This window comes from Pseudopodoces humilis, chromosome 1 (assembly GCF_049639895.1).
Source record: "Pseudopodoces humilis isolate 2021_Gansu_Grassland_sample_001 chromosome 1, ASM4963989v1, whole genome shotgun sequence".
Taxonomy (NCBI): domain Eukaryota; kingdom Metazoa; phylum Chordata; class Aves; order Passeriformes; family Paridae; genus Pseudopodoces; species Pseudopodoces humilis.
The window spans coordinates 47,331,418-47,475,596 of NC_142200.1; the positions used below are offsets into that span (position 1 = coordinate 47,331,418).

Below are 144,179 nucleotides of genomic sequence, written 5' to 3' on the forward strand. Positions count from 1 at the left end.
CTCATTGCTCAAGTTCAGCTTGGTTCAAGCTCAATGTCTATATATCTTGTTACAATTATTTACTTTTCAATTTATCAGTATCTTGCAAAAAATCTATTTTAACTGAAATTCCTTTTCAAGATATTTTCCTATTTTTTTCCCAAGAGATAACTATTATTTCAATTAAAATAGAGTAGTAGTGGAATAACAGGGGTAGGAAATTGGTGTAGGGAAAAAGACACTTTCTACAATTAGCTCCCAAAAGCTTCTTCAGACTGTAGTATGTAGTATGATTTAATATAAGAAGAGTACCTTATTAATTTCAACAGCATCAATAAGCACTGAATAATGTGCTTGTATAAGAGTGGGAAAAATGGAAAATGTCAGCACAATGTCGTGACATGACATGCTATACTATAGCTGATCAAAGCACTCAAATTCAGAGGAAAACAAAATAATAAGAGGAAACTGTTAAACATGGCAGCTGAAATGAAAAATGGAGATCTCCATAACAGGTCACTGTGAATCAGATTTGGAATGTTAAAAGAGAGTGGATATTTAACATGAAACCTGAAGGTATTATTGATGAGATTTTTGTCTAATTAAATTCAAAACAGAAATGAAAGCGGAAAAGCTTTTCAGAGTAAGCATGATTAACAGCTGCCTTTCAGGAACATTGGTTGGGTTCTTAAGTGCACTTCTAATGTTAAGTTTAAGCCCGAGATTAAATTTAACAGACATACTAGCTCTATCAATTTTGTCCTTGGGCTCCTTATACCTCCTCTTTCAGCCACTAGATTATATATATGAAATAAAATGAGAGCAAAGAACTAGGATTTAGTGATTTTGTAAAAAGAAATAGATGCATATAGTAGCACCTATTTCCATGTGGTTACATAATGGTTATAATAAAGTATGAGGAGTAACATCTAAGATGAAGCAAGAGACTTTGCAATGCTCAAAATCAACTGAATTGAGAATAGGAGCTCAACACACACCAGGACTCTGTGTCTCAGCATCAGCTTAAGGATTGGCTTTGCAAGGTGCAAGTGTGTGCTTGACCAGACACTCCCAAGAAGACCTTCAGAAAGCAGTCAATTCTGCAGGTAAGTGGTGGGATCTGTGCCAGAGGCATTCTCCAGCCTCTTCCCCCGGGACAGGAGTGCTGCTCTCTGTCCCTACAGGGCTGGGGCCACCTGCTTTCTCACAAACTCCTGTGAACTATGAATGACGTGTTGAAACCACCCTTTCTACTCCAGATTGCCTAAAGTTTTCCTATACACAGTCAGGCTCAGAAAGAGCAGCAAATGAATGCTGCTAGTAAATGAATATTAGCAAAGCTAAATGTCAAAAATGAGTGAACAAACCCTCGCATGAAAGATTAAAGTCTTAGGATTCATTACACTTGTAGTCTAACAGCACACGTTTCACAAGCATCTGTAATAGATTGTCTTCCTTTGTGCAAATGTATTTTCCATTTTCACTCTCTCCTGAGCCAAGTGTGAGGTTCAGAGGGGGAGAGAGAGACTGCCCCTTCTGCTTCAGCCCAGGACCCAGGGATCCCTAACAAACAGTCTGGCCAGGGGATTGCAAGGTCTGCAAGGGTGCCACAGAAGAGAACTTAAAATGTTTTGGGTAGTGATGAGTCTTGGTCAAGGAGTAAGCAGCAACTCAATGACAGCAATTCATATAGATTACAAGAAAGCACATATTTCATTCCACCCATCATTTTCAGAAAAAAAGTGTGATTCTTCACTCTTCCTGATAATGTGTTTAAAACTAAATCCGTCAAATCTCTTGCCTAAGCAGCATTAATTGTGCGAGATCTTAGCCATGAATCGTTGATTGGCTTTTATGAATGATTAGGTAAACAAAATAGAATAGAATGTCTTAAAGCTGCTCTTGCAGACTGTGAGCTACAGACACCCACTCTCCCCATCTCCTTTTTGACTAAAAGGGAGTAATATTGCTGAATGTCACAAGTGGGGATATGATTTGCTAACAATACCTGTCCATATTTTATATCAAGCATCTGTTACTATTTAAATATTTCACTTCAAAGTAGCCAAAACTTTGTACAAGTCAGATCTCAGACATATCTTACAGACATAGAGAAACTGAAGAAAGTAGCATTAAGTGGGCAAACCCCCAAACATTGCCAAGTACAACAAAATGCCAAAAAATTGTTTATCTCATTTTAGAATCTGCTCAAATGCCAGCCTGCATCTGGGTTCCTGATCTTCTCTTCAGCTCCTGTACCTTTAGAATGTGTACAAAGAAGGCCCTTACATAATGCAGTGGTTTTTATAGCAAGCTAAAACTATGCTGAAGAGATTAAATGTTGAAAGCTATTTTTAGACAAACTAATGGTATCAATTTCTCTAATAACATAAGCTGCAGGTGTCTCCTAAAGTAAAAAGTAAGACAATAGAAGACCTAACACTACAAAAGGCTACAGAGTACAGAAAAGTAGGAGTTCCAAATTACATTAAATCAGGCAATTCTGCCCAATACTCCCTCTGGTGGTTTTGCCCACTGAGATGAGCATGAAGTCGCATACATGCAAAATCCTTCAGCCTAATGACTAAACGTCCTGCTAATAGGATTAAGTACCTTCTCATCAGATAAGTAGAACATGGCAAAATCCCTGACACTCCCAGAAATTAGATCAGAACACAGCCCAGCCCCTTCCTGACGCAGGCAGCAATTTTGCAGAAGAGGTGCAAAATATTAATGGTAAATATACTTGGTTTTCTTACCTTTCTTTGGTTGTGTGTTTCTATTTCTTTGCAAAGTTAATTGGTTAATTTCACTGTAAATGTAAGGGTATAATATGCAAGTAACCATAGAAGTAAATCCAGGCTATAAACAAATCCAGGCTGTTAATTTACATATGCTCTTGCAGCTGATAATTGCATCTCCAAGGTTATATTGGCTAACTACAAGGCACCTGAATACTGTGTTCACTTAATCAGATGGGAATCATAAAATGCAGTTGCATGGTTTCTGAAAAAGAAAGCTTTCACCTACACTTTTAGGAGGGAAATAAAGCAAATGTCGTTTTTTTCCCTTATTTTGCAGAGATTTCTTCTATTTTCTGATCTGTTTGTTTATAAAATTGATCTAATTGCTGATTTCTTGGCACACTTATTGTTGTGTCTCATATATTAAGTCTTATTCTGAAGGACAGTAAAAGGAATTGCATGTTTGGACACAAGAAGGGAACAACATTCCAGAAACTTCCTTCTTTAAAACTGGCAATAGTGTTTAGCATGGATGTATTTATAATATGAACTAAGGACACAATATGAGATCAGTAATTAGTGTGTTTCACAAAGTAGAAAAGGGACAAACTGAGCAGCATAAGCTTTTGATTTTATACATACATGTCCTGATTACGTTAACCATTGTGCAAACTCGGTGGAATTAATCTAATTAATCTAAATAGATAATGACAAACGGGGTCAAGCTTCTTACTCATGTATTTTTCACCAAGAGTAGCATTTAGGTGCATGCTATACATCTCAGAAACTATAGTTCAAGACAAAATTAACGGGATCTTGTACGATACTTAGTATTAGTATTTGTATTTACTTAATATACCCAGATATCTGAGCTTCCTGACAATGTTTACGTGTAACTGCACCAAACTGTTTTTCTTTAACAGAAAGAACATGAGGTCCTCTTGGATATTTATAATACATGTGCTGTGTCTGAACGGCCATCAGTGCGCACCAACGAAGCAGGAGGAAATGAATCTTCGGGACAACCTCAAGCGTGCGTATGCTTTTCCTGCCAGGTTGTGCTGGAAGCCCCTGGGCACAGGTCTCCAGCTGGGCAGTGCATTTTAACTTCCACACTCACTGGCATCAAGAAGTTCCACTTGCTTGTGTGGAGCTTAGAAACCATAATAAAGCTGATTGCATGCCTACACACACACACACACACACACGCACACAGAAGATAAGAACAAGCAGGATGAAAAAGTAAAGGGATTAACAGACAACCATCACCTGCCAAAAAAAAAAAAAAAGTATTTACGAGATTTTTATAGGTCATTTGGTTCCTTGTAGATCATCAGAATACAAACCAAATCCAAAATTTAATTCAAGAGATTTTGAACTCTTTTGTTTGTTCAAATAATCTTTGAAAGTATTTCCTCTACACTTACATACTTCACTGAAAAAGCTGGCTTTTACAAACAGCTGAAATAAAAATACTTAATTCAGAAAATAGCAGCTATTCTGCACACACACACATCTCTAAGCTTGGCTTTTTTTTGTGGGTAGAAAGAGGATCAGCCATTAAACAATCCTGTGCTTCATTCTATCTTGACAAGATTTCTGTAATAAACAAACAAGAAGCTAGAGGTGAGGAAGAAAGCTATAAAGGAAGAAGCGATTGATGTGGTTTTGGCAATCTCAAGGTGATATGGTTTTCTTGTTTTCTATAGTTCCAGTGGTAGTCACGGTATTTCCACAAAAAAAAATGAATACAGATAAAGAATAGGCAATCATGTAGAGCTTCAAGGTGCAATGCATGGGCCAGCCCAGGTTTTCACCAAAACTCCACGGTCATTACGTCACAGGAAGTCTGGAAATTGAATTTTTGTGAAAACAGGTTGAAGTCACGTGTAATCTACATTTTCAAAATGCAGAGAGAAGCTGTCACAGGCTTCTAGCAGAGAAAAGATAAATATAAAGGTTATGTTATTAGAAAACTGATGAGTGATCCTTGGAGATACCAAAAACCTAGGATGATGTCCTGTGCAACCTGATGTAGTTGACCTTGCTTTGAGGGGGGAGGAGGGGGGAAGGCTCAATGATCTCCAAAGGTACCAGCCTCAATTGTTCTGGGACTCAGTACTCAGCAGTGGGACAGTCAAATATATATTTTGAGTTACATAGAGCTGATCCTTGCAAAAGCTCTGGGCCAGATTCTTATCTTACGGAAATTGTCTTGGCTCAGTGCTGTTCAGCATTCGCTATCTCAGATTTGGCTCTGCCACTGTAGGGAAACATAGAGCTGTTTCATTCTCCTTCATCATCAGTGCATGACAATTTGCAATAGTGTTAAAATCTGATTAAATCACTGTATAATTTGGCTTTTTTTTAGAATTATCTGAAGTTGGAGAGAAGTATGTAGATGAAGAGGTAAAGAAAGCTTTGATTGGTATTAAGCAGATGAAAATTATGATGGAAAGAAATGAAGATAAGCACATAGATCTGATGAAAACCTTGAAGAAGAGCAGTGAAGAAAAACAGGTAACATAAATGCGTCTGTAGGGTTTATATGTTTATCCTGGGAAGAATGTAAACCAAATTGTATATACGAAACAAGCAGTGTACATCTTTTCATGCAGTCATGGGACTGAGAGAAAATCTGCTCCTTCCCCTTTGTCTCACTAGCAGAGGAAAATTGCACACGCTGCTTGTTTCTAAAAACCCCTTCACTGAATTCACACCAAGGCAACTGCAGGCCACTGTAGAACAGTGTTTTGTGCAGAAGGACCAGCAGCTGTGCCTTCCATGTCTCTATGCTGCAGGGGCACAAGATGTTTTCCAGCTTGCTTTGCAAAACTTCAGACCTGCAGGAGAATATCAAAGCCACAAATGATAATGTGCTCTAAAGAAAGTACAGTGAATCAGGGACGTTTCCAATGTCTTAGTGAAATGCCTAGGCTCAGAGCCATGTGCTCAGATGATCTGACGAAATAGAGGTTTACTGTATATTTTAAAAAAATACAAATATCCTAACTTTGCTTCAACAAAGTTGAAGGAAAATTCCCTCCTGGCTCAACATTTGGTAGTTAGTTTAAACTATTGGTATTAGCAAGCCAAAAAGTACCTGATAGCTTTCTAACATCTTAAGGAACACCAGTGCACTCCCACAATCAACATTCTTGCTAGATCTTACTGGATGATTTCATTTACACAGGACTTACATCCACAGTGAGAGTTCATAAAACACTGAATAAATGTATTAGAAAGATCAGAAAATAACTAAACATAGATTATGAAAACTGTGGTTAATGTCTCCATCAAGCACATTCTGACATGAGTTTTCTTTTATGTGAGTCTCTTTCCTATTGGAATAACAAAAAAGAATAAGCCCCACCAATTAAAACGTTTCTGTCATACTTAGAGACAACTTGGAACATTGTTTGGAAACCAAAACTATTAAAATATTTTGCAATTGGAGAGAGAAATTGATGATGTGCAATCTACTTTGATAGGAAGAATTTTTCTCTTTCCATTGTCAAGTCTATTCCAAACTTGCTGCTTCAGATCTGCTCAGCTTTGTGCCCTAACTGATGACATAAATAGAAGCAGCATTGTAAAATGCGTCCTGTTGCCCTTCAGTATGGAAGGAGTGCCTCACACTTCCACAAGAGCAAGAAAAAAATCCCCTTACTACATCCTTTTGATTAGTACACTCACAAACAGAAGAGATGCTCTACTTTTATATATTTCTGCATTAGAAAGACTTCATGGCAAGGACCTACCCTCGTGAAATATCAATCCCTTAAAGGTAGAGAAAAGTAACAGAAAAGGACTATTTGTGGGACAGATGAATACTGTTGAGATGATATGGAGAAAAAATAACACAAGTTGAACACATGACCATGTGGGAGGCTGAATTCTTACACAGAATGATGTGTGAGTTTTTTTCTTAACATCAAAAATCCTGGTAGACTGTAGAGATCCATTTGTTTCTGTAGGATGTGCCCCCTGAGAGAACAAAAAATCCTATAAAGAAAAGGTTTTCAATTTTCATTTCCCTCCATATGTGACTGCAGCTGAGAAGGCAGCCTACCCTAGTGGTTAGGGATTAGCAAAAAAAGGAGCCATAAATAGCAAAATGAGTGATCAGCATTAGAATACTAATCTGAATATTGCCCTGAACTGAATCTTTTTCCTTATTTAGCAAGCCTTGCGACTTATGGATGAAGTAAAGGCAAGACTGGAAGAAGAGGAAAGACAATGTCAAGTATCCTTGAAAAATCTATGGGATGAATGTGAATCTTGTTTAGAAAGTACCTGCATGAGATACTATACAACTTGCAAACGTGGTGTGTCAACCTTTAAGAGGAAGGTAGGAAGAAACTTTGTATCTGAAACTTTGAGAACAGTCTTGAGTTCACCCAAAGTTTTAGAGACAGCACACATTTTTTCTCAATACCTAGGCCAGTTGTATCAGCTTACTAAAATTAATTTGATTTGGAGGGTCTGGAAATATGAAGTTATATGGTAGAGATTACATATGATTATGGTCATGGAATGCTGAGCCAAAATGAATTCAGTTGCACCCTGGCAAGATTCCATGGAAACTGATGACTCCCCTAACTCCAACAGACTCATTCCAGATACACAACATTTTCTCTCACAGTGGGACTTGCATTAAGATGCTTGATAACTGTGAAAAATACCACATAGATTCTTTATGGTCCATCTGAAAATCAGCAAAGTTATAAATGTAGATGTAGCTACCAAAATTACATGGGGGAAAAGCCCCCCCCCCCCCCCATTACATCATTCTTTCCTGTATTTATCTTAAATAAACACTTTAAGTAACAAACAAAGCTTTAAAATGCTTTATCTCTTATAATAAAGGAACCTGTCAGCAAAGGAGATTCCCCTAATTCCATAGAAAGAAAATATGGTTTCCTGACTGGCCCATTATTACCATAAAATTTAACAATTGTAATCATATTTTTTTTGTTTGGGCATACACTTTAAGTGCAACAAACTTCTGAAGCAAAACCGTAATTGCTGATACTAAAACATTAGTTAGATTTCCTAGCTTTCAACACTCCCATGTACTGAAAAATGCAGTAACTTAAACATTAAACGTAGTGTGTTTCAGGGTTTAGACAGGGTTTAGAGCAAGTGTTTAATATTTGTGCATATTCTTAAATCAGGTTAAAATCTGGGAGATAATAAATTTAAGACTATTTGTGATACTTTCAGCTTTTCGATACTGCTCATGGGTAGCTCATACGAGTGTTTAGGATTTTCAAGAGTCAGTGGATGCTACAATTACTGCAGTTAAAGTTCTACACTGCATTGTCACTGTCTTTGACCCTCTTGGTAACTTCCTCCATTAGTTATTTGGTTTATTTGAAGCATTCAAAGTAAGAATTGTGTTGTGTTGTGTTGTGTTGTGCTGTGTTGTGCTGTGTTGTGTTGTGTTGTGTTGTGTTGTGTTGTGTTGTGTTGTGTTGTGTGAAAAGGGAAAAAAAAAAAAGAAACTAGAACAAAGATGATAACTGTGGCTGAGGATACACAGACAGCAGGAGCAAGACTGGCTTAGGCTGTTCCTGCAGTGCTGTTTCACACTTCACCTTTCCTCTAAGCTGCACTAGTGGTCAAATCAAGCTGATGATTTGGTTTCATTAAAAAAAAATAATATATATAACTGTCTTTATCTATATCTGTCTATATCTATCTATATGAGTGTTTTAGCAGAATGTTTCTTAACCCTTACCCATTTTCAAGTGTCATAGAGTGTGGCTCATAAAACCACTCCATTGGTTCAGGCCAGAGTAGTGCCTTAAAGTAGGGAGCAGGGAACCAGTGGCTGAGACCCAGGAACTGGAATTCTGTAACAGCAGAATTGACACTTGGCCTCTTACACGGTAAAACCATGGACTCAGAGCCACTGCTTTATTGATTTTGTTGGCTTCCATTTGCACAAGGATGTAAGGATTTGCCCAATGGTGAGAGAGGGCAGGCTTTTTACAAATCAAGGTGAGAACAATCACTGATTACACTGACATAAGCAGACAGAAATGCATCTCACGTCTTTACAACATAAAGTCCAAGCTGTCTGTTGGAAGAAACCCAAATGATAATAACTTTGACCCCCTACAGATTAAAGGGCAACTGGAAGACTTTTATTCCGGATCTGATTTGGAACTAATGATTTAGATTGAATGCACTTCCCTTCTTTGAGGTCTAGTGTCTTAAATTACTTCAGAGAATCTGTTGTGTTGGCAATTATTACGAAGGCATTATTTCTATCAGTATTTGAAAGAGAAAAATTAGAGACACTTACCTGAGAGATGAGAAACCAATAACTTGTCTGTTGCCTGATCCGTCTCCTTCTTATACACAGGTTGAAGATTTTTTGAGGAAAATACCTCCACTCATATTTACTTTTCATGAGGATCAAGGAAGAGACATCCAGTCCAATGAAAAGCCTGAGAAAGAGGACACCCAGCTAGCAAAGATGGAAGATTTATTTAGCCAGCTATTATCAGACGTTGGCTCAATATTTGACAGAAGTTTCATTTTTTTCAAGCACATGCAAAAAGAATTTGACCAGTCTTTTCAGACGTATTTCACGTCCGACCTGGACTTGAGTGAGTCCCCCAGTATGCCAGCTTTACCTGAGGTCACCACCAGAACTGACGGCTCCCAGAGAGGCTGGGGAATGCCCGGCTTCTTACAGATAGTTTTTGATTTCAGTAGGACAGTGTTCGAAGGTGTCAGTGAGGTGATCACCGATGTGTTTGATGAATACAGAGATTATAGAAGAGATGTGCCAGAACAAACCAAAGGCAAGTGTCAAAAGATGAAAATTGACTGCACTGTCAATGACATCAACCCCCTTGGGATGGCTAAACTACAGCAAATTACTCAGTTTCCAGTATGTGAGTGTGAGATATGTAAGCAAGCTCTGGAGGCTATGGAAATAGGATAGGATAACTATCAGTTAAATGAACAAATAGAAGTCACTTAGAAATCTCAGAGAAATGTTGCAGGGGGACTTAGGGGTCTTACACAGCCTGATTTTCATGGCAATTGTCAAAGCATTTGCAGGAGCTCCTCAGAAGCACTTAAATTCAGGTTGGACGCAGGTTCTCACAAGGCTTTAATCTCAGCATTTGTCAGGATATGATTTGTATCATCTCTTATTGACATGGTCACCAAAAAAATCAGGGTAATTCTGTGAGATGTCAAGGCATATTCCTGCCCTTGCAAAATGATACTAAGTTCACTTGACAGCTACAAGTCCTTTTGTAGGCTACAGCAGCAATATAATTTGACAATCAAACGTCAGCCAATCAAAGACCAGCCATCAGGTTTTCCAGTCACCAGAAAATTCTGGGCATACCACTGATAATGACATTCAGTGAAGGAAAAGGACCATGGCAAACTTTTAGAATACAAATAAACCTCGTATTTGACTACTGCAAATAGGATAAATCACAGCAAGCACATGCCATAACTCTGAGTGGCAGGTGACATAAACGTTATATGATTATCAGGAAATACAAAGTGACTGTTGAACTGTGTTGTTTTAATTTTTTACTGTATCATAAGCCATGTTACCTCAGAAATAAGCTTTGGTACTGTGTTCTCATCTAGTGGTATGTGCTTATGATACATGTTGACTTCTAAGGGTCAAAAAGATCTTACCAAAACTCACATGTTGTAGAAATAATGTGTAATAATATCAGCAATTGTTTGGTTATGTCCAGGGAATAATGTCTGTCATAAGACTTTATAAGGGAATGTACTACAGCAGCATGAATTCCTTGAAAGAAAACATGATCTGAGTCTTTTCCTGACTTCTCCTTTTTAATAATTTATTCCTTTTATTTTTGTTGGGGGAGTGGAAGTGAAGTGGAGAAGTAGGGAAGGGGATTTATGCAAAATACTTTGGATTAAGGACAAGAAATTATATTCTAGCACTCAGGCTTGGTAATGAATGCATACTTAAAAAGACTCTAAGTTTAACGGCAGTCTAAAAATACTATGACTTCATTCTAGATCCTGACAGAAGTGGCATGTTTTCAAAAATTGTGTCAGGGCGCCAGAGACTTCAGTGCAGGGAGCTCCGGGAGAACTCCTCTGGATGCCCACAGTTTCATGAGAGGTGCCAGAAATGTCAAGACAATCTTTTGCATGGTAAATAACTGTTTTCCCTTTTTTTCTTTTTTCTTTTTTTTTTATTCTGTAATGCAATGATTTGTTTATGCATTGATAATGCACTGGTTTATTGATTTTGAGATTTTAATTTTCTACTGGGATTAACATTTAGTCATTGTGTTTTTACTGTAACTACAATAACCATTGCTCATTCCAGATGACTTCAATTAGCTTTCCCCACAGTCTCCACAGAGTGTCAGTATAGCTCAGTTATTAACATACCGCTGGTGCTCCAATGACACGTCCCACAGCCTATAAAATAATGAATAGGTATTTTGGTAGAGCTGCCATCCTGCAGAGGAGCAAGATATCAGGCAGCACTCGATCCTGCCTGGGAGCAGAAGTGCTGAGCAGAAAGGGAGGAGAAGCTCAAACTCCTGACAGTCACTTCCCCTGCTGACAACCAGGTGTAACCTCAGGTATCATTCAGCTCCTTGCAAGGAAAGTAAGTGCTGAAGAGCCTGTAATTACTTCTTGTTGCATCCTGTCTGTAAATAGAACTGACATGAAGGACAAAAAGGGGACTTCATGTGCTGACATATATAAGGAGATGGTAGAGCTCTGTCAGCACCATCCATGGGCACCTGAAAAACCTTCAGACTGATCACCTAGAACTGTTGCCAGGAGTCCCACTGAAGCAATCAGTCTTTCCAGAATTATTTAGATCTTAAATCCAAGGAATATGCTTAAACCTAAATGTCTTCAGAATATCTCCAGTGTGAAAAAAATTAAAAAGCAATGAATACTTACAAAAGAATCTGAATCTGAATCGAATATGAAAAGAATATGAAAAGAGTATGAAAAAGAATATTTTACCAATTACCTTTTTATCATACCCATGTATTACACATACCAGTTTGTTACTGTACCATCAGCTTGAAGGTGCCCCTTGATAATCCAATTTGACGTTAAAGAAACTGAACTTTTACAGAGCAATTATTGTATAGAAATTTTTCTTGTTTAAAATCCATATTTTAGTAAAGAAAAAAAGAGCAATCTTCAGTTTTGAATTTGTGGCAGATGGTACTAGTTTCATACTAGTGTCTAGCTATTGTAAGATGAATATTAGGTCTTAACACTCAACAGGAACACAGGCTTTCTTGTAATAACCTCTATAACAGAATCGCAGAATAATTTGGGGTTAAAGGGACTTTTACAAGCCATCACCCCCCAGAAATCAGCAGGGACATCTTCATCTAGGTCATGTTGCTCAGAGCCCCACAGAACCTGATCTTGAATGTTTCCAGGGATGGGACATCTACCTGTTCTCTGGGCAACTTTTTTCAGTGTTTCACCACCCTTATTGCAAAAAACCCCTTGATTACATATAGTCTAAATCCATCCTCTTTCAATTTAAAATCATTACCTCTTGTCCCCAGTGCCTGATAAAAAGCTTGTCCCCATCCTTCTTACAGGCACCCTTCAGTTGCTGATAGTGACAAATTATTAGACACAATGTGTCCCCAGAGACTTCTCTTCTGCAGGCTGAATAACCCCAGCTCTCTCAACCCATCCTAATAAATAGGAGAGGTGCTCCTACCTTCTAAGTTTTTGTGGCCCTCCTCTAGACCTCCTCGAAGAGGTCTATGCCTTTCCGTGCTGAGCAGTTGTTGTAGTTTGAGACTGCCCCAACACCAGGCATCCACGAGAGTCACTTGATCATCCTCCCCTGCCACAGCTGGGCAAAGCAGGGAAAAGAAAAAAAAGTTAATGAAGGCTTCATGAGTGAGATAAAGACTGGGAGAAATATTTCAAGGGCTAAAGAGGCTCAACTTAAAAAGCTCACTCAAAATGAAATTTATTACTAACAGAATCAGAGGAGGATAATGAGAAATCAAATAAACCCTTAAAACACCTTCTCCCCCCCAGCCCCTCCCTCCTTCCCACTGACAGCTCAGGGGACAGGACATGGGGGTTTCTGGGTCAGTTCAGCACTGAGATTTCCTTCAGCTGCTCTGGGAGAGGAGTCCTTCCCCTGTGAGCCCGGGGGTCCCTTCCTCAGGAGATAGTTCTCCATGAACTTCTCCAGCGTGGGGCCACTCTCACGAGCAGCAGCCTACGGCACCTGCTGCAACGTGAACTCCCCCCACGGGCACACAGTCCTCCCAAAACTGCCACAACGTGGGTCATTCTTCCACGGGGTGCAGCTCTCCAAGGACAGGCTGTTCCAGCCTGGAAGCTGGGCCACTCTCTCCACTGGGTCTCCCACTGGATCACAGCCTCCTCCAGGCATTCATGGCTCCAGTGTGGGCACCTCCCCATGGGCTGTGGGTGGATCTCTGCATCCCCCATGGATCCCCAGGGACTGTGGGTGGATCTCTGCATCCCCCATGGATCCCCAGGGACTGTGGGTGGATCTCTGCATCTCCCATGGATCCCCAAGGGCTGTGGGTGGATCTCTGCATCCCCCATGGATCCCAGGGGCTGCAGGGCACAGGTCTCACCATGGCCTGCAGAGGAATCTCAGCTCTGGCACCTGATGCACCTCCTGCCCCTCCTTCTCCACTGAGTTTGGTGTCTCCATGTTGTTTCCCTCACCTGTTCTCACCTCCTCCTCTTCTCTGACAAGAAGCAAAATCCCATTACTTTGTTTTGATTTTCTTCTTAAATATGTCATCACAGAGGCATTACCAACCTCACTCATTGGCCCAGTTTTGGCCAGCAGCCTGTCCATCTTCAGAGCCATCAGGGATTGGCTCTGCCAGACATGGTGGGAAGCTTCTAGAAGCTCCTTAGAGGAGCCAAACCAATACAGGAGTCCAGACCTGGATGAAATGCTTCAGGGGTCTTGTGAGAGAAGAGTGGGGGGGCAAAATCACCTCCCTCAATATGCTGGCCACGATTCTTTTGATGCAGCCCGGGATGCATTTGGCTTTCTGGGCTGTGAGCACACATGGACAGTTCATGTCCAGCTTTTCATCCACCAGCACCCCCAAGTCCTTCTTGGCAGGGCAGCTCTAAATCTGTTCATGCCCCAGCCTCTGTTGATAGCAGGAGCTCCACAGCAAGGTGCAGCACCTTGCACTTGGCCTTGCTGTACATCATGAGGTTCACTTGGGCCCACTTCATGAGCTTGTTCAGGTCCTTCTGCATGGCATCCCATCCCCTGGGTGAGTCAACCACACCACTTAGCTTGGTGTCTTCTGTGAACATGCCGGGGGTTCACTCAATCCCCCTGTCCATGTCATTGATGAAGACATTAAAAAGTATTGGTCCCAATATGGACTCCTAAGGGATGGGATTTTCTGTGATGTCTATCTGGGCATGAAAACATTGACCACTCCCCTCTGGATATGACCATCCACACAATTCCTCATCCACCAAACATTCCACCCATCAAATCCGTATCTCTCCAATTTAGGGAGAAGGATGTTGTGGGGGACCATGTCACTGACCTTACAGAAGTACAGATAAATGACTTCTCTAATCCTTTCCTTCTCCACTGATGGAATCACTCCATCATAGGAGGCCACTGGTTGACTAGGCAGGACTTGCCCTTGGTGAAGTTCTGTTGGCTGTCCCAAATTGCCTCCCTATCTTCCATGTACCTAAGCAGAGCTTCTTGGAGGATCTGTTCCATGATCTTTCCAGGCACAGAGCTGAGGCTGACAGGGTGGTAGTCCTCAGGGTCCTGCTTACCTTTATAAAAATCAGTTAATTATTTCCATTTTCCTAGTCACCTCTCTTCCATGACTTCTCAAATATTATGGAGAGTAGCTACATCAGCCAATTCCCTCTGGACACACAGACTTAGATATGTTAAGGTTCTTCATGTGGATTCAAAACTGATATTCTCTTACAATGGAAGGAATTTTGCTCCCTCAGCCTCTGCCTTGCAGTCTATATACTTGGGATAGATTCATAATGAAATATGAGCCAATTAAAGAAACCTCATAATGTATAAGAAGACTATGAAATTGCTATGTGTAAAATTTACCAGACCTTATTTAGCATTAATAGAAGATCTATTGCCATAAAATATGATGTAAACCTTATACTATATGATATAAACTTGGCAAATCACTTTAATACAACAAATGGGATAATGGATTCATTTAGTCGAGTCTAAACTAAATCTACTATAAGTCAGCAAAAATTATTCACCTTTTTTCAGCATTATTTAAAGATCCATCCAAACCATGCCACCTCACTAGACTTTTTTTAGTTTTTATTTCTTCAGACAGAAAAGATGAAGTACAAGACATAACACTGTCTTTTCTAACAGATTGCCCAAATGTTCCTGAGCTGCACATAAAGTTTGATGAAGCCTTTAAGCTGGTTAATCTCTCAGGGGAGCAGTACGAGCAGATTCTCCAGGTGGTACAGCATCACACAGAGGACACTTCTTACTTGTTGAACAAAATGAAAGAAAGATTTGGGTGGGTGTCTGAGTTATCCAACATGACCATCGGACCAGAAAACATTTTCAACATAGTTAAGGTAAGCGTTGTCTTCTGAAGGGAGCTGTTGCTGCCTTTAACCTGCATTTTGCTCATGCTTATGCTCCTGGGGGTTGTGGATGTTCGTAATGATTGGATTTACAACACGATGTTCCTACTCATCTTGAATTTGTGTATGTTTGGTAATCCCTCGATGAGCTGAAACTCCTGAGATTAGAAACTATTTTCCTCTAAATCCTTTTAGACTGATGGATGGCTGACAGGCTAACCTGAGTCACTGTCTGATAAGAGTAAATTGACACTAGCGGCTTTGACTGGCCTCAGATTACCTTCACAGATAAATTGCATTGCACCAGTCACTAACATATCCATATTGGATCGATGAATGTCTAGCTATCTGTGTCTGTATTTATATATTCCGAAGTTCAAAGAAGGCAAATGTTATACAGATTTTTGCAGTGGAAGCTGAACATGCTTGACAACATCGGTCAATATTTCAGTAAATACATAATGGTTATTTGTGTCTCACACACAAAGATACATCCAAGGTAAAGTCAATCCATTTTCCTGGGCAAGGGACAAATCTTAGTCTCTCTTCTAACTTAGAAATCCATTGAATCCATAGTGAATTACTATTATTACCAGAACTTTATACAAAAATGATGGTACAATCCACAAAAAAAAGCACAAAATAGGAACAGGAGACAGGCACACTTTCCCAACTGAGTATGAGATATCTGTTCTAGAAAAATAAAGCTACAGAACTAAGTTTGATTTAGAAAAACACATAGGAATGAATAAATTCAATCACACAAATGTTGTATTGAACTTAGTTCAATAATGTTGTATTGAACTTAGAGGGACAGCTCAGAAGTTTTCATTAGGAGAACAGAAGCTCTTTATAGATGTAGCTCATGGTGTAAATATTAACATGCAGTTCTTTAATATGGTCTTGGCAGTGCCATGTCAGCTCTTTCCACCACCTACATAAATTCAGACACCCACCCAAATGGTTTCTGTCTTTTCAGAAGAAAGAAATTTAAAGAAAGTAGACAAGCCTAAAATATTCCCCTATTTAATTTTCCCATATTACAGAGAGTGGGCACAGTAGGTATAAACAAAACTGAAAGCACACAGCAGTTTGTAGCGTCTAAAGTACTGATCTCTTCTAGGTGGTACCTGGGGATCCCTCCAGTAAAGACGAAACTGTGGTAGATGTGAACATTCTGACTTCACCTACTTTCACCATTAAAGTTCCTCCCAACTTAGATCCCAAGAGTCCTGAGTTCATTGAATACATAGCTGGGAAAGCACTCCAGTTGTATAAGAAGAATTTTTAAGTGGTAAGTTCATTCTTTCTGCTTTGACAGAGAACACACCTCTTCGTAAGAGGTGTTTTACACTGCAATAAACTTTAGTTGGAACAGGATTCAATCACGGTGTATACACGACTGCCTTCTCAGAAAGGACACATTGTTTGTGTTTTCCATAATATTTGTGTTTTTATCAAACACTCAATGTTCTAGCCTGCAAAACACAGACACAATGATATTAAATTATTTGACTTATTTAACTGTGAGACCCTCATTCTTTAAGTAACAGGTGGGATGAGGTAATGTGATGATAAATATTTCTTCAGAAAAGAATTGTCTCAAAACCACAGTCCAGTGTCCTGGCATTGAAAACCATGTCTTTGTGTTCATTCATCATGAGTGGACTGGAATTACCACTATTCATTATGGTTTTTTAAGTATCTTTTCAGTAGTATTTGAGAGCATGCTCGTATTATTTTTGATGATAAAGGAGTGCAAAGTGAGAATCACCACCAGGACTTGGAAGAGCTGTCCTGCCATAATATGTCTGCATTAGCAGCACACTGCTTAACCATGTTTATTAATACAGACTGCAGTCCAGCTTGCAGGATCATGCACAGAAAGATCCTGTTCATGGGCTTCAACCATTTCTGTAGAAAGGACACACAAGAAGCCTCTCTCTTTGTTTGAGACATTTCAGGAAGCGGAAGGAAGAACCAGGCAGAGCGGCAGGGAGAAAAAATGCTTCATATTCTCTAATCCTACAGGGAATTTCCAGGAAAAATGGAATGGTTTTAGGTGGTATCACACTGCTGTAGAACCACCCTTTCCTGTGTTTCCCTTCCAGGGGACTCTGATGCACAGCTTTAGTGGCCTCCAACTCTCAGAGCTGTCTCTTCCAGGGGAATAGAGCCACAAGACACATGCGACTTTCAGGCAGATCACTGCAGGGTCCCCAAATCTTCTGAGAAGGACCAGATTTGGACATTGTTTCTCTTTAGGTCACAGCTGATTTCCTCAGCTGAGGAATTGAAGCATGATCTGCACACAAAGAAAAGTCTCAGGAGGCAGGGAAGGAACATTCAACATTAACAAAGTAGATGAAGAAGATTTCAGCATTTTGTATTAAATCTGCTTATTCTTTTGAGGTCAGAGGCAGAATTTTTAAACTGATGAAAGAAATCACTCCCACCAGAGAGACTGAGGTGGGCTGCAGAATTTAGACAGAATAAACCTCACCGTGTACTTTGCTTAGGTAAATATTGGTGAAATTACATTTTAATATTTATAAACATATGAAATAAAATGCTCCAACACTTTCTCTATCATTTATCTTCAAAATTCTCTGTAATTTATATGCAGTGACAAATATAAATGATAATACTCTTTCAGGTTTTAGGGCCTAATGATGGCAGTAATTATTTCTGTAGTTTGATGATGATTTTTAACCTGAATCTTAGTCTGATTTTCCTGTGGACAGGATTTTCCTGTAGCCATTCCATACCTGAGAAAAGTAAGAGGTGTTGATTTCAAAATCACACCACCATTTTACTTTCAGTTTGCACAAGGCTTACAGCACATGAAAATGTAATGGATAAAAAAGAGTTAAAACTCTACAAGAAAACTGGACAGATCTATAAGAACAGAAAGGGAGAGAAAAAAAAAAGTTCATTTGATTTTCATGTTATGCATGTTTCTATAGCAGGACACTGGTACATTCCACATATACTTATTTTTCTAACATATTTTTCTCCGTTCAAAACCAAAATGTATATTCTTTCTTTCTTTTTTTTTTTTTTTCCTTCTAGGAAAGAAGACGTGTGAATTCTTTCTTCCTGAAATAAAGTATATGCTCCTTAGTTGAACTACCCCTATGCTCAACATAGCTAACTGTTAAATTACTATGGTTAAAATAGTTGCATATAAATAAAATGTTGCTTAGTAAATACTGTGACATGTAAGCTATCAACCAAAGACTGTAGAAATGTTTAAACTCAAACTCAAAACCAAATCCATTTCAGTATTAATTTAAATGTTATTTATGTTCTCAGTAATGTAATCTTTGATAACAAGCTATGGCTCTGGTGATGCAAAAATTTAATGACATAATCAGCTGTAAGCATAAAAGTAATTTCTATTTGCATACTTACATTCAAGCATGTTCTTAAGCCTTTTCAAGACTGATCCCTACAGATGTTGCACATTCAGCAGCACATTCAGTCTGAATCAACCAGATTTCCATCTGCATGGAGCATATTATTTTGCTATGAAAATATTCAGTTTCTTCTTCCAGTTGCTTTTGATGCTTATTGTGTACATTAAATGACTTATCTGAATATGCAGTAATGAGTAAGTCTTCTGCCTTTGGCATTTCTTACAAACAGTAGTTTGCCTCTGGAGTTTATTTCTTAATTAATTAACAGCCCTTATCAGTAGTTTGTTTCTCCCTAAATTATACACATCAACTTTCAATGGTATTTGTAAATGATAATAAAGTTTAAGAACTGATATATCTCTCAGCTAGAAGCAGAGCTCTTGGTGATTTGGTATCATTTGCTGTGCACAGCTTTTCTAAGCATTTTTTGCACACAGGTATATGCACTACTTCCAACTGTAGCTCTGATAAATAAATCATGCTAATTTCAAAGTGTACAAAAACATCTATATTAGATATGAGCAGAGAAAAATATCCACGCCCTACTTACACTGTTTTCCTGTACTTCTATACATACACATTAAGTATACAAATTTATATGAGAAAAAAAGCCATTTCACTCCTTTAATAAGTGGAAAAGATTATTTTTCTGTTTGCTGCAAAGAAAGGTAGTATTTTCTAACCCGTAGTCCTCTGTGCTCCTTCATTTCCATCATATATACCTGTATTTCAGGCTCCTAATCATGAGAGATTATCAGTCATAAATCCTGTAAACACATTGCTTGTCAGAAAGCTGGGCTTTATCTCAGAGATAAGTGATTCTTAGAAAATTCTTGACTTCTAAGAGATACTAAAAAAGAAATATTCAGAGAAGAATCAGTTTATTCTGACTAGCAGAGGTTATACCCAGAGAATTTTCAGAGGACACCATATTGGGCACAGTTGCAATCGGACACAGATCGGGATGCAAAATGACACTGGGACATGGGAGAAGCTGAGATCAACATGATGAGAACCGATAAACCCAAGTGACAAGTACTACCCTTAGTGAGCAGCAAACGTGCCAATAAAATAGGAAGCAGGAAGATGATGACACGGCATGGCATGAAAGGAGCCTGGCTGTAGAAGCACAGGTCAGGGTGACACTGATGGGGATGGAAGGTGAGCTGTGCATGGGGCACGGCACTGCAGGGGAGACAAGGGAGGCTGCCACAGGGGCTTTGGCCGTTCGGGATATCCTGCCTGGGGGAATCTATTGCCAGATGCGTGTGGCCTGCCAGGCCCAGCTGAAGGCTTTGGTCTTGTTCAGCTCCAAAATGGGATGCCTGAGGCTGCAGAGAGAGGGAGAAAGAAGACAAATGCCAACAGCACTTTTCAGCACGGGATGAGCCTGGAGAGCGCTTATGGCGCCGCTAGAGCAGAACGAAGTCACAGAATCACACTATCAATCACGTACGAAAAGATCTCTGAGCTCACTGGTCCAACCTCTGACGGAACACCACCATGTCAACCAGACCATGGCACTACATGCCACCTTGTCTTTCCTCAAACACCTCCAGGGACGGTGGCTCCACCACCTGCCTGGGCAGCCCATCCCGATATGTGATCAACCTTTCTGTGGAGAAACTCCTCCAAATATCCAACCTAAACGAGCCGGTATGGTTCGGGCACTGGCTCGGGCCAGCCCTCCCTCAGGAGGAACAGCTCCGTGCGGGACCGCAGCGTGCGGCTGCGGACGAGGCGGTGCTGAGGACACCTGGGTATTGGAAGAGGAAGGTGAGGGGGAAAGGGAAAGAGACGGACGAGAGAGGAGGTGGCGGTGGTGCCGCTCCGCCCCGTCCGCCCCTCAGCTCCTTTTGGCGGGAAATCCGGGCTTTGGCGGGAAATCCGCGCTTTGGCGGGCTCGGGAGCGCAGCGCGCAGCCGGAGCTCGGCGCGTCCGCAGAGCCGCTCGCCCACCATGCCCGCCGACGGGGAGATGCTGAGCGCTGCCGCCGCCAGCCCGGAGCTCGGCGAGCAGCAGTACCTGCAGCAGGTGCGGCACATCCTGCAGCACGGCCACCGGCGGGAGGATCGCACCGGCACCGGCACCATCTCCGTGTTCGGCATGCAGGCGCGGTACAGCCTGAGAGGTGCGCACCGCCGGGACCCCCGGCCCCATGACCTTGCTCCTTGCTCCTGCCCCTTCTCCCGCTCCTGTCCCTGCCCCTGCCCGCCGCGGCTCCAGCGGCACTGCCCTGAGCCGGGCTGAGTGTGGGGGTCTCACAGGCCGGGGTTGTCCCGTTCCTTCCCATCGAGGGATCTGAACACGGGAGTTACGCATCCCCTAGCAAGTCCTTACTTCATATTCCCACCTCCCAGTGCCAGGTGGTGGCATTGCCCTCTGTGGGGGAAAACCGAAGTCTGTTCACCCTGGCAAATGGCTGGTCCCCGCTGACACTCTGAACTCTTTTGCAGATCAGTTTCCACTGCTCACAACGAAGAGGGTGTTCTGGAAGGGAGTGCTGGAGGAGTTGCTGTGGTTCATCAAGGTTCGGCATTTGAGTGTCTCTGTGGGTGGTGGGCCCGAGAGTGGCATAAACAGAACGAACTGGTGGGCAGCATTAAGGCATTTGGGAAACTGCAGATGCTTCTGTTCCTATGACAAAAGAAGTACAACCCCCTGATACTGTGACCACACATAGAAGGCCTTTATCTTCAAGCCATTCTGGATTTTAGTGCAGACTGTTGCTACCAGTAGGATCAGAACAGTTTCTCTTCTATTTCTTTTTAAGGGAGAAAATTTGAAATAATGAAGGCTTGGGCTAATTTGAATATACTCCACAGTTATAAAGCCTAATACAGTCTCTTTTTCTGGTGTTCTAATCAGAATTAATAATATGAGATAGATAGTAGGCAGTTTAATGATCTGCTTTTTAATACTGAGATAGCTTGATTTGAACAGAAACAAGCAGTGTGGAACCACGTATGGAGTAAGACTGATGTAAGTGCTAGGCTTTTTAGTAGCAAAAAAATGAGATCTAACAGAGCTAATAGCTGAACCTAGTGTAATAACATTCAATGATAGGTAGTTCATTGCAATATAAATGTTCCTTTATATGTTGTGATATTGTGCTGGTATGGGAGAGTCAACATAACTATTTCCTATATAGCAAGAATGAAATACACATTCATTTTTTAAAAGCTTTTGGTTTTGTTTTGGGTTGGTTTTTTGTTTGTTTTTTTTTCAAATGTAAAAGACTAGACACTCTGCAAAACAGCATCATTTCTGTGTTGGATTTTTTAGTGTCCTGATTTGGACCTCTTGTAGGATTCAGTCACATTTTTCTGGGTTATTTTCTTATTTTTGTCATTTTAACAAAAGGATTTTTAAGACCTTAAGCCTATTATAGGTGGCTTGGGAAAGACTGTGCCTAGGCCATACATTTTTTGTCAGTCTATTTGCATCAATCTGTAAAATAACATCTTGTTCTCAGCAAATATGAAATTACATCCCACAATTGACCTTAAGGCTGTTTGTGCATTCACAAAGTGTGAGAATCCAGAGTTAAACAACAGCAGCATGGCACTTCAAACTTCAGCCCAGGATGTTGCTCACAAGTTTTGTTCTGTCCATGTGCAAAAACCTCATCCAGTACATTAATTACACTGTTCTTCCTTTAGGAGTGGAGAAATACTGGACTAGCAAAGCTTAATAAAACTGTTTTAAATCATTTCCTCTGTGTTGGAATTAGGATGCAGACTTCTCACTGTGTTTTGTAGGGTTCTACAAATGCCAAGGAGCTTTCTGCAAAAGGTGTGAAGATTTGGGATGCTAATGGGTCGCGTGAGTTCCTGGATAAGCAGGGTTTCAGCACCAGAGAGGAGGGTGATTTGGGACCAGTGTATGGTTTCCAATGGAGGCATTTTGGAGCAGAATACAAAGATATGCACACAGGTAATCTCATCCAAATACAGCCTTGAGTGCTCAGTGAGACAGCTGTGACACATCACTTCCAGAAGTCTGCGTGGAATGGGCTGTTCTTAAAGAACCATTCACAGTAAGCTGATAGCGAGAATAAAGAGTATTAGAGAGAGTTAATTTAACTTTTTTTTCTTTACTCAATATTAATTATCTTGAGAGATGTAGCTTTGTATACTATAGTTTGGTAGTTGTGGAACAGGTGAGTCATAAGGCACACACTTTTACTCTTTCACCTACACTGGTTTTGTTTGCTGAGAGCTGGAATGATGTGTGTGCTGCAGTCCAGAAACCTGAGCTAGCTCTCTTTGATAAGAGTGGAATACAGGCTGCCATCTCTATACCAGTGCAGGGTCCTTGAAATTGTTCTGTTGGAAAGAACTGGCATTAGTGCACTACATTCACTGGAGGCAGTGGAAGAGAAAGATTTTTCCATTCTGCATCTGGAACAAAGTAGGATGTTTCCATAGCTGATGATGCTGTGGACAGAACAGCTGTGACAGGTTCTGATGTGATGCAGTACCTGTTGGTATTTTCAGTGGAACTGGTTTATTTAAACTGACTTTCAAATGTATTGATTCCTCTTTTCCAAGTCACTGAAGGAGAGGATGTAGAAAATGCTTAGAGTACTGCCATTAATTAAAAACAGATTTTCACTATCTGGTGTGATTTTTTTTAACTTGGATTAACAACATGTTTAGTTATCCAGGTGGGGTTTCTCATTTGTTTGGTTTTTTTTTTTTGTTTTCAGTATAGCCTCAAATTGCAGCTCAGATATTAGACTTAGTATTGGCACGTTGACCACCAGCAGAATACAGTTTTATGGTAACACAAGTTACCAGTTCACAAACTGTGAACTGACATATCGAAAACTTAGAGTTTCTCATCTTAAAAGGTCTAACGCACAACATAGCATGGAAAAAAAGAACATGAAAAATTCCCCTAGTTTTCCTTACAATTAGATTTCCTTAAGTTGTGTTACTAATGGATAGGTAATTAGCTTCAGGAACTAACATAACTATTTGACAAGGCTAATGGAATGGAATAGAATGCTGGCAGAAGAGTTCCTTGAGATGCTAATTGTGTATTACTACCTGGTTTGCCAGCTTGGATCTCCCTGCAACCATAATTTGGTGTTGCTGCAATAAGAGGTACTGGAAAAAAGTAGCTACCAGCCATGCTGATTCATTGGCATGAGTCAGAACACTGATTAACCACTAATGGCTTTTTTAGGCTGATATTCATTCTAATGGTCAGTTAATTTCAGAAAAATTCTTACATAGATTGTATTGACCCTAAAATTCAGCCTGTGAGTGTCATTGGGTGAAATGTAATATCCTACGCTATCCACATTTAAGATTCCTTTCTGGAGCTAGATTCTGTGGAAATGTAGTTTTCATACCTGACCCTGAGAGTGCTACATGGATTCATTTATTCATCTGTCAAAAACTTCCTGCTTTTGACTGTGTAAAGAATGCTAGCACCTGGCACACTGGTCTGGGCTTTTTTTTTTTTTTTTTTTTTTAATATATATATAAGAAGGAGCACTGTAGCATGCAAATTGAATGTCTAGAAAGACATTTTAATCTGGAAATGCAATAAGCAAATCTGTCTAAATACCGTGACTAACTAGGTGGTAATAACTTGTCCATTCCAGTACAGATCTTATCCTATTTAGGTAACAAGTCATCATGAGTGATAAAATATCATGCTTTGTCCTGCTGGTTTTTTGTATTGCAACTTTTGTTTCTTGGGGTTTAGTGATTATACAGAATTTTTAGTTGGTCTTAAAAAAAGTCAAGTTGTTGAAAATGGAATAAATAGGAATGGTCCTATTTCAGCAGATGCTAAAGGCACTCAAAGCAGACAAAAGAGTTGGGGGGACATAGGAAAATATCATAATGAGAATTTTACAAGCTCTGGAGCATCCTAAGAAAGACCAAGAACAACCTATGTTTGGATGGTGCCAACTTACTAATCAGTTTCAGAGTTGCGATAAAATCTTCAGTGGTTTTCATTTGGGTATCACTTTTCACTGGGACATGGGCTGGATATTAAAAAATACCATGACTTGAATCTGTCCAGTTTAGATCTTATTTCTTATATTTCTTCAGATTACTCCAACCAAGGAGTTGATCAGTTGCAAAAAGTGATTGAAACGATCAAAACTAATCCAGATGACAGAAGAATCATTATGTGTGCTTGGAATCCCAAAGGTATTGGAACAGCTGGTGTAAAGTCAATGTGGTTGCACATTATATTGCTGCGTGCTAAACTGTGCTCTGTTCCTGTGTCAACAGTCAGTTCCATTCGGTGTTCTTGTTCATTCTTTATAAAACTACTAGGAGTGCAGTAAAAATGGCCAGGGGTTATAATCTTGATTCTCTTTCTACTTAATCCTCATGTTCAGACTTCAAAAATAATGAGCCTTCAGTGTTCCTCTCCAGGTTAAAATGAGGCATATACCAGTGTCTTTGACATACAGTCTATTCAAAGACAGTAACTCTTAGTTTAAAAAGGTAAAAACCCAAACCATAAAAACTAGATTAAAGCAATGTGTCTGGCTTTTAGCCATGTAATCTATTGTAAACTTAACCCTTAAAAACTGGAGAACAAAAATATTATTTGTGTTGTAATTTTCTCCTTGAACGTAGATTCATATGGTGAACCTGTATCATTGTAATGATAGGGTCTGTTTATACATAGATATCCATTCACTTTGTAGGGCAACTTCTAAACAAGAGCTAGTGAAAGAGGATGTTTAACTTTGACCAGTGATAGATCTGTGCTCAAAAAAAATCACACAGCATTTTCCACTGTTGTCTGAAAGAGTATGCCACATGCAATTGCTTTTACTTTCAAGGGTAAACATTCTCAGAAGATATCTGGTGAAAGTTTTCCTTGCCAAGCTGTAATTTTACTCTCTACACTTTTTAGGAGTAGAAAAACTACTCAAAAGATAAAAAGATCTTCTGGTTTCTGATCTGTTTTTTTAAATGATCATTACTTTTACATCTCAACAAGCACATTGCAGTGGGAAGAGAGTAAGATGAGGCAGTTGTAATTCACTTTAGGGTATATGCTTAATTTTACTCTTAATGTCTTCCTTTAGGGAATTCAACTGTCTCACCAAGGTTAGTAGAGATAAACTGATGTGCAACATTATGGCATAAATCTGTTCTGTGGAATATCTGTTTATGACTTTCCGGTCATAAAACCCAGGAGACAGCTTGTCATGACCTGGACTTAATTGCTTGGGCAGCAGGTGCTTATAAACAAGAGAAAAAGCAACAGAGTGACAGTGCAGTTGGCTCTCTACTGTATCTCATTACGTGCTTGTTTAGGTTTTGCATCTTCTACATTCATAACACACTAATGCTGTTACTGTTTTCTCCCCCTCACCTTCTGTACCTCAATTCCTAGATATTTCCCTGATGGCTTTGCCTCCATGCCATGCCCTTTGCCAGTTCTATGTTCTAAATGGTGAATTGTCTTGCCAACTCTATCAGAGGTCTGGAGACATGGGACTAGGAGTGCCCTTTAATATTGCCAGCTATTCACTGCTCACGTACATGATTGCCCATGTCACAGGGCTGAAGGTAGGCTATTTAATGATTTTATTTATTCTTGTTTGAGAAATGACGGACTAAAACACAAGGCTCTTCATGTCATGTCGAAGAAGAACTGGAATGAACATGCTGTTGGAAATCTTGCTGGAATATGTGTAAAAAAGAGCCCTGTGAATTCAATGTGAATTGCCTCTGGTTTTTATGGGCAGTTAGAATCAACAATGTAAGAAGTTTTAAATTCTGGTGAAGCAGAAAATCCTTTCAGGTCAAGACTGACCTGTTCACTAGTCTTAGATATCTGAACTGAGTGCTTGTCCTTATGGGATAGTAATATACAAGTGATTAGATTTTGTAGCATGTGTTTATTGGAAGTGAACAGTACCTCAGCAGTTGCTGTCAAGGTTCTAATTTGGGTATTCTGCCCACCTAAATTCCAGCTGTGTATTTTTCTGATTTTCTAATGTAGATGATTATGTAAAGTGGTAGTATGTGCTCAAATAGCCCCTGCCCTGACTTCAGAGCTGCATTTTGTAATTTGTCAGAGAAACTTAAATGCATGACAGTCTTGTACAAGGGAAAACCCCTTTTCTTTAGGGCACATAAAAAATTGTACTAGAAAGGCCTTCTGGGCCTAATCCTCCTGCCACCAGCAACATGAAGGGGAACTTCTTAAGACAGGGCAATAGGGAAGAATCACACTTCACAGCAGCTGCAGAAATTAGTCCAAGATATGAAAAATAGTGAAGTTAAAAATTATGCCCAGCTGTTGCCTGTCAGCCACTTCCTCTCCTGGCTTTGGTGGTTTTCAGTGTGTCTTAGTTCAGGGGTAGTGTGGCCGAGCGGTCTAAGGCGTTGGTGGGGGATTGATGTTTTTCTTTAACACAAACTGTGCACTTCTTCTTCCCCCTCTCTTGCTCTCAAAGCCAGTCTTAAAGGTGCAGAACTTAATATATAACATAAACCAGACGACTGGGGATACCAGTATCATAAAGTCACCCCAGGACATTGTGTAACATATCTGAGGGCTGATAGGCACTGGTCAGGGGCCAGTAAAAGAGCCAATGAAACCTCCCCACATTAAATTTGATTGTTCAGGGGCTGCTAAGTCTCAGAACTTGCAAGCTTGCAAACCCCATCTGGGTGTTTGCCTGTGCCTGACACCTCCAATGCTGTTTAGTAGTGGCTGAGGAAACTGCTCTGAAGCCAGCTTTGGTGAGTTGTACTTACTAGAGTTGGAGTGGAAAAGCTGGATGTCACTGCTGCACCTGTTTGTGTCCCAGTGAGCAGATCAATATTGCTCCATTCATTTACCAAAGCTACTGTCATAGCAGTAAGATAGAAAGATTGAAAGATTTTTTTTTTTTTGGTAAACTAGTGGAAATTTCATTGTATTTTCCATTAATTATGCATTAGTCAGAGAAGTTTGTGCCCTTCACTGCTTCCAAGGATACAAACCAGCACAGAAGCTGCAATTCCACACTAGCCAGATGCTGAGAATCAATACTGTAAGTATTGCAATGTTTTGCTTTCTTGGAACCTGACTGTTTGAAAACCACATGTATTCTTCATTCTTTTCAGCCTGGAGAGTTCATACACACCTTAGGGGATGCTCACATATATCTGAACCATGTTGAACCTCTGAAACTCCAAGTAAGTACTTGGTACTCTGTTTTTCTATCTTCCACAGTGCTTATTCAATGTAAAATTATCTTGATATTTTAAATATCCTTTTGCAGTTCTTAATCTGTATGGCTTTTTTTCTCATTTCTATCCTAATAACTGTAGTATCTTAACATCTGTTCAGTTCAGGTTGCAAACAGAAATACAATACAAGCATGATTGAAATGTACATCTGTGCATTACTTTAGAACCAAGTTAGACATCCAGAATCTGTACTTTTAACTTTGAAAATAATTCCACCTAATCAAAATAACACAAAATAAAATGTCTTAGTGATACATCAGAAAAGGATGACTTAAAAATCACAGAGTAATACTATTTAGCTGAGAAAGGCTACCTTTTCTTCAGAAAGTAATTTGTTGCAGTACGATAAAATCAGCGTTCGATTTGATTAGACTAAGCTTGGACTGATTGTTCTTATTATTAGTATGGTTCAAAACCATCCAGAGAAGTAGTTATTGATTCAGACCCAACCAATGAGAAGTGAGAAGCTGTAGAATATTTGATTCATGTTTGGGTCAGATTTTCCAATTTAATTTCCCCTGGAAGGAAAATAATCTGTAACCACCAGAAGTCATTTGCCAACTGAAAGTACTTGCAGTGCATTTGGGCTATCAGGGAATTCACCTGAAAAGTATGTTACTGCTCCCTGTGAAAATACTAAGGTGGATTCTACCTAAATGTATGGGAATTTTTTTCAATTTTTTTTTTTTCTTAGAATAAATCTTGGTGGGAAGGGAAAGCCTACATTGTGTAATCTGATTTTGAACAGAGATTGAGAACACAGAGTCTCTGCTTTCAGGTATTAGCTTTATACGGTAAGCTTGCTTTTATTTCAGCTTCAGAGGGAGCCAAGATCTTTCCCCAAACTCAGAATTCTTCGTGAGATTAAAGACATCAGCTGTTTCCGGGCAGAAGATTTTCAGATTGAAGATTATAATCCTCATCCACCTATTAAAATGGAGATGGCTGTCTAATGCTATAAACCAGCATTAAATATTAATGTGGAAATGTACCTAAGCTACTTAGTTTCTCTAAAGTGGTGGGGCTTTTATGTACTTAAGAAGTACTAATGTACAAATTTGCTTTACTGTTAAATAGTCACAGACCAGATTTGCCTTCAGTCCTGATACCCTGTAGTTGTATGGGACAGATGATTATTCCTGATATGCTATGCAGGTGTTAAGCCAGTTTTGTTAGAGAGCTACTTTTTTATAGGTTGTTTCAGTTACCAGTGGTCATTTCTGTTACCCTTGAGTTACTGCGTGTGAGAAGCACAGGCTTACGGGCTTGATTTGGGACTGAAAATTTGTATGTGTGATAGAGGCTTCCTTCAAGGTGGGAGAAATTGTCAAATATATTCTAAAAAGTGTATGTTTAATAAAGCTTTTTAAAAAGTATCTTCTGGAAAGCACGATGCATATTTAATTCTGGTGTGAATTTTTATAGGTAGTAGTAAAAAAGGGTTGGAAAGCAAAGTGGCCTGGAGGGGGGTAACATCTGGCAAGGAAAAACAAACTTCCCATGGTCTTCACAGATGAACCATTGGGAAGGCAAAAGATTTTAATAGAACCTTGCTGGAAATACAATCTCTGTATAATGTCTCTGTAGCTGCAATTTTTTTTTATTCCCCAACCCCACATAAATTACTAATTTGATATAAATCAAAGAGACTTGCAGTTAAATACAGGTTACCAGATAATATTAGTAATCAGCTGTCTGTCACCATTTAAAACCAGATCCCACAAACATATGGACTACTTTTGCAGCCTGAAGCAGGAAAACCTAGAGATCATAGTAGTTTTAAGAATGGGGTTCATTAATTAAATTCTAGCAGAATTCAGCTTTCAATTCTCCTTATCCTTGTAACTTCTGCAGTAACTTATAAAATTTCTCTTCAGGAATTTAATTGTGAATAGATGTGTGGTTAATATTCAGACATAAGATATGCAATACATATTTGAACATATGGAACAATGCATAGTAATTTTTAAAATAAATTTTAAAGTCAATAAACTGGTAAATATTGGAAAAGTTTACAATTTCAGATAATTTTAAGAATTTAGTAATCAATGTGCTTTCATTCCTGTATAAGAGGACCATTGACTCTTTCTTAAACCAAACTGATCATGACTTTGAAATGCATACTTTCTATAAAAATTATTTTCCTGTCATTATGCTGGTTTTTCTTATACTGATCATTGATATGCAGACAAATTTTTTGCAGCACAAAAGGTTGTTCTCTTTTCCTGACATTTAGCCCAACACAAGAAATTGCACCAAAAAAAAAAAATCTGCCCGTTGTAAGCACACCAAAAGTTAAGAGACCACTGCATATTAGAGACGTTCTTAATATACACTGTAGTGCATCATTCTTGAAGAGAGATGATCAGACTGTGCTCTTTCATATTAGATCCTCTGAGAAGCTTGGAATGGTCAAACCTCATCCTTTTGTGAGGCTGCATTAAATGGATGCTCAGTAGCCAGCCTGTAGTCGAAACACACTTGGGTCTTCTCTCAAATTACTGACCTCACAGGTAGTAGCAGCATTCTTGTTACCACACCTGAGAGCTTTGTCACATGCTCCTCCTAATAAACTTCATCCCAGCTCTACTAGTCTGATATTCTAAAGTCACCTAGTTCAGATGGTCCAGGTGTTACCTTTTCATTAATGGTATGTCCCAGCTGTAGGTTGTCAGCCACCTCTGTGTGCATACTTTTATAAGTTAAAGGTTCTAGAGTGTTCCTACAGTCCTCTAAAAGGAAACAGATTAAGCTGCACATTCACTTAGCAGTTCTGCCTACACTTAGCAAGTGAAGTTCCTCTTGCTGGAAACCGCTTTATGTAACACTGCGGATAAGGTGGATTCTGCAGGACATTTTAGCAAGTGTAGCCAGAGAGGATGTGAAGTAAAGCTGGCCTCAGGGCTTTACTAGTGGGAATCAGCAGTCTCAGTGGTTATCCAGGACAGGAATACCTAGCCAAGAGAAGAATTCAGAATGAGAATCATTTACTTCTCTTCATAAATTACAGAGGAGTTAGGTGTACAGACATACATAGCATACATAAGCAGACCAGTCTCTATAGCTCTGGAAGAGCTGGTTTTTAGTATAGGAATTAGTTACAACTTCACTGTTTCCCTTTATCAGCACAGTTTACCACCAATAGCAGTTGAAGTGAAGCTTATACCTTGAAGACCAAGAAGGTTTATGGTGCTCAAAAGATCAGAAAGATGTAAAAGGCATTTCAGCAGCACACTTTAATGTGAGTAAAAGTAAAAATACATTTTAAAATTCATAGGTATGAGACTTCTAGGAGCTTTCATGCAAAAATATGAGTATTTGAAGAAGTTTAATATATAAACAGGAGGTACTCAAGGAATTTTGATTTGCAAAATACGAATACGGTTCATGCTGCAAAGATGTCTACTATGACTGCAGGCCATATTCAGAGCAATGTTTTAGGCAAAACACGAGACATTGCTTTGATATTTTCAAGAGGTGCATCCTTGTATCATTTCTCCACTTTCCAAGGGCCATTCAACAACTCACAGATAGCAATGAAATTTCTTACTACTTTGGTCAGATATCAACTTCTACATTCCACCTTAGATGAGTTTTGTAACCCACACTATTTCTGACATGTTCTGGTATGTTGCAAAATTTGCCTTACTGCAGTACAATAAACAATACTAGTTATCTGATTATGGTAGATTAAGGATCAGGAAAGAAAGAACTGCTGAATTTTTGAGACAAACTTCCATCTGATCAGCCATCAAAATCAAGTCTTCTAATAAGTCTGACTTGGTGAGTTTGTCACCATAGTGACTGGCACCTGTGAAGTGTCTGAATATGGAATGCAGCCCAGGTTTTAAGTGCCTTTGTTAAAGCCACAAACGGTTCACATTCACCTGCTTGAAATTTAACTCGCCCTTCTAGCTTCCCTTTGCAGCCCACAGGAAGGTGAGCTTGTGGGGTAACATCACAAATACATGCTGTGACCACCATGTAGCAACATGTTTTTTAAGGAAAAAAAAAAAAGAGAGCAATAACCACAGTCAGTTACCGGATTTTTTTTATATAATTAACCTGTTTTCATGCATTTCAGGTAACTGGATATGATCAAACATCATCAAGTGCTGGACTAATTAACAGAGGTCCCCAAATCCATACTAGAGATGACTGCCACTCTAAGACATCCAAAGCCTTTCAGTGCATGACATGAAACAACAAAAGCTTACAGCAATGCATACAAGCTTATGCTCAGAAATCGCAATCATGACAGCTGAAGAAACTAATCAGGCTGCCTTGAAGGAAGGGGAGAGAAAGATTTTCTTATTGCTGCTGCATTTTGCAGAGGCTTTCTCTGGAACTTTTTGGCCATCAGCAGCACAGACAAGCTTTCATTCACACTTCCTTGTCTGCAGCTGTCAATTTGGAGACAACTCAAGGCCCTGGCTTGTAGAAGATATTTAAATATCATTCACTTGTAGCAATGTAAGGGAGAAAATGGAAAGTTAAGACCTGGAGACTCCCAAATTAACATATTATAAGAGCTGCTGGCAACTCATATAAAAGCATTTGAACAGTGTCCCTCCTGTGCGTGTAAATCCAAATTATTTAAATTTAAATGAGAGTTCACATGAGAATTTGGATGAACTTCAAGGATGTTGTCAGTATTAAAAATCAGCTTATACTTGTAATGTCAAGAACACTACACCTGACACAATGAACTGCGGTACACTGAAAAAAAATCAATGTGTGCCAAAGGGCATAGTTGTACTGCATTGAGTTTGGGAGTTACTGCCACTTAACTGGATGTTGAATCTCTTAAGTGAAAGTGAAGTGAAAATGCCGAGTGAAAATGGTTGCTCCGTTCCCAGCCATGGGCTCAATGTGCACAAAGGCACGCTGAATTTGTAGTGAGGCTATTATGTAATGCTCACGCAAACTGACTGGGCAGCTCTGCCAAATAATTGCCTCACACACTCCCTCAAAATCTTTTTAACATTTAGACTCCTTTGGGAGCAAAGTCACACCCCTCTGGTCACCTACTGTGTCCATAAGGCAGGAACTAGGGGCACTCTGGGGACAGGATTCATCATGCTTAGAACTGGGCAGCTTTGGGATGTGCTTGCCTATGTGAATAAGCAGCTACTTCCATTTTGAGGCAGCTAAAGTGAAAATAGCAGTGATTCTGCTGTAGGAAATCATTCTTCCTCCTGGAGACCAGTCCAGCCAGATGAGAGATGGCCTTGTAGCTGAAATACACTTGGATAAGAGTTAGGATTCAATTTCTAGCTGTGCTACAAGATTTCCTGTCTGGAGCTTGACTAAGTTGTTCTGTCAGTTCAGGCTTCATATTAATTTCCTGTGTTTCTAGTACAGATAATTATATTCCCCTTATTCACATGGGAATTCTGTGGATAAATACATTAAATGTTTATGTGGTTCTCAGATGCTATGGTGAAAAGAAGAGAAAGGTTATATAAAACATCCCATACAGCCAAAATTCAGGACTGGCCTTTAATATACTAATGGATAATTCAAACCCATCCTGCTAGATAGTCATTGTAAAACACCCCTCTCTGCAAATAAAGTGTCCTATCTACTGGTAGACAACAGCTGAGTGTGAGAAGTACAGCAGTATAGCAGGGCTTGGTGTGAGAAACTGGCAGGAGAGGAATTATGCTAATGTCATCACTGTTGTTTCCAGTTGCTGCAGAGAACTGAGAATTTGTTAATTCACATTGTTTGGCTCTGTATATTTGGTGTCAATACTTGGCAAAAAGATGGGTGCAATAAAAACCAATTTACTTTAATCTGGAGATTGGTATTCTAAAAAAGTATCAGCTTGTCTGCTGACACCTCGCTATATATGATATATCTGGGATTTAGTTCTGGTCTTTGGAGTCATTAAAAATAATTCATGCAAAAAGTATTTAAATATAGCTGACTGCAGTGACTTACTACTAATGCTAGCAATGAGTTTCCTTGGGGGAAAGGACAGGTTTCACCCTTTTAAAATAGCTGCAAATGTACCAGACAAATTCCTGCTAAGGCCAGACAGGGCACTGAGTGCACTGACAGACCGTGACCAGTCACACCTGGGGCTCACACATTCTGCCCACAGGCCTTAGTTTCTGCCTGGCTTGCATGGTGTACCTGCCTCCAGCTGTGCTACAGCTGTGGACGTGTCTAGCCATGGAACAAAACCCCATCCTGGCTGGACACACCCTGGGCCATGTCTGACCGTGGTTCTCCTCACTCCTGGCTTCTGCTCATCCCCATCCCCAGGGAGGTGTCCAGTGCTTGAGGCTGGGGCCACCTCACCACCCCTACCACCCCTGCTCCCAAATGGAGGTGGGACAAGCCCCATGGGGCTCCCCAACAGCTCTCAGTCCTTGGGAGCGGCTGGCCCACATGGCATCCTGCCTGCCAGGTATCCCAGGCTGCCTCAAGCCCTAAGCCAGCAGTGCAGAGCCAGGCCTGCAGCTGCACAGGACCTTGCCTCACAAACCTGGCACAGCTCTGGGTTCTGACCCTCTGTTGTGGTTTAACCCCAGCCAGCAACCCAGCCCCAAGCAGCTGATCACTCATTTCTCCACAATCAGGACCAGGTGTGGAATTAGAAGGGAAAAAGCTGGAAAATTCAGTTTGGTATATAGACAGTTTAAAGGAGAAAGCAAAAGCTGTGTACAGAAATAAAGCAAAACAAGGAATGAATTCACTGCTTCCCACGGGCAGCCAGGTGTTCAGCCATCTCCAGGGGAGCAAGGCCCCATCACATAACATACTTGGAAAGACAATCGCCACCACTCCAAATATTCCCCTTCCTCCTTCCTTCTCCCCATTTTATACACTGAGCATGACACCACTCTGGAATATCCCTTTAGTCACTTTGGGTCACCCGTCCCAGCTGTGTCTTCTCCCAGCCACCCCCAAGTTCCTTGCCAGCATGGCAGTATGAAAAGCAGAAAAGGCCTCGGCTTTGCGTAAGTCCTGCTCAGCAATAACAAAAACATTTCTGTATTATCAACCCTGTGTTCACCACAAACCCAAAACATATCCCTTCCCTAGCCACTGTGGAAAAATGAGCTCTACCCCAGCCAAAACCAGCACACCCTCCCACAGCACTGGCCCTGCCCACAGGCTGAGTGTGACTGAACCCCTCACAAGGGGGATTTGATGCTCTTAAGGGGCCATCTGAGGATCCTTGCTTTGACCCCCACCCACAAGCCTGCCCAGGGCTCTGGGGCTACGCAGGATCTGCCTGAGCCCTCCACCTGCCTCCAACAATCCCTGTCCCTTTTCCATTTCTGTGTCCCTGCCCTGGTTATGTGTCTCCTGAAATGCCCCTACACCCCACAGCAACTAAGTCCCTCTTCAGCAAATCCCTCAGAGAGAGCCGCTTCTCTGCTGAGTGAGAGGATGCATCTCTCTCGGAGGGAGCTCGGGCAGGGCACTGAGGGCAGGAGCAGCCCTGCCGGCCCTGCCCAGCCTCATGAGAAGCCCTCCCCCATCAGCCCTGCCCTGGGGGCCATCTCAGCTCAGGACATGGCCCCAGTCCCTGCCGGAGCCACCCCAGGGGTGATGGCAGCTGTGCAGGGCCGTGGACTGATCCGGGCCCTGAACCGCAGGCTGAGCTTGACCTGGGCTTGACTTCATCACCATGGCCAGGCTGGCAGGCCCTGGGCTCTGATCCTGGTCCCCGGGACACACCTTGCCCTCAGAGTTGTCTCGGCACCATAATCTTGTCTGGTAGCATTCTCAGTCCTGGCTGTTCCCTCAGACCTGCCCTGCCAGCCATGCTCCCAGCTCTAGCCCTCCTGCACCCCTGGCAGTGACACTGGTGCCACCGAGAGGGTGACTTGCGGCTTGCTAACAGCAGGATTTCCTGGAATTTTGATACTTACATTTGAGTTACGGCAGCACAAGTAGAGCTGGTACAATTAGAGAAGCCTGGAACCTTCCCACTCCAAACCTCACTCCTTCATATAGCCACTGCAGGGTCATGTCTACACATGCACTGCTGTGCTGAGCAAAACACTGGCTGAAGCACCAAAACCAAAGAGCAAAATGAAAATGGGAGCTGGGTAATCATCCTTGGGCTACAGGATTCATCAGCTTCATCAGCCCTCCAGTGCTCTACAGACCACATCGTCCAGCCCGCACTGTTCTGCACAGATGTTATCCAGGCTGTCTCTTGGACCTGCAGTGTGCTCCACAGAGCAGCATAGACTTCGTCTTTGTACCTTCCTTCTCTACCCTCCATATATGGCAAATCACTATCACAGGATGCATTCTTTCATATTTCTCACTGCTGTTAGAAATATGAAATTTTAGCAATTACTTTTATATTGATAGTGAAAAATTAAATCAGATATTTCCAGGTTGTTCACAGACATTGCATGTGGGAAGAATGAACCAAGGAGATAAGGTGAAGAGAGACAACCTTGGTAGGGAATAGCTGAAATAGAGACCAAGTAATTTTCAGCTTTAGTGTTTAACTTCACGTAAAGGAATTTTGGCACCTGCTCCAAAGGTTATGCAGTAGAGTCATTAAACAAACAGTAATTAGGAAAAAGCCCAAAGCACTTATACATATATTCACATGTTCTCTGGTAGCTGCACCAATTCCTAGCACTGTTAAGGCCTGCAAGGAAATAAGAAACATTCAAGACTTGCTTCTGGTTTTCTGAATTCCCAGTGGAGCTACTCAGTAGCACAAAGGATGGAATAACAGCACACTGTTTTCTATGTGTTTTATAGAAAATGTAACACATGCTATAAAACTCTTTATTGATTTTTTTTTTTCTGCTTTCTCTTGTCCACAGGCAATGTAAAGAATTATGAAACAGGGTGTGTGGAGCAGTAAAGAAATGCACATACAGTACATCTGGGGTTTTAACAGTGCTGCTAAGTATAGCATGTTGGGAACAGAAATTCTGAACAAAACTTCCAATTTCACTGGAAACCACACATTTTTTTTAAAAAAGTCCATTCCCATTTCATACTAAATGTTGGCTGCTTTCCTTATGCAAGCATTGAAGTACTTTTACATATTTTTTTAGAAGGAAACTATTGATTTAAACTTAAGGGAATACAGGTGCAGAATATGTATCAACATCCTGTAGCAAATACATTTAATAGTATTCTGAATCACTAGTTCAAACTGAGTTCTGAGGATGTGAAGACACAGTATTAACATTACATCACTGTAGTATTATTGAAATAAAATATTAAAACTCCAAGCTCTGAAACAGTTGCATGTCCCATCTGGATATGCATATCCTCATCTGGAAAAGTTGGGTTCTTAATGCACAAGGATTTAAACTCAGCTGGTTCACTGACCCACTCTATTGCTTCCTTTATTTCACATTTTTTGCTTTGCATTCAGCATCTGGGATAAGAAAAATAAGAATCAAATACAGTGAAGGTTTCTAGAGAGTTATTTTTCCTGTCAAACTGCAAAATTTTTATGAAGTGGTAGAAACTGAGGAAATAGAAAGCAAATGAAAAGCTGGAATTGCTGTTCTGTCTGTACCGTACTTTTGGCTGTACTTATGCAGAGTTGCAATGACTATGTCAATATCCAGACTAGGTTCAAACTAAGCAGATCAGGACCTGTAGGAAGTAGAGCAGTCTTCTGTGGAAATGAATATATCTTTGGCAGCACATACTTCAGTAAAGCACCCTAAAACATGGACATGGCTGCTGAAATTTTCAGCAGGAAACCTTCTTGACAAAAAAAAAAAAAAGTGCAGTAGTTTAAATAAGATGAGTTTTTGAAGCAGCATTTCTCTCCCACACAAGGGAGAATTTTTCTTTCTATAAAAAAATGAATCATCTGAAAATTACATCATAATTCCTCTGCAGGCTCTTCAGGTCTTTGCCATCCTATATTGACAGAGCTCCTGGTTCAGCATTCCATGATTTATGGCATCCCATGAAAGCTGTGTGCTGCACTGCAGTGCCCAGAGTAGGTCAGCAGCTGTGGTGTGTCAGTGAACATATGGGGTAAAGAATCTGACCCATAGCAGTTAACAGAGTACCATTTCAAAATAAAAATGAGTGACCTCCTTCTACTTTTCCATTTTCACTCAAATATTCTAGTTTGAATAACTTATTTTCCAGCTTATTTTTGGCCAAATATCCGTTAAAAATTATTAACAGGCTTTACTCTGGAAGGCTCCCTGTATATAAAAGCCACTTTAAATCTTCTAAAAGACAATCCTGGTAATGGGGTTCCCCTGCAGACTCGAATTTCTGGCACAGAAATACAGGATAAAATTCTTAGTAATACATTTACTTTGGTCATATCCAATACTGCTGTTTGCTGAAATATATCAACATTTGATGAAATCATTATTCAGGATTTGGAGAAGGAAAAAAACAGTACTTGTCAATAAACCCATATAAGAGATATTTCATCTAACAGTTTTAAATAGAAAATAACATAGTATAGTAGCAAAAAGTGATATTCACAGTTATTTTGTCTGGCCAATAGTTTCTTGTATAGATCTCAATCTGCAAATATCATCCTGTAGATAAGCACCCACTTTTACTTTGAATGTATATGCATACTTGGAACATGAAATAGATCACTTCTGAATGATTAATGGGGCCATAACTGGAATCCATAAACTAGATTTTACAATTTTAGCATCACTATCTTACAGAAGGAACTTCCTTGTTAATTCTCCTCCCTTGTGAGTAAGCTTCATCCTACTCTGAAAATAAAACAGCGATGGCATTTTCCAAGTCAACGGAAACACGTTTATCTTCACTTGTGATCAGCCCTCAGCTTTCCCACACCACTCCTGTTTTCCTGCAATGCAGCATTATGCAGTAGTGGAAGGGGGGAGTGTCTGGGAGAGATACAGAAGCAAAGTCATCTCTGCCCATATCACAGACCTGGAAGACTTAGATTAGGCCCGGTTTGTCCTTTCAAAGCATAAAACACAGAGGTGTAACACTCAAGTCAAGTGTTTACTATACATTATCCAGCCCTCTCTCAAGGCCTATGTGTGCAGCTGCAAGCTAAGTTAAATCAATTAATTACACATCTCCAAATAACTCCACCACACTGCATCTAGAATAATATTAATTTACATGTAATTAAAATAAGCTTTTTATTTCTTCCTCACAAGTAGCTAGAAGAAACCATCAGAAAATGAGATCAGGTATCAGTAAGATACAGCTGAACCAAACTCCTCGACCCAGCTAACTGTAAAGATTAATAAATTTTTCTAATCCAGGTATGAACATCTCATAGCTTGGCAACAGTGTTTCTAGGTATATCAAGGTGTATATTTTCTGAAAGAAAAATACCAGCTGTATTAACTTGATCTGACACCAATAAACTGAGACAGAAAGTCAAGCACATGCAGCTCTCTCTGGCAATAGGGATGATGTTTATGAAAGAAGCCAGGGGCCCTCTGCTACTGACAGTTCCAGAGTATCCCTCAAAGTGATGGCAACCAGAATTTCTGGATTAAACCAGCATTTATCAAATTCTGAGGTTCGTGTTGGCTCTGAAGAAGATATCCCCATTTCTTATCCAGGAAGTTACCACAGGTTAAGGGTACTGTGCTTCTCAAAGCAGCTATCCAAACACAGATTTTATCTACTTTTATTAACACTCTCAATGATCATACTTTTGGTTGATTCATAGCACTCCCCTGAGAATTCCTGTGTGCATAAGCCCCTTGCATAAACCAGCAACAGCTGTACCTATGCAAACTGCCTGTTACACACAATATGCCAACAAAGAAATTTCCATTTCTATGATAGTTCAATGGATATATCTTCATTCATAAACACTCTGCCTAGCAGGGAAAATCCCTGAAATGGTATTAAGCCCACTTTTTTACTTCCCAAATGGACCTGCAATGATACAGTTCAGTCAGTCCAGCAAAACTTCTAAGTGTTTAGGAGCAATGAGTAAACACTGCTCCTAAAAGTAAAAAGCAGTGAGAATAGATCGTCATCTGTTAACATTTCCCACTTCACATACTATTTAAAGTTTTACAGCTATAAAGTTGAATGTTCAAACATGTTTTAACTGCTGGTCTGAGTAGCCCAGACAGGAATAGGATCCTGAATGAGCCAGATATCCATACTTTAACATTTTCTGTTCTGAAGCAGACAAGAATAATTACAAGTCAAGCTGTGTTTTAGTCTACAGTTTATTATTTTGTTAAATAATGCATCAAAGAATGTTATTTGGGAAAACTGAAAGATTGGAGATGTTTTTACTTCTTTATTTTTCCCAAAACCTGGCATTTTAATCAAATAGATCAAGTTGGACAAATAAGCCCTCCCTCTTCTCCCTAGCTATTTTACTGCAAGAGAACTGCAAAGCAGATAAGTCCTTGGAATAAGCAGAGGTCAGCACAAGCTCCTTGCTAACCCAATGCAAAGAGTTACATGCCAAAACATCACCAATGTGGCACAAATCTGATGTTTGACACTGCACTCCTGGGACATACAATAAGATGCCGGCAAACAGACTTCATCTCACACAGTCCTGTTCCTACTCCCTAAGAGATGCAAAGTAACTGTTTTCATCAGGTACAGATGTATTTAAGTTCACACCTGTCTTTTTTCTCAAGCAGACTGTTTTGGAATATTTCTGTAGAGGAACAAGAATGAATATCAGATTATGCTGAACTGGATCAAATTCTCCTCACACTCCAGATTTCATCATTACTGTTGTTCCTCCAGCCTGTCAGTTTCACAGGCTGATGGTGTGTTCCTGACAGAGTTACTCCCATCAAAACTGATGAGACAAGTCCAGGATTAGGAAAATGGAGGGTACCAAAACTCCAGCTTTGAAGGAAAGATGATTTACCACAAGCTTCCTCATCTGGTAGCACACCAGTAATGTATCTGTATTCCATGCAGAATAGCAAATGCTTGGCAGCCTTCTTCAAGTGTGACATATAAAATAAATACATCCCATAGCATAATAAAACTTTATGATGAAAAAAGATTAAATAATGCTAGTCAATCGAGGAATGGCTGTCAATTTTTTCCCCATTTTTCTGAAGCAAGCAGGGAGTTCAAACAGCAGATACTCTAAACCTTCACACGTCCCTCCCTCATCAGCTTGTGTTGCACTGCCAAATGTGTGTTTGCCTAATTTCATGGCTGTGAGTAGTTGACAATAAGCCCTTTTCAGCTTCTTTTTAAACTCTATCCAAGCAGGAGTAAAGGATTAAACAGAAAAGCCAAGTCACACTATTTTAGCTATCAAATTAAAACAGAGAACCACCCCTATTCTCATACGTCCTGCTCTCAGAAAAGGAAATACAAAGTTATTTCAGAACAGGATCTTTTACATCTTAATACTGAAGGGAATTCCTCCCAAAATGACTGATCACTTCAGCAAACAGATCAATGCATGAAGGCCAAGCATTTACTAGCAGACAATGGTAGCACAGGCAATTAAATTACTGAGTTTGTAGTTTTCAGTAAGGAGCTGTTTTTGTGAAAAAGCCCACAGCTATTAAAAAAACTAAAACAAACTTCCAGTTATCCAGACTTAAAGAAAAGCAGCTTCTTGTCCAAATGCTAAAGAAAGACCTACAGATTAAAGCACCTTTTTTAAGCACACAGCTTCCTATAGCTGTAGACATCAGTCCCCACTGCCAGCTGCTATGTGAGAAAGGGCTTTTCCTACAAGCTGTAGGTAGAGGTTCCCCAGGATAGGATCTGAGGATTCCCAGAGTTTGCATCTCTGCTTGAGGGCAGACACTGGAAGAGGGTATGTTGGGAGGGAAGGACTTCTCTGGGCAGAAAGCAGCACTCCCTGCCGGTGACACAGCTTCTGTCTGAAACAATCTGAAAGACCATTTTAGTTTGGATGCCAGCTAAAACATGTACTCCTCTAATAGGGCCCAGTTCCTTTACACTTTCTGACCATGTCAACCTGTAACTTTCACATAAACTAGAAAACAAAAACAAATTAAATAATTGGAACCACAGTGATGCCGTAACACATGGATGTTTTTTTCTTTATGATGAAATGTCGCAAAATGCAAGTAATATTTACATTTGGTATGCAAAATGAATTCCTGACACTAAAGCAAAGTGGTTCTCAATACCAAGCAAGAACATTTGACACTTTCTCCTGAAAATCATCAAGGACTGAGAATCCTTTTTAACCTGGTTTCATTATGGAAGCAGTATTAGTAGAGTGATTATTAAAAAAGGTGTTGAGAGATAATGACTGTGGGTTTAGGGGAGTCTAATATATGAGGATGTGAAAGTTTTGCACACTAAATTGATTTAATTTATAACAGATTGCCACAAATACCACAAAAATGGCCACTAGAAAACATATCTATGGTTAATAAAATTAATATGAATGAATATGTATCAAGTTATTACAAATTAATATCTGCCATCAATAATATATATTATCAAACAACAGGAAGGTATCAATTAATAATAAACATGAATCAGTACTGGGGTACAACCAGTGACAGCAGCAGACAAGTAGTTATATACTATTTTAGGTTACTGTTTACCATGAATGAAGCAAATTTATTAATGATATAACAGCAGGTATTTTTCTGATTACTTATATTAATATTTATGCTATTGATATGAAGTGAATTAGCCAGATTTCAAAAGCAGCAAAAACCATCTCAAAGCACCTCAACCTGGGGGACCAACCCTTCCTGAAAGAGAGGAGGACAGAGCTAGACAGTTAGAAAGCTGGTAAAGTCCCGTTTCCAAAATGATCCATATCACATACTCTTCTTTAGCCAGGTGTCCCTGGGGAGAGCCCGAATACTCATAGAAAGGTTGTGTGGGATTTAACCATGAAGTTCTTAGGCTCATTTTTGGATAAACATTATTGTTTTTATAGCACAGTCATAAGAGGGAGTGGGGCATTGGGCAGCCAGTAGATCCTGTTTAATTTCTATTTTTCAAAGACAGTTGGGGATGCTGTTTTCTGTTCCTCCAGAGCTCTTCATTTTTTCAGACTGTTTTCCACCTTCACATGACAAATTGTTGTTACAGTCTCCTTGTTTGGTGCTTATCAGTGGTATCTGTGGATGTTTCTGATTTCTAGGTACCTCAGCTGCACTTCAAAGAGGCCAGCTGCCCTTTTCAAGGATGTTTTTCACTAGTTCACAGGGCTGGTCCCCAAGCTTGCAGTTCCAGGCAGCCCTTTCTATGTCAGTTTTTTTTTTGAGCAGACAATATCTTTTGTTCACTAATTTTCCTTTCTAACCAGGCTATCTTTATGGCTCCTCACATCAATGCCTAGAAAGTCTATTTCTAATAAACAGGAACGTGTTAACTATGCAAGATTTGGCTCCCAGATCAACAGCTTGTTCATTAGGGAAGTGGCTAAAAGGTGAAAATCTCAGATTTAAATATGTAATTAAGAAAGATGCAATCAAGAGAAGGAAGAAACAGGACTTGGCAAAAATATTTTCTTTCAGAAATGCCAGAGTTCCACATAATTACTCTGTAATGTTCTGACCAATTCCACCACTAAGTGCTGTGCAGTGGCTACAATTTTCCATCCTGCAAAAATTAAGCATGGGCAGAGTCTCCAAGAACTGAGTGATGACTGTATTTCATTTGTTATTTCAAAGCCAAACATATGTATAGATTGCTTCAAAATCAAGACCACATGCAAATTAGGGCAACCAGGAGCAGGGAATCTCTCTGAGTTAATGAGCATTCTTACACTGAGGTCCCATGGGCATCACCTTTCCCTCTTGTTTGGCTCACAGAGCTTTCAGGACAGCAGCTATAGCCAAGTGGACAGTGCCCTTCTCTGGTCCTATCTGCTGAGCTAAAAAATAGAACCCTCAGTGTCACCCACAGTGGTTTGATACTCACCAATGTCTCAGTTTCTGTTAAATTATATTTAGCTCCCCATGGTTTAAAAGACTGCACTGAAAAGTCACTGATACTGCAGAAAAAAAAAATAAGAAGAAGAAAAAAAGAAAAAAGAACAATTCATATTGGTTAAAAATTACAAAAAAAGAGAAGGTGCAGAAATGTGCAACTTGCATAAAATACCCCTCTGGAATTCTGACTTGTCACTTTCACACTGGCTTGCCTGAGAGCCACATGTGTTCTCAATTTCTAAGAATGCAAATGGAACTATTTTTTGAAAATTCACAACTTACATGTTTGTTACTATCCTTTTCATGAAGGAACCTTAAAATGTGTACAGCAGAATTGCCTGTTGCTGGTAAGCACTCTGGAGAAGCCTTCAAAGTTGTTGACAATTTCTACCATGTCTCTATTGACCACATGAATAAAGAAAGCCTTGACAACACATATGACTGCCAAACATAGCTGAATTTACTGCCTCATTACATCCAAATGCCTGTAACAGAAGGACTGTGGGCCCTTTCCTCAGCTGGTACTTTGAGAATTAACCTTTTCAGACAGTCTGTGAATTTGAAGTACCAGCATGGAACCATTCATTTTGCACCCAGACCTGGGTGGCCACTGTCAGTTTAGTTGAGTGGCCATGTTTCATCTTACGCTTCCCGTTTCCAGATGCATACCCCTTCCTCAAAAAAATTAATAATCACAAAGGGTTTTCAAGATGAAAGTTATTCTGTATCACCCTGTATCACCTCCCACTCCACAGAGGAAGAAAACAGCCACACTGGACTGGCAGTGAAAAGCACTGTTAAGGGGACAGAGGTCATCAGATCCCATTAACCTGCGAGGAAAAGAACATTTCTCCAAATTAGACAGCCTTTACATACCATCTCTTTCCAGCCGCTGCTGCATCTCCCTGAGTTGTTTTGGCACTTGCAGTCACATTCAAGCTCTCATTTACTCATAAGACATTTTGTTTCTGGCAGTGAGGTAATGGCAGTTGTGCTCCAGCTGTTTCAAATCCCCAGACTCAGGGCTGCACCAGAATTGGTTTCTTCTAGTCCCACATACCACTACTCAATGTCAACATTTATTCCAAGCAAAGGTTTTTGCCAGGGTAAACCACATGCCAACTTTCTTCAGCAAACTGCAGTGTCAGAGAAATGACAGACAGAGCATAAGCCTTGTGCCAATCATAATTTTCTTCAGCAGCAGGGAATAAACAGTCTCAATAGTTAGGAGACAGTGATTCCAGTTCTGAGTTCTCCCTTGTTTAGGGTATCTGCTTGAGATACCAGTAACTGATGTCTGTGCCTTGCCTGTGTCTCAGTTCCTCTGCTGTTCCCACCTGCATGGGAACAACATCCCATCCCACTTTTCTTGGATGTGATGAATCATGTACTACAGTGCCTGAGGTCATTTATGTATCTAGGCAGGTTGTACTACGCACATTTCACCCATGACGACAGGGAGGGTTTTCAGCATCTTACAACAAACCAGGTGATACACAGACTCCAATCTTAGGCTGACTAAAGATAATGGTTTGTTCCTAAAGAAGCTTAAAATAACTGAGTACGTACTTGCCAGATTCTAAGTGAATTACAAAAAACCCTCAAACGAGACATTTCTGTGAGAAACAATTGCAAAGGTAGATTGAAGGAGGAAAAGGCATGATATCATCAAGTCAGAGGTTTTGTGGGTGTTCAGCCGAGTGCTTAGAGGGTTTTGACATATTCGCAGTGTCAGTGAAACAGACTGGAATGGCAAAGAAAGACATGCTTGTTCTATGGTCTAGAGCTGAAAGGCACTGCTGCAAAGCAGTTATGTCTGGAACCTACACCAAGGTACAAAAAGGGAGCAGTAAGAACTGCAGGGGAATTCATGAATGTGCCCACTGGGCAGTGCTTGTGGAACAGTCACAGAAGCTGTGTCCTGTCCAAACTGCTTGACAAAAGCCTCCTGCCCCCTGGCCATGTGTCTGAGATGTGGCAGCTCAGTGACCTGGGAAGGCAGATCCCATCGGCAGTCACTGCCATTCTCAGAGGCCAAGGTCCAGCACTCACCCACATGTGGGCTGTCTCAAAGGTGGCTAGCTGCATCCCAGGGCCCCCTGGGCAAGCCTCAGGCTAGAGATCCATGCTCCACACTGTCTGCATGACATAATTGGTACACTGGCTTTGTGGCAGCCAAACTGCTGTGCAGGGCCCACAAGTTTTGGTTTTTTTTTTAGTAGCTCAGGTGTCCATTGTGAGCAATAATGGGAAATTACTGCAGCTTCTCTTCTCCAAGCTTAGGACCAGGGGTCAAGGTTGGTAGGTGATGTGAAAAGTTGCCTATCTGAAAGGAAATGTTCATTTTACCAAATACTAGATTCTGGCTGCTGCTTGATCACAGTTGTCAGCTTGACCCTGGATGAGTCAAAACATCCCTTCTTCCCTTGATATAGGATCATGACAGAGATAATGACACTGATCTCATTTATTTGAGAGTGTGTGAGAAATGCTATGTATTAGGCAATAAGGGTTGTTGGGCAAGATGATGAATGCCTTGGAAACCCCTGAGAGAGATGCTGCCTATCAGCAGATTTCTGTTTATTGGCTGGCATAAGAGTGTCTGTCTTGGAACAAAGAACGAATGAAGCCCAGGCTACTTCGTCAATAGATTAAGAGCATTCCCACAAGATAGGCTGACCTGTCGTCATGGATGTGTATCCCACTATCCTCCTGAAAGCTCTTGGTCATCCCCAGGTTGTAAAAAGGGTCATTTCTTCCTACTTTACTGATCAATTGAAAGCAGGGGCATAACTACTGCTAAGTATATACATACACACTTGCTCCTCAGAACACTTAGTAGCAGTCTGAAAAGGCTGGGGCCATTCTAATGACAGTGGCGCCAGAGCTCATATTTAGCCTACTTGTAATCTGCTTGTTATAACCTTTAACTCACTGTTAAATCAATCAAGCAATTGATTGAACTTCAGTTTCACGTGGGAAAAAAACCCAAAATCCTCTCCTTGCAAACACAGGTTCTTTGATAAAGATGTCAAGAAAATTAAACAGACAGATTTCGATGCAGTCACTTTAACAAGTCACTTTAACAAGTAACACCAGACTAAAATCTAAATAAAATCTATCCAACTTCTAGTCTTTTAGCACAACAGAAATAATATACGTTTGTGGTAGTCATAAGACATTTTGAAAGACAGAGTCATTCCAAAAGTGAAGAGGGTAAAAATATAGAACAAAATCAAAACTCCAGTGAAAGGGGTACATATCTTACCTTGCTCTTATAAAGCTGCTTAATTTGCCAGGCACTGTCTACTTAAAAAAGGGAAACACCAACCTGTGAATTTTCATCTATGTCCATGCTATTATTGCACAGCCACGATGGAGAAATAAAAAATGGTTTGTTGTAAACACTCTGGCTAGAACCGAGAGGAGAGGAAGGTGGATAGAGGCATGTAAGGAACCAAAGTCATCTAGTCACCAGCTTTACCACCAGCACACTCTTAAGAATGTGAACTAACACTCTTGCCTTTTCCTGGGAACTCTCCAGAAGGGCAGAATCACTGACTTGGCCTCCTTGACAGGACTGAGCAGGGGCTGCAATTTAGCACAGTCATTCCCTGCTCCACAGCACACCATGACCATCACCCTGAGTGGCATTTTCTACACCTGCTGGAGAAGCAGGGAAAAGTCCTCACTGTTTTCATGATGAAGAAGTCAAAGGAACGTTGTCTTCATGTGTGGTACTTTTATCATAGAATCATATTGAACTGAGATTTATCATATTTTGGTTTTGAAAGAGCAGAAATGCTTCATTACCCTTCCTCACTTCAGCAAATACACCACTGGCACTGCCAAACACTGAAGCCAAGAGAAGGATCAACAGCCATTTTAGACCCTGGAAGACTGCTCCAAATGTGAATAAATGAGAGTCGGGGGTGGTATTGAATGAATGGTGAATCCAGCAGCTGGCACCTCTGGAGGTGCAGGAAAAAAAGGTTGGGATAGATTTTCAGGGGGCAAAAGTAAAATGCACAGATCTGTCAATTTCCCAGTATGTACTTACCAGCAGCCTCAGCTAGAGACTCAATAACCTAGCAGCAGGACACAAAGGAAGTGCTCCTACTGGCAGTAGCTTTTTGATTACAGAAAGGAATGCTTTCACAGCAGTCAGCTTTCCAGTTGCTACATGACTAATTCATCAAGACTGCTTGTATTCAGGTTTCCCTTTTAGATTTCCAGTCTGTTTCTCAGACCCTGCTGAGTTTAACTAGGTATCTGTCCTGTCTTCTTTAAGAATAAAACAAAAACAACACAATGGCCAACACGTTTCTCCTTGCCTACAGTAAATTAAATACTAAGATGGACAGTGTTCTGTAAAAAAACACACTGCTATAAATACTTCAATACCCAACAATACCTAACAACAGTGGTTGTTTGACAAAAATTTGACAAAAATTATGCCTTTAAAGAGAACGTTAAAAAATATAATCAATGTGCTTCCTACAAAAAACGTTTGCATGCAGAACTATTGAGGAAAGCAAGCCCAAAGAGTAGGACCAGAGAAGAACATGAGAAACCTGACACAAAATCCTACATCCATATATATAGGAAAGAAATGCTAAGCTACCTCCCAGTGTCTGATATGCTGTCTATTTGGGATCCAGGGGCCAGTAACTCTCTGGTCAGGCTCTCAGTATCTTTTTTTTTTTTTTTTTAAATTCCCTAAATGCTGATCAAGGTTTGTTCTTAGAAATTTCTGAGAGCAAAACAATGCTTGGGGCTCCCCAAGTAATATGAAGTGGCAATGCTAGAAACCAGTCAGGGTGAGCTGCCCAGAACCACCAGAGAGAACAGCATTTGGCATTAGCCTTGCTCCATTTCCACTGTGCACAAGGGAACAGATGCTGTTCAGTTCCCCTGCATTTCTACCTCGTTTTGAAAATATGACAGAGACAAGAACATATGACATCTGCCATGCTACACCCCTCAGTCAGCTTCCCTCTGCCCAGTGAAGTGTGGTACCTCAGCTGCCTGCCTCCATCCTATCTCACTCTCCCCCTTTTCCTCCCCTATGCTAAGGGAGAAAGAAGCTGGGAAGCTGTTGCTGTTTCTGTAGCTAACACTCTTTCTGTGTCACTAGGAAAAAGTGCAGAGAAAATAATCTGGTCCTTGAGGATATGTTAAAGTCTGCAGCTGAGGGTGAAATCTGCAGTGGGTTTTGCTTCCAACTCTCAACAACGTCATAACAGTCTCTCACAGCTGACACCCAGCTAGTCAGGATTCTTGATCAGAACCCAGGTTTTACACTCAAGGCTGTTACATCCAAAATACATGCAACCACCTCATTTCTGTCTCCTGACTCCCCACCATCTTGGAAGGGTGTCTGTTAAGAGATGTGTATTTGGCCAGTCTCACACTGACAGTCACACTCCTGCACTGCCTGGAAGGTCAAGGGCAGTTTTGTTGCTGCACTACAATGAGGCTGAAGTGGGAACAAGATGTGTGTCTATGAAGGCACCTGCACTTTGAGACATTTGCACGGGGCCCAGGTACCTACCGCACGAGGCAATAGTTACTGAGTGAATCACAGTTCTGGACTTAGGCAGTTATCCACCCAGCCCTGCTTCTGGTGCCCAGATCAGTTGCTCCAATCTAGCCCTAAATTCCTTAAGCCAGGTGTGAGGATTTGAGTCTCCTGCTTGCAATGTACTGCTTAGTTTATGTTGAGTGCTCCTGTGGTTTAAACCCAATGGGATTGTGTAGCTCTAAGTGATGCTGTGGCGGGGGAACATTGGCACAAATACAAACATCTACAGCATTTCCACGGAAAACTTAAAAACTGAGAAGTTTATTGAACAGTTGAAAATAAATAACAAAAGTGGGGGCTCATTAAGTTTACTTCTTTATACTCATTTATACTCACTCCAGCTGCAGAAAACGTGTTTTAGGATAAACAGTATTGTAGATGACTGTGGGTAAGACAGCATTCTGCCTTGTTTCTGCCCATTAGCAAACTCTGTAAGTCTTTCTTTAAACAAAAAATACCCCAACCATCCAAAAAACTCACCCAACCCAACAAAAACCCCCTCCAAACCTTTCCAAGGCTACTTTTCAGTTGTAATGGCTACTCACAAGCCTGATGAAATGACAATTCAGTGGTTGCAAGGATAAGAACACATAAGGTCCTTTTCATAACGCTTTATGCTAAAGCAGGAATGTACTTTATCTAAATAGTAGGATCGTACACATGTTTATGTTTGGAAGTTTACTCAAAAATAGTATGAAAATATTAAAATACTACAGCTTGAAACAACGCATGACAGAAACAGTCTGCAGGCCTAGCATGCAGAATGGGAATCACAAGGTCTGGGTGGACAACAGGGAGGAGCACAGATTACCAGAAATTACACGATTGTTCTCATTAAAAATAGTAAAACATTAATTACATTACAGGAAATACTAAAAATACAGTAAACTTTGCAGTTTGTAGGTTCTGTAGGAAGAATGGTTTTAGTGCTGTATTAGTTATTATTGAAACTCAAACAGTACTAGCTCCTTGACCTACAGTGGCACTGTATATACATGCCAGGATCTGCACTTTGAGTCGTACTGGTCATTGAGACAGGTAACATTCAATGAGGTTGAGATAAAACATTGGCTATCACAAGAAAAAATGTATAAAATTCCCTGAAAAATTAGACAGAAGTGAACAGTGGCTGCTAATCCCAGAGAAAGCAAGAGAGAGGATATGTGCTTGCCTTACAGCGTGGCAGTTACTGCCAGCTGAGAGTTTAAGTTGGACTTGCTCCCACAAGAATCCCAAGTCCATCTGTCTGTCCACCACAGGGGTTTGTTTTAAGCCCAGGCAGAATTGTTCTAAACCATTCCTGCCAAGGACCTGTGAACCCGGCTAGAAAATGTCTCTGTTTTAACAGCAATAATGCACGATGAACTCACAATCCTGTATGGAAGTACAATTTACAGAGGACAAAAAAAACCTCATGAATGTTTTATTCCCATCCGTCTCCCCTCAATGTGAAGGCTACTCTGCTTTTGTCCCCCTCCCACCTTCTCCCCTCCCCCACCTCAAATAATCAGATGCAATCAAGGTGAAATTTATTTTGAACCAATTCTGCAAAACAGTTCAACAATGCCATACTTTATAAAAATACTTAGTTACATAATTAAACTTATTACTATTTATATAAAAAGTGTGAATGTGAATTTTAAACTCTGTTAAGATAAGAACCACATCAAGGTCTTCAGGTGAAACAAATAAATTTTCATAAACATACAAACTCTTTTGGAGAAGTTTTATAATACACAACCATTTACAATGAACACGTTCATTAAGTTAGTGTTTTATTCCTTTACTATACAAGTGTTATTACAATGAACTGTTCCATTCAGTAATTAAAAATCCATACAATGCCAGTGTCATTTTTGGCATTTTTTGTTATGACTGTATTAATACATAAACTCATATGATTGTGTTATTAATTTTAAAATATTTAGAAAAATTAAAATTTCTTCATATTTTTGGGTTTTTTGACTATTGTGTGTCTGTATTTTTTTGTTTTGTTTTTGTTTTTCTTACAGAAAGCCCTTTTAAAATTTGATAACCATAGATGTATAATTGATGAGCAATGATGAGGGAAAATGAAAAATGATGGCACTGTTTCTACACAGACCTATTTGGTAGTTGGATTCAATGTAGTGTAAACCCATGAATGTTAAGTTTAGTACCAGAACTATATTACCAGCTTTTCTGAATTCATTTGTTGGATAGTTTTACAATGATGAAATGAATTCCAAGCTGGTAACTAAGAGTGTTTCAAAATTAAAGTACATAAGCTTGATCAGAAATTCAAGAACCTCATGCTAATTGTTGAGTAAAAGACATGACATTATTGCTTGATATGTCAGTAGCCAAAGAAGATAAATCTAGATGTAGTGTCAGCTGGGCTGAATGCCAGCAAATTTTATTACTTGGACAATATTAAATATATTGTATCCCTTTACTTTTTAAACTTTCACATTTTCTTTCATTTATTTTTAGTTAAATAATTCTGTAGGAAGGGCAGAAGTGGGAAGAGCAACTGTGTGTGTGTCTTAATAGTCAAGAAAAGCAAAAGTGCAATCAAATCCCTGAACTAGTGACAGATAGCACTTGTGGCACCACCCTTGTTAACACTTACAAGCCACATACAACAGTACCAAACCTGTCTCTGAAAAAGGACTAAGAGATGGCCATTTACCAGCTTCAGTCTTGCTTTCCTGGTGAACTTTGTTCAGGTAGTCTTCCCATACAAAAGCTTGCTGTTTCATTGGAGCTTAAAAGATTAAAGGCTTTCCCCCCATGATTGTATTACATAGCTTCAAGTTCAAATATCATCATACTTTATCAACACAATTTTATAAAATATTACCTCATTTTCTAGTTACCTTCATTATTCTTAATTAGCTATGCAGAAAGAAAAAAAAGGAATAATCTCTCATGCTACTTTCCAGTTATATTAATACAAGTATTAACACAGTGCATTATGCTCTCTAATCTCACTATTGAGGTCTACCATTTAGATCAAGTTTCTCATTCACTGTTCCAATTTCTCTTTTTACCTGCCTACCCTAATTAAGTCCATGAAAGTGGAAGCTTAAAGATTGAGACTATAAATCAAACACAGTTGTACCATCTTTTGTTTTGCAGGGGTGGGGGCACACACACATAGTTTTAAACACAGGGAGTTTAACTGAACCGGAATAGAATTGCTTGGTCCCACAACGTTCTTCTGCTTTAAAAAGGCCTCACCCCAAGGACACTGATTCCAGACAATTCCCTCATTAGTAGTAGAATGATTAGCAAACACTGGGAGAATAAAGGATTTGAAACATTGTTTTTTCTGCTATTGTTCACACCAACGCTCATTTTTTCTGCCCCGTATTTTCAGTAAGCTTCCTTTGGACCCTGAAAAGAAGTTGGGAAAGAGGAAAAAATAAAAACATGTCATTGGTAAATCGTAGTATAACACTTTAAAAGTGGTTTTGTGCAACTGCATTATGAAATTCCAGTTTGCCATTAAGAGCATGCAAAGTAGCAAAGATTTTCTTTCCTGTGATTTCTTAGAGACTTCAGGAATTCTTTGCAAGTCTTTTACATTTGGCAGATTTGTGCATGTTATATAGACTGTTGGCTTATAAATTGTCTCCAGGCTGGTACTGTGGTTCTGTAGCAGTAAAGTAGTCCTCCAAGAAAGACTGAATATACTCAAATGTTGGTCTCTCATCAGGGTCCTTCTTCCAGCACAGTTTCATTAACTCATGGAGAGACTCTGGGCAGCCTTGCGGACAAGGCATCCTATACCCACGTTCCACTTGTTCCAGAACTTCTCGATTCACCATTCCTGAAAGGAAAGCATATTTGCTCTGAATGACATTATGCAAAGAACAGTTTACCAAAGTTTTTCAAGAATCTCTGCAGCTGCAATGCATGTGATTCTACCAGAACAGAATCTTTAATGAACACACTTTATAGTGTGAATTAATTTTTTTCATTTTGCATTAAATACATTTTCTGAAAATTATTTCAGTAAATTGGTAATTCCTCAACACCTGGTACTTTTCTCTTTCTCCCTCTCCCACTGTCTTGGACCTGTCCTTTCAGAAAGGAGACTCAAGTACAAATAGCTTCTCCCTGCCTTAGGTTCCACTCAAGGACCGCTTAATTTGAAATCAGGCCAAGAAAAAGGCTTTATATATCCCTAACGGAACTGCCTTACAAATTCCAGATCCAGCAAAATATCTGCTAAAAAATGTTTCATTTCAAAAACTGGTTTAGCAGGTCCAGTGTACTGATGCTCTCTGTAGCCTGGGAAAATGTCAAAAGTAGAAATATCAGGGACAGATAGGAAACATAAGGATCCCCACTAACTTGAAATAAACTGTCAGTCACATTTAAAAGTGCTATTATGTTAAAACTGTTCAAAATATGCAATATTTAATCTGAAAATAAACAAAAATATCTTTCTGAACAAAGGAACCAGGGAGGTGTGACTAAGTTTTTGTCTCTGCTTGTCAACTGTGGGCTCTGAATGAAGGGAAAAAGTACAAAAGGTAATTCCAGAGGCACAGAATACAACAAAGAAAAGAAAAATCTATTAAATCTTCCTGTTACCTGGATATGGCACTCTCCCCTTAGTTACCAGCTCTGTCAGTAAAATTCCAAATGACCACACATCCGACTTGATTGTAAACCGACCATACAACGCTGCTTCTGGAGCGGTCCATTTAATTGGAAATTTAGCTCCTACAAACATTGGAAAGACAGATTCTCAGTTTTCCCTTGCTAATCCACAATTTGTTTAAACTTCAAAATATTTGGAAAAAAATAATACACTAAAAACATTTTTATACTTTGCTTTATTGATAAAATTCAAGGTAGTATAGTATTGTAGTATTTCTCAAACTAGGACAGCAACTACTGGCTACAATATCTGGAAGCATTAAAGACATCTGAGAGTCTTATTTAAATATGTTTCAGAAAGTGAACCTGATGAACAACATCTCTGGAATCCCATTTCTCTTCAAACTGTAGCACATTTTATCCCCCAGAAATAATTAAAAATGCTTTTTGAAAGCACAAACTGCCACATAACTTTGAACAAAGGAACTTTACTAGGATTACACCTAGGCAAGGGGCTCACCTAAACATAGCTGTGAAAGCACACTTCCATGCATGATCTTTATCCATGAACACACAATACACAGGCATGTGCTGCTAAATGTAATAGTTCTAAGCAACTGAAAGGCAATCAGTCTTATTAATTAAATAAATTAACTGGCCTTACCTTGTCTCGCAGTGTACTCATTGTCCTCTATTAACCTTGCTAAACCAAAATCTGCTATTTTACACACAAGATTGTCTCCTACAAGAATGTTAGCTGCCCGGAGATCCCTGTGGATGTAGTTCATTCTTTCAATGTAAGCCATGCCGTCCGCAATCTCAAAAAGAAAAGTGTTATAAAAGGTTATTTTTCATGACTATATACATCTCTCCCAAGTATTAAGCTGCACCCCTTTATTTTAGCTCCATTCCCATTGTGTAAGTATAGGAATTATAACATAGCAACCAAGAGCTTGCCCCTGATTAGTGTGTCTGGCTGCTAATTGCAAGCCAGACTGTTTCCTTTCTGACAAATTACAACCCACAAGAGAAGGTGTAAGACAGAGCAGCATACAACAGCCAGAACATACAATAATTTTGTTTAGTTGATATCTAATACCTCTTCTCTAAGCACAAAATACAGTGTTTTTGGTACCTGAGCAGCCATGTCGACCAGCTGTGGGAGTTTTAAGTATTTTCCTTCCCCTTCTTTAAGGAAGTCTAGCAAGCTGCCTGTAAAACATGACACATTTTGGGGGAAAAAAAGGAAAAAAACCAAAAACATTAACTTGACCTGAAAACACAAGTGAGATTTTTTTTTTTATTATTCTTAGACATTAAGATTGACACATTTATCCCATGAAATCTGTACTTGCAAATAACTAAACACTAATAAAACAGACTGCTGTTTTTGGCAACACATTAGAAATTTTCCAGTGTTGTTGGGATCAGTGCTCCTCCTAAGCTGGAGAAAGCTGGACTTTCTTCCACTGTGAGATTTATAATTACAGAACAAAAAAACCTCTATTCCTTACTTACCTTTTTTTGCCAGCCCAAATCATATATTAGAGAAATTATTCTGAAATTTTTTCTTTTATTTTCTTACATTTGCTTATATTTGCTTTTCCTTTCTTACAGGGAAAACTATTTTCCGTTCTTTACGATACCTTATTTTCTCCCATTTATATAATGCAATTGTACCCAGAACATTACATGAGCAGTATCTGAAATCAGTTCCAAGGACCTGTGCTTCTGTTAAGACAACAACCTTTACCTGAGCAGTAAAGCTTTATCTCTATGTAAAAGTTTTCCCTACAGGCAGCATTATGTCACATGAGGTAAGAACATGACCTCTTTCCTAAGAAACTGGTGAAAATTGATAGCTACTCGCTCTTGTCACAGTCAACACGACAGTAACAAAATTACAAGTATGGCCATGGTGGGGAAAGAAATCACTTGACTGCATATCCTGAAGTGGATTCATAGTAGCAACTCTGAATTAGAGTTCTCCAAAATAACTTTTGTGAAGCTGTATTTTTGCACAGTGAAAGTGAAAATGTGGCAGGCCAGACCCACACTGCCGCTGCTGTTTGTTGTGTGTGTTTGCACAGACTTTTTCTGACATTGGTTCATGAGATCAAAGGACTGAAGAGGAGCAAAGATTTCACGCTGATCTCTAGTAACCTGTCCACAGTGCAAAACACAATTGGATACTCTGCAGTTTGTACCTATTTATTTTCCTTGTAAAAGGGGAAATATAAAAAAAATAAATAGTTCTACCAGCTTAGAACAAAGAAGTTCTATAGGTTTTTTGTAAAATGTGAAAAGTTTGTCAAAGGAAAGCTACAAAAAGAAGCTTCCAACAGCATTTTGAAACCACAATTTAGACAAATTACAATTCTTTACTTCTGCTTTTGCAAGGTAACCAGTTCTGGTAGTAAAGTTTGCTTTTGTTTAGACAGTTATAAATATTTCATTCCTTATTGCCTTGCTGAAACCTGATTTCTGAACAATGAAAACTGATTTTGCATGGCTGTCTAGTGTTATTCAGGAACAAAAATGCAGAAGGAACTTTTTAAATTTTCTCTTCTTTTTTACCTTTTTTTAAACTTATACAACCCTTTAAAAACCCCATCCAAACATGGGAAAAAAGCAAACCCATACATTTGTAGTGCACTGAACACCACTAGCCACTCCCTTGCTTCTGTATCTTACGAGGATAGCAAAATTTCTCTGTGAGTTGAATAGAAGTCTGTATTTTATAAAAAATGGAATAATTGACTTGGAAATCTGCTGCTTCTTAACACTAATATGCTTATGATGTTTATTTCTACATTCTGCCTAAATCTCTAAATCTCTGTTTCAGCAGCAGGGGGAGGGGTAAATGATATAGAGCAAAGGAAGAAGGATCAAAGACTGCAAACAAGGGGATAAAGGAGGGAGTCTGAGGAAAAAAAGCCTCAACCTTTTTAAAATTTACTATTACACTGCTGGGAAAGAAACACTAAAAACTCAAAGCTCAACATGTTCTGTTGTTAGCATGACCTGTCTACAGGCAGCCATAATTTTATAATAATATTCTCAGCTACACCATTCCATTTAAAATGTAATGGACTGTACACACTAAAAATGAGGAGAACTCCCCCACCTCCAAATCTTATACTTGGAAGATTAGCAAGGGTGACACAGATGTGCAAAAAAAAACATGCCTCTGCCCATAATCTAAATCAGAACTGCTCCAAGTAGGTCAAGCGTTGCTCATTTTAATTTAATCAAAATTAACACTTATACTCCAGTTAGCTTATACCTAACATTAATTAAACATTTGATTTACTGCTGAGCTCTTAAATAACCTTTTAAATGTAGTATTTCTAACTATTCTGTCCCACACCTTTTGTCATGAATTCAGTGACGATGTAGATAGGCTCCTCAGAAACGACTGCGTATAGCGGAACAAGCTTGTCATGTCGTAGTTTCTTCATGATCTGAGCCTCCTGCAGGAAAGCTTCTGGCATCATTGTACCAGGTTTTAGTGTCTTGATTGCTACTTTTGTCGTTCCATTCCATGTTCCTAGAGAAACAGATCAGGTTTTATTCCCCACTGTAATAGTGAAGAAATTTTCTGCTGAAACTTTTTTTGCTTCTGTTTTCTTAGCTAACAGAATAATTATAAACTAGAACTATACTGAATATTAATTTTACCAATACATGCATGATCGTAACTGGTATTTTTTCCCTTCATTTCTCTATGACATTGTCTTTTCAGATCCCAATACTGATTTACTTACAATACTATTAAAACTTTCACAGCAACAACTGAAATGTGTCACATTAAGCTCTTACCCATCCATACTTCACCAAAACATCCTTGGCCCAACTTAACTTCCAGCCTTAAGGATTCTCTAGGAATTTCCCAGGCATCTTTTGCTAGTCCCTGTGTTTGTGGTTTCACAGTGGGACACACAGTTGTTAGCTTATGACACAGCCCATCGGCATGTTCTGGAAAACAGGAAAAATATTTAACAGCTTCACAGTTAAGGAGGGGTAAAACTGTAACAAAAGTAATATCTTAATATTGATAAAGAATTAGTCTATTTACTTTTTGTTGAAATCAGAAAGAAATTTTATAGTTGTGAATTTTAAGAATATGCTATGTACACAGTCCTTCTTCCTCACAATAGGCACAGGGTAACATTGGGACACTGGAACTTGGGCTTACCTCTGTAGTGTTTCACCAACTTCTGCAGAGATTCAAATTGTGCTCTGGTTGTGATATAGTATCCACCATTGTCAAGTTTCCTGATTTTGTAGTGTTTTACATTATCACCTCTGACCTCATCCCAGTCACGTATAGAAAGGGAATAAGCACCTAGGAAAAAAGTGACATCTGGTGCTTCACTAAAATATTAAAAGGTATTTAAGCTGTCGTTGTACACATACATGGTGTGCACATTCATGTGTATCATGGGATAGACATAATAATGTTCACCTTGCTGGTGGGGAGAGGAGGGAATGGGAGAGAGAAGAGATACACAGACACATACATACCTTTAGTGGTTTCACTCTCTCTTACTAAGAAAATACCACGCTGGTTCCCAGGATTTAAAAGTAGCCTTTCTGCATCTTTCCTGCCCATCTTACCAAAATACCACCTAGAAAAATTTAAAAGAAAATGTGTAAATAAAAGCTTCCTATGCTTTGGTACTCACAAGCAAAAGTTTAGGAATCTCAAGCACTGACTGGACTAATATTCCAAAACAGTTGCTGGGCTGCAAGCATCCCAAAGCAGATACAGATCAACAAAAGCAATGACATACATGTAATCAAAAGATTAAGACAACCTATTTCTATATGACTGTCATTTCTATCATTTACAAAATACATGTAAAGAAGCCTGTATCTGCAACACTATGGTTTTCTGCTGGTTTAACAGCAGACATCAACTGCTCTTAACACTGAAAGGAACACACTCCTCAGGCTAAGTTTACAGGCCAAGATGAATCAGACGAGACACTTTGGGGGGCACATTCAACACTGCAGCAGCTGACACCCCCTTCTTAAAAAAGTTTTGGTTTTATGTTAGAAAACAATATTTAATGCAAAGTGAGTGTGCATAAATATAATTGTATGACAGGCTCATTCTGGTTGGAAGGACCCTTGGAGTTCTCTGGTCCAGCCTCCTGCTGCAGGCAGGGTCAGCAGTGACATCAGACCTAGTTGCTCAGGATGTAGTACACTTTAGGCTTGAAAATCTTGAAGGACAGACTATCAACCTGGGCAACCTGTACCACCTCCTGGCTGTCCTCAGGATAAAAAGTTTCTTAAATTCAGCTGGAATCTCTCCTGTTTCATTTTCTGTTGCCTCCCATCTTTCTCTGCCTCAGTAGAGAGCACATTTTTCTACTGATCACTTAAGAAAAACCCTATGGTAGGTGTCATTTACTTCTCTGTGAGTAACATTTGAAATTGCTGAATCATTCTGATACCAAAAAGAACACAGATGTTTTAAAAGACTTGCATTTTTTCTTGCCTTCAGCTCTTTTACAAAAGGAGTTTTTTCTTCTACACTCCCACAGTGTGCTTGTCCTGATGAAGACCCTGCACACAGCGCTGTCCTGAGCCAGTGTTAATTTTAAGGTCCATCTTCATATGAATCCCCAGGCTTTGGAGTAAGACTTATTTCTAACTATATTTTATTTTTATTAGGTGCCTCAGAATTACAAAGTGATGCAAAGCATAAATTTCAAACATTTTTCTCTGTCACTATCATATCATCAAACTAATTTGACTTCATGAGTGATGGGAAAAGTAGCATTGGAAACTGCTGCACAGCAATGGCTTTGTGGGTGAAACATTTTCTGGGGGAAAAATGTAGATAAAGAGGGATCACTTTGTTGGCCATGAGCAGAATGGCTCATGCAATCACATGAGAATTTGAAACTTATTCTTATATTTTGTTGTATTTTCAGTTTGAGTGTTGAAGGAGATGTGCAAAGTTAGAAATGGATATGAGAGTATACGCACTGGAAACAATTTGGATGTAACCCATAATCTTACAGAAGCAAACTTGAATCTTAGTTCATAACTTCACATGAAAATACCTCTTCCCTGGACTACAACAACAATTTACAAACTATATTGTAAATATTGCTGTTTTATTTCATTACCTATAAGTAGGGTTGAATTGCTTTACTTTTCAGAGACAATTAAACATTTATATTACGGTGTCATGAAAAAAAAGCACACAAATAACATGGATCCTGTCACAAGCAGTTTCTGCTATAAATGCCTCCAAGCCTAGAAAAGGCCACAGACAAAATCTTAGCAACTTGGGGCTCTGTATTGCATTTGCACTTGTAACTCTAATTGCAGTCATAACACAAAATCTACAAACACTGTCAAAGCACAGGGATAACAAACTCTGAAGCAAATGCAGTTTATCCAAATACTGTGGGGATATATAATAAAATTAGCACTGGTTCTTTAAAATAAACAGTTTTTAAAAGCTTACTCATTCATCACCCTTCACTCTCACCTCTAGTCATCACATAAACTTATGACGAATCCCACCACTCTGTTCTGGCCAGTGTTTAGGAGCCATACTTTCTTTGTAAAGAGCTATCATTTCCATTTTACCACCACTGCAGTTGTAATGACATAAGCTGTTATTGCATAGTTAAAAAAAAGAAGAAATATTTGACTTTTTTCTTTTTTTAATCATTTTAAAACCAGATGAAGCTCAAGGTTGTAAAATAACTGAGCATCTTTGATAAAATCATTTTTTAATAGCAAAGAGCCATGTGAGAGCAGCAGCAGCAACATACTAAAGACTCAGCTTGAGATTCAGGAAACATGTTGAAAATCAGGCACTTTTCCCAGACTTGCAGTAGCAAACAGAGATGTGCATAGACCACATATCAGGGAGCTACTGATGGACAGTATCATACCTGTATATTGAAACAAGAGCTGTGCAACTTTATATTTCTAGTACAGCAAATACAATCCCTTGGAAAAAGCATAACCTAAAACTTCAGTCCAACCTACGGATTCCACATTTTATGTGATTGTCTAAGCACTTCAGGATGTTAATAAATAAATGCAGAAAGTACTGGTACACAAAGCAATATAATTTTCCAAATTCACAGCAGTCAATTAGCAATTAGCATATCAAACAATTTTGTCACCAAAAAGTTATTGCAGATTAATACATTAGCAATAATTGGGCACACAAATGGTTTTGTAGAATGTAAGGTTAGGTCATACCTAGTACATAGCTGATCTTGACTCAGGGTTTGGCAAGTGAAAATAAGGATAAAAACCTTATGTTGATGGTGTGTTGTGTGAAATCTTTAGCTAAAACCCACCCATGTTTGCTTTATATCATACACAAAGTGTACCCTACAATTTTTATCATTTTTGAATTCTCCCATCCTTTCTCCTTTAGCCCCCCATGTAGCAAGTGGGCATAAAACATCTGTGTGTGTGTCCACCTCATGCTTACTAATAATTATACCTTTGACATAATCCAAACAGCACTGCTATCCTCTCATTAATAGTATTCTTCGACTTTACTCTTAAATGTTACATATAATGAATTTAAAAACAGTATCACCACAGGGTATAAAGTGTGTTAGATCGAGAGGCTACAGTGTCTTACTCTTCTGCTTGAATGGAGTCTGCAGGAGCTACGTAATTGCTTGGGATGTAGCCTGTCTTTCCTGTAGCAATGGATCTTGCTTCCCACCAGTCTCCTTCCCTGCAATGAAATATCCATTATCTCTTCCACATTTAAACAACACAGAACTCTGTAGCACTTGTAACACACTCACATATGAAAGGCAGGTAAATTTAGGTAACATTTTATCTTAATTATGAGGGCATCTAAAATAGTTTGTGCTGCACCAACATACATCTTGTGTTCTGAGCAACACAAATGTCTCTTCTCTAATGTCTCTTAGGAATTTAATATTTTAAAGATTTGGGGCTTTTTTTTTCTTTTTTTTTTTAAATGTAAAACCAAAATGCTTTATGGCAGAGATATGTAAATAAACTTCTGAGCTGTCTAGTCTTCATCTGCCCCTCCAGATCAGAGAGTAACTCCAGGGTGCAAAGTCTGGGATGGAGCAGTACCTGTCCCCACCTTTTGTGCCCCAAAGGAGGTAGCTGTGCCTTGCTGGGGCAGGGAGAGGAAGGAAGTCACCCAACCAAGAAGATGCTTGGGGCTACCACAGTTGCTACAGTTCTATGTCTGCACCCAAACCCTCATCTAAACCTGAAAAGTTATTGTCTTAGCAGTATTATATATTTTAACCCCATGCTTGTTGAATACTGAATGTATTCAAAAAAACAAATAATAATTAAAAAAAAAACTATCTACCCTTCACTGAAATAGGATACAGATTTCCAAAAGAATTAAGGATCTAATTATTCCCAACAACCCAATGAGGTCTGTGAATGAGAACACTTACGTGTTATTTATTATCTGGAACCGTTCACCTTTCTTAAATGAAAGGTCATCTGTAGTTCTAGCTTCATAATCATATAAGGCCACAAATACAGTAACACCACCTTAAGAAAAAGAAAAAAATCCCGTATGATATAGCAGTAATGTTGCAACACTTGATTTAAGGACTTGTCCATGAAACAATTAATCAGTTTGGATTTGGAAGCAACTAAACACTCTGGGTTGCATCTCATTTTGGAAGATAGATAACCTTCTAGATAACCTTCTAATTTCTTAGGACTGCCTATAAACAGACATTCTGAAAATATGCTTCCACACCACAAAAGGCCACTAGACACATCACTGGAACTACATTAATAATTACAGCAATTATATATAGAAACTTGCATGATACATCATCGATGAAAAAAAAAAACAAACAGAAAAACCTAGCTTCTTTATTAAGCTTGTTTCTTGCTAAGAAATGCAATTCTGGAAGAACCTCCACCACCACAATGGTGAACCATCAGCCATAATTTTCACAGATGTAAAAGTTCCTGTTGGACTTAGCTATAAATAACTGATGCATTCCCAACTTTTTGAGGTTACACATCAAGACCTACCCAAGGAACTGAACCAGAAATAGGAGTACTCTCTTGAGGACAAAGACATTCCCCTACTTCAGCACTGTTGATTTTTTTGATTCCACCAAGTCTCCCCACCCGTGAAGCAGACCCTTGCTGAGGATGATCCAACAGTGCTTTACTCCAGAGAACAAGGACCAAGACAGGTCACATGAAGAACAGCTGCACTCCACCAACCCTAAGGAATCTGCTTTCCCATCCCACTTCTGGTACAGGGCATACTGTTGAACAAGTCCCCCAAAGACGACAGATGTGAGAGAGGCGGATGATAGGAAGGCTTCTACAGTTACCAGCAGAAAAACTTTTTCTATACGTCAAAGGACTAATCTTTAAAACTGGGAAGAGGGACAAGAGGAAGAGGGAAAGGAGAACAGGCTGTTTGACAGGTACAAGCTACTAGCAAAAACAAAAGAACCAAGTACCATAATTAGGAGAAAGCTGAAATAGAAAATAGCAAATAGACAATTCAGAAAGACTTTTTAAACCCTAGAAATGCTATTTCTCAGTCTAATGAACGTTTAAGAAGCCTAGTGATCATCCAAGCAATAACATTTTTAAATGTATAATACTACATCTCATATATGCACATATACATACCAAGATATACATGAAAGTCCACCAAGAGAACACACTGCATCTAATTTTAGATCTTACAATTAGCATGACAGTGATCAGAAAGGAAGAATACATAATGCAATGGCAATAATCTGTATGCAATATTCTTTTGCCATGTCACTTTTTGACATAATAGCTCCTAATCACCTAAATATTTTCATTTGGTTTGGAGTCTTCCTGTAGTTACAGTCCCTCAGTTGGCCTCAGCTGGAAATGAATTTACAGTTCTGCTAGGCAAAACAGAACAAAATCCCCACAGGAGGTTAGAGTAATTGAGGTTTTTTTAAAAGTGTGATTTATGAACTGAAAATGAATTAAAGATACTCCTTAGAAGTTAGCAGCTTCTAATTTAAGTTAAAAATGAAAACAGTTCCACCAATTTTTCTCCTTATTTACTGCATTATTTTGATGACACAAACTGATATGTGGAGCAAGAAAATAGTGAGGATACAACCATATTTACACTAACAGAAAGCCAGTGTTATGGAAACAAACCATCCCCAGAGAGTTTTTCAGCAGATGAAAACGATCAATACTCTCAGTTCACAATATCACAAAAGTTTTTAACTGCATATACAGAAACTCAAAAAACTTCAACTACCATAAACCCTCTTTTTACTCTCAGTCACAAGTGTTATTTTTTCATAGCAAAGAATAATAAAATACTTGAAGAGAACAGCATCAGCACAGACTGATTTAAACAAAGGTGTCAAATGACATTTCAAGTCTCTTGCAGCTGTTTTCTTCATGAACCACTGGAAAGTAATCTAGTTTAGCTGCTCCAGCTATCTGCAGCCACAAGACTTCCTTTAAAGATTTTCCTTTCATTTGGTCAGTATTCCATCTTCTAATCTATGGTTTTGGAGAGAAGACTTTACCTTCTTGCTCGGCATGGGGATTACAGAGCACTAGCACAGCTTCATGGAAGGCAAGAACATCAATCCATTTATCTGTTTTGATTTTCAGCAATATTCTGTGAATTCAAAGTATCTGAAGACAGACAGTGTGTAATATAGGAGCAATGTGACTAACTCAGATTTCTTCTCCTTTTCTGCTCTAGAGGAATAAAAGTTAGCTCAACTCTTTTAAGCCTCACTATAGGCCATGATGACAACCATATCATCCTCTTGTCACACATCACTGGTCAACTGGATAAGTACTACTGACACTTACATCCTGTTTGACAAGCCCATCTATTCTCCTCTCTTGTGAAGCAAAGGGAAACAGAATGCGATCCAGTGTTTTATTGGTCACAAATACAAAAAGCTTACAGCAGATGAAGGCTGTCATCTCACTCGCTCACAAAAACACCCAATTTTGATCTGAAAAAATTTTGATTGATCTGAAAAGCAGTACTGAATGTACCAAATAACTGTTAGTGCAATTTTATTTGTGTATGTATGTATGTATTTATTTAAATGTGTGGTTTTTTGTGAATGGGCCGATTTTACAGAACGAGAAGGAATAATTTAATATGCAGTATCATTTTACCTAATTGCAAAACAATGTGAGCACAAATCAGCCTGCCGGCTGATAACTGTTTTCACACTGATGAGATATCAAGACTCTTTTCAGGAGAAATCTCTCTTGTTGACTCTGGTTCAAGATATAACATGCTTAACAATCAGCAGGAACAGGAACAGGCAAGAGAACATCCCCTCTGGTCTCTGCAGCAAAGGATTTGTGGTGCCCAATGGGGGGGCTACATCCCTGATGTCTGCTTATGCCCAAGAGTGCCTGCATGCTCTGCTGGAGATTCCTACATGACCAAAGAACCAGATCTAGTAAGAAGAAATATGCCATGGTTCCTGGGGGAGATGAAATACAATAAACTTTCCTCAGCAGAGCTAATGAAAATAAAGAAATGTTGTGTTTATTTAATTTCAGCATATGTTCATCCGAAACAGGGCTTCAGAGCTGACTCATAAATGATACAGGCTAGATGTTCATTTTAATTATTTGGTTTTTAATGTACTCCCAAGAAAAGGACAATGAGGTGATCATTACCTAACAATTCATATTTGGTTTCCTGAACTGCTTAATGCCAAGGTTAGAATGTGTTTTCATGGATCTCAAATATCTTGTATTTAAAAGACTTTAAATGTCACTGGGACAATGCAAACACTTAAGCATCATGATTGTGCCAACATTAGAGGTTTGTGGGAAAACTAGAAATAGACTAATAAGAAATTATTTACTCTGTTTCATGAAGTGTCTGTACAGAGCTTCTAGAATAAATTAGTCTTTTTAGCGTCTCTCAAAAAAAAAAAGAATAAATCACAGCTTCCTCTCAAAAATACCCATCAAAATTATGAAATTTAGTTATATGGACAAAATCAGTATTTTTTTAAGAGTTAAGATTTTGCTATAGAGCTGGGTTTATAACATTGAATGTGCATGTTGCTTTAAAATGCTGTATCTTCTGCACCTCAGCCAAGAGGGTCTCTGTGTGTTGCAAATTCTATTTTTACATTTTCCATTTTGGTTTTAATATGGTCACCAACAATGGTAATTCTGCTCTTTCGTTTCACACATACTGTACCCATAGGAAAGTACACAGAATATAATGCAAATCCTGTTTAGCTTCATAAATTGATGCAATGTTGTATTAATACAACTTGAAAGTAATCACACTTGAAACCAGTTTAAAATATCAATTTCCTGAATCTGAAGTGTTTTTCATTTTGTACATCTCTCAAAGTTTAAAGCCATTATCCCATACACATCCTTCCAACATCTTAAAACTTCTAATATAATTTTATCAACTATTCCCATTAATGACTTTAGTAAGTCTAAAATTTCTCTGTGTTGTGACCCTAATTGTCTCCACAAAAATAAAAGCCAACCTTCATGCCTCAGTCACTAGTGAATACAGGCTGAATTATTATCTGAGCAGTAAAGATACTGAAATCAGGAATCTCTAAAAGGCAATTTATTTTAAATTTGCAGTTTATTTCTCTGTGGCAAGGTGTCATAGTATTTTTGACTATGACTGTCAAGCAGCTATAACAATAAATAATAATAATAATAGCATCTTTTTATGTAACACTCACCTGTTAAAGTACTAGGATATGTACTTGGCACAGCTGAAAACGAAGATGATGCTCCTCCAAAGGGTGTCATTCCTGAAGGTCCTCCAAAAGGAGTCATGGAATGACTATTAAAATTAACTGCTGATCCCTTTATTGACGGTGACTGTGTTGCTTGGCTGGAATCTGATCCATAATGACTGACATGGGAAATAACAGGTTCTGGAGCATTTTCAGTTCTGTATTTCATGGCTGGGCCTTTACCTTCTTTGCTTTTAATGCACCCCATGGTTGAATCTGTGAGAACGAGAGGTAAAAAAACGAAGAGTTCACCTTCATGTTGTGTCTTTTGATAGATAACACAGAATATTCCCAAAAAGTTAACCCAAATGTGAATTTATTACTGTTAAACCCCATGCAGAGTGTAAACTCTGATGGAAAAGTGTTCTGGAATAAAATCTAAACTATTACCAGACCAGGGAAGTCATAATTACTTTCCCCTACAACTTCACATAGTAACAGCACATTTGGATTATTCTTCATCCTGGTTACTTGATGGACTGTAAATGGTAAAAAAGGGGAATCAGGAAACAGATGAAGAAAAGACACTGGAGTCTTCTATAGCAGGATGGAGGGGGAAACAGATGTGACAAATCCAGACTCGATTATAGGAAGCAAATCCAAAGCAATTATACAAAGAAAACGAAATGGGCATTCCTGCTTTTTCTTTTAAGCATCTGTGTAATGAAGTCTTGCCCAGCTGGTGACATCTTTAAAGACATAGAGAAGTTTTCATCCATTGCCAGCTCCCCAAATACACCTCACAAACAAACCTCAGATATTGACAGCCACAGGACAGGGGTTAAGCTCTAGAGTAACTAAAATTGCAGAAAAATAAGAGTAATTACAATATCCTTAGGGATTCAGAAACAGAACTGTGCCCAGACAGGAGACATTTATATCCCTGATGGCCCAGGACTGCCACCAGCTTGCACTACAGGCAGACAGAGCCAGAGCTGTTTACCGTGGGGGCACCTATTACCTGCTGCTGAAGGGAATCAGAGAGGAGACCTGTCGCCAGCAATTAACACCGACTGAGCCTTAAGAAGTCACCACCACCTGCCATTTATCAGGTGGTGACAACTGGTAGCAGGCATTTTCTGGCTTACCCCAGCTGGGAAATAAATCAGGAGGAAAACAGCAGCGTCTATTAGATGCAGCACTAGTCTGGCATTAAAATTCCTGCATTATTTGGAGGAGGGGATTAAAAAAATCTACGCTAACTTCAAAAGTAAAACCTCTATAGACACAGAAAATCAACTGCTCCACATTCTCTAATGAATCAATTAAAAAAAATAAACAGCAGGAGTCTGAAAGCATGAAACCACATATTTTGATAAGTACAACAACAATTTCATGGACTCTAACTAAGAATTAGGGAAACACAGTATTTCCCAATGTGTGTCTAATTCTTTTTTTTCCTTCTCAGTTCCTTCTTACCTTATTAACTATTAGACACAGAAATATGGAAGAAAGTAAATTTTACTAAACAAATACTGCCTTAATATAGTCACACAGAGAAAATAATACCCTCTGTATAACTAACTGTTACAATGATAAAGCTACTGTAATTTCCTCAAGAACCATGAATCAGAGTTCCTGGAAAGAACAAGGTTCACAGACAGTGAAACACCCATAAAATTTAATGCTCAAAAAGATTAAATATATTCACCCTGTCATTTCAGCCCCTACTACTGAAATGTAATACAATTACTGACGCAGAAACAATCAGCAACAAAGTCAAATAACAGCCCTTTTACAAATCACAATTTAAGGTTTTCCACAGAATAATGAATCACCACAAAGCTTTTCAATTTCAATTCAATCACACCTTTTCAATTATTTTTACTTCACATACTATTATTGCCAACTTATTAACTATGAACAAATATTAACAGACAAGGCTCAAATATGTGCATAAGAATGCAGTGTGCCTAAATACTTCACAAAAAACATCTATCTACAGCAGAAAAGCCAGTTATTAATTCACAAGTCAAACATCCAGAATCACATCCTTTAAATTTCTCTACCACTGCAGACATTGTAAGCCAAAATACTTTCTTTCGGCCATGTGGCTGACTATTGTAAATTCTTGTCTTCCTCTGAGGCCTACTTGACTATTTTTAAAAAACTTTGATTCAATGTTTTCTGCTAGCATTGAATAAAAATCCAATCACCTTTATAAAAATGTCTTTTCTATTAGCACTGATTCCATGCCTTTGGCTAGAAGTTGAGCACAAAATTCAAAAGTCCAGCACATTACTAATGTTAATCAAGTAGATTAGAAGTGAAGTACATGGACATCTGTCCAAATGTCCATCACAAATATTTTTCCTTCCTTCTGGCATTTGTCTAACTTGTAGCAGGCTGGTAAGACTTCAAGACTAAAAAACAAACAAACAAACAAAAAATTAAAAAAATAGATAGTAAACAATTTACCAAATCCGGTAAAACTGCTGGATTCTGCCCAAGGAATTGCTGATTTGATCAAATGGCTGGTAACTAGTCCAGCTAAGGCTGTGTTAGCAGCAGGAACTTGCTATTGGTGTGCTTGAATGTCACAAAGAAAAGCCCTTATTGAAGACCTGAATTCATTCTAGAAAAACAGAATCAGCCTCTCCCTTGCTTCTCCCCTCCCCAGCCACTTCACTGTTAAGGTAATCTTCTTTCAGGGGTTAAAGAGATTAACGTCAGAGATTCAATCAGCACTTCAAAGAGAAAGACATTCAGAAATAAGCAGACAAAAATGTAAACTACTTTTATAACTGCATACCTAGAAAACAAAATTGAGCAAACTCCTTAGCTTTTTAAAGCAAAAACTACAGGTGTGAACTGCAGTAAAATACTGCGTATGCATTAGTGAGGAAGAATTAGAAGTATGAGGGGAGCTAGTAGTAAACAAATCCTGACTGCCCATCCTGTGGGGGAAACCCCCAACAACTTAGTACTGTTTAGTCTTTTAATAAATTACTGGATAAAGAACAAAAAATCCCTAAGCAGCTGGTGTGCAATGTTGGATTTGATTATTCTGGTACTGCATTTGTTATCAAAAATGTATGTAGCTGAAATAACTACAACTATTTTTATAAATCTTTGCCCGGCCAGCAAAAATATATTAAGGAATACATTTCTGTCATAAAAAGCTAACAACTCTCTTTCTGACGCACTGAACTCCTTAGAAATAGATTCAGATGGGAAATTCCTGTTTGCACTGCAGAAGTCCATCTATTTAAAGAAATGCTGGCCCAAGGTATCTTATTCACAAGCCGCTGACTTCCCACTAGTTAGATCATTATTTCACACCAGATTGGTGTCTGAGGCAATCTACTTGAGTAACTTCAGCATCTTGTTCTTTCTTTGAAACCAAGATTCAACTATGGATTCTAATCACTGTGCCCACACATTTTGGGTGGGAGAGGGTGGCAGTCAGCTTGCTGGAGGTCTGTCAAGAAACCACATCCAGAAAGGCATGGACTACAAGCCCAGCTGCCTTGTTCTGCCCTCTAGATGAAAACAAACCTATGTCAGAATGTTATCAAGTCAAAACTGAAGCTAAAATGATCACTGTTAAGGACAGTTGAAGGTTAACAGGATGCCCACAGAAATCAACAGAAAAATACAAGTAATCCAGGAAATAGGAATCAAATGAGATTTTAGTAGCATCTCGCTGGATTTGTGCTTTTTGGAGAAGTCATATAAAGAACAACGGTTAATTGCCATTCAATACTCTACGAACATCTCAGACAATGAAGAAGACCTTTAATAAACACTCTGACAAGATGAGAGCTCCAAGAAAGTCAGTGCTGCCCTTGTGTCTTTCCAACTCCTTTTTACAGCAGAGTGCCAGATCATGAGAAAAGCTTTGTTCAACAATTGAAAAGTGGGCCAGTAAAGTCTTTGTGCTGGCTTTTTCTGCTTTCCTTTAAGGATGAGCTACCAGACCAAGAAAAACAAGTTTTTCTTCTAAAGCCATTGTATCTTAGCATACTGACAAATTCCCTCAGGGTGTCTGCAGCCTTGTCCATCCAGCCCAGAGAGGTGGGCATCACAAGGAAACCACTTGTTTATCCAACGTGTCTGTGCTCCTTCCAGTTGGTAGTTACAAAACTTACTCCTTGGTTCCTTGGGACACAGGATTGTCAGGAGTGCTTCAAGGAAGGTCTCTACTGGCATGAAGGAAGATTAGATAAAGATTTCATTGAAAGAGGTGATTTCAACTCGGATGGATAAACTGCCCGTTCCAGCCACAGCCTTAAAGCTACCTGCAAATGCCTCTGAACACGATGTTCCCTTTCCCTCATACTCTCCTCATCAGCACTTTGAGGACTAGGTGTTAGCATCTGAAACCCTGAAGGACCAAGGGCTGGGAGAGTCTCGTGTTTACTTCACTTGCTGAAATGCATTTGATAAGAAAACCCATTCACTATTAAAAAAAACCCAAAATGAAAAAAAAACAAAACTGACAGAACAACTGAACAAAAAGCACCCAAGAAAATTGGTGTTTCCTTTTGGGGCCAACTGAATAGTCCTCTGATCTTGCTCTTCTGTTACAAGGCAGCATGTCCCAATTGCCTTCTAAGACTTCACCATGAGGTAGGCCAGGAGTGACAGTCACATCTAACAGTTTTGATGTGCCACAAAGGGAAAGATGCTCTAGGGAATTCCTCTTTTCAACCTCTCATATAAACTGGCTACTGTACCATAACTAAGAGGTACAGCAAAGGAAAATCACTAAGAGAAGGTAATTTGCAACATTTTAATTTCATTACTTTTGATTACTGAAACTGTTCATACAGCTAAAAAAGAGCACAGGAGTGATTTTTCATGACAAAGAGTAAGTCAAGTTAGAAGAACAAGCAAATCAAGTCTCTTTCCAGAAGGATAAGGCAAGATTGCAAATATTTTCCCACCTAAAACATACAAAAAATCCTCCAACTAAAAAAACAACTCCCCATGCTACCTAATACAGAAAAATAAATTTATTTGAGGTTCACAAATGGCTAATAAAAAGACGAATAAAAATGGAAGATTTCCAGTGCTACTGTAGATTAATTTCTCACTGTTAGCATAAAAAATACATTGTTACTGTCAAGAAAAGACATGCCTTCACTTCTGTGAAACAAATGCCTTACAAAAAGGTCTTACAAAAAGGTCTTCTTAACTTTCAACTAGAGTAACGATTTAAAGTTATTAAAATTTCATGCGCTGATAAAGACAGGATATTCTGTGGGAAGTTTGCTAATGGATCCATTACCTGGCAGCTGTCTATTTGCTCAAACAAATGTAGAGCTGATTCCACATGTCACTGGAGACACAGAACCTATACTGGCTTTTTGTACACTGGGCAAACAGCATAGAGCATCTGCCAAACAGCTGGTTTCAGCTGGTGGTATTGAAAAATCATTTATTAGATGTGACATAGACTGAAAAAAATGAAAACCACTAGTAAAGAGGCTAAGAAGCTTTTAGCCAATACTATAACATCCAGCTAATTCAGTCCATCTTTAACAGGTCACTGCTTTGGTATGAAAACAAGAGTAGGCTTTCTAGTCTACAAAACAATCTGCCTTGTTTATTAAGGACAGTAAGCTAAAGAATTGCCCTGTGTTCTTTGCAGAGTACATGCAATTTTTAAAAATTGTGCCGTTTTTATCATGGGATATAATTTATCTTTTATGAACTATCATAAATTGCAGGGTTTGCTTATTTTACCATGAACAATCCATGACATTTCGAAGAATGATGTTCTACTGTATTCAGCATTATAATTAGCAGTAACATTAGTTTAATGAGGCCTTAGAGAGTCTGCATCATTATGCATTTAAAGTGCAACTGACATGACCTTGCAATTAACAATCTAATAAGCAAAAAGTGAAGACAAAGGAAGAAGCATTAAAAAAAAACCCACTGAAGCAAGCATTTGTTACTTGAATTTCAGTGTTTACCACACATCTTCGTGCAGTTCTACACCAAAAAATAACTATAAACAAGTACTATTAGACCTCAGCTTGCCCATACACTAAAATAGATATTTAAAACCATCCTCTTTATTACTCTTCTTTACTAAGGCAATCTGGACTTTTGAATCCTAATGGTTGTACAGGCCTAGTCCTTCTTTGATCATGACTATACAAGCATATTAAACAAAAAAATCTGGGGCTGCTGTGGCAATGATTTTGATTTCACAGCAGCAGAACAGACCCTAGATTGTTTTCTAATAAAGCTACAGCTAGCAAACCCATTGTAGCAAACAGAGGATTTTATACAGAGAAAAAACAATTGAGTATAAAAATGCTTTTTAGGTGGATAGTTTCCATTTCAGAATCAAAATATATTGGAAATATTACATATTTCTATTCTGGTTTGTGTTTTTTACAGGACTCAGAACTTTGAATTTGCTATAAATTAATGATTGATACTGATCCTTCTACTGAAGGAACCAGTTAACTGGCTTACAAGATCACAACAACTGTGCTCTGAAGGAATACCATATTCCAAAATGCTACCTCAAAAACAAGGATAAGCAGAAATTGCTAGAAGAATAAGGCCCTTCAATCCTTCATATCTTTCCCTGATTTCCTGACTTTTTTTTTGGAATGGAAGAAGTTCAAAGGAAGTTTGTTTCCTCAGAGGTTTGAATGGCTTAGACATGGGAGATTTGCCCACATGTATCAGACTTTGGACATCGTACCTATGCAGGAGTCTAAGAATTTACAGTCCTCTAATTTGGATCATCCCAGACAAAAGCTTATCTACCGAAGAAATGTCCTTGTTGCAACTAACAGGTAGGAGATGGAACTGCCCCAACAGACGGTTCAACCCTCATACCAGTGCACCATAGGCCCTAGCAATCTAACTGTGAAGTCCCATTGGTTGCAAAGTTGAAGGAAAAATTGCCTATGGCAATGAAAAGTTCTAAAAACAAAAGTGGAATTAGGGGTTATCAGTGAGGCAAAGTTAGGAGAGATGTGAGCACTCTGTTTTTCATCTCAGTTACATTCTTCCTTTAATCTGGGCCAAACATGAAGGATCTCATCCTACTCACTCTGTACCTGAACAGCTGAATCTGTAGAGGTACAGATTTGTGTACCTCTAAAGCATCTTTCACTTTAGAAACAGGCAAAGGCTCCAAGAGCATATTGGAGACAACGACCATATCATGAATGGCTCTGCAAAATAGACATACCCATAAATTTGTGCTTATTTACAGTCAGAGTTTAACCTACACTATCTAGGGTAGTAGGTTTTCTTAGACCAGATGTTACATACAAGAAAAGGTGACTTTCAATCAGACTAGGAAGTGGCCAAGAATGACAGACTAGAGGCAGAAGAAAGCAAGCCTACTGCAATTTTAAACATGCTTCTAGTCAAAGAAGACTTAATTTATTATTCTGGCTTCAATAGTGCCCCTAACCAGGAGTTCTACCTACACCATGAGTCTGGACTGTGACAAAAAATAAGGCTGTCTCTTTTTATAAAGAGACATCAGCAGGAGATGTCTTGAAACATGAGACAAGCAGGATGAATTCAAACTGCTCTCACCTCCACCAACCTACAGCTCAAAAATTCCTCTCAAAGACTAAGGACTCAGCTACCTGAAGAAAACTCCGACAGGTATGTCCCAGCTTATGAATTTAAACTAATGGACTTATGCAACATCTGCACAGGATTTGCATTCTAGTATGTCTTCACTTGAATTGTTTTATGTTTTATTAAGTCAGACAATCTTATTCAGGAAAATAGAAGTAGTTATTATTATAATGACATTGACTTAAGCATCAGAAACATTCTGATCTACACAAGGCTTAAGAAAACCCACAGGCGGTGAGTGTCGTAGACAAGGCCAGGACTAAGATCTTGCAGCAGCCTTTTAGTCTGATACACCAGCGCAAAGTTTCCTCATCCAAACTGCTCAAGCATCTGAAAAGGCACATTCCCACCATCAACCTCCTTGTCTTCCAGCTGCTCACAGGAAGAATCTCCACTTCAGATAGAAGCTGCCTACCTTCTGTGCAAGACAATGGAAAACACAAAAGAAAGAAGTTCATGGGTGGGAAAAAACCCCAAGCAAACAAAAAAATACCTAACACCCCAAACCCACCTGCAGCAGGCACAGAGCCTAGCTGGGGGTACCTGACTGACATTCAGAGAGAGCTGTTTCTTACTTCCAAAGCGGAGCAGAGAAAATATGGCAAACTTAAATAGTTAAAATTAATTTTTAAAACCCTTACCAACTGCCAAAATAGCACTTCTACATAAAGAAAGTTTGTTTTCAGGATGTATACTGAATTTTGTGTGTAGTCAACATATTTTTCACTTTCAGAAAGGGTGAAAAGGCAAATGATGCAAAATACATAACACTGGTGGATTAATTTTCTTTATTCCAGTAGTCAAGATCACAAGGGAGAGATTAACTAAAATATCAGAATTGCAAAAGCAGTTTTATGTGATGAAATATCTAATACATATACATGAGACCATTTATGGCTAGACATTTTAGAGCCATAATGTCTAGCCATACAATTTCAAGCCCTTACCACACCAAGACATTTTCTCTGACAACAGATGATATCACAGACAAAACAACCAATATATTGTCTAGACAATATTATTGCTGCTCTATTGTCTTCAACATTTAAGTGTATAGTCAATAAATAAATGCAGAAAAGGACAATTCTTCTGGGTTTTTTTAATAGTGTAATGGCTACTTTTATTAACTTGCAAATAATTACAAGTACCTTAAAAGCTAAAAGTTTCATATGGTCAAGAAGCCTGGCCAAAACATTGTTTCAGATTCTAAGGCATGTCATACCTTGTCAAAGATATCCAGGATATTTCAGAGAGGATGTAGGAATCAATTTATAAATAGAAATATTTTGTTTTCACTGAATTTTATTTGGAAAACAACAAACCTATGCCTGATATCATAGACCGTTTTCATACAACCAGTTTTCAGATATTGTATTTAAGTATATTAAAAATTAAAAAAGTATGCAGAAGTTATTTAAAAAAAAAGACACTTTTAAATTTTGTTTACTAAAGTAAACTAACATTGCTTTCTGGGTCTCACAGCATGAAGCATGCAAAACACCTTCCCAAGGGATATCTGCCTTACAGAAAAAGGAACATAAAATTTACATGATAGAAGAACAAATTGCATTTTTGTTCTGAAAAGATAATTTAAGAAGCAATTTCTTTCAATGTTCAACTATGAACTACAGATGAAAAATGGACTACAAGATTTGCAAGCTCCCAGAATCGCAGAGATACTGAAATTCTTATGAATCATTTTCATCTTGTCAGCTGGGCATACTTCTAAGATGACAGAAGAATTCAATATCAGCAAGAATCCTCTTGCAACTTCATTAGTCAACTTAGAAATATAGAGGAAAGAAACAGTTGCAGTAACTTAAAGTGATAAATCAATGAAAGACCCCATAGTATTATATCCATCGAAATTATAGCACAGGGTCACTGATAAGAAATCTCAGGGAACTTAAGACATTATTTATTTGCAGTTTGATACACTGTACTTTATATTTGCACATTTCTGCTTTGCAGACATGAATTTCCCATCTGCTCTTTGCTAAACATCACCCTAAGCTGAAAGCAAATTCTCCTTCATTCTCTATGCTGTTTTATATACTTGATATGATTACCATGTTAAGAAAAATCAGTGATTAAAGTGTTTAACTCCAATTACTGACAAAATGTTGCAGCTCATTTATTAAAGGACCATAGACCCAGACCGCTTTCAACAATTAAGCTCTTTGCTGAACAAGATTTCAAGAAGACAGATGGAAAATATCAGCCTTTGGACTAAAACAAAAAGTGAAAGTATGCATAAACAATTACAATCACACATGCACATTGCTCTTCATTAATCAATAGCCTGTGCTCTTCCTTTGTACATAAAAAAGGGGAAAGCTACAATTAAATTGTAAAGAAATTCAAAATGAAACAAAAAAGATGACACCTGTTAAATAACAGCCTTAGAAAAAGGAAAGAGCTGGACGAAGTTTTAACTAAACAAGAATTCTTACCTTAATAGCTATCATTAGTGCTGTTCTATTACTTCTCTCCTGACAGATACTATAGTGCTCATAGGCAAGAAGATCAGGAAAAATTATCTTTATTAGCTTGTCAGGCATTTTGCACAATAGAGGCCATAGGGCTGCCCTAAATTAATTTTTCCTTTTATGGTCTTGAATGTACACAAATGCTCAAATTAATTTGAAATTACTCTTATGGAAATCTGACCTACAGTCTGGACAAGTCCTACATTTTGAACACAGTAACCACTAAAAGTACATGCCTCACATCCCATCTGAATTTAATGCTGACATCCAGAAAACACCTTTGCCTTGGAGCCCTACCACTACTCTGTTCCTGTTCCCTGTGTAAGAAGGATCACAGCTCACTTAAACCTTCCCTTTGATCAGACTCATACAGTCCCACTAGACTCCAGTCTATCAAGTTGCTCTTCAGTCACTCAGTCACCTCATTTTCCCCAAGATCCCCCAGTTTTTCCAGAAACTCCCATTAACAGTCATCACTAGGAAAAGATGTGGCATTCAAGGTAGGGGATATTCCTTAATCCTTCCTTCATATAATCACACAATGCTTTAGATTGGAAAGGATCTTCAAAGACCATCTAATTCCAGCGCACAAGAATCTGAGCAGGGTTATCTTTCAGGTTGCCCAAGGCCCCACGCAACCTGGCTGTACAACTCAAGAGAGATTTGCAGTGTCTCACCACCTCATCCTGAAATATTTCTTACTTGTATCTGATATCAAGCTGCAGTCTTTCAGTTTAAAGTTGCTACCCCTTGATGTGCCACTACAGGCCCTGGTAAAAGTCTCTCTCCAGCTTCTTACATGCTCCATTTATACACTGACAGTCCACAGTAACTCTTCCTGGAGCCATTTCTTCTCCAGACTGAACAATACAAACACTCTCAGCCAGTCCTTATAAGAGAGGTGCCCCAGCCCTCTGATCACCTTTGTGGTCTCCTCTGGACCTGCCCTAACACTTCTACATTGTTTTGTTCAGGGCCCCAGAGCTGGATGCAGTACGCAGGTGGGAACCTGAGCAGAGCGGCACAATCACCTCCCCTGACCCACCGGCCACACTTCTGATGCTGCCCAGGATATGGTCACCTCATGCCCAATGTTTCATTCACCAACATCTATCTTTTTCTTTGCAGGGCTGCTCTCAATTAGTTCCTCCTCCAGTCTGTATTGCTATTGGGGATCTCCCTGATCCAGGAGCAGGACCTTGCACTTGACTTTGTGGAAAATCATGATGTTCCCTGGACCCACTTGCGATCTTTAACATTTATTTTGACAGCAGCATTATGATTCTTAGGTCTTTTTCAGCACTGCTCTTGAACAGAAATTTCCATACCCTGAAAGCATGGTGCACATCCATCTTGCTGAAAATACAATAATAATTTTTCTGTATTCAACAGACATGACTCTCAGTTAATCCAGATAACCCTAATCATGGAGCTGCAAGACCAATTTGGAAAAATAGAAATTCAGAAGTCTATCACTCATCTGAAAGCAGAGACAAAAGAACACAGTAAGAGTCTCACCACTACTCTATCCAGCATTTCTTATGATTATCTCCAATACTCTATTACATTATTCATCACCTGCCCTGTAAGCACCTGGCACTGTGTTTTGCAATGTGCATAGGTCTTAGCTATGCAGTGGTTCTACCTTCCAAGTTCATCAGCTTCTACAGGATGAAGACATTTCTGCTGCACCTCAGCAAGCACATCATCACAGGAAAGCACATTCTTCCTGTCTTTGTAAGCAGGACTAGCTTATTTGTAGGTTACAGCCACTTGTCTAAAACAAGGGTTGGTTCTTGCAAAGTAGGTGTATCTTCTATCTCCAACAGAAAAGTTTTGTTCCAAATGTGGGAACTAGTGATTTCATGAAAGTGCTACTGAAATATTAATTCTTTGCTTTCTAAAACCAGGGTACTACCTTCCCTTACATTCATGTTGTTTCATTTGCTTAAGGGATCAAAATATTCAACTCTTTCCAGCTCAAGACCAGCAATTAGAGAGACTTGTACCAAGTGTACCAAACCTGCAATGATGGCATGTAACATGAAACCACATAGTGTTTGCTTCCCATTCTCTGTTTGCTTTCATTTAGACTCATCTTCTGCTGATTTTCACACTACCACTTATAACCACTGAAAGGGCTTTAAATACAAATCATAAAAACATTCTGCAGCAGATGCCTAAGACAAACTTTTCCTGAGGGTGTTCTTATTTGATGGAGTGAAACAGAGGGAAACCATCTTAGTATATCTCCTGTGATGGGGAACTTTATCAACATAAACTTTTTAAAAGGTTTTCCATATTAGTCAATGTGCCTTCCCTCTAATTTAGCATGTTCCAATTGTGAACTGGCCAACATGTAAAGACCACCAGTCACTACACCCTGAACATGAGCAAAGTGAACACAACAGGTAACTTTGGTAAGTTTTAGCCATGGTACAGGATACCAAATAAAACAGTAATACATGAGAGAAGGGTGAGTAAAGGGGAGAAGAGATGCTGAAACAACTAGACATCTGAAAGTTATCTTTAAAAGAGAAACAAACCACTAATAATCAAAGAGCAACAGGAAATAGTTTTGACACATTTCATGTAATTAAATACAGCTAACTTCCAAAAGGGTACCACAGCACAAAGACACCCTTCAGTTTTTATTGACCAGTTCAGGCAATGTTCTTCTAAATAGGTAAGTAAAAGCCTTGGCCATTTTGTGTTCTTAATCACCTTCTTTTCAGGAGTACAACATATGTTTAAGAATTCACTTCAGGCTAAGTAACTGCCATTTAGTAACAGATTTTCTTGTTCCTAACCAGGAAGCAGGGCTTCTAATGATATTCTTTTGACTCCAGAAGTACTGCCAGAAGGAAGGACAATTTTAATTTCAATTGAATGTTAAATTGAAGGGTAAAGATGTTAGGGATTTTGTGGAAGAACACACATCAAACAACTGAGTCTTCAGAAACCTGCATGAATTTTTAAAATTTTGGTCACAGGTCAGAAAGATTTCAGTCATGAGTAACAAGGAAACAAATTTACACTATTCAAACAGAACTAATGTTGCCTGGTAGAGATATTTCAGTAACAGAACTTCTGATCTCCAAAACTAAGCAGTATGATTAAAACAGCTTAAATGAAAACCACCTTGCTGCATATGTGACAGTCTCTGACTGAAAATTTCAATAAACCCAAGTATTTATTGAAAACAAAGTAAAAAAATATAAACATTTAAAATGCTATTTTATCATGGCACCATAAAACAAGAAAAAGTCTTGTAATTGTTCTGTGTCTCTCCTGGAAGGTTGAGGAGACATATTTCAAGTCCTTTTATGTAGTTTTCTTACTCATTTCAGTGTTTTGATTATTTTTATACTGATGGTTTACAGATATATAAAAACTTGTATTTCTCAATTCTCGTAAGTTGAAAGAGGAAGATGTATCAGAGAAAGTTACATGTCATCCCCATCCAGCAGAAATGGGATTTCTTTGCTAAGCTCCTAAACTTCCAAAATTCCTTAAGTCCTTACCAGCTTTATAAACTTAATACTTCTAAATGTCATCCTTCCAGCAGGAAGCAATGCAATACTATCATTCCACAGGTTAGCTTTAAGAATCAATTCTGCATATTTTTGAGCACATTGTCTTTTGGACGAAACACAAAATGGATCTGCTGAAAAACAGGTTCAGCTGTTTGGCACAATCTGTGGACTGCTGGCCAGAATGTACTGCTATTCACAAAGAGTAGTACTAAGTTGGGTAACTCTGAGCCTCAGCAGAATTTCAGGTAAATACCTGTACCTGCAGCCACCAAAGGAGTGGCACCGTTCACTGGTGACTGATCTAAGGTAAGATCTGCACAATACAACATTAAACCCCAAATACACAGTAAGAAGAAAGGAGAAGTACACAGAAGGGTGTAACCCCCTTTGGAACTGTCTACAGGGAAGCAGTAGGTAGCACTTCATATTTCTACCAAGTACTGGCTGTAACTCAACAGGAAGAAGGGATATTGTCCCCAAACAAAGTCCTATTCGACATCAAATGGAGAGCTCAGCAATTGCTCCTTATGACACAAACTGACAGGGTATTGCATTTTCTGCTCATACAACACCCAGCATTAAACTGCCAGGCTAGGAGTGGGGAGAATTACCCAGCCACTCCCAACTGGTAGAGACTAATGGGTTTTTTTTATGCCCCATCTTTGAGGGAAGATTTTTTTTTCTAAAAGTACCTGGCAATTTTTATTTGATAAATTCTCTGCTAGTGCTAAGGGCTGGTGACGTGTTTTACCTCACATCTTTCCATAGCTTGACATAGGTATTACTTCTGACTTTTTGTTATTTTTGTTAACAAAAATTTTGCTATTTTTGTTAAGAGAGTTGAGAACGGCTTTACATTCTTGTCAGTACAAGTAAGGAGCCCATACAATATCTGTACAACATCCAGTTCTCCCAGTTAGGAACCCAAATAACCTTTTGGGTCCAAGTTTCCAGCTGCCAATTTCCCCATAGCTCCTAGTGAAGAACTCCTTTCCCCACCATGGTTGTATCTGGCAGAGTAAAATGTTCAAACAATACAGCTTTCTATTATATACATAACCTCAAATGTTCTTGTGATTTATTTTGTATCCCCAAACTATTTTTTTAGAATGTTCAGGCTGATGTAGGAACTAAATAAATGCTCATTTCAATGCAAAAAACACCAAACCAAACAGACCTGACAGAACTCTACCATCCTCAATATGTAACTGAACATGAGTATAATAAATGGCATAGAAAAATGGAAGTATACATAATACATACAAGGTACAATAGAAATGGGATTGTAATAATTTCTTATTTTTGATTCAAGTACTAGGATAGAATCTGATGGCAGGACTTCATCAGTGTAATCATGAGGAAAAAGTTGCCACAAACCATGACAAAAAAGCAGTTTCCAACAGGGAAAAAAAAAGAAAAAGAAAAGGATAGGAGATTGCCCATGTCAGGAATCAAGACCTATAAACAGGAAAAATTAAGGGGGCAGGAGGGGAGACATGCTGTGCGTGTGTGTGAGCATGGCACAGCATGAAAAATACTTTAAAAGGATACCAGTCATTCCAAGTGTCTGTTCCAGACAAACAGAAACAAAAAGGTATTTTCACTGCCTACATTTTGTACCTGAAAATTTCACGGCTGAATCACCTCACACAGACTTTGTGTATAACCTTTGTAAAGACATAGGCCACTGCAGAGCAGCAATGATTTTAAGGACACTGAAAAAAAAATATTTTTTAAAATTCCTAACATTTAGCAAAAAGTTCTGAGCAGAAAGACATCCTCCTGAGAACAGGGACTAGCATAATGAGAAGAGCAGGGCACACAACGCTGTTGTCATCCCCTTACTCCAGTAATCAAACCAGTTGTCAGGAAGAGTCAGATAGTCTGGCAGAGTTAAGATACTTAGAAATAAAGCAGTGTGAATATATCTGACTTGTTAACTTTCAAACCTGCTGTAAAAGCAGAGCAGTTCCAAACAACACAAAATATGAAACAGGCTACAGAGTGCTGATTTTGAACCTTTGAAATGCAATTCATGGAAGAAAACAGACTTCTACTCAATTGCTGCGCCAGTCAAGCTAGTGTCCTTTAAAAATAATTCCCTAGTTTAAACTAATGACATTTATATTTGGTAATGGACTTCAGGTGGAATTCATCTTCCAAATTTAGACATCCATCTGGGGGTGAGATGAATCATGCAGTGAAAGTGCTTATTTCTCTCCACTGACTATAACGGGAGCCTACAGAACCAGCTCATGTATAGGCAGCCAAAGCTGGCATTAACCAACCTGTCTCCTGACAGCTAATACACAAGTTTAAGTGGCATGGCATGCCTAATGGTCATCTCCTTCCACTGACTCAAAAAATCAGGCTGGAAAAGTTGTCCTTCAACAGGGTGAGAAACAGCACTGCCACAAATTAGCAACTGGAATTAGCTCAAGTTGTACGTAAATATTAGCAGCCATTATTTTCCCCTTGCACAACAGATAGATGTTTGCTCATGGAAAAATAAACATACCTTTCAAATAAAATTACACATGCTTTTGACATCTTTGTACAAATCTTCATAGCTGTTGAATATGAAACAATTATTTTAAAATAAGGCAGCTATAGAAGGAAAGCTATCAGGAAATCCATATGATGTGTAACTGAATGAAAATATTTTATGAAGTCTACTAATTCCTGAACCTCAGCCTAAACTTCAAAAATGTTTCTACAGAAAGCAGGAACTAAGGATTTAATAATCAGTTATGTAGTAAAGCATACTACCAAATCAAAATCTATTATGATTGAACCAAACAGTTAAAACCCATTATTTGCAGAGCTGCCACTTTCACAAAAGGAACAGGACAGCTATATGAAATAGCAGTCTCTGGTTTCAAATAGTGTGAAGATTCTCAAATGGAATATTGCCATCCAACACAGTATTACTTCTTAATTTACAAGTAGCAAGATCTCTTGATTATTTCAATAATCATTAGAGACACAGAAAAGTGTATTTTTATCAATAAGCATGTCTGGAGGAGGAAGTGCAATACAAAATCACTGCAAAGGAGTCAGAAGGGAGAGCAGAAATAATCTGCCTACAGTCAGCCCAGGCCATGCATTTGTTCGACCTATACACACTCAAAACCACCTCTTCTTTAGAACATCCATTACATGACCAAAATGTTCTATACACCAGTAAGAGGACAATGTCTTATGAAATGAAGCCATTGACTGACACTTACCTGCAGTCCTGTCCCTAGTCTGAACATGATCAGATTTTATATTTTGGTGATTTTATATTTTGGTTGCATGCAGAAGGTCTCACAAATAAAAGAATGTGTAACCAGTGGCCCTAAAATCCTCCTTAAATATCTCAGCACCCCAGTGCAGGCCAAAGTTTGAGTGCTACTGTTAGAAAGGATTCTGAAAAACTAGTAAAAGAGAAATAAAAATAAAAAAGGGGCAGGCTTTGAAATGAAGTAATGGCTGTACTAAGCAAGATCCAGAGGTCCATGTCCATTCAAATATCCTCTCATTAACAGCACCCAGGAGCGTGCAAGAATACAATAAATGCACAGCAGTATTTCCCAGGAATATTCCTTGATCCTCCAGTGGTTTGCAGAAGCAGGATTTCCTGAACAAGAATAGGTAGGTATTTGATGATTCTTCCACAAAAGAGCAGTTTCCCTCTACACTGATGTAATGTTTAGACTCCTTAAATTCCTGAGGCAAGAAATTCTATAGCTTAATGACATGCTGTGTTGGGACCACCTCCTTTTGTCTGTTTTCAATTCATCAGCTGCTATTTTTCATTAGATACCTCTTAGTGTGCATGCACTAAAAAAAGACAGTGAATAAACACCCCCTATTTTTGTCCCATTGGTTGCTGAACACTTAACAGGATGCTGTCACACCAGTTTTTGGTCACCTTTTCGACCTTAAATTCATACTGCTCCTCTTACAGAAATAGTTCCATATTTTAGATTTTCTCTTCCTTGAAACTTCAACTATGTTCTTTTTACACCAATGACATGGATAGGTGTAAGCAGGGCAAAAGTGCATAAGATGATTAAATTTCTTAAAAGTTATTATCATCATTCTCCCTTTCTTTCCTAGTGGCAATAGTCAGCTTTGAACTCATCTTTTTAGATGAGAAGACAAGCTTGTTCTCCCTTACCTTCAAACAGAATACATGAAGCAATTTATGGGAAATTTCATCTGCCATTTTAACATCTGTTTGCTGAGCAATGTCAGGTCCCTGTGTAATGCTAGGGTTTGCCTTTGCATCTGCTACCCATCAGTGAAGTCTGTGAGCTCACTTTTTCTTCTATACACATTATTAACTTGAACATGCTCTGTTAACATTACCCTGGAGAATTGTTACCTGGAGCCCCTCCCTATTTACTTCAACTCTTCCTCTTATATTTTAGTCACTAATTTAACCACATAAAATCCTTTCCCCCTATCCTGTGACTGCTTGGTTTCTTCAAGATTCTTTGGTGGTGGTCCTTGTCAAATGCTTGTTGGACATCCAAGGAAACTGCTTCTGTCAGATCTTGCTTATTCATGTACTTGTCTTCAAAACACCTCCAGTGAGTTTGCAAAACATGACATCCCTTCAGAGCAGGCTTCTAACTCTTCCTCAGTACATCATGTTTATCCATGTTATTTTCATTATTATTATTTTGACTGATTTACTTGGAACAGATGTCAGGCTTAGTAATCTGTAGTTCCCCAGATCTGTCCTGAAGTCTTTCTTAAAAATAGTGTCACATACAGATTAGGACACTACACATGAATTTATAACTTAGCTAGGTGTTTTATCTGTTGTTTATTGTCTAAGTACAATGATCCTTGCTTGCTTACTGTTTGGAAAGCTGTATTTCTAAAGTGCAAAGCAGGCCTCTCTAAAAACATGGAAGTGTTTCTCATTTTTTCCACAGAAGGTTTAAGCATTATCTTTAGGAAGATCAGTACATGATAAAAATTTATTGTAACAGTAATACTACTAACATTTATTTGCATCAAAAAGTCTCTCACATTTTTCCAGTCTGTAAATAATAGTTCCATAAATATATGCTCCTGTGCAGCAGTAGCCATTCAACTATGTAATAGCTGTCCTAATTACTAGAAAACACAAATGAGCTTGTGAAGACACAGTTATTAATTTGCAAATGAGACAGCATTCAAAGAGAAGTAAAACCTTTAACATTTTTCTGGAATTGAGAACTTCTGTGGAAATTACAACCAACAAGCAGGTAACTTGAGATAAAGATTAAAACAATGTCCACAAGTACTTGTAGGCTCACCAATATTGTGTGAAGTTGAATTTTTACAACACAAAGTTTTTAAGCACCATCTAAGTTTCAGGTTGAAATTCACACATTTTTTCAACACAGTGCCAACTTTCATCTCTTTTAACTCACATATCCAAAGACAAAGAGTTGAAAATTAGTCTTACACACTGATCAAGTGGTTTTCTGTGGTGCAAGCTCAAATGCTAAGTTCATTGTGACTGTTTTTCTACTGGCAGGATGTTACAGTTACACATAAAAGTGTGTTTAAATCCATATGCAACTGTTTCAGCTCCTTTTTTATCTTCGTATTTTGCATCAGTCCAATTAGCTTGTAGCTCTAATCCCAACAGAAGAGCAGCATGGATTCATCGTTCAGTATGTTTAAATCAAATATATGGAGGAAAAAAAAAACAACCACACTACCAATTGGTAAAAAGACCATTGGAGCAAGCATAGTGTTCACATCCTATGTTTCTACAGCATTAAGAAGAAAAAAAAATTACCCTAATTACAGACATTGAAAAAACACCTTTCCAGATATGAGATGAAAACTTTTCCTTGTCTTAAAGCCTCTGGTGCTGCGCAGTCTTCTGGGCAGCAGGAATGTTAACAGTAGCCTCACTGCTGCTGCTGCAGGAATGAGAGGCCACAGCTGACAACAAAGCCATACACAGCCTTGATATTAATAGCAGAAAGCTAAGACACCCAAGAGAACAATGCAGTTGCAAAGAGTTCTCTCCCCTCTTCCCAAGCTGTCTTAAGAAAGCTGTTCATAAGAAACAAACAAACAAACTTGTCTGTGAATACAAACAAAGCTATTCCTTTCAACACCTGTATTTTGTTTCATTTCAACTGCCATACTTACTGGTTTGGCCCTCTTAAATCATTTAATGAAAATCACAGAACAGCTGAAACTGGAAGGGACATCTGGAGGATGCCTACCCCAACCCCCCCTGCTCAAAGCATGTCAATAACAGCAAGTTGCTCAGGGCTGTGTCCAGCTGGGTTTTGAGTTATCGCCAAGGATGGAGAATCCACAGCATTTTCTGGACCACCTGTTCCAGCAATCTATCACCCTTAACATAAAAAAAAAAAAAAATCCTCTCTTTTTTCTGATGTTTAAATGGAATTTCCTGTATTACAATTTGTGCCCATTACTTCATGATATCAGTGGAAACTACCGAGAGCAGCCTGACTCTATCCTCTTTATTATACCTCATTAGGTTATTTACACACATAGGGTGCCCCTGAGCACTCTCTTCTCCAGGCTCAGCAATCCTAGCTTTCTCAGCTTCTCAGAAGACAAATTCTCCAGACCTGTAGCCATCTTAGTAGCCCTTTGCTGGACTTGCTCTAGTACATCCATGTTTCTCATACTGGGGAGCCCAGAAGAACACAGCACTCAAAGTGTGGCCTTACCAGTGGTGAGTAGGGGGAAAGGATCACCACCTTGATCTGCTGGTGACTTTCCCTAATGCTTCCAGAACACTTCTGGCCTGCTTTGTTGCAAGTGCACATTGATGGCTCACACACATCTTTCCCACCAGGACCCCCGGGTCCTTTTCTGCACTTTCTTTTTCACTGATTGGACCCTACCACATACTGGAGCCTGGATTTGTTCCTCCCCAGGGTCACTAAATTTCCCTTTACTGAATTTCTGGAGGTTCCCATCAGACAATTCCTCTGTCAATGTTCCTCTGGATATCAGCACAACCCTCTTTGGTCTATCAGCTCCTCTTGCAAGCTTGCTGAGGGTGTGCTTCTGCGTGACCCTCAGGTCAGTAACAGAGGTGTTAAACAGGATTGTCTCTGGTACTGAGCCCTGGGGTACACTGCTAGTGACTGGCCACCAGCTTTTGTGACATTGTGCCACTGATGCCAGCCCTTTGAGCCCACCAGGTCAGACAGTTTCCAGTCACTTTCACTGTTCATCCACCTGGCATGCACTTCATTGGTTTGTTTATAAGGATGCTATGGGAGACCATGCCAAAAGCATCACTGAAGACAAGATAAACAATGTTCATTGCTCTTCTCTCATCTACCCAGCCAATGTCAGCACACAACGTGGTTAAACATGATTTCTTCTCCATGCTATGATGACAGATCCAAATCAATGTCTTGTCCTTCATATTTGAAAGTTATTCTAGCTCCTTTTCTTCGTATACTCTAATCTAAACTTCTGTTTTGTTTTGTTTTTTTTTTTTTTTCTTTTGATACCTACAATACACTTACTAATAGCTGCACATTTACTATTGGAGATGTCCCTAAAACAACCAACAACCTCACAGCACTGCTTAACAAACTACTTATTCCAGCCAGGCACTGAAATAACAATGCCTCTTTTTTTTCTCCACAAATGTATGTAAGCTAGTAGCAATGTTGTTGCAGCTGTAATGGCCTAATGACCTCAGACAAGCAAAGAAAACACCCTCCTCCCCGCCCCCAAATATACTCACTACTTACTACCACGAAAAATTTTGTTACTACCAAAGAATTTCTCTCTCCTTTAAACAAGAGTATTTTGTTAACAGCATCCTTTCTACACATTTAGGATAATAAACATATTTTGTCGGGCTCTTGTCAGAAATAACTTATTTTCTCAGATTTCCAGGCCTCCCTGAAAAAGAAACATAAGGAATTTCAGGGAGCATCTTCTCCACGTTTTTTTTCTTAATTTTTTTCACCCTTTCCCCTTCAGAAGTGCAGTGAAAAAATATCAGGGTCCAAATTATGTCTAGGAAAGGTCCATCCTTACACTATCAAGAATGAAAGAGAGTGCAGTGCTAAACCCTCTGCACTCAAGTGATGATGTACCTAGAAGCTTCATTTCAACCTCCACTAAAACTAAAAATGCGTCCAAAAATTTTGGTCAGCAAAGAAGCGATGCAATTTTCATAAATTCTGTCCACTTTTAAACAATTCCAGGTAATGGATAATCCAAGTAGTTGGTTTGGCTAAATAGTAGCACAGCTCTGTAGGCACTACAGTAATGACAGGCTACAGTTGTGGTTTTACACTGCATTATACATCCAACTAAGTGTTTCAAACACACATTGTGGCATTAAAGGGAACTGGAAGAGCAGATTACAACATAAATCCTGTATTCTTTCACCAATTCAGCGATGTACTGCCAAAAAGGAGTCCATTTTAAAAGCCGTGTTATACATTCAGCCAGAACACGTCCGCTACAGTTCCAAGAGACCACGGGCAATCGTCTGACAACCACTTCTGGGGTAACTAATGCTCTCAACAGCCCAGTGATTGACTAAAATATTTTGAACAAATTTTGATGTAATCCCAATCAGATTATAACGATTTTCATGCAATTGATGCTCCGGGCCAAGTCTAGTTGACAGCACCCATTTAAAAACTCTTTCACACCCATACAAAGTTAAATCAACTTGGCACTCTCTCTGGTAGACAATTGTCTCCTTAAAGTATGAGCACTATTCATCCAAGTGAATTGCTGCATTAAGGGGGCAGTTGGCTGGCATGGGGAGCACTGGACTGATTGACAATGCGTCTTAGTCACAAAGAAGTTGCAGCAAGAGTTTCTAAAAACCAAAAAGCAGTTACGACCGTGAATAGATGAAGCAAGCTGAAGACACAAAAGTACAGGATGTATCCAGGAAGATGCCGGTGCTTCAATAAGCTTCCTAACGAAGACTAATCTTAAAACAGTTCTCGTGTTTTGTAAATTTAGCATCTTAAGTGCTTCAGAAAATTTCAGGTTACTACTTAACCCCTTAACACCAGCTAAATATTGCAGCAACAGTTATTTCTGGAGGGTTTTTTTTCCAGACCTATGTATGCTAAACAGCTAAGAGCTCTATGAAGCTTCCTAGGGAGCAGAATTTATTTAACCTCTGAAATGTTAATAAAGAAATGTGGGGCAGCATTTAAGGGCTCATTCTCAAATGATTCTAAGGAGACTACAATAATTTAGTCCCTTTTCCCCTTGTTAAATTTCGAAGAGGAAGTACAGGAAACCCATACAGAAAGTGCTTAGGTCATAATAATCACGCAGATAGTTGAATTAATTCATGATTCCAACAGATACCAGAAGAAAAATCTGAGTACAAATGATTAGTTTTACAAGTATAGCAGAGTATTACATAAATAATCACTACATTTGAGTTAATTTGTCTCAAATATTATTTCTTCAACCTTTGTATACACAAATCAGATACCATTGTGTAAAGCATTAGTGGAAGATGCCAAAGGAACTACTATCTACTGTGGAACTCAATGGGATTACTCCAGATACCACATGGAATAACATATAGTTCAATTTTCAGTGTAAATGAATTACCCATTTCTCACCTCAGCAAAACTACAAAAAGCCACTCAGGATACCAGCCTGAGCCTAAAAATACAAATAAGGCTCCCCAAACCTCACACAACTTGTCATATAAAGCCTAGATCTAAACAGCAATTCAAACGGATTCCTTTCATCTACTTAAGGATAAACTGCTCAAAAGTTTGCTTAACCAAGTGTTTGTTTTCTTATGATAATTCTTATGCCACACAAAGAGGCTCATAAAGAGATTCCAGTTTCAGTAAAATATTTGTAGTAAAGGTTAAGTGACACGTTATTCACTGCTCAATGCAGTGAAGTAATATAACTACAATCTAATTGAAAAAGGACAAAAATCTTTGATTCAACTGCTAAATTAACCTAACTGAGCTAACAGATCCAATTTCACCGCCTGTTAAGGCAGGCAACACATTTTTTGTCTTCATTTTATACTCTAATGAAGTCTACTTCAATAGAGTTCCCTCCACTTATCCCAGAGGATGATTTAGTCCTTTTGTGTACAGCTAATCCAGCTCTCCCTGAAGTCAAGGGGAATTTTGCACTTGACTTCAGTATATAAAAAAGGATCACATCGTAGAACAGCAATGCTAAAATATCTGTGAATAAAAGCAGGTTCAGATTTTCCAGCTCCAAATTAGCTAAAAAATGCCCCAGACAAACACACTACCCTGAAACAAACCTTTTAAAAAGGAAAAAAAAAACAAACCTAATTTCCATTTAAATTTAAAGTATGTGAGAAGTTATTTTACATGGCAATGTTTTTAAAGAGAATGATCCCGTTCAGATATTCTGACTGTAAACCTGTACTATCTGCATCTGCTTTGGCTTTCAATTTCAGGGGAACTTGAGGAGAACTTTCCATCAAATCTAGGAAATGTTCTAAGAGAAGCAACAGTTTAATGGCATGGCTTCCAAGCTGTAGAAATCCTGCAGCAGTAACACAAACATTTTAACTTTCCACCACAGCAATCAGGGTTTCCTCAAGAACTCCTTAGGCTGTGATAAATCGACAGGCTTGGAATTTTTTGCAGGTTACTCTGTTGGCCTAAATATGATTTGACTCCATCACATAAATTATCTGGTTACCTGACTACACTGTACTGCACATAATGCAGTAAACAATATTTACTTCTAACTATTTGTATAACAGCAGAAATAGAGTACAACAGACCTATGAAGCTGAATTAAGTCATACACTGACTGACCACATGTCATATATAGTTATAACAGTAAGTGACCCTTCTGATCACATTTCTTTATTATTTAAAGTGGAGATTTTTTATTTTTTTTTTAACTGAAATTTCTATAAAAGCCACAGATTTACTTTTAGGATAACCTATACTGAATTTTAAAAAAAACATTCAAACTATGCTGCTACCTGCCACTACTTTAAACAAATTTAAATTACCGAACTGGCAGAGCTAATTCATAACCACCTGTAATCAGAATTTGAATACCCAAATATCTAAAGTAACATAAGCTGTTGTAAAGTGTAAAGAATATTCCACTCGTCATTGTTATCTAGATAGTGGTTCACCAGAATCTTAGAATTATTTAGGGAAGACAAGATTAAGTGACAGAGGAGAGATTTTTTTGTTGCTATTTTCAAAGAAAACAAAAACTTGGGAGTATGGGATCTATCCATTCTAATGCCTTAGTGGTTGTGGTGATCAAAAAATACTCACAAACTAAAGCTAATATTCCCTTTTGTAAATAAATCTATCAGATTTAAAGCAAATTGTGGTTTGCACTAGAATTATTGCCCTCAATATCCTTATCTAGGAAGCAACATATTAACTTGTACTTTAAAATGTAACACTGGTTATTTATATGGATTTCAACCAGAATTTCCATTCAAATGTCACTGAACACAAACTAGGAAGAAATAAAAATGTCTTGCATAGAAATTGCACTTTTATTGCTTAAATAATTATGTATATAGCTTAAGAGAATTATTAAGACACTTTATTATTACATTAAACATACACATAGAAAATCCATGCCCCTGGCAAAAGCTGAAAGGATTAGTGTAAACCTAATATGTAGAGTCAATATATTTTACTGACTAGTAAGACTCAGCCTCTTTCTTTGGGAAAAGAACGAAGAAGCCCAAGTGTAAATCTGAGATAAAATAGTAATTTAAAATAACCATATAAAATAAAGGTGTCATGCTTGTTAATGTAAGTCATGTATTAACTTGGCTATGATTTCACCATGTATGCACCAGATTTAAATAGTATTCTGATGATATGTCAGACCTAAGCAAAAGGGAAGGGGAGGTAATCAAAGAGCCCTAGATTTAATAACCAATGCAAATGAATTCCAGAATATTTAAATACACCTACTATGCATGAACAAGTCAAACGTTTCCAGGGAAATAATTTTTCATCTATAAACTAACACTTGTCTCATTTTACGTACATCATGATAGCCTGAATCAATCAGTTCTACGGTTTCTACAGTGTACAAGCTAAGAAATAATTCCTAAAACGAAAAAGAAGATTGATATCTTTATCAAATTACATAATGTGCAATTACTCAGCAAGATATTTTGAAAGCTTATCACTTTAAATAGCCTCAATCACTATGATTTATGAATTGTGTTTTTAGTGTGTAGCTGTACTTAAAATACAGTACAGAATTGTACTTGAAAGTAAAAAAAAAGGTATCCATATTATTATTGTATCCTAGCCTCTAAAGTCATATACAGTTAGCATTTAATTTTTGTGTGTTATGAAGCTGAAAATTTTGTACTTGTACTTTGCTCTGTCAGAACCAGAGAAAAACCCTTTAAAGCCCACCAAACAAAAACATGTAATCCCTTTTTTCCCCACCAACTACAGAACGTTAATACAATGCCTACTTTGCAGGCTTGAGAAAACAAATGTTACTCAAGAAAATTTCCCCAACTGACTAGTAGTAACAGCTCAGGAATTATCCTTGTTTTCCATTCTCTTTTCTTCATGGGTAATTGTTTTCAAAAGGAACAGTCTTTTGCTCTATGCTCTACGTGTTCAAGAATAGAATATTTAACTTGGCTATGAAAATAGAATTCAACATGGCTTTCTACAGTGAGACTAATACACCCTTTTTCTCTCCCCAGTGAATGTTTTTCAGTTAGGTATGGACGAGCTGATGTGGCCAATGCTATTATAACCTTTAATCATTGATTAAACAAATATTTGACACCAGTATCAGCTAAACAAACCCCTCTTCTCTTTGTTTTAAGGGCTTTGTCATTCTATAATGCAACTTCTATTCTAAGATATATGGCAGGGGGAATCCCAAAAAACAAAATCAAAGAACATACTTTGGCAAAAACCCCATATATCACATGTCTCAGAAACCAGAGGGCACGCTTACATTTTAAGACATTGCAGCTGGAAAAAACTTTAATAGTTTTTATTTAAAACAGGCAGAATGAGAAACGCCATCTGTTGCTCAAAGAATTCTGAAAATTAGCTTCTAACTAAACTTCCAAGAATTTTTACTTGAGACATTAACAATTTATCCTGAATGGATTGAAAAAAAAAATCAAAAAAAATCAAGACAACAGATATTTGCCTTGATAGACTTCCAGTCTCATCTATAACAACTTTTTCTAGTAGGCTTCCGTTAAAGAACATGTGCATCAAAGAGAAGTTCTGTTAAGATTTAGGATAAAAACCTCCAAACTATCAAGGAAACTACAAGTCTTCTGTCCCCATTCAGTAAGGGACAGTTTTCTTTTAAGAATGATACACAACTCACCTGGGCTAGTCATCACACAAAGCAGAGAATAGTCTTTGCTTTGCAGAACTTATTTAAGCCTCACATAAATATGCATTAGGAAGAAGAAAACAAAAATCCACATTTTCATGTTCACCTGTCACTGAAGTATTGCAGGATTTTCTATTAGGAGAGATTACCTACCAGCTCATAAGATGCATTAATAAGTGTGCTCACAGCTTCATCAGAGCATTGCTACAAGTTCACATCTCTAAGGAAATGTGGAGTATTTCAACTGAACTACCAGTCGCAGCTGGTCACAAACATTAAATACTAGGTATCAACAAAACACCAGAAGTTGCAAATTGTTCTGCTGGAATGTTCTGTTTTCAGCTCAAGAAGGTACAGGAAGAAGGACACAAACCACTTGCTTTATCACCATAAGCTTTCCTCCATTTCATCTCACCCTTGCTTAGTCTTCACAAGAATATAAATGCTGTGTCTTTACAGATTTTTAAAATGTGAACTTTGCTACATGGTTTGGTGCAGGTCTGTAATTTTTAAGATGTTTTGAGACCCCTGTTTTATACAAATTTCAGACTTAAATGTCACATTTAATTCTGTGTTTCTCACAGACTAGGTCTGATCAACTTCTAACTGAAGCATTACATATTTTTTCTGTTAATATTCTTCTGAAGACCTTGATTTGGGAATCAGTAATGTAAGGTTTTTATCTCCAACTGCAGACCTCAAAAAAAAGGAGATACAAGAGCACTAAAAAGATGCATGACTAATCTTGGTGATTTGTTTTAAACACTTTACAATGAAATACGGAACTTTTGTATGTATTTTTAAATTTCCTCCCTCAACCTCAGCTTTGATAATGTTTTCTCTCCTATGTTTGGCAAACGAATGCTAGTTTCAGATAAATGTGCGCTTCGAAAATAAATTTTTTTTCTAGATATTAATACTATATTCATTTTTCAGTGGAGCATACTTAGACCAGAACATTAAAAGTGTTCATCTGTGAGGCACATGTTAAGCTAAGCCTATTGAGAGGCCAGCTTTTATAAATTACACCAGAAGTCCATCAAGCCCAAACACCTGAGTCAGACCAGAGGTTCACCGTGGGCCCCTACCATCTGAAATTCTGGGCAATACTGGATGCTCAGGAAGGCAGCCTATGAATTAGGAAAGCCTGTGGCCATGCTGTCTTTGGTGCAGTCTTTAAGCTTCTGGACTTTGGGGTTCTATAACAGGCAAAATAAAGTATTTATGTTGAACAGGCTGAGCTGGTAAAAATCAACCAGAAACAGGAAGAGTATGTAAAGAAAGAGAAGGACTTTGGAGGGTTTCTCTTCTACTCTTCTGGTTATGAGCATCAATCATGATTTTAGTTTCCAATAAAATAGAAGATACATACAACATACTGAGACCTGTTTTTTCTTTGTCACATTTTAAGAATAAATATTAATGTTGTTATCTAACCACACTTAAAATAACTTATTAAAACTGGATTGTTCACTATTAATTTGTTTTAAGCCTCCCTTTCCTGGCTGACTGCCAAAACAGTTAAAATGCTATACTGTTGCAATACACAAGAGATCCATAGCACCCTCTAATTACTCTTTAAATACCTCACACAAGCACTGCCTTTTCTTACAATTGTGAGGCCAATAGGTAGGGTTGAAAATTTCAAAACCTTTAGCCCAGATACATTATTTTATTTCTGAAGTTTGCATGCACCATCAAAATGTTTGCCTGAACTACGGACAAACATTTGGAACATGAACACCATCCTCCACTCTGACCCTTCTTTTCTACAGGGCTGTCAGTCCTGAGAAGCATACCTGAGGCCTGCCTGAATTTATACTCCGTAATTCACTTCACGATTAAAACACTACTACTGCCTCAGTTTTCCAACACTAGAGTGCTTTGGGCGTGTGCAAAGGAACTTAACCTTACTAAATCAAACTCTCCCAATATGAAGACTGAGTTTAAATGTGTGATTAATGCCACAAAATTCTCCTGAAAGTTTCTCCAAAACAAAGGCCCTGATCTACAAAGATTTACTTATGCGGGCGAGTTTACTCAACTTCACTGTCAATGGAGTTAAATAAAGCTATTCACTCTGGTAAGCCTGGTCTACATAATCCTAAAACTTCAACTAAAAGAGTTCATCACTTCTGAAGAATCATTTATTTTTCCCAGACTCCTCTAGACTTGTGGTGTGAAAAAAGGCACAGAAACATCTTAAGCCATAGAAGTTTTTCATCTCCCTGAAGTGACAAGTTGAAAGACAAATTATTTGATAGTCAGTAGCACCATCAGAATTCAAAATTTACATAAACATTTAAGATACAGGTGCAGTCAGTATTGATACCTATTAAAGTCACATGTAATACTACCATAAAAGCATTTGCCTTCCAAAAACACAAAGATAAAATACAGCCAGGTTAGCAAAACAGTTTCCCAATTCCCTACTAAACAACTAACAGTGTTCAAGAAGCTAAAATACAAATTATTCCAGTCTGAGGTTTTACTTCCTCAGCATTCTCCAACCATGCTCTATAACATTACCTAATACTACAGTCAAGAAAAATTGAAACAAAACCCCAGTCTGGCCACAACAGTCAACACAGCCTTAAATGCAGTTAGTGATGATCTCTACAGCAGTGTCCCACTGAGCTGTGGGGCTCGGATACAAGCCAGTGCCAGCTAGAAGTCCAGCTCGAGGGCTTGATTTCAGCTGTGCATGGCTTTGGTCCACTGACTTACGGGACACAGCATGAAACTCGGTGCCCTGTGCGGTGCCTATCCAAAATGACGAGGTCATTTCCCATCCTATTTCCAGCTACCCTTTACATCTTCAAAGAATAAGTGTGTAAATCTAAAGGGAACAAAATCATGCATAAGTAACAGTGTTTACTTATTCAATTTCTAGCATTAAAGTTACTATCTTGATCTCTGATCCTGCAATCAGCCGTGCATATTAACTTTGCCTAAGGGTGCAGTCCCACTCATTTCAGTAACTTACTTTGGTGCCAGTTTCTGTTTTGATGCACCGGCACCATCAAGGATAGTGATGCCTTAAGTGCAAAAGGCAGTCAGAATGACCTCTTATAACCTAAAATTAAACCTGTCTTACAAGTACTTGACAGTATCTTTTCAATATTACCTTTTCCCTGCTAAACTCAGCATACACATGGGAAGTTGTCCTGGTTTTCCTTCAAAATCCAGCAATTGGTGATACAATCTGGAATCCTACAGCTCTAATAATTGGTGCAAATGCAGCCAGGGACCATAGTGATTGAAGGAAGTTCCCGTATGGCAACTGTAAAGCAGTTTGCATTAAAAAAAGTATAAAAAATAGGCTGCCACATCATATAATTCATAACTATAAAACAACCTCCTACTGGCACTCTCAAGGAGAACAGAAATGAAATACATCCTGAGACTGAGTTATCTACTTGTATCTGGAGGTGATTCCTGCAAGACAAAAACTAATCCATTCTGTTACGGTAGTTAAGAGAAACTGCAGTTCTCCCTCATGGATCAATCTGTTCCATCAACAGGCACAGGACTCACAGTACTAGAAGCCTGAAACCTTTCAGAAAGACTCTGCAGAAACCACAGGCTGTGTACGTACACACAGGTGTCCTACCTGAAAAAGGCTGCTTGATGCGACACAGCGGAATAAGGACACGTTCCTAAAGCCATTTTCGTGTTAGTACTGACACCAATTTTTAAATTAACATCAAGGTATCTTACTCAAACTGGGATCAAACTAGGCAGCAAAACAGTTGGATGCAAGTAGGGAATATGGATGAAAGAACACATTTCTTTTAACTAAAGTTTTGAATTATCTATTGAAAGTATAGCTCTTGTCCACAGGTAGCACATATGGAAAAGTAAAACCATACAACCAGTTTATTCATAAAGTAAACTTTGACCAAATAATCTCACATGTGCCACACCACAGACTTTTGCATCACTGTCACATGACCGCCATGACTTATCAGACAGAACACAGTGATGATTTCATTCTTCAGAAGCTGCAGAAGTGTGCAAAGCTCAAAATAAAGAGCATTTCTTTGGTGCAGTAGAATAGTTCTCTGCTCTGCTGTATGAATTTGATAAAAACTCCTATATTGTGACTTTTTCAATAATTCTGTTACACAGTGTGCAGCACACCAAAAATGTATTAAGTATTTTTCCAGCTATCCAAAATAATGCAAAAATTTAAGTATACTTTCAATTCCATTCATTTGTTTTGTAGCCAAAGAACTATTGTTGAGTAACAAATATTTCCTTGACAATCCCTCTTTATAATACAAAATACAGATTAAAGCTACCTTGGGTTCACCAGTTTCATTCTGGATAGAACGGTACTGGGGTCCAGGTATTAAATAACTACTGAAAACTGAACCAGTAGCTCTGCAAGCTGCGAAACCAGGGAGGCTCCATTTCCTCCATCGATTTCCAGCTTGAGGCAAGTGTTGCCATAAACTCTCTGGTGTGCAGGTCAAAAGCTCCATCCTACCTAGCTTCCTTACTTCCAGAAATTTTGTAGAAACTGCTCACCTGGGATACCTCTGCTGCCAAATTTATTTGAAATCTTCTAAGAGCCAGAAGAGTTATTAGAGGGACTGAAGGCACACAGAGATTATAGTTCTATTTGAGCTGCACCTGTTAAAGAAATGAAGCTAACAAAGCACGTAGAATAATTAATTGCTGGCATTTATTACTATTAACTACTGTCACACCTGGTACCACTGGATCTTTTTCTTTGAAATTCAGCAGAAGCACAGTGCCCATGCTGCTGTCTCTGTTGCCACCAGAGGTGCTACCTTGTCCCAAAATTAACCACAACACCCAGGCTGTGCAAAATACAGTCTCCCCTCCACTCTATGCCTATGCTCAGTAGGAACCTCGTATAAGCTAAATTTACAGACGCGTATCAGAAACAAGAGTTGAAGTGCAAGGTTCAAAGTGTTGTTTGGAAAGGAAATGTTCTTACTTCTATAAAGCCTACAAAAACATGGCTATGGCTGAACGGTACTACCTACAAACAGAGGTACAGCAAAGGTAACTGACAAGGCAATTTTGTCCCTCTTCAACATCTTACTTTCCAAAAAGGAAAGAAAAAGACTCTGAAGTAAACTTGCTTATCTGGCTCCCCTGACTTAAGATCAATTTCACTTACAAAATTTGTCTGAAATATCACTCAGCTGTCTATGAATTATTATGTGAAAACCAATACACTTTCTTTGTCAACACACTCCAGGTTTCAAAACTGGTTTTGGAACATTCTGCCACTTTAAGTAAACCCAAACATCTAATTTTTAATTAATGACCAGCCTCTGTCTAGGGTTAAATTCAGCAGGTACATCTAAATACACCTTTACAACATGAGCTTCAGAAATATTTGTCCCAGTTTTCCCAGTGCCAGTTGGACCATACTCACATATGATAGACACATAGAAGCCCATATATTAATAAATAAATTATAATAAATATAATAAATTTCGCATATTTGTAATACTGAATAAACTGAATATTGGAGAAGTCACACTAGCCCTTAGCCCGAGCACACAACTTTAAGGACATCAAGCCTGTGTGTCCACACAGAGTGTTATGTGCAGACTCCGCAGGAACAGGGGCCTGTGTGTCCAACAATTTTTTTTTTAAACTGCAAGGGAGACAAGTAGCCTTGATGAAGTGTGATGACTGAACGCTTAAATTAATGACTCAGAAATGTAAAGCGGTCGTGTCCCAGGCTCGATAATGGGATATAAACCAGAACAGTCGGGCGGGGGGGAAGAAAAATTAATAGAAGATAAAACCACGCAGGCCAACCTACAAGCGACTCCTGATTTTTGCCCTTTCACATCCTCCGGCCCCGCGCCGGGAGCGGAGCCGGGAGCGGCTCCCGCCGAGCAGCAGCCCGGGCAGTGAACGCCGTCACCGCCGGGGGACGAGCAGCCGCCCGCAGCGGCCGCGGCGGGCAGGGGCCGGGGGGGGCACCGGGCCAAGCGGGGGTAACGGGGCCCTCCCCCACAAACTTACTGCCCGCAGCCCGCCCCGCGCAGCCCGCCCAGCGCAGCCCGGCTCCCGCCCGCCCGACCCCTCGGCCCCGCGGGCAGGGGCTCGGGCCCGGGAGAAAGTTGCCGAGAAAGTTTCTGCCGAGGAGAAGGGGCCGGGGGTACGGGACGCCCCCCACCCCCGGGGCGCGGCGGCGGGGCGAGGCCGGGGGCGGGCGGCCAGGGCCTAGCGCCTCCATCGCCGCCGCCATCGCGGCCGCCGCTCCCGTGGGGCGGCGGAGCGGGGACGCGGCCGGGGCCTCACCTGCCTCTCCTCGGCGTGGCGGGTGGGAGAAGGAGGGGGGAAGGGAAGGAAGCGGGGGGCCCCCCCGCTCCTCCCGGAGCCGCGGCGACCCGGGGAGGGAAGCGGGGAGGAGGGGAAGGGAGGAGGGACGAGGAGGAGGGAGCCGAGTGCTCCGGTGCGTGCGGGGAGCTGGAGCCTCGCTGCGGGAGGAGGAGGAGGAGGAGGAGGAGGAGACTCCCCGCCCCTATGGCCGGGATCTCCGGTGGGCACCGCGGCCCCTCCTCCGCACCGTGTTTCCCTCCATGCGCTCCGGGCTGGGATCGCCGCACTTCCCGGCCGGGGCAGCGCCTCCGCGCCCGAACCGGAGGCCGCGGGGAGGAGCCGGGCGGCCCCCGCGGAGCCGGGCTGGTGGCGGCGGTCCCTCCTCCGCGCCGCTGCGCACCGAGACAACATGGTGGAGGCGTGCGGGGCGGCGGGGAGGGAGCCGGGGCTTGCCCTGCCCCGCGGCTCGCCCGAGGGCGGCCGCCTATTCCCGGCCTTGGGTCGCGGGGACCCCGGTCCGGGTAGAGCTGCTCCTTCCGCGGTGTCGTTCTGGGCTGGTGAGCTCGGGGAGCTTCTCTTGCCAGAGAAGCTGAACGTGAAAGATTCCGGCAGCGGAGCCCTTCGGCGTGGTGCGTGAAAAGCGAACAAAAATAACTTTTAAAACTCCTCGCCTAGGCATCTTCAGGTGGGCCACGGTTTAGGCTCGGTACATTTAATTTCCTGTGGGTCTAACAGAAGCAAGATGGCCCGCCGGCAGTGCGGGTGCTGCAGCGGCCGGCGGGGAGCGGCGCCGGCACCTCGGGAATGCCCAGGGCGGCACCGCGGAACAGAGCTGTCGCCAAACGCCGAGCAAAGAACGAGCCTGTAAATTACGCATCAGTAACTCCGGGGAAATTTACATTACGGGTTTCCCACTTCCATAAGTCAGTGTTTCGTATTTTAAGAAATAAAACATCGGACTTGTGTCAAGGTGGGCTTCATGGAAAAAGGTGGTCCAAATGCATCTAGCCTTCAGAACTGCAGACTGCAGGGAGGAGCGAAAGGACAGAAAAAACCCTAAAGAGCCAAAGTTACTGAAGTTTACATGGGCAAATCAGCAGTTCTCATTCAGTATTATCTTTTAGTGTTTCCTGCTGTCTAGTAGTCAAATTTACATCTCTTCCTGCTTTATTGTCTTTAAAGGCTGATCATAAAATGGTAATTTTATTGATCACTAAATGTAACCTAATATAGTTTATTCATAAGAAAAATAATTGAGTCAGGATGCTCAGTTTATTTTGCAGGCAATGCTGCAGAGTAAAGCCAATTGTATTTTTGAATTTCAGATAAAGCAAATACATGTATTTGCTTTTAGAGGATCACAGATACACTTAAACAGTTAACAAAATACAAAAAAACATGGAAGTGTTCTAGATTTGGAGACTCAATACCACAAATTGTTCTCATGTAACCTTAGAATGGTGGAGTTTATAATTTCCTGTTCAGTCAGAAATCTAACTCACATTATACAGAATTGATTTTTAATTTAAAAAGCAATGGTGAGTTTTACAAATTGACCTTGGCAATGAATTACTTAACAGTTGGCAGACTGGTTGAAGCTCTAGGTCTGCCATGGATTCACAACTCCAACTGAGCTTGAGTGAGAGCAAGGAATCTTAAGTGAGAGCAAGGTTTGAACACCAGTATCATTTGGGGGGGGTTGTATACACAGGCAAGTGTTGCTGATTGGTTAATTTTACAGCACACTGGTGAAATGTACATATCTGAAAAACACGAGACCTAGTTGTGTCATCATCTTCATTACGTTTCAGAATGACTTGTTTAAGAAATTTTGCGGCATTGGGCTAAAGCTTCATAGTTAGAGACATACTGGCTCTTGCCAGCTGTCGCTGTAATTTGACTTCTGGGTTTCAGGTTCGGTGTTGATGGATGGGATTAGTCCTTTCTCGTGGCACCTGGCGATGCCTGCGTGGTACCAAAATGTTGGGATTCTCAGTTCATCACACCTCTCCTGTTGCTTTCTCTCCTAAAGATCATCTTAAGGAATGATTTGGTGGGTTTCTGAAAGGCTGGGCTGTTACCTGTGTCCTCTACTTGCTGTCTTACGTGTATGTGTGCTATTGGCTGCCGCAGACAGTGCTGGGGCTGCACCAGTGATTGACTCGGTCAGTAGTGGAGAGACTGTCACGCTTAATTTCAAGCACAGTGTGATTAAAATAGCAAAGCAGTTGGGGAGAAGACAAGCTGACCGGTCCCATAGCTGAGAGCAAGCTCAGACTCACACCATATGGGTGTGAAAGAATAGATGAGAGTTTGAGTCGGGAGGCTTGGAGGCTAGACATGCTTTCATTGCAGTGGAAAAATTGGTTGCTTCTTAAATTGTCATGCACTTGTCACGGATAGTCTGAGTGTTCTCAGAGTGTGCTTTTTATAAGGAGCTGTTGAACAGGTGACTTAAAACGATTATACTGTTGGTGGTTCAGCCTGATTAATCCTACACAGGATGGGACTCGGCGTGTCATTGCCACCTTTTGCCTGCCAGCCAGGCAGCCTGCAACCTGTCTGCCACATGATACCTGGGTAAAGCTCCCTTACCGTGCCCATTCCTGAGTGGGCTCTCAAATGTGTTGCAGTGCAGGTGGACTGACCAATTCAGGAGACTGAATCAGCCAAAACTACCACAAATCTCAGCTGCTCATCAGGCAAGGCCAGTGCCTGCTTCTAGAAACTTCCCCTCTCTTTTATTCCTTTGCTTTAAATTAATGTTTTTGGCCTTGTGCTGGAAGAGGGAGGGAGGAGCTGCCCCCAAATGCTTTAGCTGGAATATAGTGTAAGAAGCCACTGGTACAGGGGTTCATTGCTGCTGTTTGCTGGACAGTTTCCCAAACAGCCCTTCAGACAGGCTCAGCATTCACTAACTCCTCATCTGTGTTGTGAGGTTAGTTGGCATCAACCTAATATTGAGGATTTCTGCAAATAGCCTACATTTAGGAAGGTATTCTCCATGTACTAGTTTTGAAAATTCTTGTATATTTGAATTCTTTTCTAGAGTAAGTAATCATTTATACAAACCTTAATGCGTTTAAATAATTTGAAAAAAATAACCAAAAATGTATGCTAGCATCAGATACATATTATGCCACGTAAAGTATTTTTAGGGTGATATGGGCAAATACAGGTATAAGAGCAGAAAGGAAGAAGGAGGAACAGAGGAATAAAGATGGAGAAAGACAGACAAAGATATTTCAAACACTGTTGTGGGTTCAGTGGTTTGTAATTGGGGCATACAGGACTTGCATCCTGAGATACTGAAGGAGATGGACACATTGATTTTATAAAGAGCTTTAACAGTACATGACAAAAGTTAATCTATGGGTTTCAGATTAGTTAACATGATAGTAACCTGAAAACATCTAGACATTCTTGAAAACACTTTGGTTTCTAACAACTCAGAATAAATAGAAAAACACTTTAGTGGTTCATAGAAAACATTTTTTTCTTTTAAAAGAAATAAAAAATGTTTCTGGACCCAAATTAATTCCCTCCTTTTGAGAAAAAACTGAGGTAGTCAAGGCCTCATCCTAGCTATTGCTCTTTGAAAGTGTATTTTATGAAATAAAATATATACCCATTATAAAAACTGGTATTTTATAGCAGCACCTCCTAAATTCATGTGCAAAGTTCCCATTGCTCATTGTACTGTGTAATCATATTACAAAGAAGCAGTTCATCCTGGAATTAGTATTAGTCATTTGCTTACTTTGAAGCTCTTGGATCAATATTTTAAGAACATGGTGCTTAACAAAACATAGGTATTTCTTTTTAATCCCAAATACATTTCTTTTGAATCTGAATATTCTAAGAATTAGTGGAATAAGTGGGTAGTTTTTGTCATGTTAATTTCTATTTAATATTCCATAAGCTATTAATAAAATCATTGATGTTTAAAAGTGAAACATCTTCCTTGGATATAATGCAAATTACATACCAGTATAGTAGTTTAGTAAGGAAATTGAGTGCTAAGTCACTGTGTGGTGGATCTGTAGTTATTTCCTATTCTGAAGCAAGTATCCTATTTAAGCCTTGTGTTAAACTTAAAAATTTTAAGATGTCCCATTTTGCCTTTAAATGCATCTGCATCTCTAAATGGCCAGGATCTTTGTGTTTGTGCCCGCATCTCTTTGTGAGGTTCAATATTCTGTTCTTTCTCAAATAGCACTTCTGTTTGATCTTGCATAACATGTCTAATTATTTATGCATATTATACTTCTAGCAAGTATGTGGAGGGTTCTTTTTGAAAAACATTGTTTCAAAGATTGTTTTTGAACTTACTAAAAGTTATGCTTATAAGCATGTTAGACTTTGAAAACCCTGTATTCCCAAACCTGTTGCTATTTACATTTGTGTCACATCCAGTTACATCAGACATGCTGGATTACATTGTATAATGAAAGCCGTATTGCTGTACTCTAATCTTTATCTCTTTATATCCGATCTCCTTTGAATTGCACATGAGTATTGCTTATGGTTACTTAAAATAACTACTGCTTTTGTTCCAAGGGCAGTGCTATATGTGATGAACACTTAACACTCAACCCTGCTTTGGCAGCAACTTTACTTCCTGTGTCTTTGGTTCTTGCGTCATTTAATTGGGAAGCTTGCTCACATTCTTTTTTTATTTTTCATTTAAATTTCATGTTTAAAAACTCTGAAACCTGTGAAATCATACATGTTCAGAAGAAAATAACATCATATCTTGTGCCACTGTGTCTTCTGAGAGATTTGGGATGTGTGCCTTCCTCCTCACAAAGCAGGTCATGTACTCTTAGGGAGAGTGGAAGGGGACAAAGAGTAGGAGGAAAAGAAGTTTGTGCAGTAAAGCTGACCTGAACTGGGGTTGGTTTTGAGATCACTGCCAGAGTCATTCATAGCCTTTAAGATTCTGACCTCATTTGATAGCCAGTATAAAGATGTAATTTCGGCTGACTTAAGGAGGCTTGTACATGTACATACTGGTTATATGTATTTTTTTTTTTCTTTGAGCTGACTACTTAAGACATTATTGCAGGAGTAATGCTTAATAATGTTAGTAGCTGCAGAGTCCAAGTTAAAATGGCATTTAGGGAGCACTGGAAGGGGATTCTGTATCAAAATGCCCTCTTTTTCAGGGCATCCTGAATTTTTACTGTTGAACACACATGCTGTTGTGGTGCTTTTATACATGATTTCATAAACACAAAGCCAAGTGAAATAGAATTTTAAAAAAATAAAAAATAAATCGTATTCTCCCATATCAGTAGTTAAACTTTAGTTGGGACTCTGTATGGTCTTTTCCTCTCAGCTACCACCTTGTTAAAGATTAATGAATTCCTCAGGCTGTGTGAGTGCCCTGTATTATACTTAGATGCTTAACAGATCTTTTGAATTTTGTGTGACAGGTTATTTTTCCTTCCCTAATGTTCTGAGGATAATGGTTGGTTACAACCCTGAGGATCAGAAAGCCTTCCTTCTTAATTCAAAGATGAATGTGATGAAATTTATTACTTTGGGAATAGTTCCAGGAGCAAAATCATTCCCGCAATCTGTGATGTCAAACAAACCCTTAGAATGGAGCTTGGATCAGGATGGGGCTGTTCACCATTAGAGGTGGACATAACTGTTGTGCACCATTTAGGGATCTGAGAAAACTGGACACCTGTCGGATATTTGGGCTTATTTTTTCAGCATGCCCTTCATTTCTATTGTTTTCCTCATTACTTTAATTTTCTCATCACCATTCCTTCAGGTGGAGGTTACGATCCCCTCAGGTCTGCTGGTATAACTACAACTGTAGTTTTTTCCTATAGTTTTTCAGCTCTGCCAACGTGATCTTAGTTTACGTCTCCTAATCATTTTTTATAAACCAAGAACATGTTGATGCAATTTACCTAGGGAATGATATCTATCTATCTATCTATCTATCTATCTATCTATCTATCTATCTATCTATCTATCTACTTATCTATCTATCTATTGTTGTGCTCACTGACACGAGGTAAACGGTAGTAACATAGGGACACCAGTGAGTTCTTATCCTACCTACAGCCAGAACAGTCTGAATTTTCTGAAATTTCAGAATTTAGGAAAATCCAATGGGATTGTATTAATAGATGAGGAGAGAGCAGTGGTGGTGGGGAATAGGGAATACTAGATGGCTCTGTTTTCCTGATGTTTAGATGTTACATGGTTCGGCATGGAGTTTTTCAACTCCCATCTCATTCCAGATAAATACCCTTTGGTTTGCTTATCATTATCTGCTTTGTTCCCGTGCAGCAGGCACAGTCTCTTCCATTCTTCCCTGAGAATCTGTGTTGGGGTTGAATGATGGAGTTATGGAGCCAGCCAAGAGAACAACTACTCAAGAGGCAGCAGTTGTAGAAAACTTGTTTCTTGACATCTGAAAAAGACATGAAGAGATGGAAGAAGCCTGGGTTTATTACAAGCAGAGCTTGTATAGTTTCCTTGTTAATTGTTATTTTTGAATGTGAGAGTTTTTAGTTGCCTATAGCCACCTACCTTCCACTTTTTCTAGGCAAAGATTGTTCTTGGCGATTACCTGCCTCACTGCTCTGACATTTGTAAAGTGAAAATCTGCTGCTTTCTCATGTTAGAAGGAAGAAACTTGACCAGCTAAGTTGTCGAGCAGCACCTCTGCTTCCAAACTGGACACAGGCATTTGAAATGTCTCAAGTCTCCAACACAGATGTCAGGGATATGCATTTTGGAGTAGGTGTTAATAGTACATCCATACCTGACCCAAAGGCAAGTAAGCCTCTGCACAGTCACTTCTCATGTAGAGGCTTGGTGTGGATCTAAGGTGAGTTCTCCAAAAACTCTCTGCATTTCCTCTCACAAGCCAGGGAGGTGGGAGATGCTCTGTTCCAAGGCTTCAAAGGCTAAGCCAGCATTTCTTTGCAATTAGATGGGAACACACAGCTGGAACAGACCTCCCACCATGCAACAACTATTGTGGGAAAAGGTTAGCAGCTCTAACCTTCTCCACCCCTAGCTCAAAAAGAAAAAAATATGCAGGAATTAGTAAAGAAGGAAAACTACTTTTGAGTTACTCTTATCTTTGTTCTGCAAACTCCTGATTTGTCCTGATGTTTTATCACTTTACCTCTTGGGCATCTGGCTTTCAGGAGAAAAAAAGGAGCAGAACAGAACCAAACCTGAGCCTGCCTTCATGAGTGCTGAAGCTGGTGATGGTACATCACAGCCTCCCAGAACTTTTTTGTTCATATTCTTCAAAAGAAAAAAGAAAAGACTGATGTAAAGGTTCAGAAGAACTAAGTATATGCCATGAATTCAGAACTACAAGCTATAAAAACGACAAAAATGACAAATATATTTAGAAAGGAGAGGTTTTAACAACATATTTATACAAATTTTGAGTTATTCTAAGAAAGGCAGCAGGCAAATAGTCCTTTCCTCCCCTCTACTTCTTTGAATATGCAATTAATTGATCCTGTTTTTTCAGATAACTGTAAAACTTTGGAGGGTATGTATAAATCTTTGCTTTTTTTTTTTTTTTAAATTTTTAGGTAATGTTGTATTCTGCTATTTTCTTTTGTTTCATACATTTTATTAAACAGTTTGTTGAAGCCAGATATCATTGCATGTTGGTGTTTAATTTCTCATGGAATAAGTGGTACATGATGGGATAAAAAGATACATTTATAATTCTCATAATGTACAATACTAGTTAATGATACACAGAAAAATGTAGCTAAATGAAAGAAGAAAAATACCAGCTAAAGAAAAATATGACATTGATGCTTCTTCCTTCTGCTTATTTTTCCTTTCACTTTTGGTTAAAGTGGGATTTTTCAAAGCACAAGAATTTCCTTCTCCTCTTTCCTTCAAGATTAAGCATATTGAAAATTAGACTGTTCAAAATTATCCCACATTTTTGCTTTTGTTTTCTAATTGTGAAGAAAAAACACAGAAAGTTCCAAAAAGTATTCTGGTTTTAAAATGTGGGCTTGGACATCTTTGATACATCATCCTAACAGCTAGAAAGGACATTATTGTTCTTGATGGAAAATGCAATCCATCCACAAACCCCAGATGACGGGGGGAAATGAGGGACCTAAACCATGACAAACTCATGATGAGTAATGACAAACCATCCTGAAGCCAAACATTTAGATTTGCTTGGACAACTCAAAACATTTTGGATTCTTTTTTTATTTTCCCAAAGGGACATTACATTGTTTTGACACAACCAACTTTTTCCTGTGGAAAAAATATTACAGAAACCACTTTTCTATTAAAAACTGTGAACAGAATATTCTGGAGCAGCAATAAAGGGAAGTAGTCAAACCAAAACCAAGTCCATTTGAAAATGTCCTCTCAGGAGAATCTTGTGACTGCTCCAACCTAGCAATGAGAATTTTATTTGAAGGTGAGTGTATTTCCTAGACAACAAACAATAACCTGATAAAATCCACATAGCATAACTTGGTGTGTTTCAGCACATTTGAAATACGATGTTTCAGAGAGTCACCTGAGAACTGTAAAAATGTGAAAGAGCTCTGGTGGAAGGCTTGGGCCTTTGACATGAGAAATCACATCTGAGATTTCACAACTCTTTTGCTAGGACTAGGCATTTTTTTAAAAAACTGAACACTGTTTTTTTAAAAAAATGTCTCAGTCCACCAAGCAAAAATTTGTATGTTTAAAAACGTACTTTTAGCTTTAAAAATATGTAGCTAAATTCTTCATTATTTAATATATAGAAGCATACTCTTAAATTTGTTTTTGAAAAATGGGCACAAACCTCTTTTTAATGACAGCAAAATATTTTCAGGAAAGATAAGGGTTGCCATACTCTTACTGAATTTTTAGGATACAGGTAGTTAGAATAACTTGCCAGGAAGTTTTATATCCTTGTAAAAGTTGCCATGAGTCGCTGGCTTGCTAGAACTGATGGCTGTCTCAATGCTTATTTTTCACGGGAACGTGTGCTTTAAATGTGACAAACTGTGTGCTGGCTTCTACATCAGGGCAAGCTTCATCTTGTCAAGAGTGGGTAGGAGACAGAGCCTATTATTCCCTATTACCCAAGTTAATCACATGCTTTTCAGAGTATAAACAGGTGATTCACCAAGTTTAAGAGCAGAAGTGGCCAACAGACCAGCCAGTGTCGAGCACTCTGGATATCTATCACTACTTCTCAAATTTCACCCACACTCGGGCCCTATCTCTTGTGCCAGGCTGAAGTGTCCCATAGGGATAGAAGGCTCTTAGAGATGGGGATTGCAGAACTTTGGGACCATCAGGCTTAAGGGACCACCAGGCAAGGAGAGCAGAGCAACAAACAAAGCCTGATGGGCATTTGAAGATGATGGCTGGCATCATGCCTGTTGGCATGTGGATCATTTGCTCAGTGAAGTTATGTGAACTTTCACCTGGTTCTTGCAGGAGTGTGACATTTTTTATGTTCTTTGTGTGTGCAGTTTTCACAATGAGATGCTGGTCCTTAAAGCAGGTCTGTTAGGGGCTTTCATAATGAAAAGTATAGTAAACAACCTTTGCTAGTCCAATATGCAAAATGGCCACTGACAACTCTGAGCTTCACCACACTGCAGTGAATTTAGGGTGAGCTATTGAAGGGCCCAGGATCACTGCAGATTTATCCTGGTAAAGTCAGTAAATGCTCTACTTGCTTCATGGCGTTTCTGGGAACATCTGGGAAGTCAAATTTAAATGGAAGAGTGGATTTCATAGCTGGGGGCTTCCCCTTGGAATGCTTGTGGCTCTTCACTAGCTCGAAGAAAACAAATTACAAATGAATCCCACAGAGGTTTGAAAGGCCAGGTTTTTTATTCAACATCAGCTGACAGTGCTGTTTATTGATAGATTCAGTGTGTTTCAATATAATTTTTCTCATCTTTCACCACATTTGATGATTTTTTTTCTATAATTGTTTCGTTAGTCATTTCTGTAGGCAGCCTGGCAGCTGTTGCTGCAATCCGTTTATTAGCTGTGGTTGGCTCTGGATTTAAAAAAATGCAACTGCACCCTCTTGTGGAAGCTGCTAAGTAGATTATTTTGGTTTCCTGGTATCACCTGGTTAATTTTTTTCTGAACTAGACAGAAGAAAACAAATAGCAGAAGTGTCCTAAGGCCACCCAGCAACAAAGCTTCCTGGATAACTTCAAAAGAATAAGCTGCAACTTTGGAATGTCTGAACTTGGAAAACCTTTGAAGACAAACTTCTGTGGGGGAGACCTTCAAAGGCACCCTGGGAGACCTTCCTGCCCGTGGCTTTTGTGGGAATCTCTGTCATAATATGTTTTTCAAGAGAAGGAGTTGGTATAGCTATATGCATAGAAATGGTACATTTACAATTAAGTCTAAGGACAATAATTAAATATAAGTATCCAGCATGGAACTGAAAAATAGTTTATATTCTTTTTCTATTTGTACAAATCCATGAATACAGGTGTCAATCTCTCTGTATGTCCTAATGGAAATAGTGCATGTTTTTGAAGGCAAGTACACTTGTGAAGGGTATAGGTTAGGTTGCACAAAGAAGGTTTAAGTTTGAAATCTTGTAAATCTCAACATGCCGTTTTTTTCATGCAGCTGCTGTGGACACTTTGGATAAAAGAAGTGCCTTTAAACTCACAAATGCATTTATAGTCTGGTCTATGAGGAGCAGTGGCAGGGGAAGCCAGAACTCCTTTCCCTGCTGAAGCAAGTATAGTGGCATATCCACCTCCTGCTCTGCATAATATGGGCTTGCACAGAGTATCATACAACATTTACCTTAGTAAAAAAAAAAGAAAAATTGTTCACAGGAAATAAATGTTCCTGAAAAAGAAGCCTCAAACTGTTTTTGTTTTTTTTTTTTTTCACTGTTAGTGTGGACACGAGGACTTTCTGACTAAAATAAAATGAAGGAAAAATGATTTTAAAAGTATCCTTCATAAGCAGAGACACTCACTGACAAAAGAGTAAAAATGCCCCAAAAGTAGCAAGGTATTTGTGAAATGATCAATTTCCTTGAGTAATTTTTAAAGAAATAATGCTGAAAAGTTTTTATATGGTTTTCAATACACAAGATATTCAAATGCATTAAAGTCCTATGTAAGCAGCACTGGTTTTTATGGGCCACAGAACAGCTACTCTTTCTCAGAGCAAAGAACTTAACCACAGTCTGCTTTGGTGTCAGTTAGAAAAATGGGAGTACTTGTCTTGCTCTCTTCAAATGGCTAGTTTAAAAAAAAATAAAAAAAAAAATAGACATACAGCATGTATATATCCCCTATATAGAGTTTAATGAGGTGAGTTGATTAGCATTATTTGCATTTTTATGTCTGAACATGTTCTTGCACTGCCAGCATGTCTCACTGGGCGGTGAAATACAACCTATAGATGCCTCTGGGTGGGGTAACCCAATTCAAGATGATGGTCTGAAGCTGAGTTTCAGAAGTCCTGGTCTGATGTTAACATTGTCTTACCTGTGGCAGAACTTCCACGGTTTTTGAAGTTCCACAGTGTTTAAGATTTGTGTTTCTGTGTGTTTCTGCACTGCACCTTTGCTCTGTGCTTTAAAGGGCCCTTTGCCATCCTGGGATGGTACATGTTTCTGCAGTCAGTAATACAGTACTTTTATCCCAGATGAGGATAAAGCCTCATTTTACTCTCTCTGTTGGGTATCTGCTGCACTTCTTGTATTTCTGCACTTCTTGTATTTCTGGCAGGGCAGTGGTAAGCCTGACACTGTGCCACCTGACCCAGGAGGAGCAGCTGTGGTTGCAGGTCTCCAGTTGGGGTAGTTCACACAGCCTGGCTGACTTTGGTCTTCATGGGCTATCACAAAGGGAAAGACACTGGCCAAGTACTCTTATGATTCTTGACATTATAATTTTGTTGCAACTTTCCACAGGACATGGAAGTACACAGAGGTTGGTGGGAAAAAGAATTAACAAGCACCCTCACATATGAAAAAGCTGCTTTTTGGACCTCTGTGTGCACACTTTGTGCCGCCAAACTCAGAAGGAAATCCTCTTAGCACACTTCAACCACAGGAACTTGCTCCTTCTCTAGAGCAAGTATGGATGTGAAGTTTATGCAGCTGTATCCCCCTTTCAAGTTAATTATATCACTCCGAGCATTTCAGCTATGATCCCACACTGCAGTGCCTTGCGCTTGAACCAGCCTGCCTGTTTCCCTGGGTGCCTGCCACGGAGGCTGCCTCCCTGCTGAAATCCTGGCACATCACCTAGTGTTCTGTAATCCAAGTTTCTTTCAAGCTCACGTACCCAGAATTCACCACTGTAGCCATGCCTCATGTCTCTACGTGACTTCAGCTAATTTCCCACTCTCTGTTGGGGGAGTATATTCAGCTTCCTTTAAAAAGAAACCCATTGCTGAAAACCAAGGATCTACAACCTACATTACAAAGTGCTACCTGAAACAGTTCCTGAATGGATACTAAATAATATAAAGCCATTTCCAACTCCTAGTATCGATCCCCCACTTTATAATCCTGGGCATCTGTAACAGATACAACCCCACATCCCTGGCACTGGCCTCTTATCCCTGTACACTTCAAGTGCACTGAAAACAGTGTTGATAACACAGAGATGTCTTAGCTGTTGCTGAGCAGTGCTTAAATCAGAGTCAAGGTATTTTCTGCTCCTCACACCCCATCAGTGAACAGGCTGGAGGTGCACAAGGAGCTGGGAGGGGACACAGCAGGTACAGGTGACCCCATCCAGAGGAATATTCCATATCACATGGCATCATGCTCAGCATATAGAGCTGGGGGAAGAAGAAGGAAGTGGGGGAACATTCAGAGTGAGAGTCTGTGTTCCCAAGTCACTTTTAAGTGTGGTACAGCCTGGCTTTCTTGGAGTTGGCTGGACACCTCTCTACCCATGGGGAATGGTGAATGATTTATTTTGCTTGTTTGCGAGACTTTTGCTTTACCTATGAAACTTTTTTCTCAACCTATGAGTTTTCTCACTTTTACTCTTCCAATTCCAAGTGAGTGAGCAGCTGTGTGGAACTTAGTTGCCAGCTGGTGTTCAACCACCACATCCAGTTAAGATAATTGGGTGGTCCTAGTATTAGTCTTTGCAAATCTCTACAAGCAGCAAAATCCCCCCTCAGTTAATTTCTTCTGAAACTAACTTGAATATTAAACATTCTCTGCTAGATGCAGCCTACCAAATCTTGCAGGCATCACTCATTCCTCACAGCAGAAGCTCTTACCCAACACCGTGCACTTTGCAGGGACTAGGAATGTATGTTCTTCATTTGTATGTCTCAGCATTGCTGTGAATTTCAGCTCTAATTGCAATTGTGCCTTCCATCATGGGCCCCAAACCACCAGCTCCTTACACCTAAACCATCTTCTTTCTCACAGTAACCTCAGCCCTCCTCCACATGGATGCTGCAGGATATTGTTGAATTTCTTCATTCCTTGCTGTCACAGAAATGGGTCATGGCTGGAGGTGGTAGGGATAAAATGAGAAGGTTCAGTTCTGAGCCTAGTGTTAGGATTGAGGTAAAGATTTGTGTTTTGCAAAAGGAAGCTTGAGAATATGTGTTTATTCCTACAAGAGCATTAAAGTTAGAATGGGGACTAGGGCTGGTAGGGGATGATTCAGGGTAACTGTGCAGGACAGGATGTGGGTCTTTTCAGTAAAGGCTGCAGTTTGCAGCTAGAGGTTCAGATGGGAAGGGCTGATCCAGAGAGGGATTAAAACTAAGGTTAGAGTTTGACCTAATCCAGGATTTAAGAGGGCTGAAGGGTCAGATAACTGCTGGATTGAAGAGATGTGTTGAGTCAGGCTGCAGATGACCCTGGTAGGGGAAATTAACTCACTGTTTGGGCTGCTGATGGAGGGGATTGGTAGGATATATGTCAGCTCTGTGGTTGGATTAATGTTAGACTTTGGTTCACAAGAATCTGAAGAATTCAGAAAAATGCAGGAACTTCTAAGACCTGTAGGATTGTGCTGAGGTTTAGTTTCTTGATGAACCTGGTAAGTATAGATGCTAAGATGGGGAGAAGTATTAGACTAGTTCAAGATTGTTTTGGTTAGTGCTTGCTTCTGGCTATTTTGACTCTGTCAAAGGAAATGAAAGTTCAGCTGTTGTCCTTTTGGGGAAGAATAGGATAGATTATATTGGACAAAGCCAATTTTGGTAAGTTTAAACTTAGAGCTAGTGCTGAGTAAACATTGTTTGACTCCACCAATAAATGACACTTGAGAGTTCAAAGGTTTTACTCAGGTGTCAGATTTGCTGGCTAAGACCAGCAGGAAAACAAACACACATACATAAAAAGTGAATGTACAAATCAAACATTAACTGGTGTTCTCAGTGTCCCATACAGGAAATGCACACACACACACACACATTTATATATGTGGTTAAATACATGAACTCCAAGAAAACTGAGAAATTGAGGTGTCACTGTGAGAAAGTTTCAGAAAAACAGAACTATTCAGCTCAAGGCCTAGTTATCAGTTTTACCAAAGATGGTGGCTATCACTTAAATTCTCATTAAGCCCCGTAATTACCAGCATAGAAATCAGACAGTAGTAATTCCAATTTATTTATACCTTTTCCACAGTTAATTTGAAAGTAAACCATTCACCAATCTTTCTAAGTATTTTTAGTTGCATCTCTTTTTAACAATCACAGAATATTCTGAGTTGGAAGGGACCCACAAAGATCATCTAGTCCAATGAGTGAGCGGCCCACATGGGGATCAAATATGCAACCTTGGTGTTATCAGTACCATGCTCTAATCAGCTGAGCTCATCTCAGATTATTCATGATGGATAAGGAGAAACATACATAAATAATAAATTGCATAATGCACATTGCATAGAGAAATGCAGTACCCTATGCACTCATACAACAAATTTAGTGGGTAGCTTGGTTCAGTATTTATAGAAAACCATAGTGGTTCTTCAAAATTCTTGAATCAATATTTCAAGAATAGAAATTTACAAAAATGCTCAGAGTTATCTTCCATACTAGAATATTTAATAATACACTTTGGAGGTATTTGCTCAATTTCACATGAAAACCACAAGTCAGTTTATGTATTGTACCTCAGAACAGCCTCTGGTATCATTTTGATATCTTATAAAACCGTATTCAAAAGCCAGGAGGATTTTCCACTTGTCTTTTTTGGATTATATTCATCAAAGGGTAAATCCTACAGCATGTGAAACAGTCTTACTGATCGCAGTGGAGCTGCTCATGAGAGAAAATGCTGTTGGGAAGGGAATAAAATAATAAAAATGAACATGGAAAGAGTACTGAGGCTAAGTTACACCCTTCTCATTGCAACATACACCTTTGCCTTTGAATACACCATCACATGTATCACAAGTGCTTCTTCTAAAAGAGCTAAATAGCAGACAAGTGCATGATGGAGAGGGAGCCCTTGGCATCTTTAAATGTGGATTTTAAAAAAAGCCATTTGCTGGGATGGGTGCTGTAATACTGGGTTCCAGGGCCTGGAAGAAAGCGTAATAAGTTACCCTTCTGTCTGTCTGTAGTGGCTCTACTTTTAAGCACAGCCTTTGGGAGTTAGACTGTAGATCACCATTCCCAACATCTGCTTATTCCTTAAGGCTCCTTTTCTGCAGAGTTTGCTGCCTGATGAAGTACTGTGACAACCACCCTGATGCTGATTTCAGGAGGGAAATCCAATTCAGAAGTCTGTGCAGGTCTGTTGGTCTGCGACACCAGTGGTGATCCCATGAGCAGGGATTCCTCCATTTCTGTGATTTGCTTAAGTCATGGGAGTTTTCCTGTCAGTCTGAATAAAGCAATTAATATTACTTAATTTTTTTTTGCATGCCTTTGTGCCCTATAAATTGCAATTAGAAATTATAAATTAAATTACATACTTACAAGAGTGTATCATTTAATATGACAGATACTTGCAAATATAAGCACTCGTTTCAGTATGAGTCTATTCCAGCAAATGATAATTGATGAGGGCAAAAATATTTGTCAGAGATTTCTAAAGATTTGTCTAGTTTCTTTTAAAAATTCCCCAAACCTCAAGATGAAAGAATATTGATAGAGAAAATGTTGGGTGGTTTGGGATTTTGTTTTTTTTTTAAAACAGTGTGCTCAATTTCTAAATACATAACAGTTTCCCCCCCTTCCTTTTTAATGGAAAGTTTTAGAAATACATATTCTCAAGCATCCTGACTAGCTCTAACTTCCAAGTGGAAAATCCAGTTACATTACATGTTATAGGCAATTACATTCCTAAAAGGAGAACCAAAACTAGAAGCAGAGCAGTGCAAGGGCAAGACTGCTCTTTAGTGTAACATTAGAGTGTTGATGAAGAAATGCATTAACCAAAACATGCCAGATGCTGCCTGGAAATGAAGGGAATCAATGACTGCAGGCTGCACACAACGCTGCTCCACGTTGGACTGAGACAATAACCAATACTGGACAAGCCTGGAAAACAAGTCTGCAAAAAGTAAATCCTGAGACTTGCTATGTTTGCCTAAACAAATTCATGGTGATTCTTGAAGGTTCTGCCCTGGAAATAATACAGTTCAAGGAATCTCTTGTTTCTGTGCACATTGAATTTCACAGCCATTTCTCAGCACTTTGCCAGTCCTCTGGTTTCTCCTTGCACATAGGGTGCTTATAAACTGTGAATGCTTACAGGTTGTTCTGTTGCTTCAAGAAGTTTAATCAGATTTCCTTTCTCTTTTCAAAGCTGATCATTTTCCTCTGGGATGCTCTTCTCTTGGGTGGGAGATGGGACATGCATCAGGAAGCTTCTCTCAGGTGTTTCCTGAAGGCTGCTCCATTTTTTTCTGTGTCCACCTCTCTAGTCTGTCTGTCAGCCTTTTGCTATTTCCATGGATTACAGGAGACATCTTGTGGTCATGAAGCAAAATCACGGAGCATGCAGAGTGAAGTCTGCGAGGGCTGAGTAGTGATAGACTCCCACTGCCTCCCAAATGTTTAGTTTTCCTTTCACTGAAGGGGAATAAGGGAAATAGGAGTCATCCAACTGTCTGCAGGGGCATTTTGAACTAGGGCAGCTTGGCTGAGCCAGGACAGAACGAAGATTTGAGGCTGTGGAGGTGATGTGGGACATTGTCAGCCTTGTATGTGAGCGACCCGTGAAATCCACTGCAGCTGGCCCAGGCAGATGTTTCTTAGCTGAAGCCTTGCTAGCATTGTGTCTCCTTGCTGGCAGCCACCTCTCTCCAGGAAGGAACACGAATGCAGCTTTCTGCAGAGCATGGGAAATGAGGAAAAGCACAACAAATGAGAGCACATTCCTATTTAACATCAGCACAGTAATATTTCTGTAACACTGTGGAAATGGACATCATTCAGCCAGTCACCTAAACCTCACTTATGACAGCCTGTGGAATTAGGATGCTGTCAGAATTCTTACCAGATCAATGCAGAGGGAGAGCTCCATTGAGGGTGCCTGTTATTTGAAGCTGTCTGTTCAGAAAAAAAAAAAAAAAAAAAAAGTAGATTAAAAAAGTATAAGGAAAATAAGAACACAACAGGGAAGCAGAAAGAGAAGGCTAGATGCTTTTATGATTAGTAACAGGCATCTGTCTCTGATGGTAATTACAATTATTGGGCAATAACACAACAGCATTTCTTAGCTGGCCTGGACTTTTACTGTGGTTGGTGCCATGCCCATACATTTGGAAAATGACAGTACATGCCTCAAAGAGAGTATCAGCTATGAGACAAGCTAGAGCAGATGAAGGAGAAAAATAAGTGGATTGTGAAAGGGTAACAGAGGATGTGATACCTTCCAGTAATAAAAGGATGGGTACAGTTCTAAACTTACCATCATACCATACTGTGCTATTATAAATGTTGTGAGAGAGCAGTGAAATAATGAGTACCCATGCTATGTGAGCTGGGGACAATGGCAGCAGCAAAAGGTAACTCCTAGATGATGCATAACAAAAAACAAACTCAGAAATCAATCAGTAGAAGTTGTGTGTGGCCAAGCAATCTGGTATTGAGACTGTACAGCAATCATTTGTCCCCAAGCTGCTGTTATCCATGGTGAGGAAATGATTCTTTCAAGTGTGCAATGAAAAAAAATGAAAAAAATTATCTTCTAGACCCCATGGAGTCACACACACTTTATTAGCATACACTTGCAGAAGATGGAAATTCTATTTGGCAAAAGACTGCCCATTCGTCCTCATTAGCTATGGCACCAGTAACTCCACAAGTTCTATGCAGAAGGGTATTTCATAAAGGATTAGTGTCAGATTGACCTGGATACTTCATTCTGAGATGTGGAAATGTAATGTTTTATAATAACATATAAAATTAAATGAACAGTCCTTTTGGAAAGAAAAATAAAAGAAAAAGAAACAACACTTTAGAATGTTTCTACGAGTCACAACAGAACATTTTGCAAAATTTTCACAACTCCTCTCCCTTTCCTTTCCCCTTTGTTGAATGAAATTACTATTCATTTAGAATAGAAAATGATGCTATTTTGCAAATGTGTCAATGATCTGGAAAGTGAATTCTCTGTTCTGACATTGTTTTCCCAACAAGCTCAATTAACTAATTCCCTTGTCTTTCAGATGTAAATTTTATTCCCTTCCTTGAAAATTTTGTACAATTAATACTTGGCCCAGCTGGAACAGTTCTGCACACACTGCCTGAATATAGAGCAGCATTTCTTCAACCAAAGGTCAATTACAAAGGTGGGGGCCAGTGCATCTTGGGCAAGATGTCCCCACAAGCATAGTCTGGTCTGTTGTGCAATGTACACCTGCCCTAATTTAAATCATAGAATCACAGAACCATGTCCAGGTTGGAAGGGACCTCAAAATCTCATCTGGACCAAGTTTTCTTGGGAAACGGAGCCTCAGTGAGATTGCCTAGTAACCTGACTAGTTTCAAGTCAAAAGCCTTTGGTTTCAAGTTTAGGTTGTTCCACTGAGTTATTATTCTCACTGTAAAAAAATTCTTTCTTATATCAAGATGAAAAATCTCCTAGTACAACTTGTACCCATTGCCTCTTGTCTTTTCCATGTGTCTTCTTGTGAAGGAGAAGCCTCTGTCTTCCTTGTATCTGTACTCTAATTACTGGAATACCCTGATGAGATCCCCCTAAACCTTCTCTTATCCATGGATGAAAGATCTAACTCCTTCAGCCTTTCCTCATGGGACAGGTTCTTCAGCCCCTTGCTCATCTTTACAGCCTTCCTTTGAACCCTTTCCAGTCTTCTTTTGCATTTCTTGAAGTGTAGTAACCAGAATGGGTTACAGCAGTTCAGATACAACCTGACCAACCGTGAGTGGAACGACCACATCTCCATTGCTGCCAGTAATGCCCCTGAGGCTGCAGCCCAGGATCCAGTTTGACTTTGTTGCTGCAGCCATGCTCTGCTGACTCATGTTCAGCTTTTGTTTTGTACCAGGACCTTTCAGCAAGGCTGCTCCCCAGCCACTCAGATCCTAACCTGTACTGGGCTTTTTAGTAATTTTAAATCTTTGCTGTGTTTGCCTTTCTTGGCTGCTGAAATATCTGTGAGTGGCTGGCATTAGAGAAAGACCTTACAACCCAACATCCGTGTCTTCTGAAATGTTCCTTGTGCTAGGATCTCCAGGGGAGGATGAGATATGAACTGGGGACTTTTCATTAGTTTCATTCCATGTGCCTCTTGGCCATGATTTTCTTTCTAGCCAGCACAGACATTGAAATGTATGGTCTAATACATCTGAAAAATGTTATTCAACCCTCATCCTTACCTGCACAACACTGAGTAGATTCACATTAACTCTGGGCTTTCCAAGGACCCTTTATAAATTGTGGGTGGGGAATTCCTGTGTCTCAGAGATGCCTGGATATGCTCCAGGATGTCAGACTTGCCAGCATAGAGCAGGCACCATGTATTGCTCTGATGTAAAAGCTGAGATGCAGTTCTTTGCCATTTGTCTAGATGGCTAGTCCAGAACTAACATTATAAGCTACAATATTGAATGAATTTTGCTTATAAACAGGAATTGCTGACACAATTTGAGAATTCCAAACCTGATCAAACAATTAGCTTATCTCTTCCTCTTGCCTGATGAAGTGAATGGAATGCTTGGATATACCATGCTCTGGTATTTCACATCTGCCACCCTTGCAAAGCTGTAGTTTAAGTTAAGCCTGCTTGGCAATAAGTTCTGAGCATATTTGTCCACAGGCTCCTGAGGGTACCGTTTTGCAGTACCCATCTTTTGCAGTACCCAGTCTCCAAACTTCATCATGGCCTTTGGATGTGTTTGAGGGACTTGTCAGTAATGTTAATATGTAGATGAAGCACATAGCTGTCATCCACAGAATGCAATTTCGAATTGTCTGGTATACAAGAGTGTCACAGCAAAGGGATGAAATGGGCAGATCTTCTAATTTATTAAGTGTTGAACATTGAAATTCTAGTCACGTTTGAAGTAAGATTTCATCATGGTGGCAGGGGCAGGGGGGGACAGAAACCTTAAAATCCAGCCCAGAACAGACACTTGATTTGGAGCAACTCCTAATTAAGCTGTGAAACTCGTTTCACATAGCTGATGCAAGTCAAAGGTATAAAACTGTTCAAAATGCAATTAGGCACATTCATAGAGAAAAGTCAAGCAAGGACAGAATATCAGAATGAGGATACACTTAATACCTCAATAATTCCTTAAGCCACAAACAGCCAGAAACTGTAAGTGCTTGTGGAAAAAGTGTCAATGTAGGCTTGTGCTGTTCTTGTGGTCTTTCCTAAGCATTTGTTAGCAGCTGCTGCAGGAGGTAGTCAAGCAGTTTTGATGGACCACTGGTCTGAGACAATAAAACAGTTTTTATGTTTTTACATCTTCAACTCTACTCTACTACAACTCTCAGGTCCTGCAGTCTCAGAGACTTCCATTTGAGTGTTCTGCATTGCAAAAAACCACCTCAAATGTGAGGCTGTATGCTTTTTCCTACAAGTATTCTAAGCAGAACATTTTTCATAAAAGAAAAAACCAAAAACCCACAGAAAGTTACAGCACCTGTACGGTCTTGTGTATTTCCTCCTGCGTCTGTACAAGCAAATGCCAGAGTGCTCCTAAATCTAAAATCAGGTATCAACCTTACATCTCAGCAAACTGCTATTAGTGTCTGCTATTGTCTCTGCAATAAATTCCTCTCACCAAAACTTTGGCTTAGAGTAGGGGAAAACCTAGATTTTGTCAGCTGCCATTTTCTGTTGATGATTCCTTAAACACTTTAATCAGAAATGCACCTGATAGTTCCTTTAAAACACATGGTGGACATCTGCCACATGAACACAGTAAAATTTCTGCACAGCAGTTTTCTCACAAGACACTCATTGCTAATACAGCAAAAATACTGCTAAACTGTAGGCCTTGGGTCATGTAGATTGTACTAATGCTGGTGAAAATTAGTTTCATGGGTTTTTTGTCTAATAATACCAACAAAAGAGTGAATACAAAAATCGGATAAATGCTAAATACAAACTCTGCAAAGTAACAGCAATGTGGTATGTGTTATGTGTGCATGGAAAAGAAGCCAGCTGATTATTGGTATTGTGTCTGAAAAAGAGACTATTGAGGGACTAATTTCTGGTAATATTAATCATATCTTAAGTATATTTGACCCCCACAGATCAATTGCTGTTTTCAGGAACTGAATGCCACATGGCATAAAAGTGTTCCCAAAGGAAATCTATTCTTCTCTACCCAAATGTCATTATCTAAAAGTGGATAAGGATTATTTGCATAGAGAATGTGAAGAAGATATTTTTCAGCTATTACAATGCTTCTGGGATTAGCACTTTTAGAAGAGATGATTCCTTCTTCCTTTTAGTTTTTTTTTTAAATGGAAGAATAAGTCAAATTCTCATTCTGGATTTTATTTTGTTTTTATTTTCCTGCAGGTAACCACTGGAAAAACCTCCTGATTTCCACAATTTTGTTTTAATGCAAAGGTATTGAAGACAATCTTTCTTTTTAGGAGTGGCAGGAGCAAAACATGGTTTTGTTCCTTTTTTTCTATTTTTTGAACTACCAGAGGCTCATGCTGTAAAAGACACCTGTGGTTAGATGCTATGTAAGAAATATGGGTGCGATACTGTTTTTAACTCTTTAGTGCAAAAATACTTTGCTCCTTGCAGTAGTAGAAATAGGAATCATAGAAATACAATGTATTAAGGATTTCAAAAAAATATTCTAATCTAATTTTTTGTTGAAAAGCACCTAGTGTATCCAGGTCACTGGCAAAGGTGTTTGTCAAATAATTCGTGAATGCCTGAAACAGAGGAGGTAACTCAGAATTTCTCTACCCCTTGGTCCTGAGACTCATTGTCTTTACAATGAGAAAATCCACCACACATCTAACATAGTTAATCTTTGCTGAAAAACAAAATTATTTATTTTTGGCCTTCTTCCAGCTGGTCAACAACACTCTTGTTTCACTGAACAGCAGTTCACAGTTTGCCCCACACTCCTCTTGCAAATCATAGAATGGCTTGGTTTGGAAAACCAAGATTTTTAAAAAATCATCTTGTTCCAAACCCCTGCCATGGCCAGGGTTGTCTTCCACCTGGGTGCTCTAAGCCCCATCCAACCTGACCTTGAACACTTCCAGGGACGGGGCATCCCCTTTTTCTCTGGGCAACTTGTTCCAGTGCCTCACCAACCTCACAATAAAGAATTTATTCCTAATATCTAAATCTAAACACATCCCCTTTGAGTTTAAAGCTGTTCCTCCTTGTTCTATCACTACGTGGTCTTGTAAAAAGTCCCTCCCCAGCTCTCCAGTGGTCCCTACTGAAAGGCCACAATAAGGTCTTTCCAGAGCCTTCTCTTCTCCAAGTGGAACAATTCCAATTCTCTCAGACTTTCCTCATAGGAGGGACGTTCCATCCTTTTCAATAAAGCCAGAAATAAGGCTCCGCATTCAGCTCACACCAACACACTGACACTGCCCTGGTGCCACCAGCACCATGAAGGGTTTGCCAGATAGGACACACTTCAGCCCTTGCAGAAGCACCTGTGGGGACCACAGAAACTCCCTGATCTCTATCGCTGCTTCTCACTCCTCAGCCTCAAGATCCCTGTGTGTTTTAAACAATCAGATTGTTCAAGAAGACTTGCAAAAAAGTCCAGGAAAAGCTCAAAAAGAGCTTGTTCAGGAGAATCTGAAAGGGTGGAAGAAGCAGGACGGCTTGGAGGAGCTCCAGCTGCAGCAGAAGTTGTGCTGTTGCTGAGGCACACTGTTGAAGCGGCAGCACAGGGACGCCTCAAAAGCATATATCTAGAGTTTTATTGCAGCTTTCTTCAGGGACCACTGTTGGAAAATTCAGTGGGATTTTTGCATGTTGGAAAATCCAGCTCGTCTGACCGGAGCTGTGAAATTTATCACCCATTCCATCAGGGCACTACCAGGGGCTCCCTGGGTGCTCCCTGGAGACAATGAGAACTCCCTGCTGGCTCTGTCAGGGCAGGTTCTGGCAGCTGGGGCTCATCCCACACCACAGCCAGGAGCATTGGGCACCGCCCTGGGCTGGGGACAGGCCAAGGTGTGGACCTGTGGGTTGAAGCAGGGAAGCTGGGAGCTGGAAATGGCCCTGCTGTGGTTTTGGGGCACGGGCCTGATGGCCATAGCAAGCTGACATGAAGTTCTGGGCTGTGGGCAGGGTAGGAGGGAGCCCTGGAGGGATGGAGAGGGACAGGCAGGGCTGGCTGTGCCGCAGGGCTGTGAAACTACTTGAATTTTCAAGTTTGTCTTCCTTTCCATCCTCCTCAAAAAGCTGCACTTAAGGCACAAAAATCTGGTGGATATGAGGTGCTGATAAGTCTTTTGAGACCAACCAGTTTGATACAATCCTTTGGCACAAGTGCCATGACTAGTGCACTCTTTTTTATCTGTGCTTTGCAAGGCAGAGTTGATTTCCATAGAGAAGAAACCTGTGCAGAGTTATCAATGAATCAATTCAACCATGAAAAACACAACGGTCACTTGTTCCAAAGTTCTTTCTAAGTGTCACAAGATATGTTAAGTTGAAAAATGTCATGCTGATAAAATATCTTTACAAACATATTTACTCTGAAATGGGTCATGTTCCAGTAGCATGCCAGAGCAGCAGCTGCAAGGGCAGGGCAGCATAAGTTCTGTGCACACCAGAAGACTTGGCATTTGGCTTCTTCTCTAAATTGTCTGTGTGCTACTCAGATGTCACCTCTCTGTGTCTCTGCCTGAAGAACTGCTGAAACTAATGTCAAGTAAGGAGTTCTTCAGGTAGTAAGGAGTGAATTCCATCGTGTTTCTCTCTATTGCCTGGATAAGTTTTAGGTTGTGTCAGATTTCCTTCAAGGTTTTGCTAGGATCTTTGGGACAAACTGTGATGAAGAGACAAGTTTATTGTGTTCCTGAATATCTTCAAACCAAACTCAGAACTGTGTCCGTTTCTTTGGCCAAAATGAGGATTAGTCAACTTAAAAGTTATTTGGTTCAGTATTTAGCTAAATGATATTGAATAAGTGAAACTAAACAAATGAGTTTTCCCCTATGGTGTGAAACAAAAAAAAAGTCAAAGAACATGGGTCAGAACTGCCAAAAGCAGAGCCACAGTTCCTCCTGCTCACTGGTGTGGGTGTGAGTCACAGTCCTTTGTTCCCAAAAAAAATGTGGGCTGAAGAAATTCACTTGTGACTACAGAGATGCAGCCCCCCGGATGAAAACAAAACCTCTCTCAAAACCTGATTCTTAAATTTCCAAGGTCACAAATCAAGGTTAGACATGATATACTGTCATCTGACAATGACAATTTTTTTCTCCCCTCTCTCGCTTTTTTAGTTGAAATGAAGTACAAATTGACTAAATCTCAAACTGTCTGTTTATATTTACTTGTAAATAAATATCTAACCATTAGAGACTATTACATGTCTGCAAAGAAGTCTATTTTTTCCTGAAGTCACAAAAGTAATTTACCAGAATAATTTATTTTTTTTTCTCGGAATGGTGGTGCTTAATCATTTTACGAAAATGTGGGAAAGAACTGTCATGTGTCCTTTGCCTTGTTAAGAACCATTAAGCTTTGGACCTATTAGCTGGTGTTTGGAGGTTTCATTTGTCTCTCTTTGTAGTTATATAATGAAATATTTATTGGAAAAGAAGAAGTAACTGTTAACTCCCTTCCATCAGTAAACAAGTTTTTCCTTCACCTTGTGAAAATGTAGGATGGACAACTCTTCAGCTAAACTACAGTGGATATGTGGGTTTGCTGAAGACATCTTATCTGGAAAGTTAGAACATCTGTTCTGCCTCTCACATTTTTCCTCAAGGAATTCCTCTTTTAAGTTGTCATAGTTTTACATTCTGCCAAGGATTTTATTTATCACTCTGACATGTTCAAAACTACTAACTTGAAGTCCATCCAAACTGTACCAAAGTAACTACGGCAGCTGAAGGATTTTATACTTGGTTTTCTGTCTTAAAGTTTGTAAGCACTTGTTTCCCTGTATGTGCACAACTTACATAATTCATTCTCTTGTGCCCTTTCTCATCAGAAACATACAGAAGTCATTTGTTAATAGTGTCTCATTTTTTCTTAGGCATTTCTGTTTTGTGATTGATTATCTATTTTTTTAATATGTGACTTCCATTTCAGTATTAACTGTCACAGCTGTGATGTCTTTTAGGCTTTTATAATGCAATTAATATAAAACAGTAAAAAAAATAGGAATGCTAAATCCTGACAGCTCAGAAGATTAAAAGTCACAAATGCTTTTACTGCATTTTGGCCATGTCAAAATCTTTCCTGATGTACTGTTTTGAACATATTCATTTTCAACTACTTACTAAGAGACAGATTATCAAAGAGACTCAGTGTCCACCTGCAGAGGGATAATGATTTTCAAGCCCCTAAATACTCACCTTTGCAGTACTTTTAGTCCAGATATTCAAATAAACCCAGAACCCACTTCCAAGTGTGTGAACATCTGGAACCTCTTCTGATGCCCAAGTGAGAGATGAGTATTTCTGACAGTCTATTCACATGCGCTTTTTCTTTGACATCAGGCTCCTAAACTATGATATATAGTCCTGAAAGAAAGCTGGCTTGCAACGTTTTTAAGCATAGTGAAAATAAGTCCTGGGTTCCATCAAAAAAACCCTGTTGCCATGCATGGAAATCACCTAAAGCTCTGACAGTCTAAGCCTATATTACAACTGACTGATTTCTGATACAGAAGTTAGCAGCACTAGCATTTCACCAGACAGGGCAGATGAGTCTATTGCATAAATTCTTACCCTGTCAACATATCTGAGCCTGACCTTCAAAACACACAGCCTTCAGCTGTGATCCCTTTTCTCACCAATCCCACTATTTGCTAAATTTCTAAATTTCATCATCCATCATCATTGCAAGTGTTTTTGGTTGGGGAGGAGTGGGAATTGAATTGAGCTGGTGGGGCATTGAAGAATTGTCTCAAGTAGAGGTACTCATGATCACCTTAGGAAATAATAGTCCAATAGCACCAAGCTACGTTCCTTTCTTTCTCTACTTTAAATGTTGCACTTGATGTCTGAGAACTTTTCTCTATTCTTTTTAATTCATACACTTTGGCTAAAATTTCAAGTAATAAAATAAGAATAGAAAATTCAGCATATTCTAATATTTTATTTTATTACTTTTATTACCTTAGAACATCAAAGCAGATTCCAGGTGGTCTAAATATGAGAACTGGGACCTCTTCATTTATAAAGTGTGTGAAGGAAAATGTTGAATGCTCATTTCTTGTGTTGAGAGAATTTTGCAATTCTGCTTGCTTAGCTGTTTTTCTCCTCCCTCAGTATCTTTTGTCAGTAATGAAATTAAATGCAAATGAAAGTGATATGTCTAATCTTTTAAGTACAATATATAGAGGAAAATGTTCTTTTAAATGAGAAATTACTGCACCATCAATTCTTCCTCTTCTTCCTTCATGTTTAAGGACATCTTATTTCAAACTACCTTAATCTGTAGTTTCTAAACAATAATTTTTCCAGAATATGGAAATGCTAACAAGTATAATGATGTTCATTATTCCGGCAATATTGGTTTAAAAGGATTTTGATTCTTATTCATCAGAGATCTGCAATTTGAAAGACTGTACCAGACATTTACAGTTTCATGAAAGTTGTTTCATTTCATGACCTCTCTTTCACTGCTGGGTCTGATCTTTTATTTTGGTTATCACCATTCAGCCACTCAGCTTCCAAATCTAGTTTCATGTGTCAGTTAAACACAATATTTGACTTGCTCAAAACACCAGACACTGCAGATCTGAAATGAACCATGAGGAGCTGGATCAAAGCAATTTGAAAGAGGATTTCTGTTGTATGGACTTCATCCATCTGTACTTACCCAGGCACCTCTAGAATTTCCAAAAATAAATGATCAATTTGCAGAATAAAATCAAGATTTTATGACAGCTTAAACAAGAAAACTGAGAAGAAATTGTTCATGCTGCCATTCATGCATCTGCAAATGTGTTTCCTTCCTAATTTTGCCCACATGCAGCTGCATGTTCTCCCTAATTAATGAATTGCCCTCAGGTTACTCACCCAGACATATCTAATCTATCTCTGTCCAAAATGACTAAATTCTGTGCTGCATTAAAGATGTAAAAGGCCACAAATTACTTTCTTGATCTTTTCAACTTGATCGCTGCTTACTGAATGACATTCTCTCCATGTGGCATTCAGGGTGATTTCATCACCTCAGGGCTGCAGCTTTCAGTAGAAGTGAAGTAAAACCTCTGCTTCTAAAATGTTTCTCAATTTAGATTACAGTTCAACAGAAGAAATGTCCACTTCAGGTTTATCCTTTTAATAACATGAATTCAATAAAATGTGTAAGTATGCACTTCTTCCATCTTTAAAGCACTTTGAGCAAAGTTTCTTGAGAACAATTTCCTACTAAAGTTACGTGATTGAGATGAATTTATTACAGAAAGGTATTTTTTCCAGACCTTACAATAAGTAAGTGTGTGCAATTGGCATAAAAAGCATATAAAGCAAATAAGTATATGTCATCTTTAGTACCAGCTGACCTCCACTGTGGTATATGGGTGATGCAGTAAGAGTATATGCAACTGTCATGTGAATTTTACTGGGTTTTTTTCCTTACATTTCTTAAATTTTTCTCCTCCTTAAGGCCTCTGAGAGCAAAAAAAAAAAACCAACTTCATGCTTTTCTGCCTGCTATGAAATGAAACATCAGCAGTACTTGGGCTAAGGAATTGGAAATTATAGTGCTGGATGTGAATTCCCTGCAGGAGTCCAAGCAGCGGGCATGCTTGCTTATCACACCGAAGACAAAAAATTGTCCATACAATTTGACCTCGCTTTCAAGTGTGAACACCACAAGAGAAGGAGTTATCAGCACAGTAATATTGAGGATTAGGTAGCAGGCACAAATTTGGCTGGAGACTTGCATTTAACAGAACACTTTCCCTGTGATCTTTAGCTGGAATTTTCCAGTGAGACCAACTCTTATTAATTCCCAAACCATGAAAAAAAAGGAAGAGAAAAACTTGTTTGTGTATTTCTAAGCAATTGTGCTGAAAGAACAGCAGATGTGGAGTTTATTTCCCACTTTGAGACCACTTTTCCTGTATAATCACAGGGAAGCAGTCTCTCTTGTGCTTACAGTTTCTTATTCATACCTGTCATCCCTTTTCAGGTTGTGAAGCCTCTGGGTAAGAACCATTTCCAACAAGTGCATACAGTGCCTGACATAGAGCACTGCCTGTACTAGCCAGCACATTGTGATCTGACCATAGTAGGAGCAAAAATGTGAAGGGAACATTGAGGAGCTCTCTGTCAGTGTAATAAGGTAATATTGAAAAAATATTTTCTGTTCTTTGGTTTAATGTAAGTTAGAAATGTGAGTGAAACAAACCCATCACTTATTTGGAATGCTTAAAGACTTTTGCTGGCTTTAGAAGTTTACTTTTCAAGCATCCTTTGATTAACTCATGTGTGCCAGATAAAACTAGAACTTTTTCTTAAAAGTAGATTAGAAGAGAATGGGTTCTTGAGAGTGGTACCTGAAGCCAATTGTCTGAGATTCAGCAAGGCAAAGTGCTAGGTCCTGCGAAGCACCAGGATGAGAGAAAATGGCCTCAAGTTGTTCCAAGGGAGGTTTAGAACAGATATTAGGAAAAAAAATTCTTCACTGAAAAGACAATAAGACATTGGGAAAGACTGCCCAGGGAAGTGGTGGAACCACGATCCTTGAAGTGTTCAAAAGGGGTGCGGATGTTGCACTTTGGGATGTGGTTTAGTGGTGGAATTGATGGTGCTGGGTTCAGAGCTAGGCTCAATGATCTTAGAGATCTTTTTCAACTTCAATGAGTCTATGATTCTATGAACTTTTTTTTCATTTAACTACAAAAATTGTCAGTTTGGGAAAAACAGATGTGATACTGCCATGCTTTCCAGTTTTCTGAACTACTTTTTTGCTCCTGTTATGAAAGGTGCCTTGAAAATTATAAAGTCAGCAGCTGGCATGCTATATTCTTGTTTTGCTTCCCCTCCTGACTGGCAAATCTGAACTGTTGTTACTGTAATGCCATACTGAGTACTACTGTATACTACTGACTATCACTGTATGTTTCTGCTTTTCTAATTGTCTTCTGATTCTTGAGGAATAACTTCAGTGTAAAGAATTCTGGACCTCACCCAATATTTAGGACAGTGTAATCAACCCCCTGGGAAGATAATACAGGAAAGCTTGATTGCTGGTGCCAGTAGGGTTTCTTTTCCAGGTCACTGCACGAAGTGAGGACTGGAAGGTGGTTATTTTCCAATTTGTTTATTTTTCTAGTAGTTAAAGAGGCCAGATTAGTCACCTCCATCTTTTAGACCTTTCTGCAAGATCCAGAATTAATGTTCCTCAGATGCAGAATGTTCCATATGGATCTTTTGTAGTCTTCAAAGTTAGTAGATTGCAGTCTTTGTATAGATCTTCAGTATTGATATTGGTGAGGTCGGCTTTGTTTATTCTTTGGATATATTGTTTTAATCAAAAAAAAAAAAAAAATCAAACAGGAAAACACTAAATACCAAACAAGAAATCACCAAGTTGAATTTTGTATTATGCATTTTGCATTTTTTATAACCATAAACTATCCTTACTGAAGGATGTTCTCCAGTGACTGCCTCTGAGTTCCTGATATAAGGTTAAAAATATTGAAGCTCTTTTGGGATCTGTTACTGAATAGCACTGCAATGTAACTCTTACTGGCAGGTGTCAGGGTTGGTAGTCAACCTGAGCTCCACAGTCTTCAGGGGGTGAATTGGTTCTGAATAGCTGAAATTTCATTTTTGCTAGTTGTCCAACCAAGTTGGCTAATCTCTGCTGGCCAAGGCATTGATGCAAGCTGTGGATTGCTGTCTTCTTAGAAACTGGAAAAGTTTTGCAAAGCCACAAATGACCAGTGGTTTTATCACTCACATGATTATTCCTGGAAGCAGAATATTTTGGTGCAGAGTGATTAATTTTTAGCTGTTAGCATCTTTGATGCTTCCTATTGAATGAACAAATAAAAACCCTTTAAAATAAAAAATAAGCTGCTGTTTGGTACTATTCCAAAACAGTGAATGCTTCCTTACTGCAATATCCCTTTCTCTCAGCACAAAAAGTGACTGCAGCACACAATTCCTTCTCAACAGTACCAACACTAAGATTTTCTAATTTTTTCTTCCTTAACTGCATGCTGCAGTGGCCAGAGCTGTACATGGTTTACAAAAATACAGAAGACTCATAATTTATAAGCTAATTCTGTGCAATTTCTGTGCTGAAATTGCTCTATAGGAAGCATTTACACAAGTTTTACAGTAATGAGATGATCAGAATGAAAGCCAAAGAAGAAGTTGCAGGAGACAGAACTCTGAGTGCCCATCCTATTTGATCAAAAAAGTGTTTCTCTAACTGCTGAGAAAGGAAAGGGTGAAAGTGGTGGCCCATCCATAGGTTTTCCCAGAGACAGCAATGGCAGCAGTGTACTTGAAATATGGGAGATGGGCATGCTGTCTTCTGTGTGGCAATTTGTCTCTTAATATCATCAGAAGCAGAGGAAAATCTCTGTTGGCAAAACCAGATTTGTGCATCCTATCATGCACTGCCTGGATGGTGATCCACATGAATGAAGGAGTGCCAGGATGGTGAAGCACAAGAAAGGAGAAGTGAAAGAAAATGCAGCAGAAAATGTGACGGCTTGGTGGTCTCCTGGGTGACCTGGGCCATGTGCACCACATGCAAATGAGTCTCAATATGAATTCCTCCAATGAACTTTCTGTACAACGATTTTATTTTATTACTGAAGCAAAGATCCATGTGTTTTAATATCCATTTTGTGGGGAATACGTTTACAAATTGTTTTAATAGCAGTTAGGTGCATTAATCTCACAATGCACTTTCTTACTGTAATACAATTATAGAAAACGTTTCTCTGAAGCCTGGTAGTAGACCAAGTCTGGAAAATAAAAAAAAATTAAATAAATAATAAATAATAAAAAAAATAAATTAAAAAAAAGTTTAAGAAGCATATTTCAGACTTTGAAGACTCAAGTACTTTTACAGGCAACTGCTGTCAATGTTGCTTTTGTGTTGACAGAATCCTTTTAAAAGGTTTTGTGGTGCGAAAAGCACCCTTTTAGTGGGTTTTCATAATGCACTGGGAGAGAACAAGAAAATGTTTTTCTCACCATGGCCAGTCACGGAGCGCACTTAGAACATCGTGTACCCAAGCCGGGATGCGATTTTCCTTGGGGCTCGCAGGCACAGCCGGTGGGATCGGCACTCACGCCTGCCCTGCTCGCCCTGGAGCCTCTTTGCTGCTTCCCAGCGCACCTCAGGATGACTCAGGCCCCTTAATGCGCCCGCAGGAGATACTCGGGGAGAGGGCTCTCACCCGCCCCAAAGCGAGAGATTGACGTCCCCACAGCTCGCAGGCCAAAGTGCTTTTCTTGTAAGAGCGGGGCTTGCAGCAGGAGGGGTGGAATCCCCCTGTGCCAGCTGCGGTCCAGCAGCCGCAAGGTGGCCCGAGGGGTTTGTGCCTCCCCCGCCCAATGTCTGCCATCAAGCAGCATCCTCTCTGCGTGCTGAATTCCCCCGGCCCGCAGAGCTGTTTGTGGGACTGCCTCTGAGGATTGTTGTGTGCAAAAGCCAGGGGTTGCTAGGTCCCTGAGGCTGCTGCTGCTCAGTCTGGCTAAAGGAAAACCGGCCTGTGCATACACCTAGCCCTGCACAAATCCTTCCTGCTGTCTCTCAGATCCCCGCGGGACAGCCATCGCTTTTTGTCTTATATGGTCTGTGGCATCAGAAGATGCCTCCCAAAGCCCTTGGCTGAGATGACCTGACCCCTAAGTGTCTACTGGGACAAGTGTACCCCACGCCCCCAGCACTGATGTGGCTACAACAGCTCTTATGCAACAGGGCTGGGAGAGATCAAACAAACAGCAGATATTCCCAGTTCGACTCTCCGAGTCCTGCCATTCTCAGCCTAATCTGTAACTGATCTAACAGCCAGGAAAATGAGAAAATCACTTACACAGGAGTCTGCCACAATCTTCTGAACTGGCACCTTGGTGATGCTGTGGTGGGAATAAAATTGGGTTTTCTCTTACAGATGAACCCCTCCCTCCTTGCCGTATTTGTGATACCTTCATTGTATATGATGCATCTGTGGCACAGCTTTCTGGGGGAGGTCAGGACAGGACAGGACAGGATGGATGGATGGTTGTATCTCATACTGCTGTAGCTTTAGCCAAAGCAAAACTCAGTGATGAGGATGTGATAGAAAGAGAAAGAGAATCTGGCTCTGAGTTATTAAAAGGTGCACCACAGATTTTCTTTGCAATATATCTGTGTGAACTTCCCTGATCTCTCTGCAATACTGCTTCATTCACAGACAGGGTTTTCCTTATAACTTGCTTTCAGATGCTTTGTGCAGAAAAATTTTTAAGAAGTTTCTGTCAGAGGCACAGCTTCTGCTGGTCCCATTGGGAAAATAGCGTGAAGGGGTCACCCCTAAAATTTTGCCTTTTACCGTGTTTTAACATTTTACCTGGAAGATAATCTAAAAGTTTAAGATACTGTGAAATAAACAGTTCCTACAGCCAGTATTATGCAGGTGCCATTAACAACCCAGTCCCAAGGAAGGCAAACATCCAGAGCTCCTCTTTGCTGTATTCATATATTTAAAACTTGCTGCTTTTATAACCAGGACTCCAAGCCATGTAAGGATATTAGTGGCATGTAATAGTTCACTGGGAGTTGCAGGTACGCAGTTCAGCAAAAGCAAGGCAGCAACTGTGAGCTAAAGCAACTGTAAGTGCTCTGCTCACTGATGTCTGGGGAACTAAAAAGCTCTACCTGGCTTCAATCCACCTTGCTTCATACAAAAAACCATTTGAGTGGAGAACCCCACCACCCTCTGACCTTTTCTCCATTTCTTACTACTTAAAAAAATTGGATTTTAATATCTCTATGACCTTTCAGTTTTATATTACCTAACTGGAGCAGAGAAAATGTTTTCAAGTCCAGCTTCCCTTTTTGTTGCAAAATACCTCCAGGATGTAATGTTTTGCATCACTTTTTCCAGTTAGCATCCCTGAATTTTATAACCATGGATCATGCATTCTGGGGTAGTTTGTCTCCCATCCTGTGGAATCTACACAAATGGTGAGGACCAATCCTGAAAGAGTATTTACTATAGGTTTAGCTACTTAAACTAAATGCAGTTGTTGAAAAAAAGAGGAATCATTGGACATTACATTTTTCTTCACATCCTAATACCAAGTTTATATTTTCTGATTGTGAGTCAATGCTTGGGAACTTTTGCCATCTTATGCACTTCAGTGTCTGTGCTGACTTTACCTGTCACTGTTTTCCAGAACAGCTGTGTGCACCATTTTTATTAAGAAAAAATATGAGAAAAATTTGTGATTCAGCTCTCCTTACTGCCTTGTCTTCCCCCACGAAAATCAAGGAAGAACACCAACTCTATTGAGTGTAATGACTAGAAGTATTATTCACTAATCAACACTGGAAGATGGGGAAAGATTTCTTTTGAAAGCCAGCTTTTACTCAGTTGCAAAGTCTCCTTTGATTACGTTGTTCTCAGAGGATGAGTAATGTTTTAATTATTTTTAGTTTAATTCAAGGTTATTAATCATCTTCAAACTAGCAACAAATACATGAATTCACTAGTGTTTCATATCATTGACTGTACATTTTCTTTTTCTTGGAGACATTTTCTTTGCCATCCAAGTGTTGCTGATATCTACATGCACTGGTGGAGACTATCACCTAGTGACTACAAATTTGGGGATTTGGATAAGAATTTTTTCAACTAAAATCACTCTTCGTAGGGGGTTAATACTAATCTTCCTTGAATCCAAGACAGAACTCACTGGAAAATAGTTACTTTATAGATTAGTGGCACTGAGTTTTGGAGGCATGAGAGGTATTATTGCTGAGTGGTAAACCTCCAACACTGGCAAAAAATTGGGAGTCAAATTGCCAAAAGTGCCCATCTGACCCCACTAAAGTAATCAGGATCTTTGCCTTTGATATGGGGGCAGGTATTTGTTTTAGAACTATTCATGTTTTTTAGGTATGTGCTCCCAAGAAACTCACTGAGTTTGCTGTATTTCATACTTTATTGGATAAAGCAGATGTAATATGTTTATGACTTATAAAAATTATGACTTATAATTCTTACAAGAATTATAAGACTTATAAAAATATTGTGAGATTAGTGGTAATGCATTCAGAAGAAACTTATTGCATAATTGCAGTGTATTTTATAAGTATGAAGAACCCACTTTAAGTATGGGCATATACTCAGATGACAGACAGCTTGTCTTTCATCAAAAATAAAAGATATTTTTTTCTAAAACTGTGACGTGGGGGTTTTAGCATAATGTGCTTAGTACTGAACAAATATTTTCCCCTTTCATAAACAGAGCTTTTTCTCCTATTCCAGTATTTATCTTGTAGTAAACAAGGCTTACCTCGTTAAAGCTCTGTGATAATTATATAAAAATATTCCAACCTAGGAATGGGAAGAAAGAAAGAAAGCGAGGCTACATGGAAATGAACAGTACATCACAAGAAATCCCCGTCTCAGAACACAACTGGTAGAACTGATCTGAGGAGATAAGGGTCAGGAGCTGTATTAAAACCAGAGTTATTTACTTTCCATAGAGGAGATATTCTGGACAATGGTTTTCTTTCAAATGTGATAATTTATTTTATCCCAGAAAGGTATGTGAAACATATACAGGTACCTCCTTGTGGAGCCCTTATTAAAAAAAATCAAACTAGAACCAAACCCAAAAACCAAAACACCTTTAAGTGTTAGTATTAGATGATAAGATGTTATTTCTGCATTTCTTTGCTCAAACTTCTTGTTTATTGTGATTCAGAGCAAATTTATGTGACAGTCAGATATTTCATCAGAGAAATTAACCAAAGTTATTTATTCAATGGTAAAACATTCTTTGCAGACAGTTAAAACCAACATACATTTTAGAACAATCCCAAGTGTTACTGGGACTTAGAGAAATGTTGTGTTTGCTGTACAGTAAAATATGTCAAAGAATCACCCCAAATTATATGCAAATAGCTTTTTTTTTTTTTTTTTCTGAAGACACATATCAAAGTCAATAATATACCTGCACTTGGAAGCAAGAAATCCCCAGGTAATGTAAATTCACTGCATAGAAAAATACCATATATGTTTCAGGATTTAAAACATACCTACAGAGCCTCATAGTTTATCATTATGTTGCTCCTACTGACATATGTGGTTACCTCTGGAGACTGAACACAGATTTGGGGATCAAAAGAGAGTTCAGTCTTGCAATGTCCTAGCAATTTCTGGTTTGTGCCGTGCTCTGCAAACTCCTCTGAAATTCAAAACCGACTAAAGACATCAGCATTTACATAATGAGCTCAATAGACATGTACCTGGAGTTATGAAATCACATAGGAGTCTCTGTAGACAATCTTCATTCCTAATGAGAAGGGTCAATAAATCCTGTGCAGTTCTGTCTGAAATCAGTGAGTGGCATTACAAGGGTCAGAGACTGATTTTTGACATTAGAAGAGGCCATTACGAACATCCAGTCTGACCTTTGCATAAAGCAGGGCAAAGAATGGCTTGATAGCTTGAGATCTTTTACAGAGATAGCAAGCCTGACTTTAAAGATTTTCTAGTAATGGAGATTGTAATCCAATTCTGTTTAAGTGATTAATTGCCTCGGCTGTTACAGAAATGCATTTTATTAGAAGATAGAGATGGATCGGACCATAAGGCCACACACAAGAAATTCTTTGTGCTATCTTTAAATATAAAAACTAAGAACCACATATTTTCCTCTAGGCTAAGTAGACTCTAGTACTTTATTTAAGTTATGACAGCAGACAAAGATTATTTGCTGTTTCCTGGCCCCTGTGTCTGGCTGGTGGCCCCAGTGTCTGTTGTCCAGCCAGCTCATGGCACGGAGGCCAGAAAACCGAGCTCCCCAGTCTCACCCCACCCCACATTTCAGCAGCTACGCATCTGGTGGAGCACAGGCCCTCCTGTGCTGCTAAGGGATGTGGGAGCTCTCCTTGTTGCTCACTAGGCACAAAACAGGGAGCTAAGCCACGTGAAGGGCTCCCATGCTCAGGGCAATTTTGGCTGTGGCCAGCACAGCCTGCAGCCCCATAAGGCAGACTGCGCTGCAGGGTGCACAAGCCACCAAGGACAGGCTTGTACACCCAACCAAATGTCTTTTTTTTCCTTAATGAGAAAGACTTTGTTATTCTCTCATCAAAATACGTGGTTCTGATTGATATTTACTGGGCTCTGCGTGACCCGTCTCTGTCATCTTTAGCGTGGTTAATTGGAATTATTGAGCGGCACCGGGCTCTGGCAGGCTGGGATTCACCCCTGTTGGGATGGTCCTCACCTGCCCACCCTGGACTGCTTCTGTGCAGCCTTGCTCCCGTCAGACTGAATTAAGCTGCACTGTCAGGAGCCAGAGACCCTTCAACAGTTTTCCAGCACAAGCAACACCAAATTAGTGTTTGGTAATAGGCTGCACACTGTTTTGTAATAAGAAAATATGGATGGTTCTATTTATTCCCTCTTGCTCCCTGCGATGATAAGAAATGTTCTAATTCATTATTAATTTGTTCCAACTATTTCTGGTAAATGTAAACTATGAATAACTTTAGCCATGCCATTAGCAATACCTCAGAACTACAGATGGATTTTTGTTTCTGGACACGGGCACATGGCAGTCCCACTGTTTCTAAAGGTGTACCCAAAATTCTGTCACATTTGGGTACAAAACCAGAACTTATTCACCTTGGGCTACAGCTGCATCTGAAGCAACCTGGAACACAAAAATATTGTGGCTGTTACTTGTCCAGTATAAATTATTGTATCTTGGCAGCACTTGTGAAACTTTGTATATTCAATCTGCTTAAGGGTTTACCCGTCCTCTGAACACTGGACCAGATGGAAATGAGAGTGGGGATAGATCTGCTGCCAGTGCTAAAGCCTTTTATTCTGCCCTGTGGACTAGTAAGGTCATTAGTGGCATTTTATAGGTTACTTGCTTTAGTGCAAAATAGGCCTTTGGAATATTAAGTCTTAAAAGAAGTCCTTTATTTGTTGTTGTTTTTTGCCTTTCATAATTTATTTTTCTAGTTTTTGTATATAAATGATTGATCAAAGAACCTCTGTCAGAGAGCATCAAGGACAATTCTTTCCTTCTCTTGCAGCGTACAAGTTTATTGGGTGAAAGTTGAGATATTATAAATAAATCTGTTGGTCATCCAAGGAAATTTTCTGTCGCAGGCATAGCATGGTGCATGCTCCTTGTGAAACCGAGTCTGCTGTTTGGTCATTCATTTACTTAGAAAGTGATTTTCCTGCCTTTGTGTTTGGATGGGAATGACTCTGCCTCTGTATTGTCGCAGTCATCTGCCTTCATTTACTGAACAGGGGGAGGAGAACACCCACAGGGGTAAGATTGAACACTGAGCTTCTGTGTGGGCAATCATGCAAGACACAGGCAACCCACTGGACTTGTCTCTCACAGTGAGTTCTGAGCAGCGGCAAGAGCAGAGTGACTGGACTGCTGGTTCTCTTACACTGTTGCCCTGGCAAGTGCTGTCCTGCCTCCTCACTTCAGAGAGGGAAAGGAAAAAAAACCAACAAATCAGTCCTTTTTTTTTTTTTTTTTCCTGTTTGCTTGGAAGTAAAGTTATAAAAGGTATCAAGGAATTATCTGGAAGATTCTCACAGAGACTTTGCTAATGCTTGGTGGTCTTATGCAAAGAGGCTGGCAAGGGTCCTGGCTACCAGGTGAGGCTTGCCTCTATCATCTCTTGAGAGATTTGTAGTCCCAATAATGTCCCTGGTTGTTGTTTTCTGGGTTTTTTTTTTGTATTTTGTACAATCTACCCAGAACATCCCTGGCTGACCAAACTTGTCTGGATTGCAGCTTTGTCCCTTTGGACATGAGAAAGCACACAGATGTTTGTGGTTTCTACAGTGTGCCTGAGCATTTTGCTGTTTTGCGTAAAGAAAGTATGAGAAGGAATGGTTTAATAAAAGAAAAACAATTCTGCAAATTAAATACTTCAGCTGTTTCTGTCCCTGAGTGGATTGACATCTAGCCTACATGAGGAAAGTGGGGCTTTCCCTCCTCTGCCACAGGTTCTACATCTCAGCTGAAGTGCTGAAATGTCCCCTAAGCAGTGTTAGAGCTATAATACCTTCTGTTCTGCTGCCAGGCTATCCTTAATTAGCCTTTTCCAGATGACCACAGCCACAGCTGAATGATTTCATGGATGGGTTAATAGCCCCTCTGACAAGTTCATCCTTCCCAGGAGCTGGCCCTTGAGGAGGAGGAGGAGGAGGAGTCAGGAAAGCCAAGAAAAAGGAAAGGCTGGTGTTATGTTTGTGAAACAGATGCAGACAAGTATTTATTGGCATGCTGGTTAGCAATAGGTTCCCCATGCCACCCCAGTAAGAAAGGTGGCCTGGCAGAGAAAGTTACAAGGCAGATGATAAACTCATAATGTGTGAGTGTGTGAGAGAGGGAGACAGCTGGTTTGGCAGGATTGCTTGCTTTTGAGAAAGAAGAATTAATCCTTTTCTATACTGGCAGAAATACATGTGTCCTTTCATGATAAAATTATGTTTTCCAGGTACATAAATTCTTCCAGGTTCTTTTTAAAATATGCAGCTAATCTGGGACATACTGAGGAAATAAGAGTATAGTTGCTGGACATCCAAAAAATGTGTATGAGATATATGTCTTTATGGAACAATAGAGTTTCCTGACAGTTTGATAAATTACTCATAGTATATTTTATAAAATATGCATAAAAAAAAAGGGGGTTTCTGAAGGGTCAAAAAGACACCCATCATGGTACATGATGAAATAAATATGTTCCTTTGAACTAGAACTATAGCAGCAAGGTTTCCAGCAGTCAGCTGCAGTCAGGTTTGACAAGGCTCACAGGATGTAAGCTCTCCTAGAAACTTCTATAAATTAAAATACCCTAGTTAATAAAATAGATATTTAAAATAGAATAGTCAGATAAATTAAAAGGTCTCATTTAAGCTGGTAGGGGAAAGATGAAAGAAATTCTGCCAATAAAAAAACCCTGCTTTTCTTCAGATGCTGCAGTAGGAATTTGCCCTAGAGGCAAGTATTATATACCTGAAATCTCTCTCAGCCTTGAAATGACAGTTATTGAGAAATTTACTTGTACGCAGAGACCGGATTAAAACCTTTACTTCCTCAGCCTAAACCACAGTCATGTCATAATCTTAATCACTTTGCACACACACCCCTGTGGCGTAGAGTGAGATGCTATGAAACTTTTATTGGCACGAACTGTGTGTGAGTTAGTCACTCAACCAGAAATGAGAGCTTAGAAGATGCATTTTTTACAAACCATCCTGAAATTGCTGCTGCATGCACAGTACCACCAGGGTCTCTGTGTGGGGTCTGTAGCTTCAGGTTTGTTTTATGGGTATCTCTACCTCTGTGCTGCTAATGCCTGTTATTTCAGGCATCCTTACACTTTCTGTAAGGATCTAGAGGAGTGGGGATGGAAGAGAGGAAATGCGGGTGTATCTATCAAGAGTAGCTGAAAGTAGCTTTTCTAAAGTGAAAACAGTCACAGCTTTAAAATGTATTACCTGTGTGTGTCTCGTCTCTTTGGAAAGAAGTAGTTTTTCCTGTTCGTTAGGCGGAGTGTGTGTTCAAGCCTTCATACCGACGTGATTCACACAATCCTTGCCACACCGGTTTCTAGAAAAACCCGTCTATACACCCGCTACCGCCGAGCCATGACAAAGGAAACCAAAAATCCCCCTGCACAAACCCCACCAAAGCCCGGTGAAAGGGAGCAGCGGGCATCCCTTTCGGGCTGTCCTCTCTCGCAGCCGTGCCCGGCAGCCCGGCGGCGCACGGGGGGTTTCTCCGCAGCGCTCCCCAGCCGGGGCAGGGGCCGGCCGCAGGTGCGGAGCTGCCCGCGCGGTGGCGCCCGGCGCTCACGGACCGTGCGCGGCAGCGGCGGGGATGCCCCGGCGCGCTGCGGGCCCGGCGCGGGGAGCCACGGGCACCCCTGCTCCGGAGGGACCCCTGGGGGTGACCCTGACCCCAGCGGGAGCCGCGGGGTAACCCTGCTCCAGCGGGACCCGTGGGGGTGATCCTGTCCCCAGCGGGAGCGGTGGGGTAACCCTTTCCCCAGCCGGAGCGTCGGGGTGACCGCTTCCCCGGCAGCTCCGCCAGACGTCCTGCCCTGCCCCGTTCCTGCCGGCCGTCCTTCTTCCCTGCCCGCAAGGCCCGGCACAGAATGACAGCGGGGATAGCGTCCCGCTTCGTCCCCTTGTCCTGAATCCCCGCCCGGGATCGCGCCGCTGGCCATTTCTACGGGAATCATTCATTCACGTCAAATTTCCTTTATCTCCGGAAAATATTGAAACCTTAAATGACCGTAATAGGAATATAATTGTATGGTGTGTTTTTTGTTGTTGTTGTTTTTGAGAAATCGATTTGGGCTCAAATAACTCATCCGAGCATGTTACACCAAACCCATTCAAATAGGAAACAGGAGAACTATATTATTGCTGCTTCCTGAACGCTCTGCTTATGATCCCAGTAATTAAAATGTCTAGTAATGGCTCCTGCAGCCTGGATTTCTTTGGGTAATTCTCGGAAATGAAGGGCACATTTTCGGTCGTGGAGGGAGGGGAGTGCGGAGACGAGCAGCAATTGCAGCGGCTGGGAGCCCGCCGGTGGCCCGCGCCCGGAGCATCACTTCGGGGGAAAATTATTCCGGCGGCGGGGAAGTCCCCAGAGAAGGGATTTCCTTCCCGGTCCCTCCGGCAAATCAACTTTTTTTTTTTTTTTTTTCCCTCATGGCGATGCTCTTCCCTCCCTCTCTGCCAAGCGCTGCGAGCTGCACATCTGTCTCTTCACGAGGCGGAGAGACGAGAGGGTCGGGCCAGGGGAGTGGGGGGGAAAGCCGCCCCCCTCCTCCCCGGGCAGCGCCGGCCCCGCGTGGGACCGTCCTTGCTGCACTGCCGTGGGGCTTGTCCCCTGCGACCCGCGGCTTCAACACACGCAGAGCTGTCACGGCACTGCTGGTTTACCCGGCGGGGGGAGCCTTGTGTAATGGGAACAATATTAACAATCCTTAAAGCAAAAAAAAAAAAAGTAAAAGGAAAAGACAAAGAAAAAAAGAGAAAAAAAATAAAAGGGGGGCCTGGGAAAAAAAAAAATAAAACCAGGCACTTATATTCTTAAATCTCCGCGGAAGTGGGGGGTTCCGAGCCAGGGCTGCTCCGCCTGCGCGCTCAGAGCCGGGCGGCTCCGCGGGGGCCTGCGCCCATGCGGCGGCCCCGGGATGCGTTTGGGGTGAGCTGGCCCCCCTGGAAGACCCGGAGCAAAACCGTGGGGGAGTCAAACAAGCCCGGGGACCCCCCACCCCACCCCTAACTGCTCTCCTCCGCTTCCCTTCCCACGTCAGGTAAAACTTTACTGTGGCGAACATCCTTTTAGGTTTGTGCGGTGGGGTTTTTCTGCGTGTTTGTTTGGTTGTCAGAATTTCTTTTTCTATTTTTTTTCGGGGGGAGGGAAGTGTGAGTTGGTGTTTATGAGAAGCTTTATGACTCCTGATAAGCTCATCTTTGAGGACGACACAGAACTGTGTTCCTTGAGGAATTGGGGTGGTGACGTCTTTTCTGATACCCGATTATTACGTGACTGAGGAAAAAAAAAAAAAAGGCATTTGATTCATGAATAAAAATCCGGACACCACTACGGGGGCAACAAACAATATTGCCCATCCTCTAAGGTAACAAGCAGGCAAATGTTTACGAAGACAGCTCTTGCCGAAGCGGGGTGTTTGCAAAGATTTTCTTGCTAATTGCGTATCAGACGGAAGGCTGCGGAAGGCTGGTCAAGTTTGGAGCCACCGAGCAGGAGAAGAAGAGAAGGCTGAAGGCGCTCAGTGAGGGGAGAGAACTGGGGAAGACAACATCGCACGCAGCCAGCCCGCGGCTCCCGCCTCCGCTCCCTCCCGGACTCGCTCACTCTCTTTCCTCTTCCCCAGAGCTCGGTTCTCCGGCGACATCTCGCTCCATCCCTCTTTCTCCATTCCCTTGTAGACTCCACTCCAGATCTGTGCTCCTACCTGCAAACTTTTTTCCTTTATCTTTTTTTTCCCCCTCCCGTCTCTCTTTTTCTTTCTGGAGTGGATTGCCCTAAAACCAGCAAACAACTAACTGCTGCCGCTTCTGCATCTTTTGCATCCTGCCGGTCCTTCGCCCATCGGAGAGGCGATGTCACGAGGGTTTTAACTCCTTTTGGACGCAACTTGGGAGAGAGCTCGATTTCTCCCCCTCCCTGTTTTGGGTCTTAATTTTTTTTTTCTCTCCCCAAGACCTGCCGTTTTAGTTTCGCAGCCAAACCCTCTCAGTGCCGGGTGTCTAGAGTTTAATGGTAAGGACACGAGGTGGCTCGCCGGGCCTTCCCGCAGCGGTCCCGGGGCGGGCGGGCGGGCGGGCATCGACGGGGCGGGCGGCGGCCGCAGCTCTCTGCGCCGGGCACGGCTCTGCTCCTCTCCGTGCTGCTCCGCGCCGGCACTCAGCTGCCCGGAGCGCTTGTCCCTCGGGGCCGCACTGCCTCATTTTCCGGCAGGCGAGGCCAGGGGGTTGGTGAGCCGTGGGGTGATTTCTTTGGGTTTTTGTTAGTGATTTTTTTTTTGTTTGTTTGTTTTCGGGTTTTTTTTTTGGTATGTTTTTTTTGGTTTTCGGTTTTTTTTTGTTTTTGTTTTTTTTTTTTTGACAGCCGTTTCCTTTCCCTCCCGCACAGAGTGGCAATGTGTAGCAAAGCGATCTTAGCACTCCTGGTCTATGGCATAATAATGCACTGCAGCGTCTACTGCTCACCTGCGGCCGGACTTCAGTACCCGGCACTCAGGTAGGTCCGTCAGCTGTCCGAGAGCTCTGTCGGGACTACTTCAGCCTCCCTCAGCCCCAGCTTAGCTAAGGGCAGCGGAATCTTACCGGGAAGGAAAATGAGAGGGGATGTGGAGTAGAGTCACCAAAGGAAATCCACTCCACTTGGGCTGTGTGCCCACTCCCTCCACCTCAGCATAGGACCCCCTCCGGCTGCAGCACTGGCATCCCTCAGGTCCGCTCCTGGGGACCCCCGTGCTGTGACCCACGGCCTCTTGTCCCCGGTGGAAACTCCGGGAGTGGGGGACCTGCTCTTCTGCCTGTCGGCGGGAGCGGGCTGAGGTCCCGGCTGCATATCGACGGGGCCCAAAAGCTCCTCTCCCCTGTCTGCCCCCTCTCCTGCGGGGCCCTTGGCAGCCTCTGGCTGCCCGCAGCTCGCCCAGGGGGAGCCGTGCATCGCCTGTCCGTCTCGGGGGGCGCGGGGACGGGTGCGC

General features: G+C 39.8%; 4 protein-coding genes across 8 annotated transcripts in view; 3 read left to right on the forward strand and 1 right to left on the reverse strand.

Moving 5' to 3' along the window:
* The first annotated feature begins 2,622 nt into the window (after positions 1-2,622).
* CLUL1 (clusterin like 1) lies at positions 2,623-19,096 on the forward strand. The gene is made up of 9 exons (XM_088060480.1): positions 2,623-2,715; positions 3,647-3,756; positions 5,095-5,243; positions 6,907-7,074; positions 9,097-9,541; positions 10,758-10,895; positions 15,142-15,356; positions 16,489-16,659; positions 18,438-19,096. The coding sequence occupies exons 2-8, from the start codon at positions 3,654-3,656 to the stop codon at positions 16,654-16,656; spliced, it is 1,386 nt and encodes a 461-aa protein (XP_087916606.1). The 5' UTR covers positions 2,623-2,715; positions 3,647-3,653; the 3' UTR covers positions 16,657-16,659; positions 18,438-19,096.
* A 1,563-nt stretch (positions 19,097-20,659) lies between these two features.
* TYMS (thymidylate synthetase) lies at positions 20,660-29,487 on the forward strand. The gene is made up of 7 exons (XM_005517227.3): positions 20,660-20,915; positions 21,241-21,314; positions 22,546-22,720; positions 24,859-24,960; positions 26,168-26,343; positions 27,892-27,963; positions 28,833-29,487. The coding sequence occupies exons 1-7, from the start codon at positions 20,744-20,746 to the stop codon at positions 28,968-28,970; spliced, it is 909 nt and encodes a 302-aa protein (XP_005517284.1). The 5' UTR covers positions 20,660-20,743; the 3' UTR covers positions 28,971-29,487.
* Positions 29,488-50,970: 21,483 nt separating this feature from the next.
* On the reverse strand, positions 50,971-100,416 carry YES1 (YES proto-oncogene 1, Src family tyrosine kinase). 2 transcript variants are annotated; one of them, XM_005517228.3, is made up of 12 exons: positions 100,096-100,416; positions 66,786-67,058; positions 62,499-62,598; positions 61,688-61,786; positions 58,579-58,682; positions 58,250-58,399; positions 57,874-58,029; positions 57,422-57,601; positions 55,187-55,263; positions 54,716-54,869; positions 54,043-54,174; positions 50,971-53,272 (listed from the first exon to the last, which is right to left on the reverse strand). In XM_005517228.3, exons 2-12 carry the CDS (start codon positions 67,048-67,050, stop codon positions 53,064-53,066), a joined length of 1,626 nt encoding a protein of 541 aa, XP_005517285.1. In that variant the 5' UTR covers positions 67,051-67,058; positions 100,096-100,416; the 3' UTR covers positions 50,971-53,063. The 2 variants fall into 2 exon arrangements, with proteins under 2 accessions (XP_005517285.1, XP_087909333.1); XM_088053207.1 differs by lacking the exon at positions 100,096-100,416 and adding an exon at positions 68,999-69,019.
* A 41,712-nt stretch (positions 100,417-142,128) lies between these two features.
* Positions 142,129-144,179, forward strand: part of ADCYAP1 (adenylate cyclase activating polypeptide 1) — a 7,066-nt gene continuing 5,015 nt past the window's right edge. Inside the window, exons 1-2 of one of the 4 annotated variants that reach the window (XM_088056885.1) lie at positions 142,129-142,253; positions 143,600-143,707. In XM_088056885.1, coding sequence (XP_087913011.1) covers positions 143,607-143,707 — 101 coding nt within the window. In that variant the 5' untranslated portion in view covers positions 142,129-142,253; positions 143,600-143,606. Of the gene's footprint in view, positions 142,254-142,435; positions 143,228-143,355; positions 143,443-143,599; positions 143,708-144,179 lie in introns of those variants that run through there. The other 3 variants (XM_005517230.2, XM_088056887.1, XM_088056890.1) reach the window with 3 other exon arrangements.

Coding starts and splice junctions, on each gene's coding strand:
- TYMS (XM_005517227.3), top strand. CDS start 20,744: ATGCCCGCCGACGGGGAGATGCTGAGCGCTGCCGCCGCCAGCCCGGAG. Junction 22,721..24,858: donor ATACAAAGATATGCACACAG/GTAATCTCATCC, acceptor ATATTTCTTCAG/ATTACTCCAACCAAGGAGTT. Junction 24,961..26,167: donor GTGTGCTTGGAATCCCAAAG/GTATTGGAACAG, acceptor CTCAATTCCTAG/ATATTTCCCTGATGGCTTTG.
- YES1 (XM_005517228.3), bottom strand. CDS start 67,050: ATGGGGTGCATTAAAAGCAAAGAAGGTAAAGGCCCAGCCATGAAATAC. Junction 62,599..66,785: donor ATATCCTAGTACTTTAACAG/GTGAGTGTTACA, acceptor CTTTTTCTTAAG/GTGGTGTTACTGTATTTGTG. Junction 58,030..58,249: donor GTTGGTGAAACACTACAGAG/GTAAGCCCAAGT, acceptor CCTGTTTTCCAG/AACATGCCGATGGGCTGTGT.
- CLUL1 (XM_088060480.1), top strand. CDS start 3,654: ATGAGGTCCTCTTGGATATTTATAATACATGTGCTGTGTCTGAACGGC. Junction 9,542..10,757: donor TGTGCCAGAACAAACCAAAG/GCAAGTGTCAAA, acceptor ACTTCATTCTAG/ATCCTGACAGAAGTGGCATG. Junction 10,896..15,141: donor TCAAGACAATCTTTTGCATG/GTAAATAACTGT, acceptor CTTTTCTAACAG/ATTGCCCAAATGTTCCTGAG.